Source organism: Pongo abelii, chromosome 16 (genome assembly GCF_028885655.2).
Source record: "Pongo abelii isolate AG06213 chromosome 16, NHGRI_mPonAbe1-v2.0_pri, whole genome shotgun sequence".
NCBI classification, from domain to species: Eukaryota; Metazoa; Chordata; class Mammalia; order Primates; family Hominidae; genus Pongo; species Pongo abelii.
Window position 1 is genome coordinate 48,030,019 of NC_072001.2, and position 118,038 is coordinate 48,148,056.

Genomic DNA, 118,038 nt, shown 5'->3' on the forward strand with positions numbered 1-118,038 from the left:
TAGGTGCCAAGGCGGGAGCAAGCACTTCAAGACCCCCTCCAAAATCACCAGGACCGCACAGATCTAAGCAGCCGCATCCCCCACCATCCACACCCGGACCACTGTTCCCTACCTTCGCCTCTTCCAAACAGTGCGTGTGTGGCAGCCTGCTCCTCTCGCCTTCCCCCGTGGAACCTCACACGAAGCACCCCCGGGGTGTGAGTAAAGAGGGAACCAGGTCCCGACGTTCTGTGAACAAACGCGCGCCCTTACTCTCAGTGGGGCTCCTGTCCGACCCCCACTCCTCTCCTAACTCACGTAAGGACCCGGCTGTGACCGGACAAACCGGGTCTGGGGTGCTTCCAGTCACTCTTCAAGTCACTCCCAAACTTCTCAGACTGCACCCGAGGCTCTGCGGCGCCGCCTCCCTCTCCCGGCCTGGTACAGAGAAGGGCTGGGTGCGCCAGGACAGTAGTACCGGGGTCTGCCAGCTCCGCAGAGGTACCTCCAATCCCCCCTCCTCCTCTGCGCCCCCCACCCATGCCCAGCAATCCCAGCCGCTCCAGTGCAAACCTAGCGATGCATTTCCGGGTCTGGCGGGGCGCGGGCGCAGCTTGCAGGGCGGTGGGACCCCCGAGACCTCACGAGGATCCCCGGAGGGAGGCGTGACCCCAGGCTCTTAAAGGGGTTTAGGTCGGATGGGTGACTTGCTTTGACGCCTGGCCTGGTCTGTGGGCGGCAGGTGATCGATGGCCTTGGACTTGGAGCCCAGACCCGACGGTGTCGAGAGGATTTGAGGAGTCTCCCCTCCCCATACCCTCTCCGCCTCCCACCCTCTCCCCAGCCCCATGGGACTTGTGAAGGCGGACTTGCTTTTCTCGCCGTCCACACAACCGCACTAGCCGGGCCTTCGGCACCGACGGAACATCTCTACCCGCGCCCCGCGAGCCCTCGCCGTCTCACCTCGCGCGCTGCGGTCCCCTGGAAGCACCTCCGCGGCTCCCCAGGCGCCAGCCTCCATTCCGCCCCACTGCGCCCCGCCCCGTGGCTGAGCCGAGCCGGGCCGCGCCGTCCCCTCCTCACCCCCAGCCCCGCCCGTCCCGGCGCAGAGCTGGAGAGGAACCGACCGGACGAGAGAGGGCTCCGAGGGCCCAGCTGGGAGCCAGGCCGAAGACAAGTTGCAGTCCCGGGCTCTGGTGACGCCGTGGCCGCAGGTCAGATTTGGGAGGGCTTTTCCCGGCCCGCGGGCCTGGGCGCTCCGGGGGAGGGAGCCCCAAGTGCAGGGTGGCGGGGGAGCCGCAGCTCCTCCACGTTATAGAAGAAAGAGGAATGCTAGCCCCCTGCGCCTCCGATCTTATCCTAAGGCTAAAAAGGGTCCTGTTAGGGCCTGTCCTCTGCCCAATCAAGGTTTTGAGAGACTCGGTTTTTTGGGACCTGGGAATGTTGGGTGGCCTAGTTTGCCTGGGCCTACGGGTTCTTCTCCTAGCACCAGCACAACATACCAGGGAGGGAGCTTTGGGCTTTAGGATCCAAGCTTTCCCCCTCAGCCCTCCCTTGGGACCAAGATGGCCTTGACCCGTCTTCCTCCCACCTTGGGGCCACTAGGGTCACCACTCTAGGGCTTCAGGCTGGAAAAGCAGCCATGTGGGGCAAGAACAGGCAGGTCTGTGTTCTCTCTCTGGTTCTGCCGCTGGCTCTGCCTGGGGCTTCACTGCCCTGTCCTGGGCAACCTTCCTGTCAAGGTTGTTGAGAAGTCACTGCCCCATCGTTGTGTAAATCATTAAGGGCAACCCACCCACAAAGAGTGTTTATTAAGCATGTCCACCTTCCTCTTCAGGTCATCCCCACACAGCCTGGTCTGAAAGCCCATTTCATGCCCTTAGGGGCTGAGTGGTACATTAGCGTTGAGGCCCAGGATCCTGAAGACACAGTGGTGGGGGGTGAGGGGAAGGACATCTTGGGATCAGGGAAGGACCGCTGTGGCTACTTCAGTATATCCAGCTTTACAGCTTCAACCATCCAGAGCCCAGCTCTTCGCACGCTATTAAAGGCCAGCACCTGGACAGACTCTGTGAAATGCAGCAGGTGATACTGAGCTTTCTAGTTATGGCAGGGCCTAGGTTTTTTCATTTAATAGGAGATGGAGTAGGGATGAGGCCACTCCCTGGGTTCTCTCCTCTAGACAACCCATCCATGAACCCTGATGTTTGGCTGAGGATGAGGCTTTCCCTGAGCTCCTTTCTTCCTATATCCTATCCCCAGTCTCCAGTTTGCCTTCAGGAGGTCTTCACTGGCTTTAGGTACTCCTTACTCCCACTCAGGAGTCCCAGCCTGAGTCCTCTGCTGCCTCTGTTTCCCTGTTGACTCTGGGTGGAGAGAGAGAGAGCAGGAAGCTTGCACTAAATACATGAGCACCTGGTAGTGCATCCCTTCTGGATCCAACTAGAAGAGACAAGCTCCCGCCTACCCTCTCTATATCACATTTGCACAACACCTGTCACTTTTCTTGCTTTGAATTAAACCTCATTCTCACATCTGATTCTGGCAACCATGCTTAGAAGTAAACAGTTCAGGCATATTTGCTCCCATAGCTGGAAGAGGAAAACAAGGATCAGATTGGAGAAGTGATTTATCTAAGATCCCGTAGTGGACTGGGAGCAGCACTGAGACCTCAGCCTAGTCTCCTGATCCCCAAGCAGGGCTCTGTCCAAGGAACACACTCTGTGGAGTGCTGGGCCAAATCAGGGCTTTCCAACTAATCTTAGAAGGTAAAGTCCATGAAGGTATGTACCAGGGATTTCCATTTGTTTTGTTCGTCACTTAATCTCCAGTGTCTATGTCAGTGGCTGGTATGTAGTGGTGCTCATGAAGTATTTGCCAAATGAATTAAAGAATTTTGGGAAAGAGTGAGTCTCTTGAACTTTGCTACCTACTGTGACCTTAGCCCAGCCCCAGGCCTTAGAGGGCTGCAGAGTCCTTCACCTGATTCTTCTGAGTGGCTGGGGCTCATTCTCTGTCCTGTCTTTTTCTAGGGTCTCCATTTTGGGACATTCTAATCCCTGAGCCCCTATTATTTTCATCATGGGCTTCTGCCTGGCTCTAGCATGGACACTTCTGGTTGGGGCATGGACCCCTCTGGGTGAGTACAGATTAGAGGAGAAGCATGGTTAGGAGTAGAGGAACCCAGCATCCTCTGGGCTCCCCCAAGGACAGAATCCATTTGATATTCATCTGTATCCTTAGTCTCTAGCTGACACAGTGCCCTGCACGTGAGAGTTGCTCATTTCTAACTGTTGAAGAAATAGATGGATAATGGAATGAAAATTATCCCCCAATACACAGAATTAGGGAGGCTTCAGCTGCTGTCAGCTCTTCCTATTTTATTCTTACAGTTTGGGGGCCCTGTCTCTCTCCTCTATCTTCTTTTGTTTTCCATAAAGTGAGGGCCTCTGGCTCAAAATAGGAAAAGATTGATTAGACACACAAGACAATAAAGGATCTTGGCATCAGATTGGACCCAAAGCTGAAGGGGAGTCATCAATATGTTTAAACACTACGATGAAAAACAAAAGCAATACCTTCCACAAGAGTTTCATGTTGCTACCTTCAGCAGACAGTTTCTTGCTGGAATCTGAGGCTGCTCTCTGTAGTCCGGATCTCTGTGGAGGGAAGTGGGTCTACAGTGCCACAAGTTAAAGTTAAAAGATCAAGTCCCTGATCACTGGAGATGGGAGATGCAAAAGCAAAAAGCAGAGAAAACCTGTAGAAGGATCTGTCCTGGCTGGAGGTGACAGGATGGTGACACCTTCCCTACAACTTCTCCCTTGCCAGAGCTGCTCACATCCACATTCCTTCCAGCCCTCTTTCCTTGGCTTTGGATTTTCCTTTTTTCCCTCAGCTCTCACCTCTTATCCCCAAGAGGTGCTTTCCCTGTACTGTCCTGCAAAGGCTCTCTCCTTTATGTGCCACAGGTTCATTTTATTTTAGAGATCACATGTGTGGCCCTGACCAAAGTCTTGGACCCTTAGCTGGGTTCTTTGCTCAAACATCAGGCCCTGAGTCATTTTCCTCCCGACTCTCTGCTGCGTGAGTGTGCGAATGTGTGTGTCTGTTCTCTGAAGTGAGCAGAGAAGAAGCCCCAGGCCTATAGACCCCTAGTTTGCAGGAAAGGATCAGACCGGCTCTCTGATCTACTGATCAGAAAGATCCCTGCTCCATCCCTGATTCCATTATCCATTCTGGATCTTCCCTCTGTCCCTCATTCCTCAGTTCTTTCCCCAGCAGTTGAGTGCTCCCTCCTGGACCCTCATTTTGGAGAGTATAACAAGGATCAAGAGGAGGAATTGTATGGGGGAAAAGATGCCCCAGAGAAGGGGCAAAGTCATCCACATCACCAGTCCAGTTCCTGGTCCTACCCAAGAAACTGGGGAAAAAAGCAGTAGCAACACCACACCCTTGCCCTGGGCTCTGCTCAGCCAGAGAGGACTAGTCCCCTCACCACACTGACCCTGCCCAGGGATGGGTCACAGAATGACATGTCCTTTTTGGGTATGGAGTGTGGCTGGCTCTTGCTCTGTGTGGTGTCTTAGGGCTGGGGATGGATTCTGTCCTGTTGTGTCCCCTCAGGGAGCTGAAGTTTAAGGGGAGTAAAGTCCCCTGCATCCTATTCCCCATCACCACTGCTCTCCTCCAGCCTCCTCTCCCTCTCTGAGGCTATCTGTCAGCACACACTGCTCCCTGCTCCACTGCTTTTTGGCTCCCTGCCATGTCTCTCCCACTGAGCAGCTTAAAGATTTGGCTTGAGTTTGGACACTACTTTGCCCTGGTTTTTCCCTCTGCACCCTACCTCTCACATCCACTCCAGGTATCCACTTTCTGCTGCTCCAAGTGCCAGGCTCACAGCACCCATATCCGGCAGGCCTGCCTGTCCTCTCACGCACTGACTTGCCCAGCTGCCCCTTCCCTCCATTCTCACACAGGAGCTCAGAACCCCATTTCGTGGGAAGTGCAGCGATTTGATGGGTGGTACAACAACCTCATGGAGCACAGATGGGGCAGCAAAGGTAAGTGAGAGACAAGTGGGGACAGAACTCCAGGGCCAGGGGGGTACTGAGTGCTGCGGGGCAAGAGCTGGCAAGTACCAGCAAAGGCCATCCATTTCCAAGGTTTTAGGATCCAAGACATGGAGGGAAGCCCGGGAGAGAGGGGGTCAAGAATGCCCCCTGAAGATTCATCCTTATCTTTACCCCTCCTACCCCAGGCTCCCGGCTGCAGCGCCTGGTCCCAGCCAGCTATGCAGATGGCGTGTACCAGCCCTTGGGAGAACCCCACCTGCCCAACCCCCGAGACCTTAGCAACACCATCTCAAGGGGCCCTGCAGGGCTGGCCTCCCTGCGAAACCGCACAGTGTTGGGGGTCTTCTTTGGTGAGAACTTCAACCTCTGGGGAAGGAAGCCAGTGGGATAGGCTGGACACCTCTGCGTGTGAAGAGGGGTCAGAGGATGAGAGAGAAGTGATGGAGGGCCTGAGGGATGAGGGTGAGAGGTGGAGGAGGCAGTGGGGTATGGTAGGGTAGAAGCAGGTGGAGAGAGGATCCATGCTGAAGTGAACTCTGGTTGGGGAGGCAGAAATCTGCCCCACACAGAAAGATGAGGGGTGGGGTTAGGGAAAAGGGGCATCCCTCCATGTTGGGTTGTTGGTGGGGGTAAGGGGGTGGTAGAGGCAGAAACATGAAAATAATCTGGGAGGGCCTCTCCGTGGGACCCTGTTCTTAGGCATTGCCCCATGGCTTCTAGGACAGGCTCAGGGCAGCGTTCTGATTCTGGCAGAGTGGACTGAGGGGAAGTCAAAGTGGGGGTGCTAGGGTGGCTTGACCCCGGTGACAGGATTGGTGGCTGGCCCATCAGGAATGCCTGGCTCCTGCTGCGTGTTGGAGCTGGTGCTGCCAGCCCGTTTGCCTAGGCACACTCACAGGGCACCTCCCAGTTACCAAGGAGAAAGCCAAACTGTCAACAACAACAGCTTAGATCAGGTGTAGGCACAGAGGGACAGAAGAGACAAACGACTGGGAGGGAGTGCCTGAGGTCAAGGCTTGGACTTGCCCATAATGGCTGCTGAGTCTTTTGAAGCTTCAGGGGAGGGAAGGAGACTGGATACCTAGGGTAGGAAGGAAAGTGGCCCTCCACTTGCCCTAGCACCCCCTCCTGCATTGCCCACAGGCTATCACGTGCTCTCGGACCTGGTGAGCGTGGAAACTCCCGGCTGCCCCGCCGAGTTCCTCAACATCCGCATCCCGCCCGGAGACCCCGTGTTCGACCCCGACCAGCGCGGGGACGTGGTGCTGCCCTTCCAGAGAAGCCGCTGGGACCCCGAGACCGGACGGAGTCCCAGCAATCCCCGGGACCTGGTGAGGCGGGGAAGGCGGCGGGAAGGGACCACACCCCAGCCAGGTGGGGCCGGGGCTTCGGGCCTGGCAGGGCCTGGAGGGGAGAGGCACCCACTCCCCAGCCTCGGACACCCGCCGGCCTCCGGCCTTCCCTGGCCCGCCGCCGCCCTTCGACCCCGGCTCACCCGCCGCGTGCCCCGCAGGCCAACCAGGTGACGGGCTGGCTGGACGGCAGCGCCATCTATGGCTCCTCGCACTCCTGGAGCGACGCGCTGCGGAGCTTCTCCGGGGGACAGCTGGCGTCGGGGCCCGACCCCGCCTTCCCCCGAGACTCGCAGAACCCTCTGCTCATGTGGGCGGCGCCCGACCCCGCCACCGGGCAGAACGGGCCCCGGGGGCTGTACGGTGAGGCCGCGGGGGCGGGACGGGGCCGGCTGGGGGTCTGCGAGTGTGGGCTCCCCCATCACGCTACCACTCATCTCCCCTGCGCCCCCACATCGGATGCAGCCTTCGGGGCGGAGCGAGGGAACCGGGAACCCTTCCTGCAGGCGCTGGGCCTGCTCTGGTTCCGCTACCACAACCTGTGGGCACAGAGGCTGGCCCGCCAGCACCCAGACTGGGGGGACGAGGAGCTGTTCCAGCACGCGCGCAAGAGGGTCATCGCCACCTACCAGGTCAGCCGTCCGCGCCCCGCGACGTCCTCCCTTCCGCGTGCAAGCCCACGGGAGACTCCGCTGCCCCACGGAGCTCCCCATCTGTGGACAACCTCCACCCAGAAACCCCTCCCCAGACAGCCGAGGTCTAGGGAAGCCCCTGTAAATGATAGGGAGGCACGCGCTGTTTATAGGAGAAGTCTGGCTGGTGATTATTATTTATCACCTCCGCACCCCCCACTCCCCCAAATCCCCTGGTTCCTTGGGGGGACAGGCCTCACACCGCTCCTGTTTGAGTTGCTTCTCCCATGACTGACCCTGCCTGGTCCTCATCTCCACACGGAAGCCGTCCTTGGGCTCAGAACCTTCCAGGCCCCGCCCCATCCAACTCGTGCCTCCCCTCGCCCCTCTCTGCCCCTCAGAACATCGCTGTGTATGAGTGGCTTCCCAGCTTCCTGCAGAAAACACCCCCGGAGTATACAGGTGAGGGAGTGGGGAAGGAGGATGGGAGGGCTTACGTGTGTCTTGCGGGGTGGGGTGGGGAGTACGTTGGGGATTTTAGGGCTAAATTCTTCTGTCCTCTCTTCTATTTCCCCAGGATACCGGCCATTTCTGGACCCCAGCATCTCCTCGGAGTTCGTGGCGGCCTCTGAGCAGTTCCTGTCCACCATGGTGCCCCCTGGCGTCTACATGAGGTGAGGGAGGGGCTCAAAGGTTTGTGTGCTGGGAGGGATGGGGCTGTCAACTGAGGAAAATCTGCCCTCAGGAGCCTTCTGTACAGGATTATCAGTCTGAAGTGTCCCCAAGGGAAAGACGAATAGAGAGGGGAAGAAAAACAATTGTTTTAAAAGATACATCACTGTGGTTTTTAACTATTTTTACTTCCATTCTCCTGCTGCTGGTGTAGATATTACCCTCCCCCCACCATTAAATATAGAGTAATAAAGGCTCAGAGGGTGTCGCAAAGCCCACTGGTCTAAACCTCATGTCTTGACACTATACTGGGGACATTTTTAGCTATAATCGCAGGGCCCAGGGCCTGCAACCTTTTGGGGGCAGAGGGTTCTAAAATGTGTGCAATCTGAAGGAAAATATTGGCTTCAAAATAACGAAAAGGGAACTTTAAAAAGACATAGGCCGAGCGCAGTGGCTCACACCTGTAATCCCAGCACTTTGGGAGGCTGAGGTGGGTGGTTCACCTGAGGTCGGGAGTTAGAGACCAGCCTGACCAACATGCAGAAACCTCCTCTCTACTAAAAAAAAAAAAAAAAAAAATTAGCCAGGCATGGTGGTGCATGCCTGTAATCCCAGCTACCTGGGAGGCTGAGGCAGAAGAATCACTTGAACCCAGAAGGCGGAGGTTGCGGTGAGCCAAGATTGTGCCATTGCACTCCGGCCTGGACAACAAGAGTGAAACTCCATCTCAAAAAAAAAAAAAAAAAAAAAAAAAAAAGACACATATTTAAATAATGTATATGTATGTATATGTATATGAAACAGAGCATGTCCATTTATATTTTTACAATTGCTTTATAATTTAAAATAATTTATAGATTAGATGTACTCTGGAATAATCTCTGGGGTATGCCTGATGATGTCTGAGAAACAGACAATTGAGTTATTCATAGACAAGTAGTTTCGAAAGAACAATTTTTGAATCCTTTAAATAGGTATATATGTAGACATATATTGTACATATAACTATATATGTATATTTTATGTGTGTGTATATACATATATTGAGAGAGTCAGAGAGAGAGTGTGTGTGTTAATGAGCTATGAGTACATTTTAGATATTTGGTCTGATGTTGTGGGTGGGACCTTCCAAAAGTCAGATCCTCTAGGATGTACTAAGGTCCGAACCACTCACCACCTCGGAAAGATGATGGCCTGGGGTCCCTGGCTGCCGCCTCAGAGACCAGAACTGATGCCTGACATTATAACCCCATTATCTCAATCACCATCTCCCTGCTCCTTGCATTTCAGAAATGCCAGCTGCCACTTCCAGGGGGTCATCAATCGGAACTCAAGTGTCTCCAGAGCTCTCCGGGTCTGCAACAGCTACTGGAGCCGTGAGGTCCGAGCTGGGGGCCACATATGCGGTGGATATGTGTGTGTGTGCATGCGTATGTGTGTGTGTGTATGTGTGTGTGTGTGTGTGTGAGTGCATGGTGAAAGTGGGCAGTAAGGCTGAGGCGGGTAGCTGGGATAGACTGGGGTGAAGGAGGCAGCCTGGAGGACCTCAGGCATCTCCCCTACAAAGTCTGAGGTGACCAGGTAGCTGAACATGGCCAAAAGCCAACTCACCACCCCAACCTCAGGGCTGTGGGAGAGCCAGTGGGACCTGTGCAGGTATGGTTCTGCCTTCGTTGCTCCCTCCCATGTTTTCCCTCTCCCTCGACAGCTTTGGGCGTCCTGTAGGCCTTGGAGTACCCCAACTAGTCTCACTTGCCCCAAGGAAACATCCCATTAGACACACATCCCGGGCAGTGTGTGAATGCGTATGTGTGAGGGGGGTGGGGAGGAAGCAGGGGTTCTTAGAGATTACTGGGGATTGTCCATCCGTCCAAATCAGGCCAGCATGGGTGAAGAACATTGATCATGAATTTAAAGCAAAATGAGATACTTTGTGTAAAGTGTTTACTAAGGGGAAGCGAGTGGGGAGGAAGGAAAAAGAAGCCATAGAATCAGAGCCCTGGAGCTGAGTTGAAAGAGGCCTCAGTGTCCCCCTCATCAGAGTCCCATTTTATTAAGGAAAGGAAACTGAGTTCAGAGAGGGCCTGTGACTTACCCAAGGTCATACAGCTGGTTAGTAACAGAGGACTAAGACCTAGATCTTCTAGTGACTTTGCCAACCACACTGTCAAGTATCCCAAGGTCAAAGTAAAATTTTAAGATCCTTTGTGCTTGTATAGACCTCTGTCAGGCAGCACTGACTTTGGATGGGGACACCCCTCACCCTGAGTGGGGAATCAACTTGCAGAAGAGGAATGTCCCACCGGTTTGGGAGCAAACAGCAGGACTGGGTGGGCTCAGGGATAAGGATGATGGTGTGGAGGGAGCCGGCTGTCTAACCTCTGACCCCATTAACCACACCCCTCTCCTCCCTACCCCCAACCTATAAAGCACCCAAGCCTACAAAGTGCTGAAGATGTGGATGCACTGCTGCTGGGCATGGCCTCCCAGATCGCAGAGCGAGAGGACCATGTGTTGGTTGAAGATGTGCGGGGTGAGTCTGAGGCTGTCCCTGCAGGTTGTGAACTCCTGGCCTCTGGGAAGAGGCTCAGCTGGACTTCCAGAGCCAGGTATGAGAGGGTGCCTGGGGCTGGGAGCCTGCACTGCACTCACTGATGAGAGAGCTTCTGACATGCTGACCATGGCTCCTTTTGGCTTAAGTCTCCTGGGGCTGGTTGGAGCCTGGGGCCTGGACTGGAGACTGCTGTGGTGGCCCTGAGCTCCCTCAGACTGTCTGGTATCTCGTCTCCAGATTTCTGGCCTGGGCCACTGAAGTTTTCCCGCACAGACCACCTGGCCAGCTGCCTGCAGCGGGGCCGGGATCTGGGCCTGCCCTCTTACACCAAGGCCAGGGCAGCGCTGGGCTTGTCTCCCATTACCCGCTGGCAGGACATCAACCCTGCACTCTCCCGGAGCAATGACACTGTGAGGAGGGGTCAGGACCCAGAGGGTAGGGTGGGAGGGAGAAGGCAGGTGGGCCTGAGACATGGAAGACAGGCAGTAAAACTTGAGCACAAGAGACAAGCACCTAATGGGAGGGGCAGGGCTTACCCAGATCACTTTTCCCAATATCACATATCAGGATGAAGATTATCAGACCAGCAAGATTTGGCTTTGCACTCAGATTGTTCAGATCCAGCAAGCGTGTATTAAGCATCTACTGTTTGCTAGGCACTTAATAGGCACTATCTCATTTACTGTTCTCTCCACCCTCCTGAGTGGGTATAGAAGGTCCTTGACTTAGGAACAATCTGTGCTTTCTTGCACTGATGTTTAAGCCGCCTTTCAGGAGTCAGCTGTTACACCCTGAGCTACCACCTGGACTGGTGGCCCAGGCCAAGGTAGAGCCTGAGGCAGAGGCCCAGCATGCCTTACCCATTCCTGGTGTTCTCAAACCAGTAGCGGTCACCATCCCGCAGCCGCACAAATTGGTCAAGGATGATGGTGCTGAACAGGGGTCCTGTTCAGCTGTTAGCCAAGAGACCGGATTGGGATACCTTACCATCTTGACACAGCAGTGTTTCTACAGTTGTGTGCCTATTCTATTGCATTTCGCCCTTACTATTTTATAAAATTATTGGAAAGTGGAGATTTGAAAGGCCAATAAAGAAGTGATATGAGCATGGGGGCTTGTAAACTTTATAAAATCAATATATAGATACGAATCACCAGGCATACCAAAAATAGCAAATCTTTAGCTTCAAATGGGCCTCAGTGGAATTAAGCTGGTCAAGTGCTATTTACACTGTGGAGAAAAGAAAATTAAAATAAAGGTCAGGTAGAAAATGCTGGTGATATGTTTTTGAAAACTGTCTCCAAAAGGCAATATATAATCAGGCATTTGATTAAAAAAAATTTTAGTTCTAAACAATAGAAACCTTTTATAACACACCATTCTGCCATTCAACTTTTGCACATTCTGATTTTGTCCCTTCAACTTTCATACCTTTTCAAGAACAAGTTATGAATGGGGATTGGCTGGCTGTTTTATTACTTTATAAAATAGGCAGCTGAATATATGAGAGGGTTCCCATAAATGGAGTTCACTTACATAAAACACTCAGAGCAGTGCCTGGGGCATAATAAGCACTATATAGGAGTGAGTTACTGTTACTGTCATTTATTATTATCATCCCTGGGGCTAATCCCTGGGAGCCACCTCTTTGCCTTAGGGTGGGTGCCGTGTCCTTTCTCTTACTTCTGCCCCTTCTTGGTTCCAGGTACTGGAGGCCACAGCCGCCCTGTACAACCAGGACTTATCCTGGCTAGAGCTGCTCCCTGGGGGACTCCTGGAGAGCCACCGGGACCCTGGACCTCTGTTCAGCACCATCGTGCTTGAACAATTTGTGCGGCTACGGGATGGTGACCGCTACTGGTTTGAGAACACCAGGAATGGGTAAGGCGTGCTGGGCCTCCGCCTCAGGCTGTACCTCGGCCTGGGCCCCAGACCCTCTTTCTGGCCTTAGACAGCCCCCATGAGCCCTTGATTCCAAGCCAGCCCACCACCCCCTTCCCAACACCTCTGGGTCTCTTTTCTTACCTGGATCCTTGGGCCTGGGGTTGCTGGAGGCCTGCATCCCCTTCCCATCCCAGTGGCTTCTACTTCCTCCAACTTAGGCTGTTCTCCAAGAAGGAGATTGAAGAAATCCGAAATACCACCCTGCGGGACGTGCTGGTCGCTGTTATTAATGTTGACCCCAGTGCTCTGCAGCCCAATGTCTTTGTCTGGCAGAAAGGTGAGTGGCCAAGGGGTGGCTGGAGGAGTGGTGGGTCTGGAGCCTTGTCCCTCTTCAGCTCTGGGCTTGGCTCAATGTGGCTGAATGTCAATCTCTGTGCTCCAAGAGGGGAGTGAGCTGTGGTTCTGCCCTTGGGAACTCCAGGTACCAGGGCCACCACTTGCAGCTGTGCAGGGTCCCCTCTGCACAACTCCAGGAAGTGCTGAGTGAGAGCAGAACTGAGACTGAGAGAGAGCTGGTGAGGAGGTTCACATTCGGCTGAGATGGAGCTGGGGCTAGGTATAATATTAGGAGGGCTCAGTGCAGTGAGGATATCCCAACCCTACAGCAGTGAGGGAAGCATGTGTGTGTGTGTGTGTACACTTCTGTGTGTGAGGGAGAGATGGAGGTTGGGATTCATTTTTTACCCCACTTGTTACCCAAGGCAGCCCCTTCCCCTCAGCTACCCAGAGTGCCCCCACCCCGTTTCTGCCACCCTAACCTCCTCAGTGATCCTGTGCCAGCACCTGTGGCCCAGCACCCAGGACGCTGGCTTCCTCTGCCTTCCCAGGAGACCCCTGTCCGCAGCCGAGACAGCTCAGCACCGAAGGCCTGCCAGCATGTGCTCCCTCTGTTGTTCGTGACTATTTTGAGGGCAGTGGATTTGGCTTCGGGGTCACCATCGGGACCCTCTGCTGCTTCCCTTTGGGTAAAATGATGGACAGAGTGGGGTGGGGTGAGAGATGCAAGCTATGGGATGCAGTTTGGATGGTTCCACTAATGACAACAAACCACGCAAACCACACAGAGCATGGTCCCTCTGGGTAGGAGAATGAAACATTAGAGGAGGAAGGGACAAGAGAAGTGTCTGACTTGCAAGAAGTCAGCTCCAGGGAGAATTGCCTCCCTGTTTTCCTGGGACTCCCCCCAGGGCCCAGCATTGTTCAGGAGTCAGGGGGAAACTATAATCCACAGCTTTTTGCAGGCCTGAGCCTAGAGGACTGTCAGAGGCAAATCCCTTTTTAAGAACAAGGGCTAAGGCCGGGCGCGGTGGCTCATGCCTGTAATCCCAGCACTTTGAGAGGCCGAGGCAGGTGGATCACCTGAGGTCAGGAGTTCGAGACCAGCCTGATCGACGTGGAGAAACCCTGTCTCTACTAAAAATACAAAATTAGCCGGGCATGGTGGCGCATACCTGTAATCCCAGCTACTCGGGAGGCTGAGGCAGGAGAATCAATTGAATCTGGGAGGCAGAGGTTGCGGTGAGCTTAGATCGCACCACTGCACTCCAGCCTGGGCAACAAGAGCGAAACTCTGTCAAAAAAAGAAAGAGAGAGAGAGAGAGAGAATGGAAGGAAGGAAAGAAGGAAGGAAGGAAGGGAGGGAGGGAGGGAGGAAGGGAGGGCGGGCTGGGGCAGACATATTCGCTGGAGTGAGGGCTTGGGGCTTAGTCTTTGGCAAGGCTGTGTGTGGGTCAGCTAGCAGCCTGGTGGGGTGAGTCTAGTCTCTGACACAAGGACTCTGGACTTAGTCTCTGGCCAGAGAGAGATGTGAGTGGTGGAATCTGAGGAGGCAGGGTGGGTATCTTAGATGCTACCCAAAGCTCCCTATGGGATGCAGAGCAGCTTCCCCCAGGGACCTTCCCAATTTGAAACAATTGAGCAAGCTGACCTAGGAGGTGGGGACAATAGGTGGTATTGCCAGGAAAGGAGCTGAGAAACGAGCCGCTTCCATCCCTTAGACCCCCACGTCTCCCTAAACCTCTGCCTCTGCCCTCCCAGTGAGCCTGCTCAGTGCCTGGATTGTTGCCCGGCTCCGGATGAGAAATTTCAAGAGGCTCCAGGGCCAGGACCGCCAGAGCATTGTGTCTGAGAAGCTCGTGGGAGGCATGGAAGGTAGGCCTAGGGCTGGCCAGGGCGGTGGTATGCAGGACGTGGCTCAGCGCTACAGCTACCCACCTCCACCCAAGCAGCCTAAGGAAAAGGCCTCCCTTTTCTAGGACTGTAGGCAAGGCCACAGTGGCATTAAGCAGAAGTTGGACCTGGAGTCCTGCAGCCTCTGGAGTTCCTCATGTGCAGCAGTCATTGGACCCTGCCTAGATCTTACAGGGTCACTATGACTTACGAATCCCTGGGAACTGCTGATTTGTAGCATCTCACGCTGGAACTCCAGGCAACAGAGAAGTGGTTAATGAAGGTCCAGAGTCAGACTGGGATTGGAATCTTGGTTCCACCACCACTATGGGCTATTGGGCCTTAGGCAGATTTTTGAATCTCTCTAAACCTTTTTTTTTCTTATCCATAAAATAGGAATAATAATAGCACCTACCTCACAGGTTTATAATTAAATGAAATAGTTCATGCAAAGCACTTGGTATAGTATTGAGCACATAGAAAACATTCAGGAAATGATAGTTACTACTCTTTTCATGGGGCTAGAGGCACAGCCAGGCTTTCAGGGAGGGAATGACTCTCAGTACCCCAGAAGGGGACAATGAACTGTGGAGGCCTCGATCTAATTTCAGCCCTGAGCTGGCCCTCTTCTTCCCAATGTACCACTGATGGGTCCCAGCTGACGAAGCCCTGTTCTCTCTCCCCCTAGCTTTGGAATGGCAAGGCCGCAAGGAGGCCTGCCGGCCCGTGCTCGTGCACCTGCAGCCCAGGCAGATCCGTGTGGTAGACAGCAGGCTCACCGTGCTCCGCACCATCCAGCTGCAGCCTCCACAGAAGGTCAACCTTGTCCTGTCCAGCAACCGTGGACGCCGCACTCTGCTGCTCAAGATCCCCAAGGAGTATGACCTGGTATGGCTCAGCTGGCATCTGGCTCCTTGTCCACAGCCAAGGCCAGGGAGGCAGCCAGGTGGAGGCGAAGGAGCATGGGGTCAGGAGGCATGAAATGATAGTTACTATGCAGGAGTCTGGCTTCTTGTTCCCGGGTGGAGTACCTGATAGAGAGATAAACTTGGACACATTTATCCTGCTCTGGGGCTGCTGGATGACATAATCTCCATGGTTTCCTCCTAACTCTTGCAACCACAGTCTGCCTCCTGCTTTTCTAAGGACAACCTGTCAGGTCCCAGCTGGGTGTCCTTGGAAGAAGCAAAGCCCTCTTCCCTGTCCTCTTATCTCAGGATGTAGTGAATTTTTAGAGATTTTGGAGGAGAGCTAAATCAGAGGCCTGGCCCATGATCCCCTCCATCCTCTGGCCTTCCTGCCCTCCTCTCCCTTCTCCAGTATGGAATAGAGGGAAGAATGTCTTTGTACATGTGCCTTTAAATCCAAACTCTGCACCTATGAGCAAGTCACTTAACCCTACTAAGCCCCTTTCCTCTTCTGTAAAAGGAGATACAATATCTCTTTTTCAAGGCCACTCCAGTGGCCCTTCTGACATAATCCACATAAACTGCCTAACCTCAAGAGGCCTTGGCAAATGGTTGCTTTTGCTCGGGCTGCCCCCTTAGGTGCTGCTGTTTAACTTGGAGGAAGAGCGGCAGGCGCTGGTGGAAAATCTCCGGGGAGCTCTGAAGGAGAGCGGGTTGAGCATCCAGGAGTGGGAGCTGCGGGAGCAGGAGCTGATGAGAGCAGCTGTGACGCGGGAGCAGCGGAGCCACCTCCTGGAGACCTTTTTCAGGCACCTTTTCTCCCAGGTGTGTACATGGGACCAGATTAATCCTTATGCTGTGGTGGCATCCTTACCTGCATGAGGCCATGGGGTGACTCGATGGGAAGTCAAAGCCCAGAGTTCTCAGCTAATAATCAAGTCTATTGAAATTTTGTATGAATCACCAGGCTTTATCATAAGGAGTTGCCCCTGCCCCCATCTGAACCCCACCTCCAACTACGAGGCTCCAGTGCGGGGGATGCCCAGGAATGGGCTTCTCTGCAGGTGTTGCTTATCGCTGTCCTCAGGGCTGCCCAGACTTTCCATCCTCACTCATCTCAGCCTGCCTCAAAGGCTGCAGAGACCCAGGGCAGTGTGGGCACCATAAGGGATATTGTTCACCCCTTCTTGGGGGAGTGCAGCTGCCAGAGTCCTCCATGGGGCATTGATGTCCACCTTGCAGACTTCTGAGAGAGATTGGGAGGATATAGAGAAACAAGACAAAAATGCAGAGACTTGAGTCCACAGCTGGCACAAAAATAGAGGCAGCCTGGGAGCAGGGTAGTGGAGTGGAGAAACATGGTAGATAAAGATAAATATGGTCAGGTACGGTGGCTCACACCTGTAATCCTAGCACTTTGGGAGGCGGGGCAGGTGGATCATTTGAGGTCAGGAGTTCGAGACCAGCCTGGCCAACATGGTGAAACCCCATCTCTACTAAAAATACAAAAATTAGCTGGGTGTGGTGGCGGGTGCCTGTAATCCCAGCTACCTGGGAGGCTGAGGCAGGAGAATCACTTGAACCTGGGAGGCAGAGGTTGCATTGAGCCAAGATTGTACCACTGCACTCCAGCCTGGGCAACAGAGTAAGACTCCATCTCAATTAAAAAAAAAAAAGATAAATACAGCATGGTTCTCCCACTGAAGAAGCTTATCCTTCCACTGGGGAGACGGAACATGCACAGAAAGGAAGATAACTGGCAAAGAATGAAGGCTACAAAAGTGATTCAGGAAATCAGCGATCCAGGAGCTCAGAGAAGACAGTGAGTCTTCAGCCTGCTGTGAGATCATGATGGAGGTGATATTTGGCAAGGACTTAAAGTTGGACAAGTTTTGGCTCACAGGAAAGGAACAGGAGGGACTGAAAAGAGGGCTCCATGGAAGAGCAAAAAAATTAATGTTTGAGGAGAAAGAGCAGGATCATGTGGTTGGGGAGACGATTCATGAGAGAAGCATGCATTGAACAGACATTTACTCTGTGCCAGGAACATGATTTAAAGTCATTTGAGGACAAACAAGTTGAACTTGAATATGTACAAGAACAGAGGGACCCTCAGCTGGGTGACTCCTTCCCAGAGCCCAGTCAGGACTGGGCATCTCCACTCATTCAGGATCCATCGGGGCTATGGGAACTCCCTGTGCTGAGACATGAAGGGTGCTGATATATCCTGGGGGTGGCTGTCAGTGTCTCATATCTGCACAGTGATTTCAGCTTTCAGAACATTTTCAACACAACCACTTTTGTTGATCTCACAATAAACCTGTGAGATAAGTAGGGCAGATGAGGAAATGAATCCCAGGCAACTGAAGAGACTTGCCTGAGGTCATTCAGCAAGCAGGTGACATAGTTGGGACATGAACCCAGGTCTCTTGCCTCCAGCCCTAGGCTCTTCCCACTACAGCACCTTGTTTGAAGCTGTAAGGTTTACCTCATGAAACCATCACCAGACTTGGAGTAGGCACCTCACTTGACAGGCAGGAAAGACAGGTACTGTGGCCTGTGGCCTGCCTGCTTCCTCACTGTCTGTTCTCTCATACTGGGGCAGCCTCTGGGTGGGCTGGGGATGGCCACAATGAGAATTCCCCTTTCTCAAGCCCAGCTTTTCCTCAACCCAGCTGAAGCCTTGTCTTAGTTAAAACTTTTTTTACATATAAATAAGAGAAACCCCAATAAGCTAGCATTGACAAAGGGTCACTTGACTCTGAGAATACAGAGATGTCTCAGGAATTCCAAAGGGAGGACATCAACCTGGCCTGAAAGGACCTAGAAAAGGAAAGCTGTCAGTCAATGAGGCCACTCATCTCCTAGGCTACCTTTGCCTTACTTGATCTCTAAGTAGCTGAGCACTTGGAGGAAGAGAGTGGTCCACACTTTCTGAGCTTTCTTGTGCTCAAGTCAAGACAGACCTCACACTTCTTAATTCCAAGTGAGTTCCCTGTCCAGTCAGCTAAGGCAGAGGATCAGGGTTCTGTAGAACAAACATGGCCTCAGGCACCACCATAGGGCCTCCTAGCAGAGGGGGTCCTGGGCAGACACCTCAAAAGGTGGCTCCTACAGGGCTCAGCTGAACTTCAAGTCAAGGAAGCCTTGTCTCCTCTCCCTCCCTCTCCTTCTGCCCAAGTGCAGGTGCTGGACATCAACCAGGCCGATGCAGGGACCCTGCCCCTGGACTCCTCCCAGAAGGTGCGGGAGGCCCTGACCTGTGAGCTGAGCAGGGCCGAGTTTGCCGAGTCCCTGGGCCTCAAGCCCCAGGACATGTTTGTGGAGTCAATGTTCTCTCTGGCTGACAAGGATGGCAATGGCTACCTGTCCTTCCGAGAGTTCCTGGACATCCTGGTGGTCTTCATGAAAGGTGAGGGAGGAGGGAATGACAGGAGAGGCTGGACAGGGGTTGATCTGTTGGAGTTGGGGAAGCCCTGGGACCAGGTCTCCAGCCATGGCAGATGCCCAGAAGTGCCCAGGCCGAGGTCAGGAAGCAAAGCGACCCTTGCTGTGTCCAGAAGTGGGTCATCACACTGGTGTGAGGCCCCTTTTGGCCAGCCTGGGGGTTCAGGCAGGCAGGCGGGGGCTCTCCTTATGGAGTCCTCCCTCTCCCAGGCTCTCCTGAGGAAAAGTCTCGCCTTATGTTCCGCATGTACGACTTTGATGGGAATGGCCTCATTTCCAAGGATGAGTTCATCAGGATGCTGAGGTTGGTTCTCTGGGACAGCCAGGAGAATGGGCCAGGGCAGGGATGCCAGGGCAAATAGGTGGGACCTGAAGGACAGAGCAGAAGGGCCAAGGAAGGAGGCCTCCTCCTTACCCATGTAACCAGAGGCTGTTCCAACTAGCAGGGGGCTTGGGATGTGGCCAGTCGGGGCCCCTCCACATGGGCACAGAGAACTTGGTGCGATGGAGTCAGTGTGTCCTGTGTCTGGGTCGCAGGCCCCAGTCAGAGCCTCATGGTTCCTCTCCCCCAACCCCAGATCCTTCATCGAGATCTCCAACAACTGCCTGTCCAAGGCCCAGCTGGCTGAGGTGGTGGAGTCCATGTTCCGGGAGTCGGGATTCCAGGACAAGGAGGAGCTGACATGGGAGGATTTTCACTTCATGCTGCGGGACCACAACAGCGAGCTCCGCTTCACGCAGCTCTGTGTCAAAGGTGGGGCAGCCTGGTAGGCAGCACTGACTCATTGGTTAGGCATAGTAGGCACAATGCCCACATACTTTTAGGAGTCCACAGAAATGTCTAAATTTCCATTAAAATCAGAAGAAAAAAATGAATGTAGTAATATGTAATAATGTATCCAATCTGGATTGTAGTTTTCTTTATATCAACATAATTATACAATATAATTTTAAAATATTATTTTTTATTTTTATGGAGGAAAGGACCCAAAAAGGTGAAAGTGCCTAGGGCCCAGGAAAGTCATAATGCAGCTCTGCTGGTAGGGTGGGTAGGGTCGGGATAGGGTAGGGAATGGTGGTTGGAACTCTGCTTCCCCTGGCTCCCTGCCAAAGCCCCCTGTGCCTGGTGCCCAGGGCAGGGGGAGACTGTCTCCCTGTTACAGCCCTACCCAGGCCATACTCCCTTCAGCTGGGATGTCTGGTTGTGGGGGTGGGGTGGTATCTCTTGGGGTTTTTTTTGCCACTATATCTCCTGGCTGAGTGCTCAGTAAATGTTTGCTGAATACATGAATACCCGGTTCTGTTGTCCTTCCCCCTACTTCCTGCCCCACCAGTGTCTGATTCAAGTGGGTGGGGGCTAGAGTTAGAGTGACGAAGGGACAAGCAGCAGGCAGGAGGGTCTGTCTGTGGCCTGCTCTGAGCTGTTTTGGTGTCTTCGCATCTTAGGACTCTCAGTGGGGCATGTTGAGACCAAACCCAGCCCCTTCCAGAATTATGAGAAGGGGTAGGCTGAGCAGCCTCCACAGGGAAGCGGGGCAAGTTAGATAAGACATAGATGAGCCTCTGGTCAGGGCTTCCCCCTGGGGGTCGGGGGGCTGGAAGAGAAGGAACCCAGCACTCCTGATTCTACAGCTTTTTACCTTTCCCAGGCAGCCAGGGCAGCAGGCACCTGAGCCTAAGGGCAGGGGCAAGGAAGATGCATGGAAGGGAGCCCACACCACAGAGTCCCAGGGACATCCAACACCTGGGGTGGAGGGTAAAACCAGGCTTGGGGATTGAGGAAGATTAGCACTGAGTATTGTTTTCTTTTCATTGTTGTTGACTCCGCATTTTTTTTTTTTTTTAAGATTTTAAAACTAAAGAAAAGGAACAAAGGGCCAGGTGCAATAGCTCATGCCTGTAATCCCAGCACTTTGGGAGGCCAAAGTGGGAGGATCACTTGAGGTCAGGAGTTCAAGACCAGCCTGGCCAACATAGAGAAACCCCATCTCTATAAAAAAAAGTACAAAAATTACCCAGGTGTGGTGGCACATGTCTGTAGTCCCAAGTACTCCAGAGGCTGAGGCACAAGAATCGCTTGAACCAGGAGGTGGAGGCTGTAGTGAGCCAAGATTGTGCCACTGCACTCCAACCTGGGCAACAGAGACTCTGTCTCAAAAAAAGAGATGTTCCTTCACTTTTCACCTAGATATGCTATTTGTTACCATTTTACCACATTTTCTGTTTGTGGAACATTTGAGAGTACAGGCATTAATACTTTGTTTTAAACATTCTGATTTAATTTTAATATAGTTCAGCTTATCTTCTTTTGACCTCAACTATAGACCAGGGTCATTTTCAGGCTTGGTTCAGCGCTTGGAAGAAACCCAGAGATTCCCAGGACTCCTATAAGAACTTGGCTTTGCAGCTTAGTCCTGCCCTGCTTTCAGTGCTCGGCCTAGACAGGAACAATGGGGTGGCTCCTGGGAGAGCTTTTCTCCTGCATATTTTATTATGAACATTTTCAAACACAGAAAAGTAAAAAGAACTTTTTATCTCCCATATACCTACCACCTAGATTCTACATTTAGCTCTTGGAGGTTTTAAGCTGAAGGATCTTAAGCCAAATTTTTATGGCAGAGCGGGCTCAGAAGGCAGGTTATATACAGTTCCTGAACTCTACCCCATAGTCCCAGAAGTGGGACTGATGATGGACACACTTTAGGGAAGCCTGCCTGGCCAACTTTCTTTTAGGCCTTTTCCCTGCCCACCTATGGCTGGGTCCAGCTCCCATTGGGGACAAGGGCTGAGGTTGGGGCACCCGAAAGCAGGGCCTCCATTGGTCTGGGACTGTCTACTGTGTCTGAGCATGGGATGGTAGGAGTGCTGTGCGTTTGAGCCAGGTCTTCCTGGGCTCTGGACCCTGAGCTGCTCCCTAGCCCGGCTCTGCTTTGCAGGGGTGGAGGTGCCTGAAGTCATCAAGGACCTTTGCCGGCGAGCCTCCTACATCAGCCAGGAGATGATCTGGTGAGCCCCCATCTGGGAATGTCGGAGGGAGGAGTTGGGGAGTTGCCATTTCTCTCCCCTGAATGGCTGGGGTCAGGGTCACCGCTAGCCCATGCAGCACCTTCAAACAAATTAGAAAAAGGCACCCCTTTCTCTAGGCAGACATAGCCCTGTGCCAGGGCAAGCAGAAAGCCTGCTGGATTTCCGCTCTCACTTACAGCCTGGCCCAGATGCCCTTGTGAAGGGTAAAGTCATGTGCAGCAGCCTTAGCAAGAACCCCCAAGATCAGACTCTGTCTGTAGGTGACTGTGGGAATCCTGCTGTCCCCTTGCTGACAGCTCTGATCCTTCCTCAGCAGAATGGGTTTGGAGGTAGACCAGGATAGCAGAGGAACGAGTGGTTGAGATGGCCAGCATCCTATCTCTTACCATTCTTGTCTTAGTCCCTCTCCCAGAGTGAGTGCCCGCTGTTCCCGCAGCGACATCGAGACTGAGTTGACACCTCAGAGACTGCAGTGCCCCATGGACACAGACCCTCCCCAGGAGATTCGGCGGAGGTTTGGCAAGAAGTATGTCTGCTCTTCCCCTTAAGCCCAGGCAGTTCATCCATTCCTTCAGCTTATAAACATCCTTTCCTTGGTGCCAGGCACTGTGCTAAACATTGTGGGTACAGGCAGGATGAATAGTCCTTGCCCAAGAACATCACAATCTAAGAAGAGAGTCTGGTACACTGATAATTTCAGTGTCCCACTGATGACTGTTCTAATAGTGGTAAGAGGGAGGGGCTTTGGAACTCAAGGAAGCACTCACCTCTGCCAGGGAGGTCAGAGACGCCTTCATGGAAGAGGTGTCCTTTGAGTCTCTAGTAAAGGCTGAATATGGGTGCCTGGTGGGAGTTGGGAGCTACAGACTGGAAGGAGAGGGACTGAGCACTGTGAATGAACACAGGTAGATGGAGTGCATCCCCTGGGAAGAAATGACCACTCCGGGCCATCCCTCCACTGCCAGCTTGCTTATGCAATGCAATATAGCCTGAGGCGGTGAGGTCTGAACCCTTCTTCCACAAGGGTCACTAGGTTTCTTTCTCGGAAGCAGTGGGCTTCCCTCCCTTCTGGGCGGCTCACCTCCGTGAAGTGGGGCCCCACTAGCGTTGGGTCCGATGGTGGGTGCCAAAGGCTAAGGCTTCCTGTCTCCCAGGGTAACGTCATTCCAGCCCTTGCTGTTCACTGAGGCGCACCGAGAGAAGTTCCAACGCAGCCGTCTCCACCAGACGGTGCAACAGTTCAAGCGCTTCATTGAGAACTACCGGCGCCACATCGGCTGCGTGGCCGTGTTCTACGCCATCGCTGGGGGGCTTTTCCTGGAGAGGGCCTACTGTGAGTGACTTTACTTACCACGAGCCCTGTGCCTAGGCTTGCAATGAGTGATCGCCCTGGGGGTGGGGCCTACTGTGAGTGACGGACAGCCCTGGGGTGGGGCCTGCGATAAGTGCCAGCCCTGGGTAGGGTAAGTGGAGCCTGTTTGAGTGAAGACTGTGCTGGGGGAGGCCTGTTGTGAGTGGCAGCCGGCCAGGGCCTACCGCCCCTAACCAGCTCTCTCTCCTCTGCACTGACCCTCGCTTGCCTGCCTGGGCCCCCTCCACAGACTACGCCTTTGCCGCACACCACACGGGCATCACGGACACCACCCGCGTGGGAATCATCCTGTCGCGGGGCACGGCAGCCAGCATCTCCTTCATGTTCTCCTACATCCTGCTCACCATGTGCCGCAACCTCATCACCTTCCTGCGAGAAACCTTCCTCAACCGCTACGTACCCTTCGACGCCGCCGTGGACTTCCATCGCCTCATTGCCTCCACCGCCATCGTCCTCACAGGCAGGGCCTGGGTGTCCCCGGGAGGCTCTCCAGGGCCTCCCGCCCCCGCTGACTTCCCCGCCTATGAAAGCCTCCCTCTCTGTTGGCACTTACCTTTAACGTCCTTCTCCATAAGGATGGAGTTGGCCTGGGCCAGGGTGTGAAGTAAGCCCGGGAGCCTGTCACTGGTCACTGCCAAGTGCCTCTTCCCACACTTTCCAGGGCACCTCACCAGCCTCAGCTGACAAGTTACTAACACCCCAGAATGAGTGTGCATACTGTGTCATTTCTCCCAATTTTTATGTTTTAAAGCATGACTCTGAGAGAAAGCAAAGGAGTGAACTTCTAATGCTGTAATTTCAGACTCACATGGTTGTGTGCATGGATGGTGTGTCTGTGGGGTGTTGGGTAGGGCCAGGAGATTGTTTAGAGGTCAGAAGTCCAGGCCGGCGCGGCGGCTTATGCCCCTAATCCCAGCACTTTGGGAAGCTGAGGCGGGCGGATCACTCAAGGTCAGGAGTTCCAGACCAGCCTGGCCAACATGGTGAAACACCATCTCTACTAAAAATACAAAAATCAGCTGGGTGTGGTGGCACATGCCGGTAATCCCAGCTACTCAGGAGGCTGAGGCAGAATTGCTTGAACCTGGGAGGCAGAGGTTGCAGTGAGCCGAGATCGTGCCACTGCCCTCCAGCCTGGGTGACAGAGTGAGACTCCATCTAAAAAAAAAAGTCAGAAGTCGAGACTCCTAGGGTACTTCTTTGGGCCCCCCACTCTGGCCAGGGTCCTCTATCTTGGGCTGAATGAGTGAGCACCCACCCTGGGCTGCCCCAAACTCACCACCTGGTCTGCTCTTCCTTAGTCTTACACAGTGTGGGCCATGTGGTGAATGTGTACCTGTTCTCCATCAGCCCCCTCAGCGTCCTCTCCTGCCTCTTTCCTGGCCTCTTCCATGATGACGGGTAAGTAAGTGTGAGTGTGTGTGTGTGTGAGATGGGGAGGATTCCTTTTGGGTGGAAAGAAACTTATCTGGCTCCAGAGGAGAGTGTCACCTTCTAGGTTACAGGACAGACAGTGACCAGCCTGAGCCCCTAATGCCAAGTCAGCAGGAGAGACTGGTGTCTGAGTTGGGGTGCCTCACCTGAAGGGTCCCATCTGGAAGTCCCAGAGATCTCCTCTCATTAGCCGAGTGTGGTGGTGCGTGCCTGTAGTCCCAGCTACTGGGGAGGCTGAGGCAGGAGAATGGCTTGAACCCAGGAGGTGGAGGTTGCAGTGAGCTGAGATCATGCCACTGCACTCCAGCCTGGGTGACAGAGCAAGACTCTGCCTCAAAAAAAAAGAGAGAGAGAGATCTTCTCTCAAGGTCTCTTTTTTCTGTCCCTTCCACACAGGTCTGAGTTCCCTCAGAAGTATTACTGGTGGTTCTTCCAGACTGTACCAGGTGAGAACCCTCCTTGATCCATGAATTTCTGGACCTGACTGTGAGCTCAAAGCTCTGGGTTCTCTGCACCCCAGAGCAACCCAGGTTCACTCACACAGCTCTACCAGTGACCCAGGCTCTGTCCTCTGGCCTGAGTTCACTACTGGGTGGCAGGAGACTTAGACTACTCTGCATTCCAGTCCTCCTCGCAGGAGCTCAACTGGGTTCCTGCCCCTACTTTGGGCTAGTTCCTCCTCTAGTAGGGTTAGGAGGAGAAATATCTCCTACTATGGACTAGTTCAAGTGGAATAGGAGTGGCTACCTCTTCCCCCAATACACACACATACCGTAACAGTAGCTTTGAGGAGTGCTGTGCCCCAGCTGCATGGGAGAGGGAGCAGGCTCTTTGTCAAGCCAGAGGCGCCTACCCAGTATGCCTTGAAAGGAGTGTTTGGGGGATATTCCTAACTCCCTATAATCACCCATCTTAGAGCTATTAGCTGTGAATCTATTCAAACTCTCTTGAACCTATTTATATTTTCAGTCTGTTCCTTCCTTGGAGTAACACAACTTCTATACTGGCTCCTCTCTGTGAAACACAGCATGGTTTTTTTTTTTTTTTTTTTAATCCTAAAATGATCTGCTTTGAACTTCAGAAGGTGCTTGCTAATTCCTGCACACTGAGATTTAGTGGATAAGGCTGTGTTTATGCTCTCCTCTTCTTTTAGGACTTTACAGGCTTTGGTTAGATCCCGTCTTAACCTTTACTTTTTTATACTTCAGGGCTCTAATCTTCTTAACTTCTGCCTCTCTCCTCCTTGATCACTTGAGGGACCATTCTGTGTCCTCCCTACCCTGCCCTTGCTCCAGTGTTATCCCCCTGTATACCCGTGGCCTGGATCCCCTGTGAAAGGAAGGGCCTCCCACCAACTCTGGCTTGTACTTGGGGACCCTGATGATGAGCAGGGACAGTGTGGTCCTGCCCAGTCACTAACAGTGCCAGTGCTCATGCTGTGTGCTGTGGCAGCCAACGAAGAGTAGTGCAGGGACAAGGACCAAACCTTGACTCGATGAGAGTATGGCCTGTCATTTCCATTGTTTGGCCCAGAGGGCCCAAAGTGGACACCCTGTGCATCCATTCATTCAGCACACATTTATATAGGGCCCACAGTGTGCCAGGCCCTTGCACTAGGCACTAGGATTCAGTGGCAAACTAGCTTAGCCTGTTCCTCGTTCTTGTGAACCCGAGAGTCAGGAAAGTGACAGACAAAAACCAAATAATGACATGGGTGAAAAATTGACTGGGTGTGGTGGCTCACGCCTGTAATCCCAGCACTTTGGGAGGCCAAGGTGGGCGGATCACCTGAGGCCAGGAGTTCAAGACCAGCCTGGCCAACATGGTGGAACCCTGTCTCTACTAAAAATAAAAAAAATTAGCTGGGCATGGTGGTACATGCCTGTAATTCCAGCTACTCAGGAGGCTGAGGCAGAAGAATCATTTGAACCTGGGAGGCAGAGGTTGCAGTGAGCCGACATTGCACCAATGCACTCCAGGGAGCCTGGGTGACAGAGCGAGACTCCATCTCAAAAAAAAAAAAAAAAAAAAAAAAAATTCATCGTGATAAGGGCTATGAAAAGTGAACAATGTCTGCTGAAATGAAAGGTACCTGTGATCAGTGGTGTTGGGGGAGAGGACCAGAGGAGAATGCTGGGACATTCTTACCCCAACTTGGGCAGTGGAGTGGAGAGGGGACCTTGGAAGCCCCACAACAGTCCGCTTTCAAGGAACTGATCTTTTGCCTTCCACCCTATGTTCATTTTGCAGGCCTCACGGGGGTTGTGCTGCTCCTGATCCTGGCCATCATGTATGTCTTTGCCTCCCACCACTTCCGCCGCCGTAGTTTCCGGGGCTTCTGGCTGACCCACCACCTCTACATCCTGCTGTATGTCCTGGTGAGGGCTTTTGGCTGTGCGCCAGGCCAGGAGGGTATGGGCAGGACATTTCCAGGGAGGCAAGGAGAGCTGGGACATTCATTCAATTTCAAGCTATTTGAAGCATCCTCTTCACTTCTTGACGTCCCTCTTTGAAGGTGGAGATGATAGTACAGGGCTCTCCATTAGGATGACCCCAATATGCAGCATTTGGAAGCTCGGCTCCCTGGCACGGGTTTTGCAGTAGCAGCCCTGCCAGACTGATCTCCATTCCTTGCAGACACCTCCACCCCACTTCTGCCCAGCTAGTCTTTCCCCACTTTGGGTGGCTGGTTTTGGCTCCTGGGTGGACTACCTGCACCCAAGAGAGCATCACCCTTTTTGAAGAAACTTATCTTAAATGGGTTCTGCCACTTTTGTTCTGATCCTGTTTTTTGGGGCATTAGTCACACCTGCTAAGTGCCACCTGTACAGTATATAAGCTTGTTCAAAATGACTTCAGCTGGATTGCTGATCTAATGAATTTTTATTTTTTATTTTTTGAGACAGAGTCTCACCCTGTCACCCAGGCTGGAGTGCAATGGCACGATCTCGACTCACTGCAACCTCCGCCTTCCGAGTTCAAGCAATTCTCCTGCCTCAGCCTCCCGAGTAGCTGGGAGTACAGGCACGCACCACCATGCACGGCTAATTTTTTATCTTTAGTAGAGACAGGGTTTCACCATGTTGGCCAGGCTGGTCTCAAATTCCTGACCTCGTGATCCATCCACCTTGGCCTCCCAAAGTGCTGGGATTACAGGCGTGAGCCACCGTGCCAGGCCAATCAAATGGATTTTTAAGACTCTACCTATCCCCTTTCCTTCTTCTTAACCTTGGCTCCTGCCTCCCTCTCTCCGTGTTGCCTCCCTTCTCATGTTCCCTTCACCCTCCCCTGGGTTTCTCATCGGCTGCCTAGCTGGTTAGTTCCCGAGCTGATTCTGTGTGCCTGTGTTGTAGCTTTGCTTGTCTGCCTTCCTCATGAGCAGAGGCAGTTCCCCAAAGGGTACTATGAGGGCCTCACTTAGAAGCTAAACCAAATCCCAAGGCTCCAGCTCTTCCCTGCAGCAGAACTGCACACAGGGCTCTCCTTTGTGCCGAGACAAAGAAAAACTGCACCATGGCCTTGGTCAGGTTGGCTCCTGCCGTCTGACCTGCTTTTTCTCAGGTGCAGTTCTGTCCTCACTGACAGATAGGAGGGTCTGTTTCATCTTGCCCGTGGCTCAGCAGTTCACAGTTCTGAAGATGACTACTTAGCCTTGGCTTAGGATGTTTCCTAGAACTGATGATATGCGTTTCCTAAGAAACATCTCTTTCTTTGGAAGCTATGACTAATTTACCCTCTCTCCCCCTCTTCCCAATAATGAGTGGAGCCCTAGCATTCTCGGCTACTGCTTCTGTTGGGGGTGGAAATGACGTTCTTGTTCCCGGTGATAAAGCAGCTACTTTGAACTAGATGAGAGATCCAGAAGAGTGGCCAGGCAGGCTCCATAAGACCCAGAGCCCTTTCTGATTTGTCCTGGGATGTAGGCATCACTAGGATTCCGAGCTACCCTTCCTGCCAGCAGGAAAGTCAGGGGCTCAAAAGGTGTGGCCGGGCGCGGTGGCTCACATCTATAATCCCAGCACTTTGAGATGCCGAGGTGGGTGGATCACCTGAGGCCAGGAGCTCAAGACCAGCCTGGTCAACATGGCGAAACCTCGTCTCTACTAAAAATACAAAAATTAGCTGAGTGTGGTGACACACACCTATAGTCCCAGCTACTCAGGAGGCTGAGGCATGAGAATCGCTTGAACCCAGGAGGTGAAGGTTGCAGTGAGCCGAGATCACGCCATTACACTCTACCCTGGGCAACAGATGGAGAGCCTGTTTAAAAAAAAAAAGAAATAAAAAAGGAAAAAAGAAAGGTGGAGGCCTCTATGCTAGGCTATCCTCGCCAGCAGTTTGGGACAATCTCATCTCAGGGAGATCAGGGCAAAAGCACCCTCTTTGTTCCCACTTGTCCCAGGCGTGACCACTTGACTTCAAGCAGAAAGACAAATTACAAGTGAAGGACCCCAGTATAGACCAGACCCTGGGGAAGGATGGCCAGACTTCTAATCCAGGCAGAAGAGGGCAGGGCTAGCACATCAGAGGCTGAGCTGGCTGAGCCACCACCCCATCCCACCAGCCAACAAGGAATCTGCAGCAGCCTTGTGGTTTAAAAGGAAAGCCAGCACAAAATAGGGTGTAGAAACAGAGCAGCATGACGTCACCCTGCCATTGTACTCAGCCTGTTTGGATGCTCAGAAAGCCTTGGGGGTGGGTGTGGGCTCCACAATGAAACAGTGAACTTGGGGAAGAAAGAGCCAGTTCAAAGAAGAGCTCAGAGAGGTTTAAGTTAGTCTTGTAGGGAAGGGTTCAAGAATCTAGGAAGACTTAGCTGGGGGAAGGGAACGCCTGAATGGGGAACCAGAGTTCAGTTTAAAAGCTATCTGTTGGCCGAGCGCGGTGGCTCGCGCCTGTAATCCCAGCATTTTGGGAGGCTGAGGCGGGTGGATTACCTGAGGTCAGGAGTTGGAGACCAGTCTGGCCAACGTGGTGAAACCCCGTCTCTACAAAAAAATTAGCTGGGCGTGGTGGCATGCGCCTCTAATCCCAACTACTCGGGAGGCTGAGGCAGGGGAATTTTTTGAACCAGGGAGGTAGAGGTTGCATTGAGCCAAGATCACACCACTGCACTCCAGCCTGGGCGACAGCAAGACTCCATCTCGAAAAAAAAAAAAAAAAAAGCAGCTATCTGTGTATCTGTAGAGGGTCTATTATGTACTAGCTATCTGTAGGGCCCAGCAGCAGAAGGGGAGACTCTAATCTCTTCCTTAGGAACTTAGGATTCGCTGTGACAAAAAGTGGCACATGCATGAAATGATCAAAATGAACACTTGATATAGGATTAATTGCTGAGTGGAGTGTTCCAAACAGTAAGTTATAGGAGTTCACTGAAGGGAGTTTCACTCGGGCTAAATTGGCTAGGGAAGACGTTGAGGAGAAGATTGGACTTGGGCCAAGGGTCTGGGGGAGGTAAGCTAAGCTTTGACAGGGCAGAGTGGAAACTGAAGAGCAATCCAGGTAAAAGGTAGGGCATGAGCACAGGCAGAGGTGGGAACGGTGATAGGATATTCAGGAGACAGAGGGGACAGGGCTGGCAGTGGATGGCCATAGGGCATTAGGTGGTGGCAGGACATGCTGCTGGTGATCATGTGGCAGCTGCAGTTGAAACTGAGGGGCTGTGGCTCAGCTGAGAGGCCATGCCACATGGCGGAGCATAGAAAGAGATGAGCAGAGGGTGACAAAACCAGGCTTGGGCAACACCCATGACGGGGTGGCAGAAGGAATGAAGCCAGTGGAGGAGATGGAAAGCGAGTGGCCCAAAGTGGGAGAACCAGTAGAGCATTGTTGCAGAAGTGGCAAGAAGGAGGTGGTCACTAGTGCCTCAGGCTTCTAAGAATAGGAGCCAACATGGCCCGAAAGGATACCTTGAAGTTTAGCCATTTGTGGGGCTGCTGGGCCCTCAGTGGGAAGGCCCTAAGGAGAGGTGGAGGCAGAAGTCAGACTGAGCCAGACTCAGGAGCAAGCAAGAGGGAAGAATGTGGCCAAGTAGTGTCTGACCATGTTAGACAAACTTATTAGGGAAAGGACCAGAGCTGGATGATACTTGTCAGTTATTACATGGAAAAGGAAGACTAGTTAGGTATTCTTAGCCTGGAAAAGAAGAGGATAAACTGGGGAAGCGCCTTTCCCCAACAGTTACTGAGTGCCTATCATATGCCAGGCAGAAACTGCTAGGAGCTTATAATGGCAAACAGTCCCTACCCCTTCAGTCCAGTGGGGAAAACGACAGTAAACATGTAAATGAATGAGGAAGCGAAAGTACTGTTGGCCGGGCGCAGTGGCTCATGCTTGTAATCCCAGCACTTTGGGAGGCTGAGGTGGGCGGATCATTTGAGGTCAGGAGTTCGAGACCAGCCTGGCCAACATGGTGAAACCCCATCTCTACTAAAAATACAAAAATTATCCGGATGTGGTGGCAGATGCCTGTAATCCCAGCTACTCGGGAGGCTGAGGCAGGAGAATCTCTTGAACCTGGGAGGCGGAGGTTGCAGTGAGCTAAGATCATGCCATCGCACTCCAGCCTGGGTGACAGAACGAGACTCTGTCCCCCCAACCCCAAAAAAACAAAAGTACTATGGATGACAACACATGCGCTAAGAGAGTTAACAGGCAGATGTGGTAGAGAGGACTGAGGGGAGGCCTGAGGAGGTGGTGTTTCTACTGAGACCTGAAAAATGAGATGGAGCTACCCATGGGAAGAACCAGGAGAAGGGCATTCCAGGCAGAAGATGCAAAAATCCTTAAGTAGAAAGGACTGGCCATGTTTGAGGAACAGGGAGGGGAGAACGGCTGGCAGGCAGAAGTCAAGAGTATTTGCGAGGACTTGTAGTGCAATGGGAAGGCCACCAAAGCTTTTAAAGCTGGGGATGAACAGGATAAAATGAATTTTAAAAAGTCACACCAGCTGCCTTGAAGAGACAGGAATTACAGTGAGGCAAGACCAGTAGAAGACCTACTTCCACTGGAAGGCTCCTGCATGAGTCCAGGTGACAGGTGACATCACTTGGTCTAGGGTGGTGTTAGGGATCTAGAAAATACTCTAATTCCTCATGGAATGCTATGGAGGATGGAGTTGGGAATGGTGAGGTTTTGCAACCTAGAAGGAGCATGGTACGTGGTGAGGTGAGGGCTGGATATACCAGCAGGGAAGGATACAGGGTCTAAGGCCTGAGCTGGCCCCATATTCTGCTATGGGCATCGCTAGGTCTGAGCAGAGCTCTTTCCTCTATCCAGCTCATCATCCATGGTAGCTTTGCTCTAATCCAGCTGCCCCGTTTCCACATCTTCTTCCTGGTCCCAGCAATCATCTATGGGGGCGACAAGCTGGTGAGCCTGAGCCGGAAGAAGGTGGAGATCAGCGTGGTGAAGGCGGAGCTGCTGCCCTCAGGTACTAGCCTGGCAGGAGATCAGCTTGGTGGCACTGAGGGAGCTGACGGGGCAGAGGCAGAGTCTAGACCGCACAGTCTCCTGGTCAGGCCCAGTGGAGCTGGCAGGTACCTTGGGTGGCAGGGACAAAGGAGCTGGTAGGGGCAAGGCGCAGTGGCTCACGCCTGTAATCCCAGCACTTTGGGAGGCCAAGGCAAGTGGATCACGAGGTCAAGAGATCAAGACCATCCTGGCCAACATGGTGAAACCCCGTCTCTACTACAAAAAACAAAAATTAGCTGGGTGTGGCGGCATGCACCTGTAGTCCCAGCTACTCAGGAGGCTGAGGCAGGAGAATCGGTTGAACCTGGTAGGCAGAGGCTGCAGTGAGCTGAGATCGTGCCACTGCACTCCATCCTGGCAACAGAGCGAGACTCTGTCAAAAAAAAAAAAAAGGAAGGAAGGAAGGAAGGGAAAGGAGGGCTCTTTGCCAGGGGACCTGAGCCTCTCTCATCACAGAGAACAGAGAAGCTCAGGCCAGGCTGACCCTTGCCTGGCTGACCCTCAGCCCCAGTGCTGCCTGGCCCCCCACAGGGTGAGCTTCTGATGGGGGAGGCCTCCCTTGTCATATTCCAGGAGCAGAGCTGAGGCTGTGTGTGGGTGGTGAGCTCTCTGGAGGCCACATTGTTGCTGGGCTCAGGGCAGCAGCTTCTCACCCACCATCCCTCCCCAGGAGTGACCCACCTGCAGTTCCAGCGGCCCCAGGGCTTTGAGTACAAGTCAGGGCAGTGGGTGCGGATCGCTTGCCTGGCTCTGGGGACCACTGAGTACCACCCCTTCACACTGACCTCTGCGCCCCATGAGGACACGCTTAGCCTGCACATACGGGCAGCAGGGCCCTGGACCACTCGCCTCAGGGAGATCTACTCAGCCTCGACGGGTGACAGATGTGCCAGATACCCAAAGGTACCAGACCCAGGCCAGACGTGCTACATGCTCCCATATCCCCTTTGAAGGCCTTGGCCCGGCAGCACTAGACTCCCCGCTCTGTGCCTCTCCTTTCTGCACCTAGAGACTGGTTGTTCCAGATAATGCCACAAACCCTCCTCTTCCCCTCACTCCATATACGTATCTGCCTTTCCTTTTCTCTCATTTCTGGCTTCCGATCTGTGGTGGTGGCCAAGCTTAACTCAAACCCACGCCCCTCCCTACAGCTGTACCTTGATGGACCATTTGGAGAGGGCCACCAGGAGTGGCATAAGTTTGAGGTGTCAGTGCTAGTGGGAGGGGGCATTGGGGTCACCCCTTTTGCCTCCATCCTCAAAGACCTGGTCTTCAAGTCATCCGTCAGCTGCCAAGTGTTCTGTAAGAAGGTGAGTACCTCCTCTTCCTACCAACCCATGGCCCCTTCTTCCTTGTCCTGGTACCCATCTGTGCCTTTCTCCTCTGCCTTTGTTCTTGGCTTCCCTGAACTGGGCAGGGGCAAGTTGGTTTGAAACCTGGGGTTGGGTGGTGGGTGGGGTGGTATCAGGATATCCCTAGACCCTGAAGGACAGAAGTGGTTTGCCGATGCCTCTAGGATCCTGCCTGATTTACAAAGACTCCTTCCCTCAGTTAGGGGTGCTCCACATAGGATTTGCTTCTGGGAGTTCCTCCAGGCAAGGTTGGAGGGGGTAAAGAAACCCAGTCCTTCTTACAAAGGAGCCCAGCACTTGGAGCCGTATTGGGCTGGAAGAGGGAAGGGCATGTTGGGTGGGGCACAAGTGAAACTGGCTCAGCTCCCAAGAGGAAGAGGAGGAGTGGTGGCAAGGCAGGGCTGGTGGGCCAGGTTGGCCCCAGGAACACAGCTCAAACCCTCAGGCCCTCACACGGGTCCTTTCACACCAGCCTGGACCTGGTGGCAGGCCCCTGCTCGTTTCTCTGGGCCTGGCAGGTGAGTCAGGGGTGCTGGAATGCAGTGGGCAGAGGCCCAGCCCATGTGCTGTCAGCATTCAGAGGGTGACAGCTCCCCTCCTCTCCTCTGCCCTCTGCTTCTTAACTACACAGCCCCACTTTCCTCCCTCGGAAGCTGCAGAGGGCTCCCCTCAGGGCAGCTTCCACCCGCTGGTCTCTCTTTGAGCCCATTCCCATCTGCTCAGGCAGCTGCTGGCTCTCCCTGAGGCTGCTCTGTGAAATGCCCTTTAGCCACTAGGTGCCTAGCAGCCTGACCAGGGACCACTGGAGGGAGCTGTAGGACAGGCTGAGCATGAAAGCTGCTTTCCACCCCGCAGACCGTCACTTCCCAATCACCAAGGGATCTTTCCCATGGCCCTGGGGTCTCTCACTTCCACCTCTCCATGCCCTGGGCCAACTCCATCTCTGGCCTCAGAGCCTGGCCCTGTGGCCCATACACTCCATCTCCCCAGGCTGTCTAGGGAAGGGCACAAGCTAGCTGAGGTCAGAAGAGTTCTATCGGTATGGACACCCCTGGGGTTTAGGGAGGCTGAGCTGAGCTGGGTCCTGAGCTCCAGTCATGTGTCCCCAGATCTACTTCATCTGGGTGACGCGGACCCAGCGTCAGTTTGAGTGGCTGGCTGACATCATCCGAGAGGTGGAGGAGAATGACCACCAGGACCTGGTGTCTGTGCACATCTACATCACCCAGCTGGCTGAGAAGTTTGACCTCAGGACCACCATGCTGGTATGTCAGGGCCCACCAGGAGGGTATGTGGGCCAGTCTGAGCTAGGAGTTGACCCTAGCTGTGCCTGGCTGAACTTTGTTCCACCCTTCCCTACCATAGTACATCTGTGAGCGGCACTTCCAGAAGGTTCTGAACCGGAGTCTATTCACAGGCCTGCGCTCCATCACCCACTTTGGCCGCCCCCCCTTTGAGCCCTTCTTCAACTCCCTGCAGGAGGTCCACCCCCAGGTCAGTCTAACCGATAACCAGGTTCACTTCCTCTTTATCATTTGGGATCTGAGCAAAGCTCCCAAACCTTCCCCATCAAGGAAGAAATGGACTGCTGATGAGAACCCATCCCCTGGGAGATTGGTAGGGTAATGGAATGGAAAGGATAGGTGGGGGTCACCCTTAGGTGCTAAAGGAGGAGGCAGGCAATAGGGACTTGCCATCTCTGAAGCCAAGACGTATTGTCCAGAAGGAAGAGCTCAATCATTGAGCTAGTCCTCGCCATAAACTCAGGGCTACCCTCACCAATACTGAGTCAGTCCTCACCCTGGACACTGAGGGAACCTTTACCATGAGCACTGGGCTAGTCACTACTCACAAATACTGGTCTAGCCCTCCATGAGACCCTGAGCTGTTCTTCAGCTTGAACACTGATTAACCCAACCCCTATTAGAAATGTTGATCTAGCACTTAGCAAAATTCCACTAGACTTATAAACACTGAGCCAGCCCTCACCATGCATAGTACAAAGCAAATCATCAGGAGCACTGCTGGCTTTTTTTTTTTTTTTTTTTTTAATTTAAAGAAAGGGTATTGCTCTGTTGCCCAGGCTGTAATGCAGTGGTGCAATACCAGTTTACTGTAACCTCCAACTCCTGGGCACAAGCAATCCTCCTGCCTCAGCCTCCCGAGTAGCTGGGACCACAGGAGTGCACCACTATGCCCGGCTAATTAAAAATAAAAAAATTAGAGTCAGGGATGTTGCTATGTTGCCCAGGCTGGTCTTGAACTAGGGAGCTACCCCTTCCTCTGAACACTGACTTATCCCTGCCTCTGGGCAACGAGTTAGCCTCCACTTATTCCTCCTGCAACAGGTCCGGAAGATCGGGGTGTTTAGCTGTGGCCCCCCTGGCATGACCAAGAATGTGGAAAAGGCCTGCCAGCTCATCAACAGGCAGGACCGGACTCACTTCTCCCACCATTATGAGAACTTCTAGGCCCCTGCCCAGGGGTTCTGCCCACTGCCCAGTTGAGCAGAGGTTTGAGCCCACACCTCACCTCTGTTCTTCCTATTTCTGGCTGCCTCAGCCTTCTCTGATTTCTCACCTCCCAACCTTGTTCCAGGTGGCCACGGTCAGTCACCATGTGTGGGCTCAGGGACCCCTAGGACCAGGATGTGTCTCAGCCTGGAGAAATGGTAGGGGGGGCAGTGTCTAGGGACTAGAGTGAGAGGTAGGGGAGCTACCAGTTTGGGGCAAAGTGAAACCTCTGCTTCCAGGCTTCAGAAACAAAACAAATCTCAGAAGACAAGCTGACCTGACAAGTACTATGTGTGTGCATGTCTGTATGTGTGTTGGGGCGGTGAGTGTAAGGATGCAGTGGGAGCACGGATCCTGGCATCTTAGAACCCTCCCTACTCCCAGACCTCCTCCTCTTCTGGGCTCCCCACTGTCAGACAGGCTGGCAAATGCCTTGCAGGAGGTAGAGGCTGGACCCATGGCAAGCCATTTACAGAAACCCACTCGGCACCCCAGTCTAACACCACAACTAATTTCACCCAAGGTTTTAAGCACGTTCTTTCATCAGACCCTGACCCAATACCTATGTATGCAATGCTCCTCAGCCGTCTTCTCCCTGCTCCAGTAGTCTCCCTTCCAAATAAATCACTTTTCTGCCTTCAGGGTTTCTTCATTCTGCCCTAGGACCAGGAAGGGGCATGGGAAGAGGAAGCCACTCACCCAGCCAGCTCACCAGGCTGGCCCAGACATCTCTCAAGCTGGCCAGTGTCCTGAGTAAAGGAGCTGGCTCAAGGCAAAGTGCCCCAGCTAGAAATCCCTTCCCCGGCCCAGGGGTGCCCTTCCTGACAGAGGGCCTGTCAGCCACTAGTGTGAGGCCTGGTGAGCCTCCTCAGGAGGGGCAGAACAGGACAACCCTCTGAGGGAATTTCTCTGAGTGCGCCCCCCCCCCTTTTTTTTTTTTTGAGACAGAGTTTTGCTCGTTGCCCACGCTGGAGTGCAATGGCACGATCTCGGCTCACCACAACCTGTCTCCCGGGTTCAAGCGATTTCTCCTGCCCCAGCCTCCCGAGTAGCTGGGATTACAGGCATGCACCACCACGCCCAGCTAATTTTGTATTTTTAGTAGAGACGGGGTTTCTCCATGTTGGTTAGGCTGGTCTCCAACTCCCGACCTGAGGTGATCTGCCCGCCTCGGCCTCCCAAAGTGCTAGGATTACAGGCGTGAGCCACCGCTCCCGGAAAGAGGGTGCCCAATTTTAAGCGATCCTTCCTATTGTTTCCACAAAACGCCTGCATACCACATATCCTCAATTTCGAGAAAATAGCCACTGGTTTAGAAACACTCAAGTACTGTGATTCACAGCACACTTTGGAGGTTGCACGTTTAGGTTCTGGAAGAGGCCCTCAGACGGCCCTTTGGCGCAGCGGTCCCCCGAAGGTGCCTGCCCAGCACGTCAAGGGGGCCTGACCAGCCTGCCCGCGGGGTGGGGAGGGCCTGGGGCAGCCTGACAGCCGCTCCGCCTGGCGGCCCAGTGGGCCTCCCCAGGCCGGCCCAGAGGCCTGGGCGGGTTCCAGCGGTGGGCGCGGGTCGGGGTGCTGTCTAGGCCGCGGGCCGGTGGTTAGGGGCTCGCAGGCCAGCCACGCCCGCGGGTCTGCCCGGGACAAACCCTTCCGTCAGGGCGCGAGGGAGGCGCTGCAGGCCCTCAGTTCCTCGGCCAAGGAGACTAGCGCGGCCCCCGCGGCCCGCGCCGCCTGTCTTGCCGCCTCCGCCGGCGCGCGGCTTCCGCGTGGCAGGCCGCCCCGCTCCCCGGCCTGGCGCGCTGCCTCTTTGTCTCTCCGCGCCTCCCCTCCTCCCAGACAAATGGCTGTTGACAGGAAATTGGACGCGCTCCGGGGAAGCCGCGCGCCGCGGGGAGGGGGCGCCGCGCGGCCAGCGGGCCTCGGGTGCCCCCAGCCGGGGCGGGGGCGGCGGGGATGTTTTGACATCTCGTCAAAGAAAGGAATTTGATGCGTCGAAAGTGCTTTTCACAGCCGGGCTGTGTCTGCTCCAGAGCTGATTTATAAGCAGAATCTGCGCTCGCTTCTCCGCTCCCTCCCACATCAGCCCTGGGACGGCGCCGGAGGCGCGGGCGCGGCTGTGCCCGGCAGGATCGGGTTTATTTATTGCCTCTGGCCCGGAGCCGGGGCGGCCTGGGGACTGCACAGTTTCCTCTGCCCGAGCCCCTCCCCTTCTCTCCCCACCCCCCAAAGCCGGCTGCTTCCCAGGGGCCTGTCTTCCCCAAACCTCGTACCAGACTCTGGGCGGAGCCCTCCGAAGGTCTGCGGTGGAAGTCGAGGACGGAGGCAGAGAGGTGGTCAGGCGCCCCATGGGGCCGAATTCTGCTCTACCTCGCACGGACCCAGTGGGGAGAGGGTGGTGGTGGTGGAGGTCACCACCTCTGCCCTAAGGTCGGAAAGGAGCCGGAGCTGCCAATCTGAAACTCCCTACGACCCCAGCAGCTCTGGAACCCCCTTCCTCCAGGAGCTATCCTTTCTCTCCAGGGATTCCTCTTTCCCCAGCTCCAGACAACCCCTTACTCCAAGGCCCCAGGAGCCCTTTCCCTTTAGAATAAATTAAGGAATCTCCAGCTTCTACTGGATCCCAGGAGAAGAAAGGTTTGAAAGATCATGTCCCTGGCAAGAGCCACAGCCCTCAGCCAGGCGATGGGCACAGGGCTGGGTACAGGTCTATCACAGTGCCCTGGCTTCACATCTAAAGAGTCCGGATGGCCACAGGGTAGAGCAGGGACATGTGTTCGGCTCCCTTAATGGGTAGCTTGCGGCTGGCATAGTGGTGCACAATTTCAGGGACGCTGCTGAAGGGCGGGCTGTTCTGGCCCAGCACATATTTGTGTTCCTTGGTCCGGGACAGCTTCATGTGCATGAATCCCTGGCTGCTCCTGGGAAGAGGAGAGGAGACTTTGGTGAGTGGGGGCTCTCCTCAGCCCCCCATCCAGCCATCCAGTAACCCTCCCCAACCCTACAGCAAATGTGGTGGTTCCGAAGCCAGCTGAGAATGAGAGGTGATTAGGGGAGGTGGAGGTCAGTCCAGAAAGCAGGGGTGGTGGTGGTGTAAGTAGGTAGCACTGGGCATTGGCTTTGTGGTGAGGCCACTGGGTGTGCCAAGAATGTGTGTATAGGGAGCATACAGGGTGTGTGTAGCTGGAAACTGAGCGACCAGCACCTCCCCCAGCCCCTGCTGGCCAACTCTGGGGTCCAGGCACCCCAGCCCTCCAGCCTCTGTGGCCAGGGCCAGTTTAACCTCACCTTTCGTGAGCTGTTTGGTAGGACACCCGTGAGGGGCTCCTGGTGACTCATGTGGAACCACATATGCCCTTAGCAGGAGAGTGGACAGATGTGACAACCAAGCTAGTCTTCGTTGGGGCTCTCCCTTCTAATGACTAGGGGGAAGGGGGAAGCTGATCTGGAAGACCCCCCAAAATCTGGGAGTGCTCAGCTGCCTCCTCCTGGGGATATCCCTTCACTCTCTTGCTTTCTGGGTCTTGGACCAAGCCCCTAGCTCATTTATCCGGCCCTTCAGCCTACAATGACTTCACTCCCTTGCTCAGAGGGGACATGCTCCTGCCTCTCCCATCTCCCCGCTGCAACCAGGAAATCAGCATTAGTGCCTGGCCCCACCCTCAAGACAAGGACCCCACTGCTCAGAGCTCTGGCTAGCTCCTAAATGTCCAGGGACCCTCGGCCCATGAGAGGGCATGGGAGTGAGACCTCCAAGAACATTTGTCTAAACCACCACAGGCTTGGTCTGTCAGGCCTCAGGTCTGAAACCCAAGCACAGGCAAGGGGTAAGAAATGTTTTGGGGAGCCCTGAAGCCTAAGTGTTATACACTGCTGGCCAGAGCCTACTTGGGGACAAGGACAGGGCTTAGAGATTAGTGTGGAAAGCAAAACCAGTGAGGGGGCTGCCTCCATCCTGAGGTCCACCCCCTGGAGAGGTGAGGCTGGCAATCCTCATCACTCGCCTCCCCTGCCTGGGTACAAAGGCTCTGCCCGGACCCATTTCACCAGGCCCACAAGCGAGAAATCAGAGTGGGGAGGCTGAAGGGAGGTGACAGATGGGAGGAAAAAGGGAGGCCCCAAACTCCATCCCTCTGCCTCCCCAGGCATGGAGTCCTCAGGAGCCTAGCAGACTGCTAGGAAAAGGCCTGGGGCCCCAGGGCTGGGCGTGTCAGGGTGCAGAGTGGCCGGGGCCATCTGTAGGTCTGAGATAACTGGGGCTGACAGCACAGGCCCTTGGGGAAAGGAGCCAAGGGCCTGAGGCAAACAGCCCCTGTGGGTGGTGGAGAGGGGAGGCAGTGTCCCCTGTCAGGCCCAAGGCTGTGGGCAGCAGCATGGGCCCTGCTTTCCTTTACCTCTTCTCAGTTTGGGGCTGACCCTTTCTCCTTTAGTCCACCTGGGGAATTGTCTCTCCTAAAAGCTGCACATTGTATCTTCTCAAAAGACAGATCTGGCTAAGAAGGACAAGTGTCCAGAGAGTTCAGTCGCCATCTGGATAACCAACCTCCTGCAGAGGGGATTGCTGTGCTTTCCCACCTCCTGGGACAAAGTCCCAAGGGTCCATTAGGACACAGCAAAGCCCTTGCCAGACCCTCAGGGTACTGGGGTTAGGACCAGCTGGGCTGCAGGACCAGGCTGGTAAGCCTTTTTGAGGAAGTTGTTTAATTACCAGTGAAAGCTTTTCCATTAGGGAGAGAAGAGAAACCATAATTGTATTTCAGAGAAGCCATTTATATGCAAACGAGGCTCTGGCAGCCAGATGCGGAGCCAGGTCAGCCAGGGTGGGAGCAGGTCTCCAGGCCTGCCTTGCCATTTTACCTCCCAGGCTAAGGCAGGCTGGCAGGGCTCCACTCTGGGAGCCAGACCCCTGGCATCTCCCCTTACCTTGGCCTGTACCAAACAATAATATGGCACTGGTGGAGCCCTGGAATACCATAGTTTGTGGAGTCAGGCAGAGCTGGGTTCAAATCCTGGTTTGGGGACTTTATTACCTGGTGGCCTTGGGCAAGTAACAAACCTCTTTGAATTTATTTTCTGTCTATAAAAAAGAGATCTATCTTGCAGGGGAGTAGCTGGTTTAGAAATGGTATATAGGCTGCTTGGTATGCTCCATGAACTTTATAATTTTTAAAGCAATACACATTTCTGAGGTTATGTAAATCACATTTTTGGCAAAAACTTTTCTGGGAAATGCTTCTTTGATTTTACAATTCAGACTCCTAGAGTATGACAGCTGGAAAAAAAGCGATAATCTATCAACTCATTTGGCAAAGGTAGAAACCGAGGCTCGGAGATATTAAGTGATTTCCCTAGGATCACATAGCTAGTTTATCAAATCCAAGAATAGAACTCAGGTTACCTGACTATAGTCCGGCACTTTTTCTATTATCTTTTTTTTTTTTTTTTTGAGACAGAGTCTTGCTGTTGTTGGCCTGGGCTGGAGTGCAATGGCGTGATATCGGCTCACTGCAACCTCCGCCTCCTGGGTTCAAGCGATTCTCCTGCCTCAGCCTCCCGAGTAGCTGGCATTACAGGTGCTCACCACCACACCCAACTAATTTTTGTATTTTTAGTAGAGACGGGGTTTCACCATGTTGGTCAGGTTGGTCTCGAACTCCTGACTTCAGGTGATCCACCTGCCTCGGCCTTCCAAAGTGCTGGGATTACACGTGTGAATCAACACGCCCACCACTTTTTCTATTATCTTTTAGTGAAGTTGAATAATTATCCCCCAAATATGTCTGGTTTAGCAGCCCCAAGTTTCCATAGATTGGATTTGTTTGAATGGGAGGGTATACCTGTACTCTGATGGTCCCAGAGAATGTGGTAGAAAGTGGTGCAGGTGTCCTACTAGTGATGGCGGGAGACAAATGAACATATCACCCCACTGGCCTCCTAACATGGGGTGCAGGGTCTACCAGGCAGAACTCCTGGTTGCCCAGGGCAGGGCTGGCCATGCTACCAGGGAGTCTGGGAGGCTGATCTGCTGCTCCTGGGAGGAAAGCCTGATGGGGAGGGAGGGCCTTGCCTCCTCTACGTCTTCCAGGACCCAAAAGCTCAGACATCCCCCATCCCCAAACACACACAGACACACACACTCTTCCTCAGAGTAAACAGGAATACTTTGTGTCCACTGCCCTGCCCTCCTTCCAGGAACCAGCCCCCCACCGCACCCTACAGACTCCCTCACGCAAAGCTCCTATCTCCTTGCCTATGCTTCTAGAACATCTTGGGCTTCCATTAATAATGACAGTGATAATTTATTGAGCCCTTAGCACTATGCTAAGCACTTCCCATGCATTATTTCACCTAATCCTTCCCTATATTATCCCCCATCCATTTCATTAGTAAGGAAACTGAGGCCTAGAGAGGTTAAGGGGGCCCAGGCCACACAGCTAGAACAGAACCCTTCTGAATTGGATGCTGCGGATCAACTATTTCTCCCAATGGACTCTGAGCTCCTTGAGAGCAGGGGCTGAGTCTCAGACATCTCAGGACCCCCAGTGCCTGGGGATTGTTCATGGGGGATGGGGACCTCCACAGCTTGGTTGGGCATAAGGGGAATACTGGAGTCCCCTTCTACCCTGCTGGCTGTCCCTGCACCCACAACCGTCCCCACTCACTTGAGGGAGAGGGAGAAGTCATTCTTGCTGGTCTCACTGTTGCGCACCAGGTAGCTGGCCTCTTTGCACAGCCGGAGCAGGTTCTCGGCGTCGGTTCGGCTGATGGCCCCGTGATACCAGCTAAGGATGAGAGAGAGGAAGGGGGGCATCTCTGCTGGGTCCCTCGCCGTCCAGGCCCACCCATTGTGGGTGTCCCCTGTAGGGAAGCCAGTGCCAGGAGGGGAGGAGTGGGGAGGGAGTCCCCAGCTGGACACAGACACTCACACCTGGTTTTCCAGAGGCAGTGCTGGATCTGTCCACTCCCCCAGGGGGCTGCTGGGCTCCATGCTTAGGGGCTTGGCTGACTTGGGGTTCCCTGCAGAGAGTCGGGAAGGTAGCCGCCCCTTCTCCTCCCGGCCAGGTGACAGACAGCTCTTCTCCGGTCCTTCAAACTGGGCTGTGGGGAACATATCAATCATGGACTCTAAGGACCCTAGAGGTCCTCAGAGGTCCCTATTGAATAGCCAGTGGCCAACCCCTACTTCTTCCAGCCCCAGAAAGGATCAAAGGAATGTTCTAGGAGGGCAGCCCATGCTCAAGGGCCTGACTGGCTCTGGGGACGTAATCCTGGATCCATCCCCTGGTGGGGGTGGGCCCAGCCTTCTGTGCCACACAGGGCCTTGCAGTCCCCACACTGTGGGAGGAGAGGGCAGAGAAGCAACCCAAGAAACCATGCACGCTTCTCCCTCCAGAGCAGCTGACTGCCTTCCCCCAGTCCATCCTCTCAGGGTGGCTTCAGCACTGATAATATTGTTTCTTTCTCCTCCTCAGAGTTCATTACCGTTCTCCAAATCACCCTGCCAAGCCATTCTGTAGAAATGACTTATCGATCTGAGAACAATTATCTGGTTCCCCTTGGTGCCATCCTGACAGGCTAACCCCGCCCAAAGCCACCAGCCAGCCTGTCCCTCCCCCACCCCCAACGTTGCTGCCCACTGGCTCCCCTCCCCAACCCACAGAGGCCCAGAGGCAGCACCTCTGTCCTCCCAGACCAGGGGAGCCTGATGGCTGAGCCCATAAGGGAAGGCTGAGCCCCCGTGGGTCCCTAGGCACACATGTGCACATGCACGTACGGACAGACACCCTCCTTCATCCCATATTTTAAAATACAACATTCAGGCACAAATGTACAAACAGATGCTCATGCCTCTGCACACACACCCTTGGGTGCCCATTCTGGGCTGAACTGAACATAGAGGAAGAATTAAGTGCGTTCTTTCTCATTTGGGCTCTTTTTCTCTCCTTGTAGCACTTTGAAGCCCTTACTGTCTTTCAGTCACCAGATGGAAGGGTCAGATCTGCTCCTCTGCACCAAGGAGTTCCACACTTGCTGTGTCTGTCCCACCCCCACCTCAGGAGTATTTGCATTGCTGAAGGAGCTGGTCAAGCAAAGCTCTCCCCAAAGTGAATTTAAAATGGTGGATTTTTGTAGCATGGTGAGGAACACGTTAGAAAGGGGCCTCCCTGTAGAAGACACATCCCACAGCTGTGGGGAAGGGAGGAATGTGCATTTTGTCTCTTCCTTCTTCTTCCCAAATGAGATCCTTCCTGGGGTCTCCAAACCCTGCCCCACCTCTCAGCTCCTCCAACCCAACCCACAGGGCCTGGAGGGGTGAGGACATGTCACCCTGGCCAGAAGCCCCCCAGGACCCACCGCTGCTGTCCTCCAGGCTGGGCTCAGGGAGGGGCGAGGCTGGACCGGAGATGTCCCTGTCCCCATCAGGCAGGGAGGGGCTGCTGTCCAGCTGTCCCACAGGTGGAGGCCAAGGTAGGTCTTTGATGACCTTAATGTCAACTGGAGCCAGCAGCAGAAGTGAGAAGAGAGACAGACAGTGACAGAGACAGAAAGAGGTAGAGGTTGAGACACCAAAACCCAGAGCCAGGACACAGGACAGCCTAGAAAGGAGGAGGGGCAGAGGCAGAGGCAGAGGCAGTTGGCTTTTGGGGAGGGACTCAAGGGCTGGGCAGAGCCAACGTTGACCACACCAAGCTGGCCTGGTCAGAGGGAGGGAGGCTTGGGTGGCAAGCAGCAGGATGCAGGGGCTTGCACTGTCAGCCCGTGGGTCCCCTTCATTTGACCTCTCACAAGCCTCCAGGGCCCAAAGGTACCAGGAACAAAGGAAATGAAGGACTAGGAGTGACCAGCACCTCCCAGCACCACATCTGGGTTCCCATAGCCTCCTGGCACCCACAGCCTTGCCTCCCTTTCTCCTTTTCCCCACAGCCTGGGAACTCACAGGCAGTGAGAAAGAGCCAGCCTCGCCTCAGGTTGTCAGGATTACTCAGACTCAGGGGCAGATGTTTTATTGAAATTTAATCCCCACCCCCCATCTTGAGAAGAGTGATGCCACTGGCGGCTGCTGGGCTGCTAACGAGGTTTCCTAATGACGAGCATAGATTTTCCCATTAAGCAATCCAAACAGTATTGATTCTCCAAGGAGACTTCTGGAGATAAACGGCCCATCCTCAATGGTGCGTGCTTTACAGGAAGAATAGTAGAATCCTGTGGTTTTCCAGTCTGGCTGTCAGGGTTGGGAGGGCAGAGGAGGGCTGGGTCCAGCTCCAGGATGAGCCCCTTGCCCAAGCAGGGGAGAGGGGCATATGCGGGCAGGAGTGAAGTCGAATGGCATTTGAGCCCTTTATGTTCTCCCTGAATCAAGGACCCAGGAGCAAAAGCCCTTTCCCTACTCCAGGCTCTTGCTCCACCCACCTCAGACCACTAACATGAACTTTTCCATGGTGGACTTGGACTTGGGATGGACAGAAGAAACCTGATCTTCATTTGGCAATCAAGAGACTTCTCATAGCCTCACTCTGCTCCTCAGAAATCTCCTTGGGGCCAGACACCCCTGGTCTGCCAGGGCCTACCACTGGGAGGCAGAGCCCTAGAATTCAGGTTACACCCATAGCTGTCTTTATTGTTTGAAGTAAGTGCCTTCTTTTGTTAAATATAAGTATTTTAACATATGTCACGAGTTTCATGTTTGTTTTGGAATTTATTTTTAAATATACCCAGTCCCCAAAAGAGACAAGTAGTCTAAGCCTCTTAGCTTCCAAGAGGTGGTGATGCAGGGGAATGCCTTTATCCTTCTCCTGTACCCATTCCTTGACCCTGCACAGAGCGCTGTGTCCACACTGCCAACGCCACCCCCTGTGGTACAGAACTCAACTACATTTCCCTGGAGTCCTGATCCTGGGCCTCTCTGGGTCCCTGGGGTCCACTCCTTCCATTCTCTTGAGCCTGGAAAGCTGCTCAGAGGCCGCAGCTGACCTGCCCGCTCCACCAGAACTCACCTGCAAAGGCTTTGGAAATCCGCTCCTTCTTCCACTCCCAGGGCTGGTCATACTCCTCGGGGGGCCTCTCATCATCCTCTGGCAGGCGGGACTCCCGGGGCCAGGGGGCCCCCTCACCTTCCGGGGTGGCCCCATCCTCCTCTGGCTCATAGGGTGTGTCATACAGAGGCAAGGGCTGAGTTGCTGTCTCCTTGGAGCCCCGGATCTCTGCCGGAGCAGGGCAGGAAGGGAAAGGTGAGGGCTCAGCCTTGGCTTTCTGGCTCCCCTCCTCCAATGCTTCTCAGCAACAAGCCAGGCCTCCTTCAGAGGAGATGCCCTGGCTCTGGGGGGAGCTCAGCAACCACACATCCTGGGTTCCTCACCCTCAAAAAACTTCTGGGTCTCTAAAAGCAAGGGAGCCAATGAAGGCAAGGGCAGGTGGGCACTAGAGTAAAAGACAGGAAAAGGATCCTGCAACAGCCAGTGAGGGCTGGGTAGCTAAAATTTGTGAGTTTAGGAAACTGAGGCACAACCCTCCCATTGTCCACTTCCTCCCTGATGCCAAGGCTCCATTTGTTTCCTTCTGACTCAAATGATATCATTCCTTTTTTCTTTCTTGTTCTTTTTCTTTTTCTTTTTTTTTTTTTTTTTTGAGATGGAATCTTGCTCTCTCACCCAGGCTGGAGTGCAATGGCACGATCTCAGCTCACTACAACCTCCGCCTCCCCGTTTCAAGCGATTCTCCCACCTCAGCCTCCTGAGTAGCTAGGATTACAGACATCCGCCATCATGCCTGGCTAATTTTTGTATTTTTGTAGAGACAGGGGTTTTACCATGTTGGCCAGGCTGGTCTCAAACTCCTGACCTCAGGTGATCTGCCTGCCTCGGCCTTCCAAAGTGCTGGGATTACAGGCATTAGCCACCACGCCCAGCCCGCAAGTGATATCATTTCACAATCACAGAATTATTCTTTGCTGCCCAGACACTGTGGACCACCCGCTCCTTGAAACTTTCCCTTCAACAAGTTACATTCATCGTCGTAAAGACCTTTCACTTTGACATTCCATGGTTTCAAACTCATCACCTTCTCTAAAGCTAATTGGTTCTCTTTTTGGGATCACTGACCCAGCCCTCACCATTATTTTGTCCTTCCTGACTATCTCAAATGCTAATATCTGACCTTCAGTTGTGTGGCCTCCTGTGCCACTTCAGGTCACACAAGTCACATCTGCTTCTCCAAAATGACTATTGGAAAGGCAGTGACCATCCTCCCCAAGGACCCGGCAAAGACTTTCTTTCTGATCACCCCCATTTGGCCTCTCCCTAGATCCTCTCTTGGCCTCTCTTTCCCAAGACTAGGTCTTATGCATTTCTCCCTATCCTAATTCCTTGCACTATATGCCCAGCCTCATGGCACTTGCTGCAACTGTATTTCCAGTCATTTGTGTCCATTGCCATAAAGACCTTTCGCTTTGACATACCACTGTTTCAAACTGACCACCTTCTCCAAAGCTAGTAGTTCTTTTATTGGGATCACTGACCCCCGTGAAAATATGATAAAAGCTATGGAGCTACTCCCCCAAAAAATGTGCTCCCATATTTTCACATATAATTTCAAGGCATTCATGGGGGCTTCCTGGGGTCCACACCCTCTGACCTAAATGGGGTAGTCAGCTTCTCACTTTCTCCATTTCTGTCTACTACACTGTTCTCCTTGGACCTGGCCCTCCTTCATTCTTCAAATCCCATCTGTTCTTTGCCAATACCCAGTGACCTTCACCCTCATCTTTCCGTATGTAGATTACTGCTAGGGTGAACCTCCATTCTGCAGGCTTATGTTTCCAAGGGCTCCATGGAATAATATTCCTGGGATATTCTTGACCACTCTCTGCCTCCCTTACCACCTCTCCCAAGTAGGAAGAGCAGTTTATTGTATTGGTCAGTGAATGCACACTCTCCTTCTCTTGAAGAGAAAGAACATTCTGGTTCATGCAGTCAGTGGCCTGCTCCTGTGCTGTCTTTGACCCAGAGCCCCAGGTACCGAAGGGCAGGCTCTGAGCTTGGATGGGGACAAGGTCTGGCTCTTCCTTTGCAGGGTTCCCCCACTAGGCCTACTGAGTTGCCCAAGCCTGAGTGGGCAAGTTTAATTCTGTGGTGAAGTATTAAGAAGCCCATTGTGATGACACATAAGCCCATTGCAGTGAACATAAGTAATGTTCTCTAATCAACTTTATCAGTAATAAAGCTGACATTTTCATCCTGTTCCTTTCTTGCTCAAGAATTCATCATGGCTCCACTCCCCGTTTTGAAGCAAGTCCAGATACCTCATTCCAGCCTATGAAGCACTTCCCTGCCCCTCTCGGACTCTCTCATCTAGGTTCCCATGCACACCCAGCACTAACATCACTTGCTCCTGAACAAACTTCCTCTCACCCTGCCTCAGGGCCGTGGCTTGGACAGACCCACCCTGTCCTCTCTGGTCTCCCCTATTTGATCTCTTTCCCCTGGACTCTCTCTCAGCCTCTGTTCCCAAGACCAGATCTTACTCTTTTCTCTCTAGCCTCACTCTTTGGACTGCTTGCCCAGGCTCATGGCACCCACTGTAACTATATTTCTAGTCATCTTTCTCCAACTGCCATGAAGATGTTTCATTTCAAACTCATCTGCCCTCCCAAGGCTAGTGGTTCTCTTTTTGGGATCACTGATCCTTCCAGCCCTCACCACTCTTTTCCTTCCTATCTTGAATACTTCTATCTGCACTTCAGTTGCGTGGCCTCCTGTACCACTTCAGGTCTCACAGGTCCCAGCTGCTTCTCCAAAATGACTCTGAAAGACAGTGACCATCCTCCCTAAGGACCTGGAAAAGACTTTCTCCATATTTTCCAGGGACCAAAGAATCAGTCCTTAGACTTGTGAGTCGCAAAGCCTGTTCTGCAGAGCCCAGGCCTCAGGGAGCACCTCCCCTGCCCCTGTCACTCACCGGCCATCATCTTTTGAGCCTCATAGGGCTCCATGTAGCCATCATTTTCAGGGACCTTCTCTGGGGCTCCTGAAGCTCCTGCTGAGCCTTCGCCAGTCTCCTGAACATCAAATGGGTCCGCATAGTCTTCTAGGATAGCTAGCTGTGGGAGGAGAGTGAAGACAGTGGGCTTCAGGGAGCAGAGAGGCAACTCTGCTTCTCCCAAGGTACTCTGTCCATGGGAGCAAGAGTCCCAAGTAGGCTGCCTTCAACCCAGACCCCCAGGTACTCAAGGGAAGGCTCTGAGCTTGGATGGGGACAAGCTCTGGCTCTTCCTTTGCAGGGCTCCCCCACTAGGCTGCCAACCAAGTGGTACCTCTTTCTTTCTTTCTTTCTTTTTTTTTTTTTTGAGACAGAGTCTCGCTCTGTCACCCAGGCTGGAGTGCAGTGGCGTGATCTCGGCTCACTGCAGCTTCCACCTACTGGGTTCACGACATTCTCCTGCCTCAGCCTCCCGAGTAGCTGGGACTACAGGTGCGCACCACCAAGCCCAGCTAATTTTTGTATTTTTAGTAGAGATGGGGTTTCACCATGTTGGCTAGGATGGTCTCAATCTCTTGACCTTGTGATCTGCCCGCCTTGGCCTCCCAAAGTGCTGGGATTACAGGCATGAGCCACCGTGCCCGGCCCCAAGTGGTACATCTTTTCCACTAATTTTGTGCCTCTAGGCCATCTCCTAGGCTAAATGGCCAGAAGGAGGCTACTGGGCCATAGGGCCTGCCTCAAGTCAGGGTCCAAGCAGGACCATAGCTTACACCAGGTGGTTCAACAAAGGGAATTACTTCAGAGAAACAGTTACAAAGGTGTTGGAAGAGTTCAAAGAGCAAGCAAAGAATAGTGAGACAACTCAGAGATTAGCATGGTCCATGCCTACAAGGGCGCTTCCAGATGGTGAACAAATAAACAGCTGCTGAGCATCAAGGAAGGGAAGGCTGAGTAGTCACTTTTTCAGTTCTGCTGATGGATCCTCACAACATCCCTGTCATGTGGGTATTACTGTCCCCATTTTAAGGAGTCAGAGGCTCAAGGAAGTTAGGGAACATGTCCAGGACCATTCTACGTAAGTGAAGGAACCAGGTGATGTGAACCCATGCCCTTTGTGCAAAAGGCTGCCAACCTGCCACCAGGGGGCATCTTGGCTGTCCTGGGAGAGAGAATGCTGGAGCCGGCTTTGGGGCAGACCTGAAGTTGTGCTGAAGTCCCTGTGGCTCCTGGAGGGCAGGGACAGGAAAAGCTTCACTTTGGCCCTTCACTTCCCATGCTGCCCCTTTCTCCCACACAAGTGGCTCACGGCCACTCCTCTATGCCTGCTGCCATTCAACGCAGAGTGAACTGCAAACCACACACTCTGAAGAGGCACTCAAGGTGCTCAGGGCGGGGCGCAGCTGAGGACAATAGAACCTTTCTCCAAGCTGGGCTTGGGCTTCTCCTGATGGGGCACTGGCTGAGGCAGAGACTGAGCCCGGTTCACCCAGGGCTGCCAGCACCCCAGGAGCACTGCATCACTGGGTTGACAGGCGATGACAGGAGGTGGCTCCAGGGCCTGCAGCATGGGGAGAGGCCACTCTTGCCTTTCCCTAAATCTCAGTCTAGGCTTTGATTCTGAGCCAGATCAGGGCTATAGGAGCCAGCTGGGCAGGGAGGCCGTGGGGTGACTGGCCTGCTCTGGGTTAGAGAAACTGGGAATGGTGGCCCCTAGCAAGGCACAGATGAAGAGAGGAAGCTCTTCACCTCGGAGACCCCTTCTGCATGTTCCTTCCACCCTGCTATTCCCTCTGAGGCACCTCCCAATGGCTCCTACCATCTCATCTGGGGTCTTCAGCTCCCACCTTGTTCTATTCATGCCCTCAGCTCCTTTACTACCTCCTTTGCGTCTCTGCCTGCTTGTGGGATAACCACCATCTCAGATCATCCCATTACCACCACCGGGCTATTCATATCTGGAGCTCTTTGTTGTTTTTGTCTTTCCAGCTCCAGTAAGCACCTGGCATACAGTAGGCACTAGACAAATGTTTCTCCTTGATCATCGCCTATCTCCCCTTGAAGCCCTTCACCCCTAGTCCTCCTTCCACCAGGAAGTAGAGAAAATAAATCCACTCACCCCTACCCACCCAAGCTGCTTCCTCCCAGGCCAACTGGCACCCACAGCCCCACCACTTGACCAAGGGGGCTCTGTGGTCAGCCCACCTTCGGTGATTCTGTCAGTCGGCAGCCAGCATCACACTCTTGTGGCAGCTGCTTAACAGTGTCTGAATCAACCAACACGTTATCCATAAACCTTGCAATGGCTCTCCAGTGCTTCAGGAAAAAGTTTGCAGTTAAAGAGATTTGAAAGCTTCCACTTTCCTCTTTAGTTTCTCTCTACTCACCTTGGATCACTTTGTTACCAGAAAGCTGCATGTTCTTTCTACTTCAAAGGCTTTCCCTCTGCCTGGATCACTTTCCCCTTCCTCCTCAAGAGCTAACTCTTATAGATCATTTCTTCAGAAAGCCTTTCCATACACCTCCCAGGCCTGTTAGGTGTCTCTGTGCTGGGCTATTATCACACTGCATGGTAAATATTTGTTTTGCTCCATGTCTTCCTGCAGACTGTGAGCTTCCTGAGGGCAGGAACCATGTTTACTTTCAAATTCCTGACAGTGTTAACTCCATTCACATAAAACAGGAAGAACGGACAAAGGAAGTACTTTTCCTTGTTCATTCAGGAGAGGAAGCACAAATCTGGATCGGGTGGGATCATATGAGGGGACAGTCTTTCTAAGTGAAGCTGTGTCACCAGAAGCTGCTTGGCCAGCAGAGGTGCCTGATCCAAGCCCCTGATAGTCCCCCCACCCCTGATCCTCCACTCCATAGAGCCCCTCCAGCCTCTCCCTCACCAAGCCTGCAGGCAGCGCCCTTCTTACCCAAGTCCCGGGCCCATGCCCAGAGCTGCGACCCCTCCCAGGCTGGCGTGGGCCTCCTCAGCTCTAGCCTGCAGTGCCCATGGGCACCCAGGTGGCAACTCTGTGGGCAGCTCAATGGCTCCTCTGTTCCATTCCTGGCTCCACACCCAGCTCCAGGAAGCCCCAGCCCCACGCCCTGGGCTGGGATGCCCAAAGGAGCCGCCCACAGGGCTGGGAGTTGGGAGCAGCAGCAGAGATGCCAGTTGGGAAGGACGGCAGGACAGGCACCCACCCTGGGCACAGAAGTTCCTGGGCAGAACCCAGGCCTGCTTTCCTGTGGCTTCTAGGTCCCCAGGATAAAATGCTCAGTGAAGGAAGCTGCCTCTATAGGCTTCTGACCCCTTTGACCTACCCTAATTTGTTATTTTGTTTATGGTCCCTTTGCCCCACTCTGATGTGCTCATTACTGTATCCTGCATCAATCTCAGGGCTGGCACACAGTAGGTACTCAATGTATACTAAGGGACGCTCAACAGGCATCCTCTCCAGACTCCATCCTCTAGAGTGACATCACCTTTCAGATCCCCATTCACCTTGACCTCTAATGGCTGCAGGATCAGGCTCTCAGCAGATCTACATCTGAATAGAAATCAAAGACTCTGGCGCAAAGGCCAAAGGGAGGAATTGTCCGCAAAGGACCTTTGGGGAAGACACCTAAAACCACGGCAGAGGGGTGAAATTAAAGACTTTCAAAACTTAAAAATAAATAAATAAATAAATAAATAAATAAATAAATAATAAAACCACGGCTGGTATTTAGGCACATTCTCTGATATAGCCAGAATGCTGCTGAAATGCTGAAAGATTTCCAAACTAGTAAAGTAGCTACTACCCAGAGGATCCCATCCCTCTCCTTCCTGCCACCCAGCAGGGTGCCTCCAGGACTCTGCTATATTGTGTCTGTTCCAACTGGGCATTACCCCTCCCAGAGCAGCTGTCATACTTTGAATCTCCTTCCTGCTCAAGCCTCTCCTGTGGTAGCTAGCAGGCCTGCCATCTGGTTCCTCTTCCACTCTGCAATTCGGCCACGCAACACATTCCTGACCCCCACCACGGGGCTCCAGAGGGTGTGGATCCAGGAGGAGCAAGACGGGCACACATTACAACGTGTGCCTTGCTCTGCAAGGTCCCCAAAGTCTACCACTGCCCCTTTCCTCTGTTTCTTTAGTTTACATTGAGTGTCTGGAAACCTCTTTTTATGTGTAGACCTCTGTCTTTTTATCTGTAGAAAAAGGATGGTAATAGTACCCATATCATAGGGTTGGGAAGAGGAAAATGAATTTGTAAAAGTTCTTAGCCCAGAGGCTGGCATGGAGTCAGTGCTGAATAAATGTTAGCTCTGAGGATAATCTTTTACATTCAAGTATTAAGGCCTCAGAGTTTAGATGCTTGTCCACGGTATGCAGCTTGTCAGCAGCAGAGACAAAATAGGGACCCTGGCCTCCTAACTTGTAGTATGTTATCACAGATTTTCCAAACATTTGGAAAATGCAGCATCTTCTCTATTTGTAGATTTAAAATACACTTTAAGGAGTCCTGCTGCAAAGAAATCAGTCTACTTTTGTTTAATTCTGTGATTTCCCAAAAATATTTAACCATGGAAGCCCTTTGTCACTGAAAACCTATTAACCAGTCACAGTTTGGGAAATGGTACATTACTTACCTTCCTCGAGATCAAACTTTTTATACCCATTGTTCCTGCTTATTGGAACGTCCTTCTATTTTATCTGAGAAATCCCTTGACATAAAACAAATGTCTTTCCCTTTTCTAATTACAAGAACAATGCCATGTTTATAAAACAGTTAAACATTACAGACATGCAGTCGATCCTAGCAACCCTCTTAAGACCCTTGGGTGTATCTGGTGCCACCTTGGGATTGGGTAGCAAGTGGTGGTCCCCAGCATTCAGGAAGTGGTAAACTCAGTACAGAACACACCCCTCATTCCTTCCCTAAGAGTCTGCTTCCTCTTGTTCATTAGCAAATGCTTAGTGAATACCTCCTCTCTGCCAGGCACCTGCTGGTAGGTGCTGAGGGTCCAGGCATTGGGCGCTCACTCTACTACCTGCTGGCTGAGAAACCGTGCAAGTGTGACTCAGCATTCCTGGGCTCTGGTTTCCCCATTTATAATCTGGGGATAGTAGTAGAATCTTCCTCACAGGATTGTTTTAAGGATCAGTTGGTCTAACACATGTCAGCTGCTTCAAAATGGTACCAGGCACAAGGTAGGTGCCTAGTAAATGTTAGCCACCATATTATTAAAGACAAAAAGACCAAATTTCTGAGTCCTTCTGGAGGAGGCCCACAGTGATAGACACAAAATAAGCTCCAAGTTGTGAAGCCCTAAGGCTGGACACCAGGCTCTGGGGGCACCCACAGGCCCACTGCACGCAGGGTTTGGGCCCCACTTTTGCGCTCACATAATACGTTGACTCTGTGGTGAGGGCTAATGGAGTGGGCAGCAGGTACCCTCCAAGCCCTGGGCCCCAGCCAGGGCTTGCTCAGCCTAGCCAGTAGCTCCCATCCATGGTCCTCAGGGTCCCAGCTGTTCCTGGCTCCCAATAGGCAAAGTGCCAGAGCTGAGTTGTCATTGAGTCACTCACTGGCCAAGGTAAAAAGCACAGATGTCTTCCAGACAGAGTTGGTGCCGCAATGTGGGGTGACGGCACTGGGTAGAGTGGACAGGCCTGCCATCCAATCCCCCAGTAGCTGCAGGCCTCAGCCATCCTCAAAGCAGCAACGGCAGCACAGATGGCCAGCCTGGGCCACAGAGGCTTAAGAGGTTTAACTAGTCTACAAAAGTTCCTTCACCTGGACTCCTACCTTCTCCTCCCTCCCTTCCCCAGACTCTCCTCCTCCCTCTATCTCCATCTGCAAGATAAGCAGATTGGACCTACAGACTCTGTGGAAGTCTTAAGAAGAAACATTAAAGCAAACAAGCAAACAAACCCCAAAAAGGCAAGTACGAGGTCTTCCAGGTGCTGTGTCCCTTTCAGCGCCTAATGACATACACTTAATGAACACTGGCTAAGAGATGGTCTTATATTGACTGGCAGCCCCTACCAATCCTCCTAACCTCAGGGCAGGAATATTTTGTTCAACTTCAGATGCCCTGACTGTATCCCTCACTTTACTCTTCCTACCTCTGTCTGTTTACTCCTTTCCAAATCTGTGCCTGGAGGATCCAAGTCCTGTGGATATCATCTGTGAGGTACATCTATTTTTTAAAGTTCTTAATATTTTGGGGCCTGTGAAACCCTACGAGAATCTAAGAGCTGTACCTTTCCCCAGAAAAATAGGAAATATCTGCACACAATTTCTGGTGGTTCATGAAGCCCAGGAACCTCTCCATGAGCTAAGAAGAGCACTGGTTTTAATCCAGGGTGCCTGACTGTCTTATTGTCCATGTTACCTCTCCACCCAGCCCCAAACACGTATCTTGGCATGAGGGAGGCAAAGGACACACTGCACAGATGGTCACAGGCAGCTCAGAGGTTTGTCCAATCAGAGCCCTGTTCCCATATCCATCCCCGTCCCTAATTACCCCAGGTTTTTCCTGCTGAAGGGCTGAGAAAAGGGAGCAAAGCAAGGGAAGGCCCAGCTCTCTAGCCCCCACTGCCAGAGCATGGCCTGGGGGCCAGACGAGGGCCCAGCATCATGAAGCTCTTCCTCTGGCCAGATGGCAAGGCCCTGGCTGCCCGTTGCAGGGCGCGGCTCCTGCTGCTCCCACACCTGCCCTGCCAGGCCTGCCCAGATGGCCACCCCTGCACCCCTGCCAACTAAGGCAGTGGGTCCCAGGGTAGGCTGGCAGCCAGAACCCCACATGGGGAGAAGGCTAATGGTCCCGAGCCCCCTGAGCCTCTCAGGGTACTGTTGAGGACCTGGTTCTCTCCTGCCCCCGTACTAATGGTTTCTGCTCAATCCCTCTGGCTTGTCATAGAAACACCTCCACCCATTTCATCAAATCTCATGACCCATCCCTTCTTAGAGGGTTCTGACTCTCCCAGCCCCAGCCACTGGGCTCCAGAGGAGAGAATAGGCCAGCACAAAGCACATCCCTGTTCCCAGGCCTCATCTCATGTCAGGAGGAGACCTCAAAGCAAGCCAGAAGGCCTGAGAGAAGGAGGAACAGAAAACAGGGAGAAAGCAGCCACATAGTACATAAACACCAGCTCCACTGGGCCACACGGGCATGCGCCAGCTCACATCCAGGAGCAGCATCTCTTAGGTTTAGGGTGACGGACTCAGGCACCTTGTTTGAGCTTTTCCTAGGGGAAGACTCAGACCCCAAACTCTGCTCCTAAAGGGGTGGGGAGCCGCTCTCTCTAAATGGTGGGAGGCCCCAGGTCAGGGCCCAGAGAGATAGCATCCCTGCCCCGGGCCAACTCAGATGGCATCCTGGGTCTTTCTCATCACACCCATTAAAGAAACCACAGGTTGTATGGCTCCTGGGAGAGCCTGCTGGATTTCATTCCTGTCCCTGTAGCTGACAAAGGAGTCAGACATCTCTTGGCCCCTAAGTCTGAACAGCACACAGATCACAGAGCTGACCCAAGCTGAGGCATGGAGGCCCTGGCAAGAAGAGGCTGTGAGTCTCTGCATAGAACTGTGTGGGTGCACCCCTTCCTTGGGGGTGTCTGGGACAATGTGCAAGGGAAGCTGTGGCCAGGGAGTCCCCGACCCTCAGGACACCCTGATAATGGACAGTCACCATTCAGGACATATTTATGCACCCTTCTTTATGTCAAGCATTGTGTCAGGCACTTGGGAGACACAAGAAGACATGGTCTGTGTCCTGGAGGAGCCCATGGCTTGGTGGGCAGCCTGTTAGGGCATCCAAGCCACTGTAGAGAGGAGAAGGGCCAAAGACAGCTCAGGCCCATGTTGCCTGTGCCAAACAGGCAGTGGTTAGAGAGGAGGAGACTGACTGGTCAGTGGGAAGAACAGGGCCTATCCCTCTCCTCTGCCTCACTGTCACTACCTCCATCACATCACACAATAGCAGGGGACAAGAAGCAGACGAGCACAGCCTTGGAGAAGTGCCCTTGAACCTTCCTCTGCAGAATAAGTATCCTGGCCCAGGATGGGCAGCCATGCCCCATTGCAAAAACTAGGGGAAAAATAATTTGCATTCCTGAGGCTTCTGCCCTGACCCTGACAGATCTCTCTCATCCAGGAAATCTGGCGGAACGGCGCTCTCTCAGCTAAAAAGCCTCAATCCTGGAGCCAACAGATTCGGAAAGCAACTTTGCACTCCAATCAAGTAAAAATGTTCTTCTCTGCTGAGGAGAGGGGGGCAGGCCCCAGAACTGAGCTCTCGGGGTGAGTGAAGAAGGACAACAGAGCCAAGGCAGCCCACACAGTCATCATCACAGAATTTAGGGGCCTGGGATGGCTTTCAGCTCTCACTCTGCCAGGGAGGGATAAGGCCGACCGGAGTCAGGGCAGGGCCCTCAGGCATGGTGGATTTCCTGTTCTCCTCCCTATCCTGGTGCCTGCAGACCCAGGAAAAGCTCCAGCCTCCCTCAGAATGGACCAGGGGGAGAGGGAGGCCAGGAGGAGAGGAGGAATGGGCTCAGCTGCTTAGCCCCATGTGGGCAACAGGTCCTGAGCACTGACTATCCTCATACCTGACAGGACAAGGGAAGGAGGGAGGAGTGGGCCTGGACCCCAGGAAGCCCCCTTGGCAAGAGCTGTAAGCAGCCTGTCTTGGCCTCCTGAGAACAACAGTCCATAGGGCAAAGGCCAGCTCGTGCTGTGTCCGCAAGGAGAAACCCGTCTTCACCTCCTTTCTGGGGCTTCAGCACCTGCAAGGATGCTTAGGCTGGAGAAGCAGGAGGAGGAAGAGGAGGTGGAAGCAAAGAGGCAACAGGAGGGAAGAGCTTTGCGCTGGCTATGCCCTGGGGGAAGGGTCAGAGATCAAAGGGCAGTGAGCCGCTGCTTCCAGAGGGGCAGAAAGGCCATCAACCAGTGGGGGTTGGGAGGTGCGCCTCAATTCCCGTTAGAAAAAGGCTCATGGATCAGGCTAGAGGGGGCTACGAAGTGGAGAGCCAGCCTGGGAGGGGGAGGGTCACCAGTCCTGCGGCCATTACAGGGGATAGGGCAGAGGGGCAGAGTTTGGGGCTTCCGTCTCAGATTAGTCGGCTGAGAATCCGAACAAAGGTGGGTGAAGGCTCGGAGCCCCGGGGTCAGGGGCTCGCGTCTGCCAGGAGCTGAGACACCGAAGGGCCCGGGCCAGGCCACCTTTGTCCCTCTCGCAGCCTCCAGACCCCTGACCGCCTTCCCTCCTAGCCATCCCGGCCCGGCGCGGCACTCACCCTATCGCTGCTGGCTGGGTGTCCGGAGATCCGCTCATCAGCAGGCGGCGCCGGGGGCCCCGGGGTCTCGACCCGAATAAGGCGGTGTGGGGGAGAGCCGTGGCGCGGGGGCGGCGTGGGTCCGGGGGCGGCAGGGGTGGCGAGGGCGGCGGAGCCGGACGACCCCCCGGAGTAGGGGTCTTCGAAGTCGCGCTCCCGCTGCAACCTGTAGGCGGCCAGGATGTCCGGGGGCGGCGCAGGGGGCGCGGCCGGAGAGGGCGCAGGGGGGCGGTAGTCGGGCTCGGGGGGCGCCGGCTTGCTGCCCCCTCCGCCGCCGCCTCCCCCGCGGAAGCCCAGGTGCTCCCGGAGCCACTTGGCTACTCCGCCGCTGCCGCCCCCTCCTGGGCCAGCTCCCGCACCCCCGGCGCCCCGGCGGGACCCCCCCGGGCCGCCCCCAGCGCTCCCCTGCGCTCGCGGCCCCGGGCGGGAGCCAGCCGGAGGAGCTCCGCTCAGTAACATGAGGCCAGCCAGACTGAGCGAGGGGAGCGCAGCGGAGGGTGGGGGGCGGGGCTCCGCTGGGCGGGGAGGGGGCGGGGCTCGTCAGTAACAAGGGAGAGGCGGGGCTCCGCTCCCTAACAGGGTCTTCCTCCTCCCGTAGCTCAGAAGAGCTTACGCGGGCCTCCAGCCGGTGTGCACACGCAAGAAGTGAAGTGGGCAGCCCTGGGGCAGAGGATGCGACTACTGGACTGAGGTTGAATCCTTCACGTGTCGCCACGCGGTCCCCTGTGGGGAGCGCATCCATCCCCATCTGTTCTTTTCCCTAGCTCCCAGCTGGCGCGAGACGCAGAGAGGGGAGCCCCCAGACTCCTGACTCTAGGGCGCCTTACGCCTCTCCTCTTCCCTCTCCCAGGATCTCGCAACTGGGAAACTATAATCTAGGAGGAAAATCTAGGCGGGCAAGAAAAGGGGCTGTTCTGTAAGATGTGTCTGTAAGCCTCCTCCTCCCGTGCTACCTTGGGAGCCCCACAACCTCCTCCCATCCAACTGTACGCACTGCACATACCCGAACCTACGTTACTTCCCAATCCAGGCAAACACATCTCACATCACATACAAACAACTCCCTAGAGACGCCCACGTCTCCCGTGTCGTTTCCACACACGCCCTTCTCACACGCAAACAGCCCTCGCTGAAACATCCCCCACCCACGGAAGCACCTGCTCCGAGCGGGCCCACCTGGCCCTGACGATAGCATGCTCACGCACGCAGAAATCCCTTCCAGCCACATCCCGGGCTTCATTGTCAATCAGCTTAGTAACAGAATGGAAACAGACAAGTCAATAAATCAAGTCTAGAAACAGTCCCAGTGTTGTCTATCACAAACTCCTTATCCTCTCGAGGCTCGGATGCTCAAGTGCTAGGCATTTTTGTCTTAGAAATAAAGCCAGTTCCGGCTGGGCGCGGTGGCTCACGCCTGTAATCCCAGCACTTTGGGAGGCCGAAGCGGGAGGATCACGAGTTCAGGAGATCGAGACCATCCTGGCTAACATGATGAAACCCCGTCTCTACCAAAAATACAAAAAAATTAGCCGGGTGTGGTGGTGGGCACCTGTAGTCCCAGCTACTCGGGAGGCTGAGGCAGGAGAATCGCTTGAACCTAGGAGGCAGAGATTGCATTGAGCTGAGATCGCGCCACTGCACTCCAGCCAGGGCGACAGAGTGAGACTCCGTCTCAAAAAAAAAAAAAAGAAAAGAAAAGAAATAAAGCCAGTTCCTCGCCATAAATGTAGCCCTGAAGCCAACACCAACACATTTGCTCTTGGCTCTGCTGGGAAAGCAGCTGTCTCACCTCACTTTACCCCACCCCCTTTCCCCCACCGCCTCAGTGTCTCCACACTCCTAGGTTCATGTCTGCCTTTTTTTTTTTTTTTTTTGAGACAGAGTCTCACTCTGTCGCTGGAGTACAGTGGCGCGATTTCAGCTTACAGCAACCTCCACCTCCCGGGTTCAAGCAATGCTCCCACCTCAGCCTCCCTAGTAGCTGGGATTACAAGCGTGCGCCACCACACCTGGTTAATTTTTTGTATTTTTAGTAGAGATAGAGTTTCACCATGTTGGCTAGGCTGGTCTCGAACTCCTGACCTCAAGTGATTCACCCACCTCGGCCTTCCAAAATGCTTGGATTACAGGTGTGAGCCAACGGCACCTGGCCATATCTGCCTTTTGAGGGCGCAAAAAGCCAAGAGGCCCCAAAGGAAGGGAGTTCAAAGCAGGGGGTGTAAAGAAGGATGTAATGGCAAAACTGAATCTGCTGGGATTCCCAGGGCCCCAAGTCTCAAAATATTTGTTGAGTTCCTGCTTTGTGCAAATTCTAGTTGGGTGAGGTGGCTCATGCTTGTAGTCCCAGGTACCTGGGAGGTTGAGGTGGGAGAATTGCTTGAGCCCAGAAGTTCAAGGCTGCAGTGAGCTATGATTGTGCCACTGGTCAGACAGTGCTGCTTGTATTTAGGACAGTGCTTCTGGTCAAGCCAATGCTGCTTGTATTTAGGACAGTGCTTCTCAAACTTTAATGTGGACACTAACCTCCTGGGGATCTTGTTAAGTTACAGATTCTGACTCTCTAGGTCTAGCTGGGGTGGGGTCCCAGGTGATACAGATACTGCTGGTCCCAGACCACATGTTGAGTAGCTGGACTGTAGGAGATACTGGAGCATCTGATGTTGAACTTGGTTTTATGAAGTATAATAGAGAAAATAACGTGCATATTTTTAAAATGTGCAGTTAAATTGACTAATGGTGCAAAACGAAGCTGGACATAGAGATGATAAATAGAGAAGAATGGTCCAGTTAATGTATATCAGAGAGTCTCCACAGTCACCAGGTGTGAGGGCATGGATAGGTAACTAATAAGAAATCCAATAGTTGTGGGCTGTAGCCAGGTATTTGGGGAAGGTACTCAATGCTACTGATCCTTGCTTTCATGATCTCTGGAAAGGGCATGATAATCATTGTGTGAAGATTAAGGGAGATGATGAATATGAAAAAGTTTGAAAACTGTAAAATGCTTACAGTGGAAGGTGTGACATGAGTTAAACTGCTTGACAGCTCAGAGGAATGAAATCAATCAAGTCTGCAGGCTTCATGCAGGACAGGAAGTAGACCTGAGCTGGGTAGGATTTGGACAGATGAAGCAAAGGAGTGAAAGGTCATTCCAAGACAGGAGGTCAGCATTAGCTGGACAAAGGCATAGAGGTGGGAACCCGCACACCATAAAAAAGGGGAGTATTCAAGGTGGGAAGAGTAGGAATAAAATTAGATGGGAAGGAGGGAAGATGTCATAAAGGTAGGGTTTAAACAATAATTTTAAAATTATAAAAACTTGTGTGCACCATACACTTACTCTTGTTTTAAAAGATCTGCTAATGTACTTTCCTCCATTACCAGCGTATGAGCTCCTAAAAGCAGGCAGTTTGAGCACCTCATGGAGTCAGGCAGCTTGATAGGAACCAAGGATACAGAGGTGAGGCCATCACAGCAAGGCTCCTCTGAGAATTGGGTGGAATTTTCTAGATCCAAATTCTGTTTACCTTTTCTTTCCTTTAGAGATGGGGTCTCACTCTCTTACCCAGGCTGGAGTGCAGTGGCACAATCATAGCTCACTGCAGCCTTGAACTTCTGGGCTCAAACAATTCTCCTACCTCAACCTCCCGAGTGTGATCCGCCTCACCCAACTAATTTTTAATTTTTTGTAAAGATGGGGCCTCAGTACGTTCCTCAGACTGGTCTTGAATTCCTGGCCTCAAGCAATCCTCCCACCTCGGCCTCCCAAAGCACTGGTGCTACAGGTGCATACTACCATACCTGGCTAATTTATTGTATTTTATTTTCTAGAGACGAAGTTCTGGCTATGTTGCTTTGACTGGTCTCAAACTCCTAGCTTCAAGTGATCCTCCCACTTGGGCCTCCGAAAGTGCTGGGATTACAGGTGTGAGCCATTGCACCCAGCTTAGATTCAAATTCTTGCATGTTAAGCAGTTCGCCATAGTATCAGGATTCTGTAAGGAAGCATGGGTGCTCCCATCACCAAGTGCAGATCCTGTCACATGGCATCAGTTTAACAAACATTGAAATGGATAAAGACAATTTCTCTTTCTTATTCTTAGTTTTATATAGCTATAATTCTGGTATACACATAATTTTATATCTTTTTTAACTTAACATTGTATGATAATTTCCCCATTTTTGTCATGTAAGTTTATTTTCTTCCAAATTTTTTGGGGAAAACTATCAACCCTACAGAAAAATCCAAAGAAAGTACACTGGAGGCTGGGCACAGTGGCTGAAGCCTGTAATTCCAGCACTTTGGGTGGCCGAGGTGGGCAGATCACTTGAGCTCAGATGTTCAAAACCAGGCTGGGCAACACAGTGGAAACCCTGTCTCTATGAAAAATAAAAGTTAAAAAAAAGTAAGTGTAGTGTAAACCTATTTACCCTTCAGCTAGATTCACCTCTTTTTAAATTTTGCCATATTTGCCCTATTCCTCTCCTTTTTCTTTCATTTTCTTACCCATTTGGTGCAAGTTGCAAATATCATGACACTTTGGTTTTACACACTTTAGCAGGCATTGCCGAAGAATAAGGAATTCTATCAGGCTACAAGATCATTATCACATTTAGGAAATTTAATATTTATTTAATAATATTGTTTGTCATACAGTCCTTATTAAATTTTTTGATTTTTCCTGAAAGTGTCTTTTATAGTTTTTTTTCTTTTTTTATTTTGTTTTTAAAAGATCTTTAAATTTTCCTTCAGGCAGCCTCCTGAGCCAGAGTAGGCTCAAAGAAACTCCCTACAGTTTTTTTTTTTCTGATTCCAGATTTTTTTTTTTTTTTTTTTTTTTGAGACAGAGTCTCGCTCTGTCACCCAGGCTGGAGTGCAGTGGTGCAATCTGGGCTCACTGCAAGCTCCGCCTCCCGGGTTCACGCCATTCTCCCACCTCAGCCTCCCGAGTAGCTGGGACTACAGGCACCCGCCACCACGCCCGGCTAATTTTAATTCTGTATTTTTAGTAGAGACAGGGTTTCACCGTGTTAGCTGGGATGGTCTCGAACTCCTGACCTCGTGATCTGCCTGCCTCGGCCTCCCAAAGTGCTGGAATTACAAGCGTGAGCCACCGCGCCTGGCCCTGATTCCAGATTTAATTAAGTTTCCCCATTTCATTTGTTTGTTATGTTCCTTTAGTCTATTTTAATTTTGAACAGTCCCCTATTCTTTTGTTGCTAGTTTGTTTTTCATCACATTTATCTTTTTGAAATGTCCAGGCCAATTGTCATGTAGGATGTCCCACATTCTGGACTTTTCCATAGTTTCTTCATGATTAGATTCAGGTTACACATTTCTGAAAGGAGCACTACATAGGGGATGTTGTGGACTTTCTAGTGTGTTACACCAGAAGGCCCATAATGCCCATTTGTCCCTTTATTGGTGATGTTAGGCTTGATCACTTGGTTGATCACTTGGTTAAGCTGGAGTCCACCGGATCTCTCCACTTTACAATTTAAAGAAAGCTGTGGAATGATATTCTGAGACCTTTTAGCTATTTTCTTCAAGCAACATTTTACCCCATTGTTTTATCCCCCACATTGATGATCTGTACTTAAATTTGCTATTACACTGGGGATTGCAAAATAGTGACTCTCTAATTCTGTAATTCTAAGAACTCAAAATATCTGAGACAGGTCTCAACTAATTTACAAAGTTTATTTTGCCAAGGCTAAGGATGCACACGTGACACAGCCTCAGGAGGTCCTGAGGACAGGTGCCCAAGGTGGTCATGGCCCAATCAATATGTGTAAAATGTACATTGGTCTGGTCTGGAAAGGTGGGACAAATGGAGGCCAGGGAGGGGGCTTCCAGTTCATAGGTAGATGAGAGAAAAATGGTTGTATTCTTTTAAGTCTCTCATTGGCCTTTCACTGAATACACAATATACATGTGAGAGGAGAGGAGAGGAATAGTCACTTATGCCTTAGTCTGGTTTAGTGAAGCAATAGGGCAGAGGAAACAATACAGCAGAGGAAACAATCAGATATGCATTTGTCTCAAATGCATATAATATTCAATCATGAGCCTCAGAGGGATGATTGAATTCCACAAGGAAATTCCTTGTGGGCAAATTGGAGGAAAGTATGTCGCTTTTTAAAATCTTTGTAGCCATCTTATTTAGGAATAAAATGGGTCCAGGTGCCATGGCTCACGCCTATAATCCCAGCACTTTGGGAGGCCGAGGCAAGTGGCCTTATGCAGGCTTCATGCAGGACAGGAGGTAGCCCTGAGCTTGTAGGATTTGGACAGATGAAGTAAAGGAGTGAAAGGTCATTCCAAGCCAAGAGGGCAGGAGTTCAAGAGCTTGTGCTCAGGAATTAGAGACCAGCCTAGGCAATATGGCGAAACCCCTTCTGTACCAAAAAAAAAAAAAAAAAAAAAAAAAAAATTAGGCAGGTGTGGTGGTGTGAGCCTGTAGTCACAGCTACTCAGAAGGCTGAGGTGGGAGGATTGCTTGAGCCTGGGAGGTGGAGGTTGCTGTGAGCCAAGATTGTGCCACTGTACTCCAGCCTGGGCAGCATAGTGACAGTTTGTCTCAAAAAAAAAAAAAAAAAAAAAAAGAAGTAGGCAGCATTGCCTGACATAGTTCCCAGCTTGACTGTTCCTAGCTGGCATTCTTCTGTAAAGGAGAGCTTTCTTACCTCTCCCCCAACCTCCATCATGGAGTGAATTTTTTTTTCATTCAACATGATATAATCCGTTATTATCATATTACTATTCTTTTTGATGCCCAAATTACCCAAAATTTGACTATTGGGAGCCTTTTCAAGAGGCTCCTGTGTCCTTCTTCTGTTTTGTTTTGTTTTTTTGAGATGGAGTCTTGCTCTGTTGCCCAGGCTAGAGTGCAGTGGCGCTATCTTGGGTCACTGCAAGCTATACCTCCCGAGTTCCAGCGATTCTCCTGCCTCAGCCTCCTTAGTAGCTGAGATTACAGGGCCGTGCCACCACACCCAGCTAATTTTTGTATTTTTAGTAAAGACGGGGTTTCACCATGTTGGCCAGGGTGGTCTCAAACTCCTGACCTCAGGTGATTCACCCACCTCAGCCTCCCAAAGTGCTGGGATGACAGGCGTGAGCCACCGTGCCTGGCCTCCTGTGTCCTTTTGACTTGGTCCCATCAATGTTTAAGCTCTTCCATGCTTTCTCACACAAGATGTTCCAGAATCACTTTGTATCTCCCCTGCTGCAGACTTAGAATCAGTCATTTCTTGAAAGAAACCTTACTCCTTTTAGTTGGGAACGGTATTTTAAAATTGACTTTTTACTTTGTAATTTTATTTTATTTTTGAGACAGGCTGTCACTCTGTCTTCCAGGCTGAGTACAGTGGTGTGATCACGGCTCACTGCAGCCTCAACCTCCTGGGTTCAAGCGATCCTCCCACCTCAGCTGCTCCAGTAGCTGGGACTTACAGGCATGCACCACCATGCCCAGCTAATATTTTGATTTTTTTTGCAGAGATGAGGTCTCACTCTGTTGCCCAGGCTGCTCTCAAACTCTTAAGTTCAAATGATCCTCCTGCCTCGGCCTCCCAAAATATCGAAATTATAGGCATGAGCCACTGTGCCTGGCCTGTAATTTTAAAATGGTTATTTAATATATCACCAAATGAACATACCTCAATTTAGTTCAACATTACCTGATTTGTTGAGTACTTAGGCTATTTCCAATCTCCCTTTTTCTAAACACCTCTTTATGCAGATAATTTTTCCTAGTTTAGCATTATTTCCTTTGGTGAGATTCTCAAAAGTAGAAATCTTGGGGCAGAGCATAAACTTTTTTGACTCTTGCTACACACTGCCCAGTTGCTCTCATGGATAGTTTTAAAAGTCAACCATGACTTCTAAATGTCAAACCTAATTATTTTGTCTCATTTTTCCCCCCTTGACTTCTTTGCACCACCTGAGTCTGTTGACCCCTGTCCTTGAAATCTTCTTCTAAACTTTCTTAAAATGACACTTTCCTGGTTTTCTCTTCTCTCAGGACACATTCTTTTATTTAAAATCTTTTTTTTTTTTAATAAACTTAATGCAGCACCAGAGATACTGCTCCTTTTAAGAGCAGAGCTAACCCATAGGCAGTGTGCCTAGAGCAGCCTCAGGCCGCGTTCTTGTTTCCCCTCTTAACCTCCTAAAGTTGTACATATTCCAAGGCTAAGTCCTTAGCCCTCACTTTTCTCACTGGGTACTGAGTACAGCATCTTCACCCCTGTTTGCCCGGCTTTGGATGTCCAGTTCTGTCCTGAACTCTGATTCTTCCTAAGTTTTGCTGTCCAAGTCTGGTCCTTGCCTTTTGTCTCCAGCCTTGTCTTGGGTCCATCTCTGTCCATAACCTTGAGAGGACAAGCACATCCTAGTGTTCTCACATATGCACTTTGTTGGGATCTTGGATGTTAAGACAGAGCTCCATTTGGGCCAAGTTTTGTTTTGCCTATATAGTTTTGGTCAACTCAGTGTTTAAAAAAATAATTGAATTAGTTGCCGATATTTAAAAATTTATAACATCTCACACAAAACTCCAGATTGCTGACTTCGTTTTTTTTTTTTTTTTTTTTTTTGAGACGGAGTCTGGCTCTGTCACCTAGGCGGGAGTGCAGTGGCCTGATCTCAGCTCACTGCAACCTCTGCCCCCTGGGTTCAAGCGATTCTCCTGCCTCAACCTCCCTACAGGGACTACAGGGGTGTGCCACCACACCTGGCTAAATTTTGTATTTTTAGTAGAGACGGGGTTTCCCTATGTTGGCCAGGCTGGTCTCGAACTCCTGACCTCAGGTGATCCACCTGCCTCAGCCTCCCAAAGTGCTGGGATTACAGGCGTAAGCCACTGTGCCTGGCTGACTTCCTCTGAAATATCAGAAGATCCAGTGCATTAGGCTTATATTCCCATCAGAACATCTGGTACAACTGGTGGAAGATAAGTAGCCTGACTGGCTTCAGATGAGGCCATATCTCCAAAGACCATCCTAGGTCCTTCCTAGCATTTCACTGAAGCCCCAAGTCAGTTGCTTTTACCAACTTTCTTTTTTTCTTCCCTCCTTACTATAGAGTTAAGAGGAAAGGCCGGGCATGGTGGCTCATGCCTGTAATCCCAGCACTTTGGGAGGCCAAGGCGGGCAGATCACAAGATCAGGAGATCGAGACCATCCTGGCTAACATGGTGAAACCCCGTCTCTACTAAAAATACAAAAAAAATCAGCCGGGCGTGGTGGCGGGCGCCTGTAGCCCCAGCTACTCGGGAGGCTGAGGCAGGAGAATGGCGTGAACCCAGGAGGTGGAGCTTGCAGTAACCGAGATTGCACCACTCTGCACTCCAGCCTGGGTGACAGAGCAAGACTCTGTCTCAAAAAAAAAAAAAAAAGGGGAAAGTGCACTATTTCTCCAGGTCATGTCCCTATTAAGGATAGTAAAAGGGAAAAAAAAGAAAGACAGTCCTAAAAGGGCTACAAATTACTAGAAAAATAGGAGTACACACTTTTCTCTTTAGTGGAAATACAGACTATTTCTATTTGATATGAAAAAACATGATTCTGTGTTGAAAGGACACAATTTGAGATGCAGCAGCTCTAACCTATAGTCCTAGCACTTTGGAAGGTCAAGGTAGAAGAATTGCTTGAGGCCAGTTCCAGGCTGCAGTAAGCCAAAATTGCTCCACTGCACACCAGCCTGGGTGACAGAGCAAGAGTTTGTCTCTAAAAAAAAAAAAAAAAAAGCAAAGCTGGCCATGTCACTCATTTATGGACTCCATAAGAAACCTCTGTTCAAATATTTATGGAGAGACTGTGTGCTTGGAACACAAACATACGTTAAGATCTAGTCCTGCCTTCAATGAGCTTGAATTTTGAGTTTCCTAACTGTAGTGGTTTGTGACTTAAAGTTGGAGCCCGATAATAAGAGAAGGGGGACACGGGAGTGGAGGGTCTCCAAATGGCCTCCCAAGCCAAGTCCTTCTATCTTACTCCAAATTCAAGATGCTTCCCTGCCCTTACCACCTGAAATCAAAATAGGGCTGCTTCCTAACAGAGCCCAGGCTCCCATCCAAAGGTTTATATGGGTATAGTAAAGAGTCCCTTTCCCCTATCTTACCAACACAAACTGTTTCCCCATCTCCCCAGCCTGGAGTCAGGGTCTGGGTAAAAGAGGAACAGGACCAGAAATAGGTAGAGATTCACATCCTTCAGGGTATGTGAACTCTTCCCAGTAAAGGGAGATTGCCTACCAATACAAACCTATTACTTCATGTTCTGCTCACATTCCATCACCTCAGGAAAAAAAAAAAGAGAGCGAGCAAGTGAGAGCATGTTTGCGTTTTATGCAAAAAGCAAGGAGGAATAGATTCACATACGTATATGCATATATAAATATATATCCATACAAGGACTGTTGTGGAAAGATATAGTGGAAACTGAAAATAATTGGTGGATAGGGTGAAAAATGAAAAAGAGCTGTACTTTTTACTAGACTTTTGTGCATGTATTCCCTATTTAGAAATAAATGACCCAGAGCCTCCATCTCAAAAACAGTTTTTTTAAAATTAAACAAACAAACAAAAAAAAACAATAATTATCCGGGCATGGTGGTGCACGCCTGTAGTACCAGCTACTTGGTTGGCTGAGGCAGGATAATCGCTTGAACCCTGGAGGCGGAGGCTGCAGTGAAACAAGATCATGCCACTGCACTCCAGCCTGGGCGACAGGAGAGACTCTGTCTCAAAAATAAATAAGTAAAAATAAAAATAAATGACTCAATTAAAAATGTACATGAAAAGAGAAAAAAATCACAAGGTCATGGGGGAGCTGTTTTGCTGGTGTGGAATGATTCAGACAACTATATTTGGTAAGAAAGGGATTATAACGGCTGGGTTGAAGCTGTATCAGAGCATTACTTGAGAGTTACTGTAGGTGGCGATCCTCGGAGTGCCTCAGTTTTCAAAGGAGAGAAACATTGATTCGTTTCAAGAAAGTGAATTACGATTTATATAAAACGTTACAAAAAAGGGGGAAAAAACACCGAGCCCCTTGCCGTGCCATTGTTCCCACAATGCCGTGACTCGGATTCGAACCGAGGTTGCTGCGGCCACAACGCAGAGTACTAACCACTATACGATCACGGCGAGCTACCGGGGACCCGTAGGGGTTGGCTTCTGATTGTCCTCTTCAACAGTCATAGGCCTTCCCAGTTTGCGCGTCATTAAATGGCCTACTTACGGGGCGGGGTTCCAGCCTGTCGCTGAGTCTGATAACGCGCAGGCGCGTTGTACTCCGCCAGTTGCTTTTCTTCTTCTGTTTTGGCCCATTAGCCACGGGCGGTGGTGATGATGAGATGTGCTCCCGGTGAGCGCAGTGGGAGTTTAGGGGAGACGGCGTGAGCATCCAGGAATGGGGCTGGGCGGAACTGAGACTACCCTTGGGGGATGCCCGTTTCCTGTGCCCCGGAGACCCTTGCCGCGAACCCGCCAGGGTTCCGGGCCTACAGGGGGCGCTCCTCACGGGTCCTCCCTCCTGCTGCATCCTCCAGCGGTGACCCAATGCCGCCTCTGTGGAGATTGTGGACACCCTAGAACCAGGTTCCAGGTAGAAAAAAAATCAACAAACGCATCTCTCCATCTTCCCAACAGCCACTTCCTTCCAGCCTCTCAAACTACTCTGACAGCCCTGACTCCTCCTTCCGCAATGCTTCCGCCGTGCCAGGTGCCCACCTAGGCTGTGTCACGGGGCCGCAGCAGGGACTAAGTCCGATTTTAATTATTGTCCATCAGTGCTCTCGCCCCCACGGCGCCTAAAACCGGGCCGAGTACACAGCAGGCAGTGGCTATTTGCCAAAACTCAGAAGGTGCCATTGGTATTTAACAAGTGAATTCCAGAGAGACCGCCTGTCTCTCCAATGTCACCCGCTCCCATCAATCCTCCCTATGCAGAGCCGCGGGAGGGATCTTGCTAAACACGATTTGAATATTTTCACTCCTACCCTCCTCACCCTCACCCCTAGATGGCAGGAACTTCGTCTGCATTTTCCAGCTCATCTCTTGGCCCTCCTTCAATGTGGTTCCCCATGCCTCAATTGCACTCATTCACTCAACACGTCCTCGAGAAGCGCCTACTACCTGTCAGGCCAGAGCCTTTGGGCGTTGTTGGGGTGAGGACTTAAAAAGAAGACAGAAGACTTATAAAGAGGAATTAAGATCTTTCCTTTTCGGTGAAACTTCGTCTCTACTAAAAATACCAAAAAACTAGCCGGGCGTGGTGGCGGGTGCCTGCAGTCCCAGCTACTCGGGAAGCTGAAGCAGGAGAATCGCTTGAACCCAGGAGGCGGAGGTTGCAGTGAGCCAAGATCGCGCCACTGCACTCCAGCCTTGGTGACAGAGCGAGGCTCTATCTCGAAAAAAAAAAAGATTTTTCCTTTTCAAGACCCCCTTCAAGCCTCTGCACACGAAATCATCCTGGCTGCCTGACAAATTCTCATTGTGCCTTTAAGAGCTACCTTGATCCTCACTTCCTTTGCTAAGCCTTCTTTTCCTATCATTAGGAATCCGCTCCCAGTGCTTCTGTGGAAATTTGTACGTATGTCTACTACAACACTTTTTAAACTGGCGAGTGGTCTGTGCTTTGTCTTCAAGAACGCGCCCAGGCTCAGAGGACCCGGAAGCCTATATCTTTCCAAAGTCCAATTTAGCCAGAGCCAGCGTAAACGTCACTCTCAAATGTCACAAGGGGATCGGGGTCCATTTTCCTCAATGTTGTGAACTCAGGATTAAAAACGGATTGGTACAGTAAAACAAAGTCCCTTTGCCGTGCCATTGTTCCCACAATGCCGTGACTCGGATTCGAACCGAGGTTGCTGCGGCCACAACGCAGAGTACTAACCACTATACGATCACGGCGAGCTACTAGGGACACAGGGCCTCGGTCTGTCGCCTGAACTCTTCTCTGTTGAAAGCCCCGCCCCCTTGCAATGTCATTGATATGTCACTGTTTGTTCTCGCCTATCTCTACCCTCGCAGCCATCTGAGGGCACGCAAGCGCATCAATCTCTGCTTTATCGATTTTGGTCCACACTTGCCTGCGCACCAGACACGGTGGCCGATTTCTCCACCGTGGAGGCTGCTCTTGGGATTCCCCTTACCTCGCGCCTCAAGGAAGTTGTATGGCGGTGGGTCAGAACTGATTTTCTTTCTTGTAAAATGTAAGAGCTCCAGTCCCAGCCAAAGTCGTTCAGATAGCATGATAGCCAGGGCATGGTGAGCGTCAGAGAGACTTTGGGCCACCATTCGGGCGTCCGCAGGGGCTTCACATCATTACAGGCCCGGCCTCATAGGAATCCTTTGGTTGCAAAGCACTTTCATGTCCCTTCTTTTGCAGTCCGTGCGTACAGCCAAGAGGAGACTTAGGGCTAGGGAGTCCACAGCGCTCCCGCCTGCTCTTGTGGGTGAACGTGGGTGCGGGAGGAACCTGGTAGATAATGGAAGCTTAGGAAAGCTGGAATGGCCGCCATCTAGACGAGAAGGGCAACACTGGGTCACCTGCTCGTTGTGGTGTCCCGGTAGCTCGCCGTGATCGTATAGTGGTTAGTACTCTGCGTTGTGGCCGCAGCAACCTCGGTTCGAATCCGAGTCACGGCATTGTAGAAACAATGGCACGGCAAGGGCGTCTTTTTAGACTTGGAAAGCCACACATTCTTCTGGGAAGCTAACTCTAAAAGCTGTTACCTGGCCAGGGCTGAAATTATAATGGACAATGAAGTGTGCACAAAAAGTTCGGTGCACACTCTGGGGCTTTCCTTTCTGTTTTTAATTTTTCATCTGCTAGTGAATCAGTCATCCCCCACCTTCCCCAATATGTGATTATTTTATTTTTATGTAGTTTCTGTGTGGTACTCTTTATTTTACCCTTGTGAATGACCGAATCATATATTGGGTCCTCTAAAAAGCTTCACACTAGCTAAAACATCAATACTTTGGGACAAAGGGGTGATAGGAACAATGTGCAAACATTAATTAAGGGTTAGAAGAATGCAGATTAGACCATACGCTGAACCGTTTTGCCTCAGATCCCGTGACAAGTGAAAAATATGACTGCATTAGAGGTGCTGGTTCCTGTAGCCACTATGAGGGGTGCTAATGAGAGGTTTGTGGCCTTCATCTCCACAGTCGCCTAGGTGAGAGGGGGTTTTCTCCTGGAGGGTTTTCCCTTAATCTACCTCAAGTTTAAGCACATTTTGTTTGCTTGTTTTATGTGGACCTAAAAAACCCAAACTCAACAAATTCAGGTCTGTCGTTTGGCATTAGGCAAAATGGAAGTGAGTTTTGGATTTGACTTTCAGGCAGCTGGTGGCAGCTATGTCACTCTCAAGGAGGGAATGAGAGGGGACTGAGGAATGAACCTCTCCAGCTCCTCTCAGGTGTCCTGAGGGTGGCAAGGCAAGCCCGAGATCATTCCTGGGAGAGACAGACATTGCAATGGGGTTGCGCCCCCTCTACCCACAATCAATCAGTAAAGAATGAACAGCACTTAAAAGCTAGCCACTGGCCTCACGCCTGTAATCCTAGCACTTTGGGAGGCCGAGGTGGGCAGATCTCTGGAGCTCAGGAGTTCGAGACCAGCCTGGGAAACATGGCGAAACGCTGTCTCTACCCAAAATACAAAAATTAGGGCATGGTGGCGTGTGCCTGTAGTCCCAGCTACCTGGGAGGCTAAGGTGGAAGGATTGCTTGAACCCCAGAGGCAGAGGTTGCAGTGAGCTGAGATCACACCACTGCATTCCAGCCTGGGTGACAGAGCAAGATCCTGTCTCAAAAAAAAAAAAAAAAAAAAAGCAAGGCACTGCATGGGGGCTGTAATCTCCCCAGGTCTCCAGTTTCCCAGTTCTCTCCATTTGGCGAGTTTAAACCACACAACAGGACAGCTCACAACTTGAGAGTGTTCTGCGCAAAATAGAATGGGGAAAGGTGAGCCTGAGAACTTGCCAAGCTTTGGATGACTGATTCAAAAATTATATGTCTAGAAAATCAACATCGCCAACAACAAAAAAAGAACTGGCCAACAGGAATGTGGTGACTTATATTCCTCCAACCCCTCACCAAATAACTGCCGTGACGGATTTCAATCTGTGGGCTGGAATAAGGTGTCAGGGTGGGATGCCAGGAAAGGCTCTGGCTTTTCCCTTGAAGACCAGCCCCCACTGCCCTGCTGCAGGTGCTTCAGTAGGCAATGAGCTGCTTCCACACCCTGAGGAGAAAGTCAGGAGTAGCCACTCTCTAAGAGTACTACAAGGAAAAAGTGTCAATCAAGAGGCTGGGCATGGTGGTTCATGCCTGTAATCCCAGCACTTTGGGAGGCTGAGGTGGGAGGACTGATTGAGCTCCGGGGTTTGAGACCAGCCTGAACAACTTGGTAAGAAGCTATCTCTACAAAAAATACAAAAATTAGCCAGGTGTGGCGGTGTGTACCTGTCGTCCCAGCTATTCAGGAGGCTGAGGTGGGAGGATTGCTTGAGCCTGGGAGCGGGAGATTGCAATGAGCCGTTATCATGCCACTGAACTCTAGCCTGGGCAACAGAACAAGACCCTGTCTCAAAAAAAAAAAAAAAAAAAAGAGTCAACCAATAAAACAAAAATCACAAACATTCACCATCTGAGATAACCCGCTAGCCATCCATGTCTGAGGTCAGGAATGCTAAAGAAAGCTGAACTGAAAGTGTTGTATTGTGACCTAGTTGCAGGAAGAGTGACACGAGAGGAGGGCACTCTCCTGCACTTCAGACTGATGGCCTTTTTGGCAGCTACACAGTAGTCCATGAGATGGGCGCATCCAGCTCTCAACATTTCATAACATCCTCTTCTGAGGTCACTCAGTCAATTTTCCTTACAAAACAGACTTTGATAATGATTTGCCCATTAGACTTCCCTGCAGGAAAAAGCATGCTTTGAACAAGCTTATTGGCACTGTTCTCCTAACTGTGGGTGTTTTGGTTTAGACTCTTAAGAGTCTGGTTAGAATAATTCATTTCCCTTGTGCCTACTTATCTCTAGGTACACTGACAAAATGGAATGTCTGGGCTGGCAAAGCCCTGCTCCTGGAGACCCTGGCCTGGAATGACCTCATCAAGACCCTGCTGCCCTGGGACACCCTCTCTGAGCAATCAGTCAGCACCCTCTTCCTGTTGGTCTCTTGCTTTTAAAATTGTTTTATGATTTCTGATTCTGGGAATGTAATCTTTCCTCCTATCACTTCCAGCTTGAGGTTGGAACTCTTCTCTAGGTCTCAGTGCCAGGAAAGAGGTAGGGTGCTTATACTTAAGAGCACCCTGTTCACACATTCTAGCTCCAGTTGTTCCCATCTTGGTTGGATTTGTTAATTTCTGCAGGTTTCCAACCTCTAAGTCACTTTGACTTTTTTTCCCTTCCATCTGATAGACCCCGAGGTACAGTAGTTGACAGTACTAGACTAGTCCTAACTCTAATTAAGAGGTCGCATAAGTTGGGCATGGTGGCTCACGCCTGTAATCCCAGCACTTTGGGAGGCTAAGGTGGGAGGATTGCTTGAGCCCAGGAGTTCAAGACCAGACTAGACAGTATAGTGAGACCTCGTCTCTGTTGGGGGAGCTAGCATAGCTTAGTAATGAAGCCTCTGGCACCCGAAAGTAGGCTGTTTAAGATTTGAATCTCAACTCATCCACTTACTAACTGGGTGACCCTGGGGAAGCAACATGTCTCCATGCCTCAGTTTTCCCACCTGTAAAATGATTGTAAAATGACTTCTCATCTGTAAAAGGATTGTTATGAAGATTAAGTGAATGAATATTTGTAAAGCAATAGTGCCTGGCACTTACAAAGCCCTACTGAAGTTTTACTTAAATAATATAGTAGATGGGAATATAACATAATGAAATCAACTCCTTAAAAATGAACACCCTGGAACATAAACATCCAAATGAGTATTGTGTTTCACATCAGGCATTCTACTTTCTCCAAACAGCTGCCGAAAATATTTTTGGAATTCTTATTTGGAGATTATTTTCAGGGCTAATTTATAAGCCATATGAGTACATCCACCTCAGTATTTATAATCACATTCTATTTTGAAATAACTTTTGACTGCTTTTAAAGCCACCTTCAAAGAGAAAAATGTCACCACTGAGTCTTTTAAGGCACAAAAATTTCAATGACAATGCCAGAAATGTTTTATAAATAACATTTCAGCAAAAGAAAAACAATTTTTTTTTTTGATAGGAGTGTGTAGACTTCAAAGGGCAAACTTTGAAAGGGACAACAGTAATTTATAAGCTTCAGATTGTCTGCTTAAACCATCAACCCCACAGCTTCCTGGTTATACTTCCTGGTTATACCTTGTATATCTGGGAGCTGCCAACCCCCACAGGGGCGCAGTGTTGAGCAGCTGCCACTGGACCAGCAGGCTCTGGTCCTGGAAGGCTTGTTCAAAATTCAGAATCTTGATCCACAACTCAGAATTACCCAGTGAAAATCTTCATTTTTAACAAGGTCCTGTCCAAGTGATTCGTCTGCACAGGAAAGTTTGAGAAGTGCTGCTCTAGCCTAAAGCTCTAATGGAATCCTTCATTGTTCATCTTGTGAGTACTTGGGTTACTAGAAAGGACCTCCCTGAATCTACTGAGCCTCATCAATGGGGGTGTCATTGAGGTTTTCACAGTGAGGAGATGGTGATCTGGGAGGGAGTCATCAAAGGGCCCATGTTTAGGGCCGTCTAGGGAGGAGGCAGCACATCTGGATTTCCACTAGAAGGCGCTGTGCCCCAGGAAGTAGTAGTGAAAAGCTGAGGCTGGAAAAGACTCCTTTAATTTGCAACATACCACTTCCGACTTAACTGAACCTGTTCCACAGGGATTCTCTGGATAATGAGGACTAAAATTTCATCCATCTACTTATCTATCCATCCATCCATCCATCCATCCATCCACTCATTCATTCATTCATTCATTCTTCCCATAAACTAGCATCTCTTAGTTCTTAAGTCATGGGGGGCTACAAAGCTGTATAAGATACTTCTTGCCTAGAGTAGTTTATTTTTGAGCTGAGTTTGTCAACTGAGATTTGCCCCTCATCCAAAGTCAAGTGACTAGCATAGACTGTTCAATATGCTTTAGTTGGTCTCTTGTTTCTAGGTACTTCTCTCCATATCCACAAAAAGAAACTGTAGGGAAAGATCGTGCAGGACTTTATTCCTGGCACGAGACTTGAAACTAATTCCTGAGTCAGGAAGAATGCAGGAGCTGCCTTGCAGAAGCAAAGGTCTAAATCAGTGGTTTCCAAACTTTTTAGAACTGATAAACTAGGACAAACTTTTCACCATTGAATGAAAAAATGAGGTCAATGTGGTAAGCTTTTAAAATGCTACATGCATTTAATCCAAAGACTGTCCTCTAGGCTGAGACAATGCTCTTTTTATTTTTGAGGTATTAAAGTGACTTCTATGAAACTATGGAGAAAGTAGGTGATACTTTTTTTAGTTTGTTTTTGTTTTTGTTTGTTTTTTAGATGGAGTCTTGCTCTTGGCTCACTGCAACCTCTGCCTCCCAGGTTCAAGCGATTCTCCTGCCTCAGCCTCCTGAGTAGCTGGGATTATAGGCATGTGCCACCACACCCAGCTCATTTTTGTATTTTTAGTAGGGACGGGGTTTCACCTTGTTGGCCAGGCTAGTCTTGAACTCCTGACCTCAGGTGATCCACCTGCCTCGACCTCCCAAAGTATTGAGATTACGGGCATGAGCCACTGTACCCAGCCAGTGATAGGTTTTAAAAAACATCTTTTCTTGGAAACGTTTTAAATTGGCAATGTTGGTCTCCAAAATTAGTTTTGAGTTACTGGTCAGAAAAATCTGCAAATACAAAGCTCACTACAGAGTTCAGACAGCAAAAGCATCAGGCTGAGCAGAAATGGTCCTGGGTGAGTAGGGGGTCTGAGGAGGCATGCTCAGAGGGACATGTGTTCCTGTTCTGTTGGGCAATGGTCCATGCTGACACCTATCCTCCCGCCCAACAACCAGTAGTGCCTAGTATGATTTGTGCTAGGCCTTGGAGATATGAATTAAATAAAACCCATTCTTACCCTGAGATCATTTTAGTTCAGCGTTAATCAGATGAGTGAAGAACTAATTAGAACTATGCCAGACATATATACAAAGTGTACTGGAGTTTAGATCGTTGATTCTACCAGGATACAACATTTGATCTGAGTTCCAAGGCATGCATAGTACTTTTCCTGGAAAAGAAAGGGAAAGGATCTTCTACTTGGGAGGCTGAGAGGCGGAGGTTGTAGTGAGCTGAGATCGCTCCACTGCATTCCAGCCTGGGTGAGAGAATGAGACTCTGTCTCAAAAAAGAAAAAAAGGAAAGGGTGTTCTAAGTAAAGAGAAAGGCAGAAGTAAAAGCAAGGAAGTATGATGTACAGATAGCATAGGAAAAGACAAGTTGTAGCTACAACATTAGATATGGAGGGGAGGGAGGCCGGGGAGGGCAGATCACTTGACGCCAGGAGTTCAAGACTAGCCTGGCCAACATGGCGAAACCCCATCTCTACTAAAAATACAAAAATTAGCTGGGTGCAATGGTACATGCCCGTAATTCCCCCTAAAACAAACAAACAAAGAAACAACAAAGATATGGATGAGAGAGTGGAGGGTGAGAGAGGCTGGAGCCAAATTTTGATGAATCTCTTACTTGAGTCAGGCCTTTTTCCTGGAGGCTGGTGTTTCTTCACATTTTGTGATAACGTTGCTTTGGGGATCCATTGACAGCCACAGCCTTGTTCTCCAAAGTAATACACCTATGATAAAATATCAGGAATTCACAATTTCCTGAAGGCTGTCCATAGGCTTTGTATCAGGCATTGAGGGGAGAGGGGCATTTAAGTTCCCATTTTTAAGCAGAAGAGAGACATAGTCATATCTGTGTTTTAGAAAGGTTAGGTGTAAATAGATAATTATATCCTGATAAAAGTCTTCATTCAGGAGAGACAGAAGAGAATTTCTGCTCCCTGGACTAGTAGTTGATGTTGGAGCTCGGGGACTAATACTCATCTAGGGATGGACGAGGGACTCTTCCCTCAAATCACACCTATAGATGTTTTCTCTTTAGCGTGGAGGTAGAGGGGATGAACATGTTGGATGAAAAAAAATGGATATGAGGCTTGAGTGTGTCATCCAGAAGATCACCAGGATGGCTAGATAGTAGAAAGGAGAGCTATATTGGTGATATCAGTTTGCAGCTGGGAAGAGAAAGTCTCCAACGTGGACCAATGGTGCTCTTTCTTCTTTTTTTTTTTGAGACAATATTTCATTCTGTCACCCAGGCTGGAGTGCAGTGGTGTGATCATAGCTCACTGCAGCCTTGAATTCCTGGGCTCAAGCCATCCTCCCATCACAGCCTCCCAAGTAGCTGGGACCACATGCACACACCACCACACTCAACTAATTTTTGTATTTTTTGTAGAGACAGGGTTTCACCATGTTGCCCAGTCTGGTCTTGAACTCCTGTGCTCAAGCGATCCACCCACCTCGGCCTCCCAAAGGGCTGGGATTACAGGTGTGAGCCATCTCACCCAGCCTGCTCTTTCTTCAAGGAGGGGAAGGACACATTGGGTTTTATGCTTCACAGAGCTTGTGTCATACACATTCAGCAGATTTGGGGAAAAGCTATACATATTTATGAGGGGAACTATATGTATGGGCAATGGGTAAACATGTATGTAACATATATGCCACATTCACTTTGGGGTAGGGTTTTGGCATTAAAATGAGGTGGAATTGTCTCCACATCAAAAGATGAACTATAGGACACCAAGGCAATTTGTGCACAGCCTCTATAAGCTGTCTGAAACTGGCTTAAGGTCTGCAATAGCTTCTGAGAAAAGAATATTTGTAAGGCTGGTCCTCTGTCTAATCAGACTTGTGGTCTGGGTTGTAAATCAGAGCTCATAGCTCCTATTATTAGGGACCTTAGCCATAGGAATTTAGCAATTTGCTATGCCAGCCTGCACCTTGGACCCATAGGTAAGTTACTTTCCTTAAGCTTTGGGTCTGTCTTACTTGATAATGGGGCATCTATTTTGGTCTTTCAGATCAAAAGAGGAAGGTCTAATATCAAGTGTATAATGTTTTCTAGAGTCAGGGTAGCCAAAACAGCATGAAAAGAGATGTATCCATGTTATACTGATATTGTTAGCATTGAGCATTTGACATGATGGTATAATGTGCAAATTTCAAATGTAATTTTAAGTTAAAAGGGAAAGATACATACAAAAATTGCAACAATCTGACTTGAATTTTTTTTATTTCCAAACTTTCTTCTAAATTTCAGTCATGCTGGCCGCGGTGTTTCATGCCTGTAATCCCAGCACTTTAGGAGGCTGAGGTGGGTGGATCACAAGGTCAGGAGATCAAGACCATCCTGGCTAATGCGGTGAAACCCCATCTCTACTAAAAATACAAAAAAATTAGCCAGGTGTGGTGGCGGGCGCCTGTAGTCCCAGCTACTTGGGAGGCTGAGGCAGTAGAATGGTGTGAACCCGGGAGGCGGAGCTTGCAGTGAGCCAAGATCGCACCACTGCACTCCAGCCTGGGCGACAGAGTGAGACTCTGTCTCAAAAAAAACAAAAAACAAACAAAAAAACCCCAAAAATTAGCCAGTGTGGTGGCATGCACCTGTAATCCCAGCTACTCGGGAAGCTGAGGCAGGAGAATCGCTTGAACCCAGGGGGTGGAGGTTGCAGTGAGCCGAGATTGCACCATTGCACTCCAGCCTGGGCAACAGAGCGAGACTCCTTCTCAAAAATAAAAAAATTTCAAAAAGTCAAACTATTTCTGTATCATAACTACTCTGGTTCACTGGCCTCGTCCTGATTCTAGATAAAATATTTTTAACCATATAATCAAAGCTACAAATAACTTCTTTTTTCTTCAATTCTCTTTGGCCAAATGCTTCAAGAAAACTCATGGTGATTCACAAGTTCATATGTTCACAAATTCTCTGATACTCCTCCCTTCAAGAAGTAGAGCTTAGCCAGGCTTGATGGCACAAGCCTATAGTCCAGCTACTTGGAAGGCTGAAGTGGGAGGATCACCTGAGCCCAGAAGTTTGAAGCTACAGTGCACTATGATTGTGCCTATGAATAGCCACTGCACTCCAGCCTGGACAACATAGCTAGACCCCATCTCTAAAAAATTTTTTTTAAAAAGAAGTAGAGGCCGTGCACGGTGGCTCACACCTGTAATCCCAGCAATTTGGGAGGCCGAGGCAGGCAGATCACCAGAGGTCAGGAGTTCAAGACAAGCCTGGCCACCATGGTGAAACTCTGTCTCCACTAAAAATACAAAAATTAGCTGGGCGTGGTGGTGAGCACCTGTAATCCTAGCTACTCCAGAGGCTGAGGCAGGAGAATTGCTTGAACCCAGGAGGCAGAGGTTACAGTGAGCTGAGATCACGCCATTGCTCTCCAGCCTGGGTGATAAGAGCGAGACTCTAGTCTCAAAATAAAATAAAAAAGAAGTAGAGCTTAATTTCTCTTCCTGAAGTGAAGGTGGGCTGAATTTATTCTTTGAATGAATGGAATAATTTGGAAGTTATGGTGTGTCACATCTGACAGGTCTGACAGGACATTATAAATGGCATTGTAGCTTCTTCTTTGTTCTCTCTTGGATCACTAGCTCTGAAGGAAGCCAGCTGCAAGGTCACGAGGAGACTCAAGTGACCTCATGGGGTTGCGATCCATGTGGTGAGAAACTGAGCCCTCCTGCCAATGGGCATCAAGGAAATGAGATATTTGGCCAATAGTTATGTGAGCAAGCCATCTTTGAAGCAGATTGTCTGGCCTCAAATCAAACCTTCAGGTGACTGTTGCCTTAGCCAACATCTTGACAACGACCTCATGGGAGACCCTGAACAAGAATCACTCAGCTAAGTCACTTCCAAATTCTTGAGTTAAGAAATTGTGAGATAATCATGGCCAGGCGTGGTGGCTCATGCCTGTAATCCCAGCACTTTGGGAGACCCAGGTGGGCGGATCACTTGAGATCAGGAGTTTGAGACCAGCCTGACCAACATGGTGAAACCCCGTCTCTACTAAAAATACAAAAAAAAAATTAGCCAGGTGTCATGGCGTATGCCTATAATCCCAGCTACTCAGGAGGCTGAGGCAGGAGAATTGCTTGAACCCAAGAAGTGGAGGTTGTGGGGAGCTGAGATCACACCACTGCACTCCAGCTTGGGTAACAGCAGGACTCCGTTTTGGAAAAAAAAAAAAAGGAATTGTGAGATAATCAGCTGGGCGCGGTGGCTCACGACTGTAATCCCAGCACTTTGGGAGGCTGAGGCGAGGTGGGTGGATCACTTCAGGTCAGGATTTCAAGACCAGCCTGGCCAACATGGTGAAACCCTGTCTCTACAAAAATACAAAAAAATTTAGCTGGGTGTTGTGGCCCATACCTGTAGTCCCAGCTACTCAGGAGGCTGAGGCAGGAGAATTGCTTGAACCCGGGAAGTGGAGGTTGCAGTGAGCTGAGATCGCACCACTGCACTCCAGCCTGGGTGACAGAGCAAAACTCTGTCTAAAAAAAAAAAAAAAAAAAAAATTGTGAGATAATCAATGTCTGCTTTTAAAGCTGCTAAGTTTTCAGGTAATTTGTTACACTGTGATAAGTAACTAATACAGATTGTTACCTAGAAGTGGGGGCACTGCCATAACAAAACCCTAAAATGTGAAAGTGGCTTTGGAATTGGGCAGCCTTGGAGGAAAGTGTTAGTGAAAAGTCTGAATACCTTGAAGAAGCCTCAGGGCCCTTGAGGAGATTGTAAGTGAGAGCATAAAGAGGAAAGTGAGGAAAATCTTGTTGTCAATTGGAGGAAAGGGGTCATTATTATACAGCAGCGAAAAGTTTAGCAACACTGTTACCTGGGGTAATGTAGAAAGTAAAAATGTACCAAATGAACCACATGATCTAGCAAAAAGCTTTCCAGGCAACCTGTTGAAAGCATCTCCTGGTTTCTTCTTATTGTTCATAGTAAAATGCAAGAGGAGATAGATAAGCCAAGAACTATTAAACATGAAGGACACAAAGGAACCAGAATTTGAGGATTTTGAAAATTTTCAGCCTCTCTATCTGGCTAAATGTAAAAGATAGATTAGGTTTTGGGGGTTTTGTTTTTGTTTTTGTTTTTTTTAGAGACAGGGTGTTGCTCTGAGGTCCAGGCTGGAGTGCAGTGGAATGATCATAGCTCACTGTAGCCTCAAACTCCTGGGCTGAAGCAATCCTCCTGCCTTGGCTTCCTGAAGCTCTGGGGTTATAGGCATGAGCCACCATGCCTGGCCAAGAAGTGAATTCTGAGCAAAGATGAAATCTAGGGCACTACTGGGAAAACATGGTCTAAAGACAAAGTAAAATTCTTTGTCATAATGATCCAAGGTAGAGCGTCAGAGTACCATTCAGTAAGACAAAAGGCCCTCTAAAGATCTTAAGGGTATGCTTTATAGATACTCTCCATTAAACAGTGGGGCTTTTCAAAAGCTTAAGAGCATTGCACCTCAGCAGAAGCCCAATATTGAGAAGGGCTTATTGCAAAAAGGTTTATGGCTGCGATCTCAGACTAATGGAATGAACCACAGTAAGATTCACAGAAGACCCACAACATTTAAGAATCGTATTGGCAGAAACAGCTTGGAATGAAAGGGACAAAGATAGTACATGAATGAAGAGACTTTTGAATTCCCAAAATTTCACCTGCTGTAATCAGACTGAGAAAACTCTGCAGCTGAAAAACACGAGTTATCTCTCATGGAATAGGAAGGATGACTTAGCAGAACCAAGAGCCCCAAGGTAGGGGCCAAAAGTCATGGGGATGAGTAGGAATGAATCCTAGTAAAAGAATCTCCAAACTTACCTAGCTGGATCTCAGAACCACTATGGACCAGTCCTATTTTTCCCCTGTAAACAGGACTGTTTACAGTGTTTATCGTATGCCCATCCCACCATTGTGTGGTGTGTGTGGGTGTGTGGGTGTGTATGTTGGGGAAGATAATTTAGCTCCAGTTCACAGGTGTTCAGATTGCGAGAAGCTGTCTTTAAGGAAATACACCTAAAAAGCATTGTCTGCACCTGGACCTGATTTATATGCTGTGACTCTGGATTTTGAACTGATACTGAAATAAGAAGAGACTTTCGGGGCCCTTAGGAAAGGGGTGAATATATTTTGTGTAGGGAATTGCAAATAAGTGATTTGTGGCCAGATGGTGGTTTAAAAATATATCCACAAATTCCTTGATACTCTTCCAAGTATCTTCTTCAAGATGTAGAGCTTAATTTCTCCCCATTAGAGAGAAATTTGGATTTAGTGACCTTTCTAACAAATAGAATATGGCAGATGTGACAGTGTGTCACTTTCCAAGTGAGGTCATACAAGGCATTGCACCTTTCTTCTTGCTGTCTCTGTTGGGTCACTAAAGCCAGATGCCATGATGTGAGGACACTCAAGCAGCCCTGTGGAGAGAGCTGAGGCTTCCTGGCAACAAATATCTGAGTTTGATAACTTTCATTTAAGCCTATGACTTTTTTTTTTTTTTTTTGAGAAGGAGTTTCGTTCTTGTTGCTCAGGCTGGAGTGCAATGGCATGATCTCGGCTCACTGCAACCTCCACCTCCCAGGTTCAAGCGATTCTCCTGCTTCAGCCTCCCAAGTAGCTGGTATTACAGGCATGTGCCACCACGCCTAGCTAATTTTGTATTTTTAGTAGAGAAGGGGTTTCTCCATGTTAGTCAGGCTGATCTCGAACTCTCGACCTCAGGTGATCCGCCCGCCTTGGCCTCCCAAAGTGCTGGGATTACAGGCGTGAGCCACCATGCCCGACCCTCCTATGATCCATTTTGAGTTAATTTTTGTATATTCTGTAAGTTAAGAGGTAAGTTTTTTTCTTTTAGTTTTTAAAAAATACACTGCTATTCAATTGTTCAAGCACTCTTTGTTGAAAAGATTATTCATTCCCCATTTTATTGTCTTGGGACCTTTGTCAAATATCAATTGCTGGCTGGGTGCGGTGGCTCACACCTGTAATCTCAGCACTTTGGGAGGCCGAGGTGAAAGGATCGTTTGAGCTCAGGAGTTTGAGACCAGCCTGGGCAACATGGTGAAACCCTGTCTGTACCAAAAATACAAAAAAATTAGTGGGGCATGGTGGTGGGTACCTGCGTCCCAGCTACTCAGGGGGCTGAGGTGGGAGGATCGCTTGAGCTGGGGAGGTGGAGTTTGCAGTGAGCCGAGATCACCCCACTGTACTCTGGGCTGGGTGACAGAGTGAGACCCCATCTTAAAAAAATAAAAATAAAAAATAAAAATAAATCAATTGACTATGTATGTGTGAGTCTATTTCTGGACTCTCTTTTTGTTCCATTGATCTAAATGTTTATTTTTATGCCAAAACAACATTGTCTTAGTTTCTGTAGATTTATATTGTAAATCAAATTAGGTAGTATTATTTCTCCAACTTTATTTTTTATTTTAAAAATTATTTGGCCTTTTAAAAAATCTCCACATACATTTTAGAATCAGCTTGTCAATTTTTACAAGAAAACTTGCTGAGATTTTGATTGGAATGGCATTGCATGACTAAATCAATGTGTGGAGGAATTGACATGCAACAATATTGAGTCTGGCAATCCATGCAAATGGCACATCTTTCTATTTACTTGGATCTTCTTTAATTTGACATCTTTTTCCAAATTTATCCCTAAGTGTTCAATATTTTTATGCTACTATAAATGGCGTTTTTAGATAATTTCCAGATATCTTTCTGTTCTTGATTTCTAAATTAATTCTGTTGCTATTAGAGAACATTGTATAATCTCAATCTTTTATCCAGACTTGTTTTATGACTCAGAATACAGGTTATCTTGGTAAATGTTCTGAGGGGACTTGAAAAACATATGTATTCTGCTGTTGTTGGATGAAATGTCTATAAATGTCAATTAGGTCAAGATGTTTTATAGTGTTATTCAAGTTTTCTAAATCCTTACTGATTTTCTTTCTACTTGATCTATCAATGATTGAGATGTTGAAAAATCTAATTGTGGTGGTTTTGTCTCTCTCAACTTTGTCAGTTTTTGCTTCCATGTATTTTGGAGCTCTGATGTTAGATGTATACAATTTAAAACTGTCGCATTATCTAATGAATTGACGTTATTATTATTCTTTCCCTTCACATGTAGAGTTTGTTCATAGGAAGCCTACAAGTTTTGGTACCTCTCGCCACAGTGATCCCAGATTCCTGTTGGGTGTGTTGTAAACAGAGGAGCCATTCCTCAGGCCCCCTGCTCTGAGCACATCCCTTACCTCTTTACTATTAAGAAATTATCGAGGCCAGGCGGGGTGGCTCACGCCTGTAATCCCAGCACTTCGGGAGGCCGAGGCGGGCGGATCATGAGGTCAGGAGATCGAGACCATCCTAGCCCACATGGTGAAACCCCGTCTCTACTACAAAAATAAAAAAACTACCTGGGTGTAGTGGCGAGCGCCTGTAGTCCCAGCTACTTGGGAGGCTGAGGCAGGAGAATCGCTTGAACCTGGGAGGTGGAGGCAGAGGTTGCAGTGAGCCGCGATCGCGCCACTGCACTCCAGCCTGGTGACAGCGCGAGACACCATCTCAAAAAAGAAAAAAGAAATTATCGAGTTGTGCTGGCGAGACACCGTCTCAAAAAGAAAAAAGAAATTATAGAGTTGTGTTTGCAGCCGCCGTCGCCGCCGCGCCGCCGTCGCTCTCCAACGCCAGCACCGCCTCTCCCGCCTCTCCCTCGCCGAGCTCCAGTCGAAGGAGAAGGGAGTAAGTAAGGAAGTCTCTATACCTTGGCTCGTACAAAGCTAACTGCCCGCAAACTGGACGGTGGTAAAGCACCAGGAAGCAACTGGCTACAAAAGCCGGTCGCAAGACTGCGCCCTCTACTGGAGGGGTGAAGAAACCTCGTCTTTATAGGCCTGGTACTGTGGCACTCCGTGAAATTAGGCGTTATCAGAAGTCCACCGAACTAATTCGCAAACTCCCGTTCCCGCGTCTGGTGAGAGAAATTGCTCAGGGCTTTAAAACAGATTTGTGCTTCCAGAGCTATCGGTGCTTTGCAGGAGGCAAGTAAGGCCTATCTTGTTGGCCTTTTTGAAAACACCAACCTGTGTGCTATCCATGCCAAGCATATAACAATTATGCCAAAAGATATCCAGCTAGCACTCCGCACACGTGGAGAATGTGCTTAAGAATCCACTATGATGGGAAACATTTCATTCTCAAAAAAAAAAAAAAAATTATCTTCTTCCTGTTATTGGTAGTTCTGAACGTTAGATTTTTTTTTCCCCCATGGGGTCAAAAGGTTCCTAAGTATATGATTACGAGTGCAAAAAGAGGGGACAGAAATCAGGTATTGGCAGTTTTTACATTTTCGTTTGTGTGTGAATTTTTTATATAAATGCAGGGAGGTAAAGCATTAATGCAAGTTAAAATGTTTCAGTGAACAAGTTTCAGCGGTTCAACTTTATAATAATTATAAATAAACCTGTTAAATTTTTCTGGACAATGCCAGCATTTGGATTTTTTTTAAACAAGTAAATTTCTTATTGACAGCAACTAAATAGTGTTGGTAGCATTTTTATCATATAGTAGATTCTATCCATTCACTATACTTTTCTGAGTTGTCCTACATGCAAGCACATGTGTTTAATGTTGTCTGTCTTCTGTGCTGTTCCTGTAAGTTTGCTATTAAAATACATTAAACTATAAAAAATAAATCACCATTTTTATCCCTGGAAATATTTCTTGCTCTGAAATCTACTTTGTTTGATAGTCTTTTTTTCCTTTTTTTTGCTGTGGGGGAGCAAAGTCTCACTCTTGTCCCCCAAGCTGGAGTGCGATGGCACGATCTCGGCTCACTGCAACCTCCGCCTCCCAGGTTCTAGCAATTCTCCTGCCTCGGCCACCTGAGTAGCTGGGATTACAGGCGCACACCACCACACCTGGCTAATTTTTGTATTTTTAGTAGAGACGGGGTTTCACCATGTTGGCCAGGCTGGTCTAGAACTCCTGACCTCGGGTGATCTACTTGTCTCAGCCTCCCAAAGTGCTGGGATTACAGGGGTGAGCCACTGCACCCGGCCTTTTTTTTAAGACAAGGTCTCGCTCTGTCACCCAGGCTGGAGTGCAATGATGCGTTCTTGGCTTATTATAGCCTTGACTTCCTAGGCTCGAGCGATCCTCCCACCTCAGCCTCCCAAGTAGCTGGGACTATAGGCACATCCTAATTTTTGTATTTTTGGTAAAGACGAGGTCTCGCTATGTTGCCCAGGCTGGTCTTGAACTCCTGAGCTCAAGCGATCCACCTGCCTCAGCCTCCCAAAGTGCTGGGATTACCAGTGTGGGTCACTGTGCCTGGTCTGTTTGATATTTTTGTAGCCATTCCAGCTTTCTTTTGATTAGTGTTTTTATGGCATGTCTTTTTCTGTCCTTTTTCTTTATCTGTACCTTTTTTTTTTTTTTTTTTTTTTGAGACAGGGTCTCGGTCTGTCACCCAGGCTGGAGTGAAGTGGCTCCATCATGGCTCACTGCAGCCTCAACCTCCTGGGCTCAAGTGATCCTCCCATCTCAGCCTCCTGAGTGGCTGGGACTACAAGTAGGCACCACCACGCCCAGCTAATTTTTGTAGTTTTTGTGGAGAAGGGGTCCCAGTGTGTTGCCCAGGCTTGTCTTGACCTCCTGGGCTCAAGTGATCCGCCTGCCTTGGCCTCTCAAAGTGCTGAGATTACAGGCATGAGCCACCACACTTGGCCTTGCCTTTGTTTTTGAAAAATATTTTTCCTGTAAATAGAATTCCAGGCTGGGCACAGTGGCTCACGTCTGTAATCCCAGCACTTTGGGAGGCCGAGGTGGGTGGATCACCTGAGGTCAGGAGTTTGAGACCTGCCTGGCCAACATGGCAAAACCGTCTCTACTAAAAATACAAAAATTAGCTGGGCGTGGTGACACACGGCTGTAATTCCAGCTACTTGAGAGGCTGAGGCAGGAGAATCACTTAAACTCGGGAGGTGGGGGTTGCAGTGAGCTGAGATTGCACCACTGCACTCTAGCCTGGGTGACAAGAGCAGAACTCTGTCTCTCTCACACACACACACACTCACACACTAGAATTCCAGGCTGATAGGTTTTCCTTTCAATACTTTAAAAGATGTTGCTCTGCTGTCTTCTGCTTGCATTGTTTCTGATAAGTCTGCTGCAGTTATCTTTGTTCCTCTGGCTGTTTTGAACATTTTCTTTTTAATCACTTATTTCCTACAGTTTGATTATGATTGCCTTTCTGTGTGTTTTCATTATGTTTATTCTGCTTGAGGTTAGCTGAGTTTTGTTTGTTTGTTTTTGATATGAGTTCTGGCTTTGTCACCCAGTCTGGAGTGCAGTGGTGCTCACTGCAGCCTCAACCTCCTGGGCTCATGTGATCCTCCTGCCTCAGTCCCCTAACCCCCCAGCAGCTGGGACTACAGGCGCTTGACACCACACCCAGCTAATTTTTTGTATATATATAAATTTTGTATGTATATATATATATATAAATTTTGTATGTATATATATATATATAAATTTTGTATGTATATATATATATAAATTTTGTGTATATATATATATATCTTTTTTGTAGAAATGGGGTTTTCCTATGTTGCCCAGGCTATAATTTTTTTTTAATCATTCAAGGTCTATTTTATCTTTATAATGAAATTAAGTCTATATAGACCAAAGAAAGAAAACATGGGATGAAATGATAACAATAATTTACATTTTGAGGTGTTTACTATTTGCCAAGCCTGGTGTTGGGGATTTTACATTCACTACTTCCATTCATGGGCAACAACTGAGTACTCAGCATTGGGCCAAGAGCTTTACATCTATCACAAGCTAATCCTCCAAGCACTTATCAGATAGGCATTATATTAAAGATCAGAAAACTGAGGCCCAGGCAAGCTAAACGCAAAGCAGATCTTGCTAAAGCAAGATCATATATCTCCTCTGCGACTTTCTTTGTGTGTTGGGGGGAAATTGTATATTGTTATTTGTCCAAGTAATTTTTTTTTTTTTTTTGAGATGAAGTCTCGCTCTGTCACCCAGGCTGGAGTGCAGTGGTGTGATCTTGGCTCACTGCAACCTCAGCCTCCCAGGTTTAAGCGATTCTCCTGCTTCAGCCTCCAGAGTAGCTGGGACTACAGGCTTGCACCACCAGGCCCAGCTAATTTTTGTATTTTTAGTAGAGACAGAGTTTTGCCATGTTGGCCAGGGTGGTCTTGAACTCCTGACCTCAGGTGATCTGCCTGCCTCGGCCTCCCAAAGTGCTGGGATTACAGGCGTGAGCCACCGCGCCTGGCTGTCCTGCAGGTTGTTAAGATTTGTTTTATTTCATTTTTTATTTTTTATTTTTTCTGTTTTAAAATATTTTTTCTTTTAAAAAATAAGAGAAAAGGTCTCACTATGTTGTCCAGGCTGGTCTCAAATTCCTGGGCTCAAGCGATCCGCCCACCTTGGCCTCCCAAAGTGCTGGGATTATAGGTATGAGCCGCTATGCCCGGCTGGTTGTTGAGGTTTGATTCATTTTCCTTTTTCTCTCTACGCTGCATTTTGGATAGTTTATATTGCTATATCTTCAAGTTCACGGTTAATCCCACCCAGTCTAATTTTTTTATATTGGATATTATATTTTTAATCTCTAGAAGTTCCATTTATATCTTTTTATATTGTGTTTGTCTCCTTATTATGTTTACGTTTTCTTTTACATTTTTTTTTTCTTTTTGACACAAGGGCTCACTCTGTCACCCAGGCTGGTAGTAATGGTGTGTTCAGGGCTCACTACAGCCTCAGCCTCCTGGGCTCAAGTGATCCTCCCCACTCAGTCTCCCAAGTAGCTGGAACTACAGGCACACGTCACTGTGCCCAGCTAATTTAAAAATTTTTGGTAGAAATGGAGTCTCATTATGTTGCCCCGGCTAGTCTCAAACTCCTGGGCTCAAGCAATCCTCCCGCTTTGACCTCCCAAAGTGCTGAGATTACAGGCATAAGCCACCGTGTCTGGCCACCTTTTACATTCTTAAAAATATTTATAATATTTATGTTAGCTGTCTTAAGGTTCTTGTCTGCTAATTCCATCTTCCTATAGTTTTGAGATTTATACTGATTGATTTTCCTTTTGATTATGGGTTATATTTTTCTACTTCTTTACATATTTGGTAATTATTTTCTTGTATGCCAGACTCCATGACTTTTACATCATTAGGTGTTGATATTGTGGTATTTCTTTAGAGTGTTGACATTATTCTGGCATGTGGTTAAAATTACTTGGTGTTGCTGGGCATGATGGCTCACGCCTGTAATCCCAGCATTTTGGGAGGCTGAGGCAGGCGGATCACAAGGTCAGAAGTTCGAGACCAGCCTGGCCAACATGGTGAAACCCCGTCTCTACTAAAAATACAAAAATTAGCGTGGCATGGTGGTGCACACCTGTAATCTCAGCCACTGGGGAGGCTGAGGCAGGAGACTCGCTTGAACCTGGAGGCAGAGGTTGCAGTGAGCTAAGACATGCCACTGCACTCCAACCTGGGCGACAAAGTGAGACTCTGGTTCAAAAAAAAAAATTATTTGGAGTTAGTTTCAAACTTTCAGGGCTTACTAACTAAAGCATGATCCTCCTGGCTAGTAGTAACACAAACTACTCACAGCCCTGTGTTTAGTTTACTACATTCTGGTGGTCCTTTACCTGGCTTCATGGTATTTCACTGGATGCATACATAAGTTACTTCTAAACCAAAGACTCAAAAAGATTCCTCGGCAGATTTCTGGTGTTCTCTGTCTTTGTAAACTGGCCAATCCCAGGGCTCACCTCATTTGTTCTCTTTCTCTCAGAGATCATAGTTATATGTTGCCTGTTGTCCAATGTCTGAAAGCCATTGTTTCATATATTTTATCCAGTTTTCTAATTTTCCAGAAAGAGAATTATTATAAGTTAATTTTTCACAGGTGAAAACATAAGTCTATTGACAGATTTTTCATGACTTCTTCAATTTAATTAACAGTAATGGGATTTGGGGGACTTTCATTTTCTTCTTGAGCCAGATGTAGTAAGATATTTTCCTAGAAATTGGTCTTTTTCTTCAAGTTTTTAAATGCTGTTGATAGAATTATCTTATTAACTTTTAAACCTCTGTCTTATTTATAGCTGTGCCCCTAGTTTCGTTTGTATCTGCTGAAGTGTATATATCTGTCCACTGCTACTGGGGGGAAAATAATAATACTCTGTCTCTCTTCCGTTCTCCAAATCCCATAGAAGTACCTCTCATTTATGGCATCTAGCATGGAAAATGGTTAGCAAAAGATACTAAGAAATGCTCTTAGTATATAACTCTTGGGGGATCACAGAAGAGAGATCCTGCATTGCTAGTGGGTAGTCTGGTGCAGTTCACTGCTTCAGGTGCTCGGCATCCATACATAGCCTTTTACCCACATTTATTTTCAAGCAATGAGAATGACAGCATAATGCTTTCACCTCAGTTCTGTGACTATCTCTCATGCAAATGAAGATGCCCTCACTATCTTCCTTGGAAGGGGAGACCCAAAGTCCTACCAGTCATTTGTCTTCTCTTTATGATGGTCCTTCTTTTTCCTTTTCAGTCACAATCTTCCTTTGGTATCCTGTAACCTAAAAACTAAATTATGAGGTTAGCTACCATCAACTCACCCTAAATGAAAGAGTAGAGGACAGAGAAGGAGAAGAAAGTCTATATATTAGTTATACATATATAAAACAAACCAAGGGAAAAATATGTTTAGCTACTAAAATCTCTCTTTTTTTTTTCTTTTTTTTGAGATGGACTCCTGCTCTTGTCACCCAGACTGGAGTGCAGTGGCACAATCTCAGCTCAACTCGCTGCAACCTCTGCCTCCTGGGTTCAAGCAATTCTCCTGCCTCAGCCTCCTGAGTAGCTGGGATTACAGGTGCCCGCCACCACGCCCGGCTGATTTTTGTATTTTTAGTAGAGACGGGGTTTTGCCATGTTGGCCAGGGTGGTCTTGAACTCCTGACCTCGTGATCCGCCTGCCTTGGGCTCCCAAAGTGCTGGGATTACAGGCATGAGCCACTATGCCTGGCCAAAATCTCATTTCTTAATTGGTGATGAGGCAGTAGTTGGTGTTAATAATTTCCTTCTTCCCCTATCCATTTCACATTCCCTATTCCCTCAGTCAGCCCTTCAACTACTCATTGTTCTTTATCTTACAGCATGACTTACACCTTCACTCTTAAGTTTGTGAACTATTAATGGTTCTGATTGAACTGTGTTGCTATAGTCTTCCTTTACTTTTTGATATGGGACATTGAAGTATTAAGAGGCATCATATCCAAAATGAGTCAAGTCCACTGAGGAATTGCTGCCTCCTTCCTCCATTAGGGGGCCGTGTAATCAACCTGCCATCAGGTGACTTGTGCTGCTGAGAAAGGGTGCCATACTAGGGACTCATCGTTGACCTTTGCTATTGGTAGATTCAGCAATCACCAGTGGGAGTAGCCAGATTAGCCTTGGTGAGAAATCCCTATGGCAGAGCCCATGCATAACTTCTAACCCTGCTACATGGCCACGTTATTTATGAGTCCATAGAGCAAGCCCTGGGGTAGCTGGGGAAATAGGCTGAAAAGCATTCAACCTCCTGCCAGTGCTTATCATTGGCTAAACCCAAGCAGAAGCGAGAGGGCAAGGCAGCCTAGTGACACAGTCCACACAGGTCAGAGCAAGATGAACAAGGGAGAAGGGATCTGGAGAAAGAAACATAAGTTACACAGTGTACTCTCTGTTGTGGTGCCTCAAGTAAGATTTCTGCTCACCAGACCTAGACTTTTTTTCAATTAGGACTTTGTAGGCGCTCATTATTTCAGTTCTGGGGAGACCATGAGCAATTAGCCAATGGCAAGGATGCCTGCAGCTCAAACCATTGATGACCACACAGGCCCTTGTGCCCGATTTCCATAACCATAACCATACTGTCTGGCATTTATATGCTGCCAGTGGCAGAGGCTAAATGCATATAAATGAGATCCCATTATTCCCACTGAGATCAAGGAGCCTAGATGAATGTCTGGCATCTATAGTGTGTGCTCAATAAATACTTGTTTATTGCATAAACACTTTGTGAGGTAGATATTATTATCTGCTTTCTGTGTATTTTGTTGGAGTCCATTGGCTAACCTTTCTGGCTATTTTTTATCAGTTTCCCTCTTCCAGATCTCGGCATGATTCCCTAAAGCTTAATACCACAGTCAAATCTATTACTTCCAAGCTCAGAAAGCTTAGTTGTTGGATGGGCTAAGCATCAACTCATGCAAACAGCAGCATCTGCAATGTTCTTGATTGCCTTCATTTCAGAAGTTGTGTTCTTAACAGCAAGGAGTGTGAATGCTTTTTACATCTTTGACAAGATCAGAACTCGGAGCATGTGAAATGGAGGCAGGAAACACAAGACTGACGGAGTCCAGAGACTTGGGTTCTAGCCTGGTTCTATCTTTTGTGCATTGTGTTAGTTTCCCAGGGCGGCTGTAACAAATTACCATAAACATGTAGCTTAAGACAAAAGAAATTTGTTCTCTCATCGTTCTGGAAGCTAGAAGTCTGATATCAAGGTGTTGGTAGAGTCACACTCCCTCCAAAGGTTCCCTCCTTTTTGCCTCTTTCAGCTTCTGGTGGCTCTAGACATTCCTTGCCTTGCGGCTTACCTAATTCCATCTCTACTTCCATCTTCACATCACTTTTTCTCTTCTGTGTCTCTGTGTGTTCAATATCCCTCTGCCTTTCTCTTACAAGGACATCTGCCATTGGATGTGATTTGCCCTAAATCCAGGATAATCTTATCATGAAACCCTAAGCTTAATTATATTTGCTAAGACCCTTTTTCCAAATAAGATAATGTTTAAAGTTCCAGGGATTAGAACTTGGACATCTCTTTCAGGGGGCCATTATTCAACCCACTACAGGCACATCAAATCATATCCTTCTCTGGGCCTCAGTTTCCCCATCTGTAAATTAAAGGGTTTGGATTGGATGAATCTCTAAACATTTTGTAGTTCTCTTAATCGTTACTTCATGTAATCAAGGTTATATAAATAATGTCACCCTAAACAATGTGGTTAGAGGAGACAACCAACAACTGACCACTGAAAAATTCTTCACAGCATAGCACCACAACATAGGCAAGAGGTCCTACTTTTGTGTTGTGTTTGTAAACCTGGCCCCAGCCTTTGCTCCATGCTCAAGAAGATGAAATCGGCTCTGACTATCAAGCATCTCATTTCTGCTTCAACAGCTCACAACCACATGTCCAAAAAGAAGGAGGGATTTCTGATTCTTTAACAGAGAAAGAATCAACCTCTGTCCTTGCACATACTGCCAGTGTCATCTTCTATTACCTTTAGCTTGCTGCCCTGTGGCTCAGAAAGCCATAAGGCAGATTTCGTGACTCTTAGAAAATAAAAAAAAAAGTATTGAAATGCTTTCTTTAAATATAAACCACAGTCATAAGTTATTCAGATATATATGAATAGCTATTTTTGGCAGAGGAAACCCCAGTAATTTTCAATGGGCTCTAAAGAAAAAGCCGTTGAGACTATGCTGAGTGATTTGGGGGCCTGCCTTCCTGGAAATCACCGAGGTGATAAAGGTGGAGCCACTAGGCAACACAGCCATCTTGTAATTCTACAGAAGAGACGGTGACCCTAAAACACTTCCAAAGGCTCAACATTTTAATGAGGCAGAAGGTTAAGATTGGATAATACACTGAACACAAATCTGATAACACTTCATAATAATTTCCAAGAAAGACCCTTTTGTTTCCAGTGGTCTCTTTGTAGCCCCCTCTCCTAAGCAGTTGGTTATATACCAGTTCGGAAAGGGCAGTAATCTTTGTGATTAACGTCCAGCACCGTGGCTACCCCAAGGCACAACACTGATATAGGTACCGTTGTCAATCAACAGCGTTCTCCAGCCTCTTTTGTCTGCTCACTCCCCCCACCCCCACCCTCTTCTGCCCAACCATTTCTAATAGGGCACCCTCCTGTGACCACTTCTTTCTGCAACTCTCCCCACCTTGGCCCCAGCTCACACATACATAACTAATCAGGTGTCATATCCCTGGGGCCTTGCTCCTTAAATTCCAAGATAAGCAGTTAATAATTTAAGGTTTTATCTTAACTGCTTTGCAATTGTTTATTAACCTTTGCCAAGGCTTGTGCTGTATCAGCATCAAGTATTGCATTGTCGTTTTCTATCTTCTGGAAGATACGAAAAGAAAAATCTGTCAAGTCAGCCATTCTGGTTTGTTGATCTCAGCTTCACAGTCTAAGGGTGGAGGTCAACTCTGGTCCCTAAACTTTCCTACCCAGGGTTTGTGAATCTTCTTTCCCCTCACTAAATGTAATCTCTTTATCTAAATCTCCTCAGAGGGAGCCAGCTAACCTGCTAATTTGTAGAAGGGTGTTAAAAAATATTATCCTTCCACCCCAAAATAACATGATCATTTTATTGGAGCTACCTCAAGCTAACCTCCTTTATGATGAGACCCTGAGACCAAGACAGGTCACAAAAGAAGATTCTCTGCTGCTTCCAGGGCCCCATGGTGTACCTAGATCTTCCAAGTATTCCTGTCACACAGAATCTGTCTCATTTGTGATATAATATCCAAATCATGACAAAGGAACAATGGCATACAGAAGAAAGCAGTGTTGCATACATTTGTGTAGAATAAAAGATATATAATAGGAAGAAATGTGGTGTGAGTACGAGTGGGCCTAGAGGTGTGTCCGTTCAGTTGAACCCTCCATATATAAATGTTGAGGCATTAGAGAGTAGGCAGATGACTTAGTCGGCTTGGGCTGCTGTAACAAGATACCACAGACCCGGTAGTTAAATAACAGACATTTGTTTTCTCACAGTTCTGGAGGCTGGAAGTCCGAGATAAAGGGGCCAACCAATTCAGTTTCTGGTGAGGGCTCTCATCTTGGCTTGCAGACTGTCACCTTCTCCCTGTGTCCTCAAAGGGCAGAGGGCGCTAAAGTGAGCAAGCTCTCTGGTGTTTCTTCTTGTAAGGAGACTAATCCTATCTGATTAGGGTTGTATCCTATGACCTCATGTAACATTAATTACTTTCTTACTCCAAATAAAGTCACATATGGGGTTAGGACTTCAACACATGAATTTTTTGGGAGAAAGGGACACATATCAGTCCACAGCAGCAGAGAAGGCTTAATCTAGACCTCTTGCTCTGTGGCCCAGAAAGGCTCATCATGCCTTCGAATTGGTGGAGCCAGTAATCTACTGTTTTGGGACCTGGGTTGGAGGTTTATAAGTCAGGCTTATAAATCACTGCTAGGGGCCGGGCGCAGTGGCTCACGCCTGTAATCCCAGCACTTTGGGAAGCTGAGGCAGGCTGATCATGAGGTCAGGAGTTCGAGACCAGCCTGACCAACATGGTGAAACCCCATCTCTACTAAAAATACAAAAATTAGCCGGGCATGGTGGTGTGCGCCTGTAATCCCAGCTACTCAGGAGGCTGAGGCAGAAGAATCGCTTGAACCCGGGAGGTGGAGCTTGCAGTGAGCCAAGATCATACCACTGCACTCCAGCCTGGTGACAGAGCAAGACTCCATCTCAAAAAAAAAAAAAAAAAAAAAAAAAAAAAAAAATCACTGGTAGGGGCAGAGAGGGGAACATGGTATAGTGTTTAGTGTTAGCTTCACACATTCTATAGCCTAGGGCCCACGCAAGTGTCGATGAAAAGAGTGAAACTCTGTAAAATATTTGAAGATATTTATTCTGAGCCAAAAATGGAGACCATGGCCCATGACACAACCCTCAGGAAGTCCTGAGAACATGTGCTCAAGGTGGTCAGGTACAGGTTGGTTTTATATATTTTAGGGAGGCATGAGACATCAATCAAATACATTTCAGAATACAATGGTTTGGTTCAGAAAGGCAGGACAACTCAAGGGTGGTGGCTTCCAGGCTATAGGTAAATTTAAACACTTTCTGGTTGATAATTTGTTGAGTTTATCTGAAGACCTGGGATCAATGGAAAGGACTGTTCAGGTTAAGATAAAGAATTGTGGAGACCAAGTTTCATTGTGCAGAAGAATACATCAGATAGCAGACTTCAGAGAGACAGAGAGAGTATCTTGTAAAATGTTTCTTATCAGACCTAAAAGGGCACCTGGCTCTTAGCTGATTATCTCCTGGATCTGGAAAGAAAGGAAGAAAAACAAAGGGGAAAGGGGATCTTCACAGGATGTGTATTTTTCCCACAAGAGACCTTGAAGGGCAATTTCAAGGTATGGCAAGGAAATACATTTTGGGGTTAAATATCTTTTCCTTGTTTCATAATGTTATGCCAGAGTCAGACTGAAAAGTAAGTCACAATATATAGGGTCAAATCAAACCCATCTGATGATATTTTATGGTTTGTAGGGCATGACTCCCTAGACCCCTTAGGTAGGAATTTGGGCAAGATAAAAAATCAGGGCTTTGTCCTCACAGGCCTGAATTTTTTTTTTTTTTTTTGAGACAGGGTCTCACTGCATTGCCCAGGCTGGAGCACAGTGGCACAATCACAGCTCACTCCAGCCTCAAACTCCCAGGCTCAAGTGATCCTCTCACCTCAGCTTCCAAGTAGCTGGGTCCACAGATGTGCACCACCATGCCCTGTTTTTAAATTTTTGGTAGAGACAGAGTCTCCCTATGTTGCCCAAGCTGGTCTTGAACTCCTGGCCTCGAGCAATCCTCCTGCCTTGGCCTCCCAAAGTGCTGGGATTATAGGCATGAGCCACCATGCTAGGCCAGGCCTGAAATCTTTCAGCGCATGAAGACCCTTTGCTCAGAAGTTCTGTCTAACTCACTGTGGCCCATTGGCCCACAGTCTGGGCCAACAGAGGGTGCAGTTTTAGAGTCCTGATGATGACTTGCCGGCCTCCAAAATTTATTTATTTTACACATTTTAAGGAGTCAGGAAACAATTCTAAACAAGATGCTCTATTTCCCTTCACTTGCTCACTGATTCTTAAATGTTCTTTAACACAGGGGTCCCCAAACTCCAGGCCATGGACCAGTACTGGTTAGGAACTGGCCACACAGCAGGTGGGGAGTGGCAGGCGAGTGAGTGAAGCTACATCTGTATTTACAGCTGCTCCTTTTTGCTTGCTTTACCACCTGAGCTGAGCCTCTGGTCAGATCAGCAGCAGCATCAGTTTTCTCAGGAGCATGAACCCTGTTGTGAACTGCACAAGGGGGATCTAGATCATGCGCTCCTCATGAGAATCTGATGCCTGATGATCTGTCACTGTCTCCCATCACCCCTAGATGGGATTGTTTAGTTGTAGGAAAACAAGCTCACGGCTCCCCAGTGATTTCACATTATGGTGAATTGTATAATTATTTCATTATATATGACAATGTAATAATAGAAATAAAGTGCACAATAAATATAATGTGCTTGAATCATCCCAAAACCATGGAAAAAATTGTCTTCCACAAAACCGATCCCTGGTGCCAAAAAGGTTGGGGACTGCTGCTTTTAACAGAGTACAGGACCCACATGGGCTACTTTCTGTTTTTTTTTTTGTTTTTCTTTTTTGTTTGTTTTTGTTTTTTAAATGGAGGAGTCTTGCTCTGTTGCCCAGTCTGGAGTGCAGTGGCACGATCTCTGCTCACTGCAACCTCCGCCTCCCAGGTTCAAGCAATTCTCCTGTCTCAGCCTCCTGAGTAGCTGGGACTATAGGTGCACACCACTATGCCGGGCTAATTTTTGTATTTTTAGTAGAGACGGGATTTCACCACGTTGGCCAGGCTGGTCTTGAACTCCTGACCTCAGGTGATTCGCCTGCCTTGGCCTCCCAAAGTACTGGGATTACAGGTGTGAGCCACTGCATCTGGCCCCCACGTAGGCTACTTTCTGACTTTAGTTTACAGTGAGGCAGCCGATTCAATTCTTATTTTTTTATTTTTTGGTGCTCCAGGTGAGGCTTGAATTAGATTTCTTAAGGATAGGTTTTGATCAGGCTGGAGAGAGGAAAACTGGAGGAGAGAGCCAAGGGAAAAGAGGTGGGGCTTTGGCTCTGAAGACGCTCTCTGCTGGCTTCCTATTCATCTGTGCTGTTCTCCCTCAGGACAGAGCCTGCCTCTATCATGGCCCCACCTTCCCATGCCCCCATTTCACCAGGTTGGGCCCCATTCCCTTGTTCACTCTGGACAGTGATTTCTCATGGAAAGGACTGGGTTGGAACTGCTTGCTGAGGTGGAGGGGAAAAGAGTGAAGCAAGGAGGTGACTGTACCATTGCATGCTATCTTCTCGCAGGCCGCCTTCCAGTTTTTAACGCCACAGTCAGCAGATCCGCCACTTGGAAAGGTTCTTGAGAACTCAGCCTGTGGACTGAATCATGGGCAGATTTGGTAACTTCAAAGCTGGCGCCAGCCTGGTGGCCCTTCCCTGCTATTAGAGTTATCTTAATTTATTTCAGGATAACTTCGAATTACAATACACTTATCTTCACTGCAGCACTGCTAATGGAAGACATTTTCAGGAACTGGAGCAGCCTCTTGAGATGTGACTTTGGGACTGACTCAGTCCCGCAGTTGCAATGCCTCTATCAGTGTCCTCTGGGGTTTTAGGAGTGCCTGGGGCAAGTCTAGAACCTACCTACTTTATTGTGACCCTAACTGAGAAAATACCTAACTGTCTGGATTCACATCTAAGATTTCTACTCAACAGCAGTTGGGCAAGTTGCTTTACCTCTCTAAGGCCCCATTTTTGTAAACAGGGTTTTTAAAAAGCAGTAACTACTTCATAGAGGTTTTTCAGAGCAGTAACTACTTCACTGAATCCTTCATAGAGGATTCAGTGAGATAATGCATGGAAGGCCCTTGGCTCAGAGATTGGCACTTAGTAAACTCTCAATAAAGGTTAACTGATATTATTGATAAAAACTGAGGCCAGGCACGGTAGCTCATGCCTGTAATCTCAGCACTTTGGGAGATCAAGGCAAGGAGGACCCTTGAAGCCAGGAGTTCAAGAGCAGCCTGGTCAACATAGTGAGACCCCGTCTCTATTTGTTTATTAACATTTTTTTTTTTTGAGATGGGGTCTCACTCTGTCACCTAGGCTGGAGTGCAGTGGCATCACCTCAGCTCACTGCAACCTCTGCCTCCTGGGTTCAAACAATTCTCCCACTTCAGTCTCTCGAGTAGCTGGAACTACAAGTGTGCACCACCATGGCTAATGTTTGTACTTTTAGTAGGGGTGGGGTTTCGCCATGTTGGCCAGGCTGGTCTCGAGCTCCTGAGCTCAAGAGACCCTCCTGCCTCAGCCACTCAAAGTGCAGGGATTACAGGTGTGAGCCACCACTCCCAGCTGACCCCATCTCTATTAAAAGAAAAAAAAATTACCTGGGCATAGTGGTATTCACCTGTATTCCTAGCTACTCAGGAGGCTGAGGTGGGAGGATCGCTTGAGCCCAGGAGTTTGAGGCTGCAGTGAGCTATGATTGCACCACTGCACTCCAGCCTGGGTGACAGAGCAAGATCTTGTCTCAAAAAAAAATAATAATAATTGAGTTTTCTGATATTAGAGCATAGAGCATATTAGAGCACAGTTTCTATGAGATGAGCATTTTCTCTCTCCCCTGTAAACCTTTGTCAAATTCCACTGACCCTATTCAGTGCTCTGACACAGAGCTTGACACCATCTCACTGATGCATCAGCATTCTTGGCTGGGCTCCATGGTGCCATGTTCCTGTGCTGGCCTCTCAGGCAAGTAGCATCCAGCTGGCCATGCACATATTTACAAAAATATGACTCCTCAGAGTACTATTTGTTTTTATTAATTTAATCTTATTTTAGATTCAGGGGGTACCTGTGCATGTTTGTTACATGAAAGACCACCTCCAGAACACCTGTGAGGCCACCTCAGTCCTCGCTGAGCTAAACTGGTGACCCAGACAGCACTATGGGCAGAGAGCACTGGTCATGTGCTCAGTTCTAGAGCTTCGGTATCAACAACAACCTCCTACAATTATAGCCTTACCAGTCTGTGGAGCTGAATCTTCATTCTCTATTTGCTGAACTTCCTGGGAGGCTTCTGCGAAAGGCAGATGACAACTTCTTTTGCAGAAGTGAAAATTGAGGCTCAAGGGAGCTAAATACTTTCCCCAAAGTCTCTAGGTCCCTTTGCCCACAGAACCTCTGACTCCAGGTTTTTCCATTCCTTCTGTAAAAGTAAAACAAAACAAAACAAAACAAAAAACTCCAAGAGGGATTAAACCCTGAAATGCTTAATAACAAATAGTTTGGTGGTGGGTTACTTCCTTATAACTTGTTTTCCAAACAAGGGTAGACTTTCACCAATGGGATAGAATGAGAGTGTCTAGAGGGAGGATCAGGAGTGGGAGACCAACATCAGCTTTCTTAGACTTCGTCCACTTCACATTTAGCCATGGAAAATAATTAGCCAACTATAAATCAATAAAGAATACTAGATGCCAGACTTTTCTAATCAGAACCCAACCCAAAAGTCTCCAAGGAAGGTCAACAAATAGAGAATGAAGATTCAGCTCCACAGACTGGTAAGGCTATAAATGTAGGAGGTTGTTGTTGATACTGAAGCTCTAGAACTGAGCACATGACCAGTGCTCTCTGCCCTTAGCGCTGTCTGGTCACCAGTTCAGCTCAGCGAGGACTGAGGTGGCCTCACAGGTGTTCTGGAGGTGGTCTTTCCTCCCAGAGATCCCTGTGGCACAGCTTGTCAGGGAGGGTCCTGCAAGGTATAAGAAGGAGAAATGGTAAGTAGAAAGAGATGAAGGAAGGCCAAGTGCGGTGGCTCACGCCTGTAATCCCAGCACTTTGGGAGGCCAAGGCAGGTGGATCACCTGAGGTCAGGAGTTTGACACCAGCCTGACCAACATGATGAAACCTCGTCTCTACTAAAAATACAAAAATTAGCTGGGCATGGTGGCATAGGTGACATGTAATGTCAGCTACTTGGGAGGCTAAGGCAGGAGAGTCACTTGAACCTGGGAGGCAGAGGTTGCAGTGAGTCAAGATCACACCATTGCACTCCAGCCTGGGCAACAAGAGCAAAACTCAGTCTCAAGAAAAAAAAAAAAAAAAAAAGAAAAGAAAAGAAAGAGAAGAAGTAGTGTGAGGGAGAGAGAGAGAGAGGAGAGAGGGAAGGAAGGAGGTGGAGAAAAGGAGAATCAGAAAGAGAAAGAAATTAGAAACAGGATACAAAAGCAAAGGACAGGGCTGATGTGGTAGCATGCCCCTGTAATCCCAGCGAATCAGGAGGCTGAAATGGGAGGATATGGAGGATGGCTTGAGCCTGGGAGTTTAAGGCTGCAGTGAGCTATGGTTCCACCGCTGCACTCCAGCCTGAGCAACAGAGCAAGATCCTATCTCTAATAAATACATACATACATAAATAAATAAATAAAAATAAAAAAGTAAACAGAGGGCAGGAAAGAAAATAGAATCCCTAATACCAGGACAGAGCACCTGTAGCTCCTTAGGATTTGCCATATTCTCTCTCACTTTGCTTTCTGTGGCTAGGTAAATCATATTTAGTTGATCTTTCAGTGAGGTGTCTAGAAATGCTTTAATGAAAAAGCAGGCTCTCTAGCACCTGATCGTGGAATTGGCCAAGACCAGTGCTGCAGTGCTGCGGGCTATTTATAAATTCCATCCTCTGTTTCCAGACCCTTCATTCAGTGTCATCTCTTGGAAAGGAGCCTGCTATGGGAGACAAAGCTAGAGAGAAAAATATCTTACTTTTCACAGGCAAATGTCAAAAAGCACAGAATTCCATGAGAAATGAAAAGCATTTCAAAAAAATAAACTATAATTGGATATATAAGACATTAATATAAAAATAAATAATAGGGTCCCTTGGAAAACACTTGTTATCACCATCCCTTTAAACCTACTGTTTTAACTGCCCCCAGTAATTCAGATGGCCTGGTATTCAAGGCCACCTCTATCCAAAATTGTGAAGTTGAAGAAATGTGTCTTTTTTTTTTTTTTTTTTTGACAGGGTCTCGCTCTGTTGCCCAGGATAGAGCCTAGTGGCATGATCAGAGCTCACTGCAGCCTTGACCTCCTGGGCTCAAACAATCCTTCCACCTCAGCCTCTGTAGTAGCTGGGACCACAGGTGTGTGCCACTATGTCCAGCTAATTTTTCATTTTTTGTAGAGACACGGTCTCGCTATGTTGCCCAGCCTACACAGTTGAGTCTTGAACTCCTGGACTCAAGTGATCCTCTTGCCTTGGCCTCCCAAAGTGCTAGAAGGATTACAGGTATGACCCACTGCAGGGGGCAGAAATGTGTCTGAAAATGCTGCCCGTCACACTCTACTCCATGCTTCTTTCTTTCCCTCACAAGCTCCTCCCTGAAGGAACCTCCCCTCTGGTGAGAGGGCACAAAGGCTGAATACCTAGCTAACACAAGAACAGAGAAGTAAAGGGTTAGTAGGAAACAGAAGTGTAAGGAATGCTTTACTCTGCCTGGAGGGGAAGGAAGGGGATTTGGGCAGAGGTGACCTCTGAGATGGCCTCTGAGAAGATAATAGTAGTTTGAGTTTAGGACAAATTGACTCTGAGATATCAGTGGATCCCCCAGGCAGAAATAACCTTCAGGTTTTTGCAGACGGGAGTGTGGGTGAGAGGTTAGGATTGGAGAGAGGGACTGGGTGTCCTCTCCATGAAGTGGGAAGTGTGAGATGGGCTGTCGTCTTCACTGAAGCCTGAGTGTATGACAAGCAGAGCAGAGGGTCCCTATTATGACATGCCCCCCAGACAGCTCCTGCAGCTTCATGCAGCCAATGCAGTTGGGGTTAGTGGGGAGATCTTAAGGTCCATTGTGCTCTAAGAATCTAAATGATTTGAAGAGGTAACTTTCTCCACACCCCTAGATAACAGCTATTTTTTACCCTGGCTGGCTCCAAGGCCAGATGGAACTGAACAAGGAAGGGGCAGGTGGACCTCCAAGTAACTCCTTCATTCTTTGATTTCTTCAACCATCCTCTTGGAAGCAGGACAATTTCCAAGTCTATTCTCTTTCTTAGCTGATAATAAGATAATTTATCCTCTTAACATTAGCTCAATGAAAAGAAACTTGGAATTTTCAATTCGTTGGTTCTCTCCCTTTCCTCTAAATATAATTCCTCCATTTTAAATAACATTTATGGATTTTCTCCAAAGGTCACTAAATGACAGTATAGCACTGCATTAACATGGGCTGACCTAAACTTAGAGATAAAGAAGGGGTCACCCATGTGGGACAATCTCAGGGGTACTAGGAAGGTCCTGATGTTCAAAGCTATCTATCTAGCTCCTTTCCTTAGGTCACAGCATTATTCCTTCTGTTTTATTATTTATTATCCAACAAGTATTTATTAATACTTGCTATGCCTGCTTTAAAGCAGCCTAGGAAGGACTGTACACTTGAGCTGTTGGTGATGAGTTTTTTAGTTGGTTGGTTTGTTGTTTTTAGAAACTTTTTTTTTTTTTTAGACATGAAGTCTCAGTTTGTTGTTGTTGTTGTTGTTTGCTTTTTGAGATGGAGTCTTGCTCTGTCACCCAGGCTGGAGTACAGTAGTGTGATCTCGGCTCACTGCAACCTCTGCCTCCCAGGTTCAAGCAATCCTCCTGCCTCAGCCTCCTGAGTAGCTGGGATTACAAGCACCCACCACCATGCCTGGCTAATTTTTGTATTTTTAGTAGAGATGGGGGTTTCACCATATTGGTCAGGCTGGTCTCTGTTGGGGAAACCAGCCCACACCATCCAGTGGGTAGCCCGGCAGAGACAAAGGAGTTAGAAAGAGACACAATAAGTGTTTAAAAGGCGAGTCCAGGGAACTGGAGCATCAGAGACTTGCTCACGGCCCAGAGCTCTCGGGCTTCACCCAATTTATTGGTTTACAAGCCCTTTGTTCTTAGGGCAGATGGGAGGGGAAGGAAGAGATGAGGAAAAGGATTAATCAGTGAAGGAGAACTCATGAGTCATTTGATAAGATGTACAGCAGTGGTGGTTTCTGTGAATTTCCTTGAACAAAGGTGTGTGTCTAAACTACTTAAGAACTTGAACTTATCGGGACTGAAACAGGTGGTAGCAGGTTTCAGGAGGAGCCAAGATGTTTGATTATACTCCACTGCTTCAAGGGAGTGTTACCTCCCTGAGCAACCTGTGGAATGCTGCTGAGCAGTTATACTCTCAGGGCATAAAGACATGAAGGCAATAAGGAGACTTTTCTCCTCAGAGGCCAACCATGGCTTCCCATGGGTGTCTCACACAGGGGAGACCAACTCAAATGGCACCCCACTAACTCTCTTTCCCACATGTCCCCCTTTTTTGTCTTTATTAATTTTTTTTGATTAATAGCCACCATTGCTATCGTGGCTCATTCATGGTGTCTGGCTTCTCTCCCAAGGTGCTGTCCGCATCTGTAGACTAAAAACAAACAGCATAAACAGACACAAACCAAAATAAAATTTGCAATTGTTGATCCACCTATGGTTTTAATCCACTTTAAAGGATTGGTATTAGAAAGGCCATCAGCGGCTCCAGCAAGAATATCAGCTCCAGGCAACATGGTGAGATGAGCCTGAGATGCCTAAAAAACTTTTTTTTTTCAGTTTAATTTAATATTAAATTATCTTCTTTTCCTTGTGGGTGACATCTAATCATCTCCCAATGGTGTTCAGTGGCATTATAAGAGCTAGGAGTAATACAAAACTCAGAAGTATTTCAATCACATTGCATATGAATTCTATGCTCCAAGCTCATAATCTGATCTCCCATCCAAATTACTGTTTGATGGAGATCATTAATTTGATTTGCCAGTTTTTGATCTATTTGGCTTTGGGATTTCCAAAGCTTAGAAGAATTTTTCTGCCAACTATCCACAAAGCCTGCAGTTTGAATAGAAGAGTACAAAGCAACACCAGCAGGAGCAGCAGTAGCTGTGACAGCTATAAGGCCCATGATCACAGCTATTAAAGTAAGTATGAATCTCTTTGATCTATTAAGTATTCCTTTTAGTACTTCAGTGATCATACGTATGGAGGGAGAGGCCTCCCAAGGTCTACTGAGGGAAACAGGTATCCAAACTCCTTCTTGGGCCCTAACCAGTAAAACACTATTATCTTTATTAAAGGTAGAATTAATGCAGGTAAAAAGATGACAGTTGAGGCATGATATGGTTTGAGAGTCAGGCAGGATATTAATTTTTCCCACTGGCAACATAAAAGGAGGTCTAACACAACTCTGCAATGGGACCAACTGATTAGAGGTCATGGCTACAACAAATCGAAGTTTTTTACTGTGGGTCTCTGTTTTACATTCTCCTTTCCAAATCCAAATTGGGGTTTGAGCCATCATTAATTTCTACAATACTAGATGCTCTGGACTTATAATTGGATCAATCATTTTTGGGCTTGGAGGAGCCATACCATTTTCCTCCCACTTAATAGGGTAACTTGTTTCAATTATTCTATATAATTTTGGTGCATTATCTGGGTAGTCGTTTGCAAAAGGAGTCTCTCTACAATCTTCGCACTGTCCAGTACAATTTACTGCAAAGTGTCCCCTAGGGGCCCAATCAATGATGATTCCATAGGAATTATTCTGCAGTACAGCAGCGCTGTTTGCAATACAATCTTCCCAGGTTAGCACCTTTAGCTTTCCAGACCATTTAGTGGCCTGCCTAGGGCAGGTCTTCTTATTAGGTTTAAATTTATTAATCTGGCGATGTGTCATAACATAGCCATGCTCAAGGTATTTAATAGTGTCCAAAGATTGAAATGTTCTTCCACTGATTGCATGAATAGAGGCTTTTGATCCATTATGTGCAGGGACATAAACCATCCAAATTTGTTTATCATAATTTAAACATCCTGCTGCTGGCCCCAGGCAGATGGGAGGTAAGCGATAACCAATGGAAACATTCATTAACATTCCTTCCTCCTCTGGATGAGTAGGACCTCGGTTATCTGTTGGTCCAGGCATCTAGACACTATCATTAATATAAACCTCCACCAGGGGGGTCTAACCATGTAACAGACCTAATCAGTGCGGGAATGGAATGTAGGCCCAATAAATGTAATTTTGATCTGCCTCAGCTACAGGGAGACTCACCGCCAAGGAGATTACTGCCATCATAACTACCATTAGATTACTGGTGGTCAGCAGCTTGTTCTGAGACCTCAGGTTCTCGTCTGCAATGTGAGCTAGTCTCTTCATCTGCCCACAGGTCGGTAGAGTTGCTTGGCGAGTTTTACTGGTTTCTATCTGTTCAACAGAGATGTTCATCTGAGCCATCTGATGAACTAGGGGTGCAGGGACATTCCGAGGTCTTTTCCTCTTCCTTGGATTCTGGCTTATGGCACAGCTTAAGATGTCTTGTGGGTACCCGGACAGGAAGCTGATTCTCTCCTGGTGAGATACAAGCAAAACCCTCGACCCCATGTAATGATTTTGCCCTTTTCCCAAGTTTGGTTCTGACGTCCTTCCACCACACGTTTTCCTTCATGAGAATTTATCTTTTGCCCTGTCAAATGCTGCTCTGCTGCCATTGTAACCTGATCTCTAGACAAATTCAAAAAATTTAAAGTGATAAGAGCCAATCATAGCTGCATATGGAGAGTAGAGTATTCTCTGGTTCCCCCCTCTGTCTTTTGTTTTTGTAATTGAGATTTTAAGGTTCGATTAGCCTGTTCAACAATGTCTTGGCCTTGAGAATTACAGGGTATTCCAGTACTGTGCTCAATGTGCCATTGTTGAAGAAATGCTTGTGAAGATTTACTACAGTAGCCTGGGCCACTGTCTGTTTTAATCTTTTGTGGGATGTCCATGGCAGCAAAACAAGAAAGTAAATGTCTTTTAATATGAGCAGCTGCCTCACCTGTTTGGCAAGCTGCCCATACAAAATGAGAAAAGGTATCTATAGTAACATGGACATATGAAAATTTCCTGAATGAAGGTACATGGGTTACGTCCATTTGCCACAACATACTGGGGGTTAATCCCCATGGGTTAACACCAGTCCCTTCACGTGGCAGTTGTAGTACCTGGCACTGAGGGCAATGTTGCACAATGTCCTTTGCCTGTCTCCAAGTAATCTGATATTTTTGTTTAAGTCCTGCTGCATTAACATGTGTTAGGGAGTGAAATTCTTGGGCATTAGTAAGCACAGTGGAAACTAGCAAATCAGCTTGATAGTTAGCCCTTACAAGTGGCCCTGGAAGATTAATGTGTCCTCAAATGTGCATAATATAGAAAGGAAAACAGCGATCATGCACTGCCTTTTGTAAAGAAGAAAACAGCTGATAGAGTTGTTCATCCACAAGATATTTAATGAGCACAGTTTCTATGTATTGAGTGACTTGAACAACATAAGCTGAATCAGAGACAGTTTTTACAGGTTGCTTAAAGTCTTCTAACACAGCTATAACTGCCTGTAATTCAGTCCTCTGTGCTGATTGAAAGTCAGTTTGAATAATTCTGTTTTTAGGTCCAATATAAGCTGCTTTTCCATTGCTAGAGCCATCTGTAAATACAGTCACTGCTCCTTCCAATGGAGTACTACGGGTACTTTTTGGAAGGACCCATGTTGTTAGCTTTAAAAACTGAAAAATTTTGTTTTTTGGATAATGATTGTCAAGAACTTCAATGAAGCCAGCTAAATTTATTTGCCAATTGACTGAATTAACAAAGGCTTGCTGAATCTGATTTTTATTCATTGAAACTATAATCTTATCTGGATCTGAGCCACAAAGTTTAACAACTCTAAGGCGAGCTTGCCCAATCAAGATTGCGATCTGGTCCAAGTATACTGTGAGTGTTCTAACAGTATTGTGAGGAAGAAAAGAACATTCAATTAAGTCCTTACTCTGAACTATAACCCCTGTAGGAGAATGGAGAGTAGGGAACACAATGAACTGTAATGGTAAACTTGGGTTATTCTATTAACCTGGGCCTGTTGTATTTTTTTCTTCAATCATTTGTAATTCTTTGGCAGCCTCAGGAGTCAGTTCTTGTTTACTATTGACAGCAGGGTCTCCTCTTAAAATAGAGAACAGATTAGACATAGCATAGGTAGGGATTCCCAAAGTATGTCAAATCCAATTGATATCCCCTAATAATTTTTGAAAATCATTTAAAGTTTTCAGAGAGTCTTTTTGAATTTGAACCTTTTGGGGTTTAATTGCCCTTTCCTGAAACTGCATTCCCAAATATTGGAAAGGAGTGACCATTTGAATTTTATCTGGTGCTATGAACAATCCAGCATTGGCTACCACCTCCTGTAAATATGAATAACACTGAATAAGTTGGTCTTGATTTTCGGCTGCACACAATATGTCATCCATATAATGAAGATATATGAATCGGGAAACTGATCTCTCACAGGTTGAATAGCCTTCCCCACAAAAGTTTGACAAATAGTAGGACTATTCAACATACCCTGCAGCAGGACTTTCCAATGATATCTGGCTGCTGGTTCCTTGTTGTTTGTTCATAGCACAAATAGTAAAAGCAAATTTCTCAAAATTGGACTCTGCTAGAGGAATATTAAAAAAGCAATACTTTGAATCTATAATTATTCATGGCCATTCTCTAGGAATCAAGGTGAAGGATGGAAGCCCTGGCTGCAGGGCCCCTATTGGCTGGATGACTGCACTGACCACTTGTAAGTTGGTTAGCATGTGGCATCTGCCGCATTTTTTTCTTTATTACAAACACTGGCGAATTCCATGGAGAAAATGTGGGCTCAATGTTTCCTTTGTTTAATTGCTCTTTGACTAATTCCTGTAAGGCCCCCAATTTTTCCTGAGAAAGCAGCCACTGCTTGACCCAAACAGGATTTTGGGTCTTCCATTTTAAGGGAATAGGATTTGGAGGCTCAACAGTGACTGCCCCTAAAAATGGTAACCTAATCCTGTTTGGTCATTTTTTACAGTAACCTGTATGGGTTCAATAATGCCCATCTCCTGTTTTCCTAGGCCTTTTCCGGGAACATAGCCCATGTTTGACATTATTTTTTGACTAGCTTGACCATACCAGGGAGAAGGGACTGAAATTTCTCTGCCCCATTTGTGAAGCAGATCTCTCCCCCATAAGTTAACAAGAATGGATGTAATTAGAGGTTGTATTGTGCCTTCCTGTTCTTCTGGACCAAGACATGGTAAGGTGAAAGTACTTTGGAAAACTTCTGAAGTAGTTCTGACCCCAACAAGACCCACTGGGGACTTTTGTTTGGGTCAGTTTTTTGGCCATTGATAAAGAGCTATGATCGACACATCTGCTCCTGTGTCGACCAGACCCTCAAATTGTTTTCCTTGAATAGTGACCATACAAATAGGACTATTGTCAGAGACTTGATTTACCCAATAGGCAGCCTTGCCTGCTGAATTTGTGCTTCCAAATCCTCCCGTTCTTTTTTCTGAGCTTTCTCCTAATTTAACATATGGTAAAAGCAACAGTTGAGCTATTCTGTCACCTGGATTAGCACTCCAGGGAACAGTGGAGGAGATAACAATCTGAATTTCTCCCTGGCAATCAGAGTCCACTACTTCAGTATGTACTTGAATTCCCTTTAAGTTTAAGCTGGACCTTCCCAGTATAAGTCCCACTGTGCCATTTGGCAATGGGCCATAAACTCTCATTGAGACCTTCCTAGGAGGCTCCCCAGGAAGGAGGGATACGGCTTCAGTACAGCATAAATCTACTGCCCTGCTTTTAGCTGTGGAGGTGGACAATTGCTGTATATTTGTACAGGGACAGGCTGGGCCGGGAACACTGTTTGGAGTCAGGGATGTCCCATCCTGAATTGGGAATGCCCCATTTTGAATTGGGGCCCAGGGCTGGCCCCTCTGTCTGTTTCCCAGCAAGGGCTGTCCTCTGTTATCAAACTCTGAATGACATTGATTAGCCCAGTGTTTTCCTTTTTTACATCTAGGACAGGTACCTGGTTCCCTGCTTTTTCCTCCTGAGTTTTGCCTTTTTTGGCTCTTTGTACATTCTCTTTTTGTATGTCCTATCTGTCCACAATTATAGCAAGATCCAGGGAACACTCGTGTGTTTTTTGTTACCCTTAGTCCAGCCATTGCCTGAGCAAGGAGGATGGCCTTATATAAGTGCTCCCTAATGCCACTGCAGGCTTTAATGTATTCACTTAAAGTTTTTTTCCTCATGTAGATCTGCCTTTCCCTTAATAGGTCTAATTGCTGCCTGACATTCTGTATTAGCATTTTCATAAGCAAGCAGTTGAACTTTCCTGGCATGAGAATCCAAAACAGCCTTTGAGCTGTGTCTTGCAAATGGGCGATAAAATCTGGATAAGGCTCCCTTGGACCCTGTCGAACTGAGTTAAAAGAAGGATAAGTAGTACCAGGGTCATGAATTTTTTCCCAGGCTCTTAGGCATATACTTCTGAGCTGATCAACAGCCTCATCACCCATTACCATCTGTTGATTTATAGTACCTCATGCCTGTCCGATTCCAAGCAATTGATCAGATGTGATATTAACGGGAGGTTGAGCTTGAGCATTTCTGCATGCCTGATTTGTTGCTTCATCTGTCCACCAGGCTTCAAATTGGAGAAATTGAGAGGGGGACAGGGTGGACTGGGCTAATGCCTCCCAATCCATAAGTATTAAACGCCTGTTATAAGCCACAGATTGTAACAAGGAATGAACATAAGGAGAATTTGGCCCATATTTTCCTATTGCTTGCTTTAAGTCTTTTAATATTTTAAAAGGAAATGGCTCCTAGCATGCTTGAGCATGTTCTCTGTGCTCCTCAGCTGGCGAAATAATTACCAGAAACTGCCAAGCATCCAAATCCCTGATTTCTCGTGCCTGGCAGATGGATGCCTGGATTGTCCCTGTGCCATAATTTGTATTTGGGCTGGCTTGCAGCATTCCTCTACTACAATTAACAGGTGGACAAGCATGGATCATTCCCTCACTGTAATTGGCTGTTGGGCCAGCCTGAAGCTTCCCTTTGCCACAGTTAATGGTGGGGCATGCAACAATGGGAGCAGCACGCCGCATCTCAGGCGCTCATTTCAAAAATTCATAAGGCTGAGGCGGGGGTGGCCATTCCGGACCTTCCCCTAAAGGCGCAGTAGGTGGCACTATTTCTGCAGTAGGTGGAACTGTTTCTTCCATAAGTTTTTGGAGGTTAGCATATATAGCTTCCTGTTTCTCCCCCTTTTTTAAACTAGACTGTGATAGTTCACTTTGCTGATCATCAGACTCCTGATTATTAAACTTTTCTATGTCATCCTGAAACTCCTTCTCCTCCTCCTCAGTGTGGAAGGGCTCTAGTGCTGTTTTAATTGCTGACCACAAAGACCAAGCGGAGAAAGGAATATCGTAGCCCTCTTGTGCTCGTTTTAAGTCTGATCCAACCTTGTCCCAATCTTTTACATTCATGGTTCCATATTCCAGGAACCGAGGAGAATACTTTTCTACGAGATGGAACAAAGATGTGAGATTTTGGGTACTCACAATTACCCCCCACTGCGGCACAATAACTGCCGCACCAGGCTTAAGTAATTAACAAACTTACTTTCAGCCTGACCCATATTTTCCCGAGGTTACCCTGGAATTCTCCAAGTTCCCTACTTACCCATAGAGCCTGAAGTAAAAACGTACTCAGGCATCCTTCATCAGTCGTCCCCCACTTTCCACACTCTGGCGTCTCTTCACCAGATTATCTGTAGAGATTGTGGGGAGCCCCATGTTGGGCGCCAGATGTTGGGGAAACCAGCTCCACACCACCCAGCAGGTATCCCAAGTCTGGAGAAAACAAAGGAGTTAGAAAGATATAGAATAAGTGTTTAAAAGGCAGGTCCAGGGGACCAGAGCGTCGGAGGCTTGCTCATAGCCCAGAGCTCTCGGGTTTACAAGCTCTTTATTCTTTATTGGTTTACAAGCTCTTTGTTCTTAGGGCAGATGAGAGGGGGAGGAAGAGATGAGGAAAAGGATTAATCAGTGAAGGAGAACTCATGAGTCATTTGATAAGCTGTATAGCAGTGGCGGTTTCTGTGAATTTCCTTGAACAAAGGCGTGTGTCTAAACTACTTAAGATCTTTAACTTATCGGGACTGAAATGGATTGGAGCGGGTTTCAGGAGGAGCCAAGATGTTTGATTATACTCCACTGCTTCAAGGGAGTGTTATCTCCCTGAGCAACCTGTGGAATGCCACTGAGCGGTTATGCTCTTGGGGCATAAAGACATGAAGGCAACAAGGAGACTTTTCTCCTCAGAGGCCGCCCATGGCTTCCAATAGGTGTCTCACACAGGGGAGACCAACTCAACTGGCACCCCAGAAACTCTCTTTCTCACAGGTCTCAAACTCTTGACCTCAGGTGATCCACCTTCCTTGGCCTCCCAAAGTGTTGGGATTACAGGTGTGAGCCACCGCGCCCAGCTAAAACAGGTATTTTAATACATCCCTTATACATTAAATTATGTTAAAGAAGGTAGAGGAAGTAATGAGCTTAATGGAGAGATAAATGAAAGACATAAAAAGAGATTTGAAATAGAACTCTGGGCCGGGCGTGGTGGCTCACACCTATAATTCTAGCACTTTGGGAGGCTGAGGTGGGTGGATTGTCTCAGCTCAGGAGTCCGAGTCCAGCCGGGGCAACATAGTGAAACCCCGTCTCTAAAAATACAAAAAATTAGCTGGGCGTGGCAGTGTGTGCCTGTAATCCCAGCTACTTGGGAGGCTGAGACAAGAGAATCACTTGAATCCGGGGGCAAAGGTTGCAGTGAGCCGAGATCATGCCATTACACTCTAGCCTGGCTGACAGAGTGAGACTCCACCTCAAAAAAAAAAAAAAAAAAAAGAAAGAAAGAAAGAAATAGAACCTCTGAATATGAAAAATACAATATCTGAAATGAAAAGTACACTGGAAAGGATTAATAGCAGCTTAGACATCGTAGAAGAAAAGATTAGTGAACTCGAAGACATAGAAATAGAAACTATCAAACTGAAAGATACAGAGAAAAAAAGACTGGAAGAAAAAGAGAGAACACCATATTAGAGATTCATGAAATATCATTAAGTGGCCTGGTGTACATTTAATTTGAGTCCCAGAAAGAAGAGATAAAAGGGGAAGATAGAACTCCTAGGGTCAAGCAATCCTCCCACCTCAGCCTCCCAAGTAGCTGAGAATACAGATGTGCACCATGACACTGGGATTTGACTTGTTTTTAAGTTCACTGTTTCTCTTCTTAGTTAAACTGAGTCTGCCAATGAGCCTGTCAGAGCCATTCTTCATATCTGTTACCATGTTTTTTTTATTTTTGGCACTTTCATTTGGTCCTTTCTCATAGTTTTCTTCTCTCCTGACAGTTTTTTTTTTTTGAGATGGAGTCTCACTGTGTTGCCCAGGCTGGAGTGCAGTGGCACAACCCCGACTCACGGCAACCTCCACCTCCCAGGTTCAAGTGATTCTCCTGCCTCAGCCTCTTAAGTAGCTGAGGCTATAGGTACATGCCACCATGCCTGGCTAATTTTTGTGTAGTTTTAGTAGAGGTGAGCTTTCACCATGTTGGCCAGGCTGATCTGAAACTCCTGACCTCTAGTGATCTGCCTGCCTTGGCCTCCTAAAGTATTGGAATTACAGGCATGAGCCATGTCGCCCAGTCAGTCCTCATCTCTTTATGCACGTTTTCCTCCTTTTCCACTAGAGCCTTTAACATGTTAATCTTAATTATTTTAAATTCTCCATATAATAAGTGGATTTTTTAAAGGTCTTCATCCTCACTGTCTTCACATCAAATAGGCTGAGGAGGAGAAGGAAGAGGAGGGGTTGGTCTTGCTATCTGAGGAGCAGCAGAGGCAGAAGAAAATCTGCATGAAAGCAGACCCACACAATTCAAATCTGTGCTGTTCAAGGGTCAACTGTAGTTGGAAGCTATGATGATGGTTTTAGTGTATACTTTTAGTAGAATCATGTAGTTAATTTTGTATAATTAACTGCATTTGTGAGTCTTTAAACTTAAAAATGATAAGGAAAACTATCTCCTTAGTTTTAAAGTTGCTTTAACAGGCAGGGCAAGGTGGCTTACACCTGCAATCCCAGCACTTTGGGAGGCCAAGGTGGGTGTTCAGGAGTTCAAGACCAGCCTTGAGGTCAGGAGTTCAAGACCAGCCTGGCCAACATGGTGAAACCTCATCTCTACTAAAAATACAAAAATTAGCTGGGTGTGGTGGTGGGTGCCTATAATCCCAGCTACTGGGAGGCTGAGGCAGGAGAATTGCTTGAACCTGGGAGGCGGAGGTTGCAGTGAGCCAAGGCTGTGCCACTGCATTCCAGCCTGGATGAGAGAGCGAGATGCCATCTCAAAATAAATAAATAAAAATAAATAAATAAAGTTGCTTTAACAGTTAATAAAAATAAAAATCACCTACTTTTTCAGTTAAAAATAAATAACTCTTCCCATGTAACAGTCATAACGTATGGATTATATCCGATTCCAGTTGGTCGTTGCATTATCTCTTGATAGTGTGGTTTTTGTTTGTTTGTTTTTCCTTTTTTGTCATAAGTATTTTGGTTGTAGGCCAGACATCTTGTGTAGAACAGTAGAAACTGGGATAAATTGCTTTTATGCCTGAAAATGGGCATATGCTTTTGTGTTAGTCCGTTCTTGCATTGCTATGGAGAAATACCTGACAGTGGGTAATTTATAAAGAGAAGAGGTTTAATTGGCTCATGGTTCTGAAGCTTGTACAGGAAGCATGATGTTAGCCATCTGTTCAGCTTCTAAGGAGGCCTCAGGAAACTTACAATCATGGCAGAAGGCAAAGGGGAAGCAGGCTCATCTTACACGGCCAGAGCAGGAGAATGAGAGAGAGGGGGAGGTGCCGCACACCAGATCTCATGAGAATTCACTCACATACAGTACCAAGGGAAGACGGTGCTAAATCATTCATGAGAACTCTGTCCTCACGAGCCAATCACCCCCAACCAGGCCCCACCTCTAGCTTTGAGGATTATATATATTTTTTTTTGAGACAGAGTTTCACTCTGTCACCCAGGCCGGAGTTCAGTGGCTCGATCTTGGCTTATTGCAACCTCCGCCTCCTGGGTTCAAGCAACTCTCCTGCCTCAACCACCATGCCCAGCTAATTTTTGTATTTTTAGTAGAGACGGATTTTGCTATGTTGGCCAGACTGGTCTCGAACTCCTGACCTCAAGTGATCCTCCCGCTTCAGCCTCCCAAAGTGTTGGGATTACAGGTGTGAGCCACTGAGCCTGGCCTGGGGATAACATTTCAACTTGAGATTTGGGTGGGGACACAGATCCAAATCATATTAGGTTTTTTTTTGTTTGTTTTTTTTGTTTTAGGACAGGGTCTTGCTCTATCATCTAGTCTGGAGTGCAGTGGTACAGTCCTGGCTCACTGCAGCCTGGAATTCCTGGGCTCAAAGGATCTTCCCGCTTCAACCTCCTGAGTAGCTAGTACTACAGGCATATGGCACCATGCCTGGCAAATGTTAGCCTTTTTTTTTCTTTTTGTAGAAACAGGGTCTCACTATATTGCCCAGGTTGGTCTCAAACTCCTGCCCTCGAGTGATACTCCTGCCTCAGTTTCCCAAAGCACTAAGATTACAGGTTTGAGTTACCATGCTCAGCTAGGCATGTGCTTTCTTTAGCTAAATCCTTAGTGTTTGGGGTTGAGTTGATCTAGTGAAAAGTTGAGCTGGACTTGTTGAATTAAGTTGGTGGCTTGTATGAAGATTTTTCTCAATAACTGCTTGAGCTTCAGCTTTAAGTCTTTTCTTTGCACCTATGCCTTAGAGAAGGCCCTCTCCACACATTCCCCCGCCCACTTTACAGAAGTAAATGCCTGTTACTTTCTACTCAACTCTTGATATCCTGGTGTGGAGAAGGAGAGTGCCCTCTGTTTTACAGGCTCATCCTCAATCTTACACAGGTATTATGTCCCTGGGTCTTGAAGGTGGGGCATTATTAGCAATCTTCCCTCCATCAGCAATAGGAAATCTCTAATGGCCTTGGTCCAGGGCAGTTTTCTGCCTCTCTTTCAGAGGTAGAAATTTTTTTTTCTGTTCACTTCTCTCAGCAATGAGTCTTCACCTGTGGCCCAAGGGTGGCAAGTTTTTTCCCCTCTCCCAGTGATCCAAGGCAGTTTTGCAGGGGAGATAGAAGAGAACAATCCAGGTAGAGCTTTGTGTCTTTCCTGCAGTGATACCTGCTCACCTTTTCCAGGCCTGCACCATGAGGGGAACTTTCCCAAGTCTCCTATTTTGCCCGTGGTCTTTCTTCTTTTTTTTTTTTTTCTACTTGCATTGCCTCTGACCCAAGTCAGTAGCAACCTTTATTACTTATAAAGATTTTTAAACATTTCCATTGTATTTATAACACAAATTTTAGGCAACACACTCCTATGAATGTGATGGTTTTAATGGTTAATACCTATCCAAGTAAAAAAATTATGCTTTAATGTGGAAAGAATTTTAGCCTGGGCAACAAACATAGTGAGACCCCATCTCTGCTAAGAAAAAAAAAAAAAAAAAAAAAAAAAAAAATTAAAAAATTAGCCAGGCATGGTGGCACACACCTGTAGTCTCAGCTACTTGGGAGGCTGAGGTGGGAGGATTGCTTGAGCCCAGAAGATCGAGGCTGCAGTGAGCCAAGATTGTGCACTGTACTCCAGCCTG

The 118,038-nt window shown here is 48.8% G+C and overlaps 2 protein-coding genes, 1 long non-coding RNA gene and 4 other non-coding genes across 18 annotated transcripts; 3 read left to right on the top strand and 4 right to left on the bottom strand.

Moving 5' to 3' along the window:
- Positions 1-3,060: 3,060 nt before the first annotated feature.
- DUOX1 (dual oxidase 1) lies at positions 3,061-35,864 on the top strand. The gene is made up of 33 exons (XM_024232805.2): positions 3,061-3,118; positions 4,959-5,042; positions 5,240-5,404; positions 6,198-6,385; positions 6,568-6,769; positions 6,872-7,038; positions 7,440-7,500; positions 7,616-7,712; positions 9,004-9,094; positions 10,144-10,246; positions 10,505-10,677; positions 11,973-12,148; positions 12,370-12,488; positions 13,039-13,176; positions 14,249-14,362; positions 15,069-15,268; positions 15,928-16,113; positions 18,475-18,700; positions 18,946-19,039; positions 19,314-19,489; positions 21,672-21,741; positions 22,163-22,288; positions 22,917-23,095; positions 23,364-23,594; positions 24,436-24,535; positions 24,965-25,014; positions 26,819-26,946; positions 31,847-32,000; positions 32,712-32,944; positions 33,193-33,351; positions 34,503-34,658; positions 34,759-34,887; positions 35,742-35,864. Exons 1-33 carry the CDS (start codon positions 3,061-3,063, stop codon positions 35,862-35,864), a joined length of 4,656 nt encoding a protein of 1,551 aa, XP_024088573.2.
- SHF (Src homology 2 domain containing F) lies at positions 35,423-70,820 on the bottom strand. Of its 11 annotated transcripts, none has more exons than XM_009249799.4 (7): positions 69,442-70,820; positions 48,858-48,999; positions 45,899-46,105; positions 44,259-44,399; positions 42,830-43,001; positions 42,566-42,685; positions 35,423-38,824 (listed from the first exon to the last, which is right to left on the bottom strand). In XM_009249799.4, the coding sequence occupies exons 1-7, from the start codon at positions 69,742-69,744 to the stop codon at positions 38,638-38,640; spliced, it is 1,272 nt and encodes a 423-aa protein (XP_009248074.1). In that variant the 5' UTR covers positions 69,745-70,820; the 3' UTR covers positions 35,423-38,637. The 11 variants fall into 11 exon arrangements, with proteins under 11 accessions (XP_009248074.1, XP_054387375.1, XP_054387377.1 ...); XM_054531400.1 differs by lacking the exon at positions 69,442-70,820 and adding an exon at positions 58,156-58,668; XM_054531402.1 differs by lacking the exon at positions 44,259-44,399.
- TRNAH-GUG (transfer RNA histidin (anticodon GUG)) lies at positions 69,276-69,347 on the bottom strand. Its single transcript has one exon. It is a non-coding gene; the product is annotated as a tRNA-His (tRNA).
- A 177-nt stretch (positions 70,821-70,997) lies between the features above and the next one.
- Positions 70,998-74,430, top strand: LOC129050092 (uncharacterized). 2 transcript variants are annotated; one of them, XR_008513552.1, is made up of 2 exons: positions 70,998-71,383; positions 74,262-74,430. It is a non-coding gene; the product is annotated as an uncharacterized LOC129050092 (long non-coding RNA). The 2 variants fall into 2 exon arrangements; XR_008513553.2 differs by having other exon boundaries at positions 71,127-71,416.
- On the bottom strand, positions 71,043-71,114 carry TRNAH-GUG (transfer RNA histidin (anticodon GUG)). The gene has a single exon. It is a non-coding gene; the product is annotated as a tRNA-His (tRNA).
- Positions 71,781-71,852, top strand: TRNAH-GUG (transfer RNA histidin (anticodon GUG)). Its single transcript has one exon. It is a non-coding gene; the product is annotated as a tRNA-His (tRNA).
- An 11,020-nt stretch (positions 74,431-85,450) lies between the features above and the next one.
- On the bottom strand, positions 85,451-85,578 carry LOC112129278 (small nucleolar RNA SNORA11). The gene has a single exon (XR_002911685.1). It is a non-coding gene; the product is annotated as a small nucleolar RNA SNORA11 (small nucleolar RNA).
- Positions 85,579-118,038: the final 32,460 nt, after the last annotated feature.

Excerpts from the sequence above, each read along its gene's own strand:
- SHF (XM_054531400.1), bottom strand. The coding sequence starts at position 58,653 with ATGTTACTGAGCGGAGCTCCTCCGGCTGGCTCCCGCCCGGGGCCGCGA. Across the intron at positions 44,400-45,898 it reads GATTTCCAAAGCCTTTGCAG|TTGACATTAAGGTCATCAAA; the intron begins GTGAGTTCTGGT and ends TGCTGGCTCCAG. Across the intron at positions 43,002-44,258 it reads CAGCCTGGAGGACAGCAGCG|CCCAGTTTGAAGGACCGGAG; the intron begins GTGGGTCCTGGG and ends TGTTCCCCACAG.
- DUOX1 (XM_024232805.2), top strand. The coding sequence starts at position 3,061 with ATGGGCTTCTGCCTGGCTCTAGCATGGACACTTCTGGTTGGGGCATGG. Across the intron at positions 12,149-12,369 it reads TTTGAGAACACCAGGAATGG|GCTGTTCTCCAAGAAGGAGA; the intron begins GTAAGGCGTGCT and ends CCTCCAACTTAG. Across the intron at positions 32,945-33,192 it reads GATGTGCCAGATACCCAAAG|CTGTACCTTGATGGACCATT; the intron begins GTACCAGACCCA and ends CCCTCCCTACAG.